This window comes from Lethenteron reissneri, chromosome 65, assembly GCF_015708825.2.
Source record: "Lethenteron reissneri isolate LAM-NWPU_2019-01 chromosome 65, ASM1570882v1, whole genome shotgun sequence".
NCBI classification, from domain to species: domain Eukaryota; kingdom Metazoa; phylum Chordata; class Hyperoartia; order Petromyzontiformes; family Petromyzontidae; genus Lethenteron; species Lethenteron reissneri.
In genome coordinates this window covers 3,751,101-3,895,279 of record NC_083843.1, presented here as the reverse complement: position 1 = coordinate 3,895,279, position 144,179 = coordinate 3,751,101, and the positions used below count along the sequence as shown (strand labels likewise).

The 144,179-nt window shown below is 51.9% G+C and overlaps 3 protein-coding genes across 3 annotated transcripts; all 3 read left to right on the top strand.

Annotated features, from left to right (window-relative positions):
- The first annotated feature begins 38,175 nt into the window (after positions 1–38,175).
- Positions 38,176–83,420, top strand: LOC133359640 (E3 ubiquitin-protein ligase TRIM11-like). Its single transcript, XM_061578112.1, has 6 exons — positions 38,176–38,924; positions 39,427–39,522; positions 50,916–51,149; positions 51,272–51,294; positions 51,621–51,724; positions 82,442–83,420. The coding sequence occupies exons 1-6, from the start codon at positions 38,367–38,369 to the stop codon at positions 82,987–82,989; spliced, it is 1,563 nt and encodes a 520-aa protein (XP_061434096.1). The 5' UTR covers positions 38,176–38,366; the 3' UTR covers positions 82,990–83,420.
- A 9,853-nt stretch (positions 83,421–93,273) lies between these two features.
- Positions 93,274–142,062, top strand: LOC133359641 (E3 ubiquitin/ISG15 ligase TRIM25-like). The gene is made up of 6 exons (XM_061578113.1): positions 93,274–93,888; positions 97,031–97,124; positions 97,637–97,872; positions 98,463–98,485; positions 138,428–138,543; positions 141,429–142,062. Exons 1-6 carry the CDS (start codon positions 93,328–93,330, stop codon positions 141,968–141,970), a joined length of 1,572 nt encoding a protein of 523 aa, XP_061434097.1. The 5' UTR covers positions 93,274–93,327; the 3' UTR covers positions 141,971–142,062.
- LOC133359639 (uncharacterized) lies at positions 130,915–133,577 on the top strand. Its single transcript, XM_061578111.1, has 2 exons — positions 130,915–131,038; positions 131,733–133,577. Exons 1-2 carry the CDS (start codon positions 131,015–131,017, stop codon positions 133,458–133,460), a joined length of 1,752 nt encoding a protein of 583 aa, XP_061434095.1. The 5' UTR covers positions 130,915–131,014; the 3' UTR covers positions 133,461–133,577.
- Positions 142,063–144,179: the final 2,117 nt, after the last annotated feature.

The following is a 144,179-nucleotide window of genomic DNA, read 5'->3' as shown; positions in this document are numbered from 1 at the left end:
TCAATTCCAGGTGAAGTATGTTTTGGTTAAGCAGTGTCTCACCAGGGGGGGGGGGTACCTGAGTATTCAGTCCTTGATGAACCAAGTCTTCAATGATTGCGATGGTGTCAGGTACAGGAACTTTGGTGAATAAGGAAACCACATCAAAACTGACAAGCAGGTCGTCTGGGGACAGGGAAATGCCCTTGATTGTCGATACCAGGTGAGTAGAGTTTAGTACCGCAGAGGTGGTTTTTCCAGTGAAAGGCCGCACGATTTCAGACAAAAAACGAGCCAGTTTGTAGCTGGGGGAGTTGATAGTAGAGACAATGGGACGAAGGGGCGTATCTTCTTTACGTATCTTTGGCAAGTCATATAATCTTGGTGGCCTGGCTGCAGAAGTTTTCAACGAGAATTGTTTGGTTTGATCAATTAATGCGGTTGAATCAGAAATGATTTTGTTGGTTTTAATGACGAGGCTGTTGGTGGGGTCTCTTTTTATTTTTGTATAGCTGCCATCGTTGTATAGCTGCAGATAACTTGAACAGCTCGGACATTGTTGGCGCCTTTTCTGTTTGGCGCCATCTCTTTATTTGTTTATTAATTTGTAGATTTAATTTGCTTGGCAGTGGCTGTGTAGAGGATTTGGCCCTCGTGTTTAATTCATGAACAGCGTTGCGGGATGCAGTGAGCACGAATGACGCTGTACACAACTACATTGTTGTTGTTGTGTTCTGTATTTTTATTGTAGAATCGACGATACAAGCGTTACGATGCCACTGTCAAACGCGTACATGTATACTTTTTATTATTAATATTATTATTGTTGTATCTCTTGCACAACCAATGACACCACCAGTGTATAATCACTTCCCAGTTCACCATTGCTAATCACTGCACCCCTACACCACCACTCCTCTGGCAGGGTGAATACATCCACGCTGGCTTCACACACACACACACAGAGCGGTACTTATTTTATCACCCCCACCCCCCTATGAAGATTGTGAGGATTGTTTACGCTCAGCCCCGCCCGTTGTGATGGAGAGCCACGCAGCCCCTAGCCACAGACAGCCACCAGCCAGCCACGGGCGTGGCACTGCGCGTGACGGTGACGAGGGTGGCGAGCGCCGTGTGTCGTGGCGTCTGCCCTCTGCACTGTTCACGTTCACCGCTCTCAGGACGCACCACTGTCAGGACGCACCACTCAGATCCACAATCCTCACTGAGTCACCAACTTTACCGTACACCCACAGCCCACTCAACCACCCCCTCCCCACCACCAGCCCAGGGTGTAGGGGCTGAGTGAAAGCTTTATGAAACGAGTGCAACGGCGTCATGGAGTCGGCGCTGTAAAACGACAGCAGCCCCGCGTCCCAGTCCAGATAGACCTCGACGCTCCGCGGAGGCTCCGGCACCGACAGTGACGTCTCTACCCAGTCATGCAGCACTGAGAAGCTGTCGTCACCTTTCTGTAGACACCAGGAGACGTCACTCCCTCCCAGGCCGCACTCAGCACCACTCCCTCTCCGTGGGATCGTCCCGTACGCGACTCCAGACACAGCCTGGCACTCCCCACGTCCACCTCCCAGTAGTGCTGACCCGACGAGAAGCTCTCAGAGCACAGGGCTTGTGGATGGCACTCAAAGCGGTGTGGGTGATGGGGGCGACGCTGGCGGACAGCGCTCATCGTCGCCGTCCTGAGATCCGAGGAAATCTGGAGGAGGTCGTGGGCTGAATTTGTGTCCAGAGTCGGTGAGCGTCCATCTGTGGTGAGTGATAGTGTACACATACTAATATTAGTTATTAATAGTGTATACACACTAATATTAGTTAGTATTAGTGTACACATACTAATATTAGTATTAGTGTATACACACTAATATTAGTTAGTATTAGTGTACACATACTAATATTAGTTAGTATTAGTGTACACATACTAATATTAGTTAGTATTAGTGTACACATACTAATATTAGTTAGTATTAGTGTATATACTGTACACTAATATTAGTTAGTATTAGTGTACACACACTAATATTAGTCAGTATTAGTGTACACACACTAATATTAGTTAGTATTAGTGTACACATACCAATATTAGTTAGTAATCGTGTACACATACTAATATTCGTTAGAATTAGTGTACACATACTAACACATTCCTGCGGAGGGAGCTGGTAGGAACGTTTGGTTGCTCGGTCAATGGCCAGGGTCAACGGTGGGGTGGTGTATTCCGCAAATATGGCCGATTGTGAGGTCGGGCACAGTGCTCAACTAAAGGTTTTATACAGGTGTGGTGGTAAGGTTGACACACACACGCGCCAGAACCGGGGTGTTTAACGGTATGGGATGGTTGTGTGCTCCTGGCTGGGACCCGCCGGTGGGAGGGGGCTGTGGGCAGTGTCTACAGCACTTGCCCCAGTACCCAGCAGTATGGTTTAGTAGAATATTGAAACTGTTAAACAAATTTTATTTCACCTGGTAGAAGTCACTGATCCATGTCGCTCTATTATAGAGTTTGCGTCTCTCTCCCCGTTTTGACGTGGATTTTCTCCTGGTTCCTCGCGTTTTCCCCTCCACGTTGAGAATCAATTTGCATTCAGAGGATTTGGCTGCTGCTATGAATATCCACGTGATGAGCCACTTCGTAGAGCTGTAATTTGTGAGTCAGGTTGCTTCCGAAAAAAGAGCGATATGGTTCAGTGGGTTCCTTACCTTTTTAAATATAATGAAAAGTTGATGAAGGTGTTGAGCACAGAAGTGCAGTGCAACACAGCGGGACAGGGGGGTGCAAGACTGAGGAACTCACAAGCGAAAGTCAGGAATCTGTTCACGACCCTTTCAAGGGAGAGGACCGTGGTGGCGTCCAGTGAAGTAGGAGGTGGGGGTGCAGATTTCTTGGGGATCTCTCTCCTGGGATAACCACAAACAGCATCACACACAGCCTCGTTTAACCACAGCATTGGAACAGTCAGCATCCATAGCACATGCAGCCCGTGTCTCACACACAGTCAGTGTCTCACACACAGCCCGTGTCTCACACACAGCACGTGTCTCACATACAGCCCGTGTCTCACACACAGCCCGTGTCTCACATACAGCCCGTGTCTCACTCACAGCCCGTGTCACACACACAGTCAGTGTCTAAAACACAGCCCGTGTCTCACACACAGCCCGTGTCTCACACACAGCCCGTGTCTCACATACAACCAGTGACTCACATACAGCCCGTGTCTCACACACAGCCCGTGTCTCACATACAGCCCGTGTCTCACATACAGCCAGTGTCTCACATACAGCTCGTGTCTCACTCACAGCCCGTGTCACACACACAGTCAGTGTCTCACACACAGCCCGTGTCACACACACAGCCCGTGTCGCACACACAGCCTATGTCTAACACAGCCCGTGTCTCACACGCAGCCAGTGTCTCACACACAGCATGTATCACACACACAGTGTCTCACACACAGCCCGTTTCTCACGCACAGCCCGTGTCTCACACACAGCACGTGTCTCACACACAGCCCGTGTCTCACACACAGTCAGTGTCTCACAGACAGCCTTCATGTCTAACACACACACACAAACACACTATATGTCTAGTACATAGTTCTAGATTTGAAGCTTTCGTGACTGCAAGGATTCATACTCTTAGTTCTTTCGGTAAAGTCACAAGTCAGATTTTAAACACGGCAAAATTGAGTCTTCCGCCGTTGCCGATCATTGCTACAACGCGGTGGGCTCTCATGAGATTGTTTTCTCCGAGACTAAGGTGCTCTGCAAACCCTCTGGCTACCATCAAAGGTTTGTACACGAAGCCATTCAGATATACAAACACAGACATAATTTCAACCGTGATGATAGGTACAAACTTAGTAATCATTGGAAAGATGTTATCAACCATGCAAAAAAGATTTAATTACACATTGTTGGACCATCTTATCTGACGGACACTATTTTACTTTACCGAGTGTTAACATCCCTAACGTTTAACAGTACTCTCTTTATTGTCAGCCAACATTGGTATAAACATGGGCATTTTCTTTCCTTTCCTATTATGTACATCCACAGTGACTTGCGCACAAACACGTCCTTGACCTCGACCACGAGTACCCCGTCCCTCTGTTAGCCCCGCCCCCCCCCCTCCCGATACTTTCCATTCATTGGCTACCACATTCTGATAAGTCCCTCTCCCCCCTCCTCCCTTAACTGGTACTTAAGAGCTTACATCTTGAATCCCTCCCTCACTTGATGCAGCTAATCTGGCTGTGACGGTCCCACCTGATGACGGAGACTTGTGTTGCCTCCGAAACGTCGTGATTTTTATTGTTTTATTTTTATTAATTTTTAATTTCATTTTTTACCTACGTGACTTTACCGAAAGAACTAAGACTAGTACATAGTGCCCATGTTTCTAACACACAGCCCGCGTGTCTAACACACACAGCCTGTGTGTCTAACACACACATCATGTGTTGTGAGTGTATAACCATGAGACACTAAGGATCTGTACCTGCACATCTCCTCCAGGTGCCCCTGTGGAGGAGTGAGAGATCATGAGTGAAGTCTCTACCCTTGGACTACGAGTCTGTTGTTCTGAGCACCCAAACGGTGTCTCCAGAGAGGCGCCCCCCACCTGCAGGAAAGCGAGCGAGTCCCTCTCGTGCTGCAGAGCGCGCAGGCGAGCGGCTGCCGCCTGCAGCTCGCCGATCTCCCGCTTGTGACGAGCGATGTCCGCGTCTATCCGGGACAGCAGCTCACGCTCCTTCACGGCCACGCGTTGGAGAGCCTCCTTCTCATCCTCGTCCAGAGCCTTCTTTAGTCAGGCGAACTTGCCCGTGATGCGACCCCTTATCCCGGCCACCGATTCCTGCGGAGACGCTGTTACCACGGTTGGCTCCCTGAGCCATGAGTCACTCCGTGTGTGCATGTGGGCACCGTGGTGGCTAGGAGATGTTGACTCCCTTGCCTGGCATACAGCAGGTCGGGGTTCGATCCTGATCCTGACACCTGTATATTTGGAGTTTGTTCTCTCTGTAGTCATTTGGATTTTTTTCCGGGTCACTCTGTTTTTGCCTCCACATTTAGGATCAACGTCGCGCGTTTAGAGTATTTGGCTGCTATCAAGTTCCACGTTACAATTAGCCACTATGTTGAGATATAATTTGTAATAGCCAGGTCGCTTCTGAAAAAATAAATACATACAGTAGCTCAGTGGAACCGTTCCTGGTAAAATAAAAATTAGTTTAGTCTATGGGTCTATATGTATCTCTGTCTGTCTCTATGGGTCTCTATATATCTCTGTATATCAGTGTTTCTCTAGGGTTTCTAGGTATCTCTATGGGTGTAGTATGTATATGGGTGTCTATGGATCGATTTGGGTATCTATAGATATTTTACTGTTGCTATACATTTCCACGTGATAATGATATCAGCAATTTGGTTGATCTGTAATTTGTGATTGCCAGGTCGCTTCTGATAAAGAGCTACACATCTCAGTGGGCCTTACCTGGTAAAATAATAAAATAATATTCCCTAGTAGTGAATCATGCCCCAGTGACGAGGCGCCCATGGGACTGAGTCGATCCATGCCAAGGGGGCAAGAGGGGTGCCGCTCTTTTCCTGTTTCTCCCCTAGAGGGCGCTTGGGTCGTGGATGTTGAGACTCGGGCACTCAGAGTCCGGTGGGGGCCCCCTTGTGGGTCCGACGAAATGTGGCGAGATGTTAACTATCTCACCTGGTGTACAGGTGACGTGGGTTCGACCACGACCCTGATGCCTGTGTGGATTTTTCTCCGAGTCCTCCGGCTTTTCCCTCACATTTAGAATCGGAGTATCCAAGGGCGGGTTTTCTGATAAGTCCAACTCGGGTTTATAATCCCAGGCATTCCTTATCTGTTGTGCACAACCCGCAGAGCCCAAGAGTATCTCCGCATTCAAGCAAGCGTTTTAGAGTACCGTATTTAGAGTATTTGGCTGCTATCAATTTCCACCTGATAAGCCATTTCATTGAGCTATCATTTGTGATATTCAGGTTCCTTCTGCAAAATAACTACATGGCACAGTGGGGCCTTAGTTGATGATGATTGCTTGTGTTGTGATCGAAACGTCGTGATATGTTTATTTTTTTTTCAACGGTTTTACTTAACTTGACTCCTATGTTTGTCGTGGTCAAATCTTGCAGTCAAAATTTTGTATACTTACTGTTGTCCAATCAATTCCAAATTTTGCACATGCACTCAGATCTGGTAACAATGCATGCCTGTGTAATGCGGGCGTAAACGGCCTCGCGGATATGACGTCACGGGGGGAGGAGTTAGGTCACGTGGGAGAGAGGGATCAAGTCTTAAGGGAAAGAAACCGGAAGAGACGGGAGAGAGTTGGGGATTGAGATAGAGTGAGGCCACGCAGGGCGGAGGTTGGAGAGTGGCGAGATCGCCACACAGAGAGTGAGACTCGGCACCGTCGGCCAGCGGTGACTGAGCACGGAGGGACGAGCAGCAGCGGTGGAGCTGCTGTGAGGGCAGCCGGAGGTCTGCACGGGGGAACCAGCAGCGGTGGAGCTGCATCGGAGTGGGGAGAGGCTACGGGAGCGAAGGCAGCATCGAGCTGCCGAGCGGAGAGGCTCTGAGCGAGGGCCGTGTGGGACAAGTGTAAAGGAACCCGAATAAAGGACAACGGAGACAGACACAGTGAACGAGTCCTTTATTACACTGGTGTCAGAAGTGAAACGGCATGTCAAAACAGCTCAGAAGAAAGAATATTCCTGCGCCATCATCTGCTACATCATCCGACGACGACGACCTTCCTCAGGCGGTGGACCTGCCTGCGATGGAGGAGGAAATCCGAGCGGGACCGAGTGCGGGTCCGGGAGTTCAGGATGTCGCCGCGTTGGTGGACCCGTCCGCACCGGAGGACGCGGATTTGCGATGGAGACAGATGGCGGCGCAGCTGGAGACACTGAAAATCGTGCTGGCGCAGTTGTGTGAGCTCGTCACGCCGAGAACGCCGTTGGGGAGAGCCGATGGTGGTCCGCAGGCCAACGCCTTGCCTGCGCTGGCGGCGCCATCGGCCACGCGGCACGAAGACGCCATCTTGGGCGTGGCGGGAGAAGAACGGCGGGAAGCCGCCATCTTGCGCTCTCCGCGGCGGGAGTCCGCCATCTTGAACACGTTGCGATGCGACGCCATTTTGAATATGCCGCCTGATGAGTCATCGGCTGAGGACGGCGCACCAAGGAGTCGCAGTCGTCATCTTACAACCGTTAAGGAATTCTCCATCGGTGGCGATTGGAGTGCTTTCGCCTGCAGATTTTTGGCGGCGGTACGCTCTGCAAGGTGGACTGACACTGAGGCATTGGAGGTTCTACCGACTCTTCTCGACGACGAGTCGGTGAGATTCTTTCGTTCTATAAAGGCCGAGAAGAAGAAAACATTGAGAGGAGTTTTCGACGAGATGGCAGATGCATACGAGCCACCGGATGATGCTCATCGCCGGTTTGTTCAACGACAACGAGCACCCGAGGAGTCGCCGGTGGCATACAGGGGTGCGGTATTGGAGTTGGCCATGGCCGCATACCCGGAGATGGAGCCTGACCTGCTCGAACCTCTCATTTTGGGTAAGATGCTCAAGCTGTCCCGGGATTTGGGGATTCCTATGCCGGTGTGTGGCCACGAAAAGCTGACATCCCGGGCGGCCGCTAAGTGTCTGGATGCCCAGTTCAACCTGCGCCGTTGGAGGCAAGTCACGGCGTGGACGGGGGGGCCCATCGTCGAAGGAGGTGCCATGGGTTGGGATCCCAAGAAGGCGGTGTACGTGCCTGACGGGGGGGGGCCCGCAGGAGCTGACAGCCGCCTCTGCTCGGTGGTCGGGCCGCAGTGGGCCGGGGCCGCGAGCTGCGCCGCCGACACGGGCGCGTCGGGACGGGGGGCCTGCGGCACGGCGCAACGACATCGACTGCTTCCGCTGAGGGCGTAAGGGCCATTACGCCAGGGACTGCTGGGCCCGTGTCCCAGGTCCGCCCCAGCAGGAGGCCTCATCAGCGGACGCGCCGCGGAAGGATCCTCTAGGACAGGCAAGTCGGTGCGCACCAGACACCCGGCAAGGCTTGACACCTCACTCATCACCGTTGTCATGCGATCCGGGTGTTGTTAACAACGGGAGGCCATCGACTGGGCCATGTCGCTCGGTAACGCAGTGGCGTAAATTGGCATGGCGGGTCGTCGCGGCCGCTACTGGTTCGTCCACTGTACCTAGTTCTATACAAGGGGTGGACGTGCGTATTTTGGTGGATTCCGGAGCGTCCGCGACCATTATATCGGATGTAATTTTCCATCTGTTGGGCATCCCACCAGAGGCCGTGCGTCCGGTTTACGGGTCGTGCGTCGCTGCGAACGGGGGTAGCATGGGCATTGTGGGCCAGGTGGACGCTAAAATATCTATCGGGGGAGTGTCGGCCTCGGGAATTGTGTTAATTTCGAGGTCTCTTGCAGTTCCTTGTTTGTTGGGAACTGATTTTCTGGCCAAGATGCCCAATCTAATTAGAATTAATGAAAACTGCATTGAATTACCGGGTGGCCGTAAGATTTCGTTTCTGCCATCGCCCTGGGGGCGACCTGCTTCAGTCGCCCAGGTGCAGGCGCTGTCCGAGGTATCTGTTGACATTCCACCTGGCTCACAGATGCTTATCCCCTTGCGATATCGGAAGCCTGTGCCTGGTCGTCAAGGTGCAATTGGGGTTTTGTTGTCGCCGTCCGCCACCATAACTGGCGGATCGGCGCTGGTTGGGGCGCAAACTATTGTCCGGCCGGACCAGCAGCCATTTTTGCAGGTGCTTAATGCGAGTACCGAAAATGTATGTGTTCCGGCTGGTACAGTTGTGGCACATGCCACTACGGCGTTTACGGCACAGGATTATCTGGGCAGCCAGGGCGTGGTTGCTGGGGTCTTAGGGCCTGGAGTTGCGGATAATCGCTGGATCGCCGAATTGTGTGGGGAAAATCCTTCCCTTTCTGGGGAACAACGTTGTGCGATTCGTAAATTATTATTGAGTTATTCGGATGTGTTTAGCTCCGACGATTTGGATTTGGGACGCACCTCGTTGCTTTACCATCATATTGACACAGGGGACGCTGCCCCTATTCGGTTAAACTCACATCGGATGTGTCCGGCCGAGCGAGAACACGTTCGAGGGGCAGTGGATGACATGTTGGCTGCGGACATAATATCTCCATCTAACAGCCCATGGGGTGCGCCTGTTGTTTTGGTTAAGAAGGACGGCAAATTGCGATTTTGTGTAGATTTCCGGAAATTAAATAAGATATCTGTGGCAGATGCGTACCCCCTCCGCGTATGGACGACTCCCTCGATGCCTTGTCGGGGGCGAAGTTCTTTTCTACGCTAGATCTCTCTTCGGGATTCTGGCAGCTTCCCCTTGACGAGCCCTCGCGGGAGAAGACTGCTTTCCGTACGCCGCAGGGGTTATTCCAATTTAATTGTCTTCCGATGGGGTTGAATGCTGCCCCTGCCACATTTCAAAGGTTGATGGAGCTGGTATTAACGGGGTTGCAGTGGGAGACATGTCTGATATATTTGGACGATATTATCGTCTTCAGCCGCACATTTGATGAACATTTACTGCGGTTGGAGGCTGTGTTCGCCAGGATGCGTTCCGCTAATTTGAAATTTAAGCCTAAGAAATGTCACCTACTGCAACGGTCCGTGCATTACTTGGGGCATATCGTGAGTGCGGACAGGGTGGCCACGGATCCGGACAAAACAGCGTGCGTCCGTGACTGGCCAACCCCGGCCACGGTGGGGGATGTGCGTCGGTTTTTGGGGTTTGCCTCATATTATCGGAGGTTTGTTCCGAATTTTGCGACGATCGCGAGGCCCTTGCACCTCCTTACGGGTAAAGGACGGAAATTTGCTTGGGGACCGCCAGAAGAGGCGGCTTTTCAAGGCCTGCGCGATCTATTGGCTACGGCGCCGACGTTGGATTATCCAGATTTTGATCACCCCTTCATTCTGGATACGGACGCGAGTGACACGGGCATTGGGGCGGTGTTGTCTCAGTCCAAAGGTGGTGTGGAGCGCGTGGTGGCGTACGGTAGCCGGGTTTTGTCTCCTGCAGAAACCTGCTACTGCGTCACTCGCAGGGAACTTTTGGCTGTTGTTTTTTTTCTCCGCCAATTTCGACCGTATCTCTACGGTCGTTCGTTTATTGTGCGCACGGATCATGCGGCCTTGCAGTATGCTCTTAAGATGGACCAACCGTCCGGCCAGTTGGCGCGTTGGTTGGACACGCTGCAAGAACTTTCCTTCCAAATTCACCATCGGAAGGGGGTGCGTCACGCGAATGCGGACGCGCTTTCTAGGTTGCCGCAGCGATCCCCTTGCGCGTGCGCGTCTGAGACGCATAGATGTGCGCCGATTCAGCCTCCCCCTCAGCCGGTTGCGTTGGCAGTCGAAGTGTCTGAAGCTCCAATGGAGCCGGGACCGGCTGATGGGGTTTTGAATCTTCCAAGGGCTGTGTGGATTCGGGAACAAATGTTGGACGATTCATTGGTGTCGTTACGGAAGCGGCCTGCGAAGAAGAGTGGGGGTCCGGGTACGGGCGGTGTGCCGGAAACCGCTCTCCGCGATGGTCTGCTCATGTGGAGGGAAGGATTACAGGAACGCTGGCGTCTGGTTGTACCGGCATCCTTGCGGTACGAATTGATTAGAACTCTGCATTGCGACACGCTCTTACATCTGGGGGTGCAGAAGACCCTATTGACGTTGCAGCGGGATTACTTTTGGCACAGCATGGCGACAGATGTCGTCGGGCACGTTCGCGCGTGTCCCGATTGTGCCCGGCGAAAACCACCTAAACATCCATATGTGCCGCCGATACAGTCTATTCAGGTGTCTCGAGTTAATGAATTGGTGGCGCTAGACATTTTGGGACCCTTCCCGCCATCCGCGAAGGGTAATAAGTACTTGCTGGTTGGGGTGGAGTACCTCTCCCGCTGGCCGATGGCCTGGCCGTTGCCCGACCAGTCGGCGGCGTCTATTACAGACGCCTTTCTATTTGGGTACGTTATGGACAAGGGTGCGCCGGAGAGGCTCCTCACAGACCAAGGCCGGAATTTTTCTTCAAAATTGTTGGGGGAAGTGTGCGCGGCTCTTGGAACTAAGAAAATACAGACATCTCCCTACCACCCGCAAACGGATGGTATGGTCGAATGGCTAAATCGGACTTTGTCCGCCATGTTGTGTCACACGGTGAGTGAACAACAATCAGATTGGGATTTGCATATCCCTGGGGTACTTTCGGCGTACCGGATGACGCCGCATGCGGCTACAGGATATTCGCCGTTTTTCCTTATGTACGGTCGTGAAAACGTGCCGCCGATGGATGTGCAGTTGGGAACTGGAGTGAGGAGACCTGCTAAGCCTCTTCCTGATTACAATCAGGACACCGTTCGCCATGTTACTGAGGCGCGGGAAGGGGCCCGCATGGCTACGGCCAAAGCCCAGGCCCGGAACGAGCGGTGTGCTCGACGCTCTAAGGGGGAGTGCCCCTGGAAGGTTGGGGACCTGGCCTGGCTCCATTGCCCACAGGTGCGGCCAGGTACCTCTCCTAAATTACATAAATCATGGCAAGGGCCGGTTCGCCTTATCGAGGTTCCCAACCCACAGTCGGCGCGTGTTTGGGTTGGATCTCGGCGTTGGTTCGTTCACACGTCTCGCTTGAAACCATATGTGGCCCCTCTACCTGATGCGTCATCTCCTGATGTTGCCTTGCCGGGGTCTGTTGCTGCCGACTCACCCTTGCCTGTGCCTGTTGATCTTGCAAGAGCGCCTGTCGTGCCTGTTACAGACAAGCCGGCCGTGACACCGCAGGGGACGAGGGGCTCTGCTCGGGGGGTGCCTGCCACGGCTGCGGGAACTCCGAGCCCCGCAGCCCTTCCGACCCCGCTGCGGACACGTTTGTGGGACACCTCCGACGCTGAGCCTTCAGGGATACTGGACCGGGACGTTGGCGGGCCTCCAATAGCGACAGGAGGACTTCATCCTGTCGCTCCTAAAACCCCGTCACGTTCCCGGTCTGCGGGAGGGCCGCCGACCGTCCGGGACGGGCCGGCGACCCGCACACGCTCGAAATCCCTTACATTTCGTTGAATTTTATTGTTGTGTTCTTGTTCTTACTGTTATATTTATTGTATGCTTCGTTGTCCTTACATGTGTGTCGGTTGTGTTCGCTCCCATTACTTGTTGTCGTTATTGTTCAGCCGAGGTCGGCTGGATTTTTCTCTACGGGGGAGGGTGGTGTAATGCGGGCGTAAACGGCCTCGAAGATATGACGTCACGGGGGGAGGAGTTAGGTCACGTGGGAGAGAGGGATCAAGTCTTAAGGGAGAGAAACCGGAAGAGACGGGAGAGAGTTGGGGATTGAGATAGAGTGAGGCCACGCAGGGCGGAGGTTGGAGAGTGGCGAGATCGCCACACAGAGAGTGAGACTCGGCACCGTCGGCCAGCGGTGACCGAGCACGGAGGGACGAGCAGCAGCGGTGGAGCTGCTGTGAGGGCAGCCGGAGGTCTGCACGGGGGAACCAGCAGCGGTGGAGCTGCATCGGAGTGGGGAGAAGCTACGGGAGCGAAGGCAGCATCGAGCTGCCGAGCGGAGAGGCTCTGAGCGAAGGCCGTGTGGGACAAGTGTAAAGGAACCCGAATAAAGGACAACGGAGACAGACACAGTGAACGAGTCCTTTATTACACCCGTATAAATTAGTCAATAAATTGGCACTTTTAAAGCAAATAACATGTCGTATGGACGGCTTATTAATTAAATATATTTTTGTGTAGGTCAAAAACGCCACGGTCCCTAAACTCTGGAATCGCCTCGCCCGAGAAGCAGGCGCCGCGTGTCTCTTGTTAACAAGATGTCGTCCACTTCCCATTGTCCAATCGAGTTATTTACTTTTAGTGCACTTTAAAATAAAACCGTTGTTTTTCAAAAACTTTTTAAGGCGTTTATTTCTCACTTTATTTTCATTTTTACTTTTTATTTGTATTGTTTTATTGTTATTAAAATAACATTTTATGTGACTTTACCGAAAGACCCAAAGAATATGCTTCCTGCAGTCATGAAAGCTTTATGTCAAGAAAATGAAAATAGTTTAGTCTTTGGGTCTCTATGTATCTCTATGTGTCCCTATGTATCACTATTTGTCCCAAAGTATCTCTATGGGTCTCAATGCATCTCTATGGGTCTCTATATATCTCTATGAATCTCTATGTATCTCTATGGGTCTCTTTATATCACTAATTGTCCCTATGTATCTCTATGGGTCTCCATATATCTCTATGTATCCCAATGTATCTCTATGGGTCTCTAGGTAATTATTTGGGTCTTTTTGTACCTCTCTTTGTCCCTATGTATCTCTATGGGTCTGTTGCTATATTTTCACGTGATGATGATGATGCCAGCCACTTTGCTGAGCTGCTATTGTTTGTGACAGCCAGGGTTGCTTATGAAAAATCTACACAGCTCTGTGGGCCTTACCTGGTAAAATAAAAAAATTGTAGTTTAAATAGACTCCTGTGACGTGATTAGGGACGGCGTGAGGTGCAGCTGTGTGGTGTTCATGCCGCTGCGTCCATGCCGGTGCGCAACCTCCCATGCAACAGAAGGTGTATATCGGATTAATAGTGTATGTGGCAGATGCTATATTGGACAGACAGGGCGTAACGTTAGTGTAAGACTAAAAGAACACCAGAGAAATATTAAACTATCGCAAACACAACTGTCGGCAGTGGCAGAACATGCATGCCAACAGGGACACTCAATTGATTTTGACAACGTTGAAGTATTGTGTAAAACTAGTTACTACTGGCAAAGACTAATTAGAAAATCCATTGAAATTGAGAGAAACAGAAATAACTTTAATCGCTCAGACAGCTACAGGCTTAGTGCGGCCTGGAAGCGTATTATTAAATAAGATGCATTACAATTCCTTATAAGGGAAACAAACACTAACTGATTACTAATGTAGCATAATCACAATAAAACACATGCCAAATGATCACTAATCTACAACTCGCATCGTAACAAAAGCCTGATTATTAATCTAGTATATACTGTAATTACAATAACCCCCCCTCAAATCTTTGCACCTGACGAATTAATGAGTTAATGATGACGTCACCCTGCTGCTGCTCTATATAAGAACGAGAGACACAGCAGAGCCTCACCATTCTGGCGAATTGCCCGATGAGGAGGGCCACGACCGCGGCTGGTTTGTCTCTACCGTGTCTCTGCTTGTGTCGTGCCTAGTCTCGGCTCCCTGGCTGCCTGGCCAGTGGCAGCCTCGCAGGCCCTCAGGGCCATGGCGACCAAGCGTTCTGGGGTGGTGAGCCGAGGTGAGCGGGCCAGTTTGGCTGCTGCAGAGGATGGTGAGGTGGGACTGCCTGGAGGAGGGAGACCCGCAGAGGAGAGGGACGAGGCGCGAGCGTCGACCTCGAGGTGAGCGGAGGAGGACGCCTGGTGGCAGCAGGCGAGGAAGGGAGAGGAGCCGACGAGGAGTGAAATGGTGTCGGCCAGCCCAGGAGAGGAGGCGGAGGAAGCACCGAGCTCGGCGGGCCTGCAGGCGCAAGGTGCCCAAAGCGACGCTGTCCAGGCAAGTCCGGGACCTGTGGGGGCAGGGCGGCCCCAGGAGCGCGCAGGGCGGTGACGCGGAGGTTTGGCAGGGAACTTCACCCCGATACACGCTAAGAGGCATAACTGCGTGCGGGTGTCCTTTAAGGAGGACGTGCCAGAGGAGGTCACGATTGACAGACCGAGGTTCGTGCGGTCAGTGATGGTCGAAATTCTGAAGGTGGATCCGGCAGATCTGTTTTGCTTGATAGCCTTGCCAGGTGGCAGGGCTTTTGACGTGAGCTTTAAGACAAGTAACTTACTGCAGCGTTTTAGGACTTTGTTCGAGGAGAAGGCGGGGGAACGGCCACTGTCACTGCTGAAGCTCCAACTGCTCTCTGAGCTCGATACAAAAGTGGTCACCATATTTCTGTACAACGAGGCTCTGCCAGACCACGACGTCGAGGTGTGGCTGAGGCAGCACTGCCTGGTGCTTTCGGACAGTAAGCGGGTCCAAGACTCTTTAGGGATCTGGACGGGCGCCAGACAATGGCGAGTGAGGTTGAGAACGGCAGAAGGGGCTCTGCAACACATCCCGAGCGCCCTGAACATTGGTGGCAATAGGGGCTACGTGGTGTACGCGGGGCAGCCGAAGCTCTGCAGGCGATGTGGGGGGAGTGGCCATCTGGCTGCAGCGTGCGAGTCACGGATATGTTACCGATGCAAGGCACGGGACCACGTTGTGACAGAATGCTGCGCCCCGGCATTGTGCAACCTATGCGGGAATAAAGACCACCTGTACAGGGACTGCCCGCTGTCGTACGCAAATAAGGTCCGCGCACATAGGAGCAGGGTGGCGGATGGAGAAGGGGAGGTGGCCGAGGACGGGCTGAAGCCAACGCAGCCCGGCGGGAAGATGGAGGACGGGGGTGGAGAGGTGGGCAGGCAGGGTACGCCACTGCAGGACGGGAGGGAGTAGGGGGAGATGACGTCAGAGGAAGACGCGGATCCCACGGGCCGGCAGGTGGAGCACCCTGGGGACAAGGACGAGGAGCCCGTGGGAAAACCCCCCGACCCAACGGTGGTTGACTGGGCGGAGGCGGTGGAGGCGGGGGAGGACGGAGAGGAGCAGCAGAGGGAGAGCACCAGGAGGGAGAAATTCAAGAGGGTGGTGAAAAGGAAGCAGAAAGCGCCGCGTGGCCCAGCGAGGACGACCCGCAAACGGGACCTGGAGGCAACAGACTCCTCGATAGACGCGAGGTCGTCGGAAGATGGTGCCGTGGCGGCTAAGACCAACCAGGGAAGAGGGCTGCCCAAGGAGCCTAGGAGAGGGGAACAATTGCAGGGATTGGCTGACACAAACCTGTATGAACTATTGGACGACGGGTCTGGGTAGGGGGAGACAATGCTGGGTATGGACCTTACCGTAGAATCAGTAAACGTGAGGGGATTGTGGGGCAGGGCTAGGAGGGGGGCCATTCTACATTATCTACGGTCCCTGAAAAAGGACGTTTACTTTTTACAGGAGTGCCACTTGCCTTACTCCCTTGGTCGAGAGGATCTGGCTAGGGACTGGGAGGGACACTGCTTCTGGTCCGGAAGCAATGTTAATAGGTGCTCAGGAGTGGTTATCCTCTTAGGTAGAAAGAACATAGAGGTGCAGGAGGCCCGAGAAGTGGTCCCGGGACGACTCCACTATGTCGATGTTGCATATGGTGGGGCGGCAGTCCGGCTGATCAATGTGTACGCCCCCACAGGCTCTCCGGAACGTGTGGAGTTGCTAGAGAACGTGGCAGCCTTGCTGCTAACACGAAGACACATCGTCATGGGGGGTGATTTTAATTGCCCTCTAACCCTGGCGGACACGCGGCCAGTCGCCGGATGTCGAAAGTTGGACCCCTCCTCTAGGAGGCTGGGGGCTTTGGTTGGAGATTTTGATTTGATTGACGCTTACCGGTCGTTACACCCAAAGCGACCAGGGTTCACGTGGTCGAGTTGTTTGGAAACCGCACACTCGAGGATTGATTTCCTCTTTGTCTCTGCCAAGGTTAAAGTGGAGAGAGTGGAAAACGAACCTTTCTCTTTTTCTGACCATAAGATGATAGCGGGGGGGCTCAGAATCCCAGATGGGCTGAGGTTGGGAAGGGGAATCTGGCGCATGAACTCGGGACTGCTGAGGACAAAAAGGTGGTGGAGGAATTTGTCAGGCAGTACGAGGAATGGAGGAGCCTGCGGTGCTGCTTTGGCACGATAGCTGAATGGTGGGGAATGGTGAAGGGGCGAATTAAGTCCTTTTTCCAGTCCCAGAGTAGAAGGAGGAGCGTAGGGGTTGTGTTGCAGGGATTGAATGAAAGATTGGAGGGGGCATATAAACTGATGGAACTGGGATTCCCCGTCATGGGAGAAATAAAGCAACTAAAAGATAGGATCTCTGTGGTGTTGGAGAAGCAGGCCGCGCAACTTGCATTCAGGGCACGGGTGAAGGCGGTCGAGGAGGGTGAGCGTTGCACGCGTTTTTTCTTTAAGAAGTGCAGGAAAGCGGACAACACAATCCGAGAATTGGTATGTCCCAGGTTAGGTAGACTCAAGAACACAGAGGAGATAACGGAGGCCGCCAGGGGTTACTGCAAGGAATTGTACAGGAGCAGGCCGTCAGACGAGGGGGCGCGGAGCACACTGCTAGGGGGGGTAGATAGGGTTATTGAGGCTCCAGAGGAGATAAACAAGCATATCCAGAGGGCAGAGTTGGATGAGGTGGTGGGGGGATTACGTCGGCACAGTGCACCAGGTTTAGATGGGATACCGGCTGAATTCTATGTTACGTTTTGGAGTACCCTCAGGGACGACATGTGGCAGATGTATAAGGAAATTACGGAGGAAGGCCCTGTGCCAGATTCAATGACAAGAGGGGTCATAACCCTTATATACAAGGGGAAGGGGGAGCGCAGCGACCTCGGGAGCTGGCGCCCGATCACCCTGCTGAACACCGATTATAAAATCCTGGCCAAAGTTATCGCGGCGTGTCTGGGGAAGGTGGTGGGGGAGGTGGTGGGGTCTGACCAGAAGTGTGCGGTTCCGGGCAGGCGGATATCCGATAACCTCGTTCTGTTGAGGGAGGTGGTGGAAACCACTGTGGAGAGGGATAATTCATTGGGTCTACTCAGTTTGGATCAGGAGAAGGCATTTGATAGCATCTCGCACGATTATTTGTTCGCGGTTTTGAGGCAAATGGGGGTGGGGAAACAGCTTATAGACTGGATAGGGAAGCTATATCATAAGCTCACAGGTAGCCTGCTAATAAATGGAGTCCTCTCGGAAGGGTTTCCAATTGGGTCCGGTGTGCGGCAGGGGTGCCCGATGTCGCCAGTGTTATTCATAATGTGCATGGAGCCTTTTGCCCAGGCTGTCAGGGGAAGTCGGCTGATTAGAGGGGTGAGCATGCCAGGGTGTGCGGGGGGGGGGGGGGCACCTGGCGGCAGCGTGCGTGGCGCGCGTTTGCTACAGGTGCAGGGCGCTGGACCACACGGTGGAGGAGTGCGGGGAGCCTGCCCTTTGCAACCTGTGCGGCAGCAGAGGGCATTTGTACAGGACCTGCCCAGAATCCTACGCTAACAGGGCGCGGGCATGGCGGAGTGGCCAGGTGGAGGAGGCGACGGAGGCTGCCGGACGGGAAGCGGGCCGGGAGCGTGAAGGGGAAGGGAAAGGGGAGGTGGAGGAACCGCGGAACCCCGAGGAGGGTGAGGGAGGGGGATCGGCGGGGGAGGGAGCACCACCATCACTGGAGGGGGCGGAGGAGGGAAGGGGAGACGGCATGGAGGGCTCGGGAACGCCGATGGGGAACTGGTCGGAGGTGACGGGTGAGGAGGGCGAGGTGGGGCAGCGGGTGGAGGAAGGGGCGGAGGAAGCATGGGAGGAAGTGGGGGGGAGGAAAAGGAAGCGGGACAGAGTCCTGATAGGAGCTGGTCCCCAGGAAGACACGAGCCCTTCAGGATCCGCGCCGGACTCGGGGGAGTCGGGGTGGAGGTGGGAGGAAGGGGGGGGAACGTTTGATCCAGGGAAAGCCCCGTAAATCAAAGGGGAGAAAAACGGTTAAGGGGAAGGCGGGCAAAGGCAGGAGGAGGGAGCGCGCGCCGGAGTCCGACACGGGATAAATCACGCCCCGGCATGGACATATCCGCAGCATCGGTCAATGTGAGAGGGATGAAGGGGAAGGGAAGGAGGGGGGCAATTATGCAGTGGCTGCAGCTCACCAGACGCGATGTAAACTTCCTCCAGGAATGTCACCTCCCCTACACCCTAGGGTCGGAGGCTCTGCTGGACGGATGGAAGGGACAGTACTTTTGGTCCGGCAGCAACGAGAGCAGGTGCACAGGTGTGGTCACCCTCCTAGGAAGACGGGGAATGAGTGTAGAAGGGACCCAGGTAATAATACCGGGTCGGCTTCTCTGTCTAGACGCTACTTACCAGGGCGTGCAGCTTCGGCTGATAAACGTGTACGCCCCGGTACGGTGCATGGAAAGGAAGGAGGTGTGGGAGAGCCTGGCGGGCCTACTGGCCACCAGGAGGCAGGTCATCGTGGGGGGGCGATTTTAATTGCCCGTTGGGGCTGGAGGGGTCCCTGACGTCCCCGTTGGAGACATGTTATGCTGCGAGGAGACTGTTGGAAAGGGTGGTAGAGATGGACCAAGAGAAAATGGGGCGCGAGGCCGCAAGGGAACGATGGAAGTGGCCGCTGCCCAGGGTGGGCTAGGGTGGGGGGGGGGGGGGGGAGGTCCTCGCCGGCATCCGGGGGGTGAAGGTGTGCGTGGCTGGAAGGGGAGGCTTCCTCTCCGATGCTGTGGCACGAGTGATCCCGGCCCAGATGATGGGTCGGTGACTGAGCGGGACCTTAAGGGCGCGAGTGAGGGGGCGCCCCCTCGGGTTTCGGTTTGTTTTTCGGTTTGTTGTCACCGCTGAGATACTGAATAAAACTTAAAAACCGCAATTACCAGCGAAACGTCGTACTCAAATTGTAAATGTTGTGGTTTCACGCTTCAACACACCGGTGGGCTAAAGCAGTGAACTATTTGTCTTTTGTCAACGTGACACTTTTTTACTGATTGGCCGTGTCGGGTGGTGGAGGGTTACGACACATTTATAAATAACGCGATCTAAACCCAAAAACGTTGATTCATTTCGCATGGTTGCACTTTATTTTTCCCATTCCGAGATAGCCGCTGAGGTCGTGACGGCATTTTCTTTGCATTCTTGTTGTTCTATAACCTCAGTACCGTCTCCATCCTGCTGTAACGTGCACTGATGCCTACTTCAGTGAGGGCGATATTGCCAAGTAGAATAAAGATCGATTGACCCACATGTTGGGGCAGCGAGGTGGCCTTGCGGCAGTGCTTGCCAATTCGTTTCAGAGGTTCCACGACTGCGGGGGCTGTCACCGTCACTGCTCTGTCTACTGCACAGTCGACGTTCACCATCTTCGGACGTCATTCACAAGGGTAGGCCCGTTGTACACGAGTGTCACTTTTACAAATTCCCAAAATTGCACCGCAAATTTTTACTATTTTCAATTTACTCAGTAATATGGACAGACGAATTCCATCTCGGATGCCACGATGACATTTAAGCAAGTTGGTGCATTTGGAAGTACACGGAAATGGAATTACAGGACATCACGAGATATCTTCAACTTTACCAACTTATTTATTTTACAAGATATGGATCATTGAACTATGTATCTGTATTTCAGAAGCAACCTGGCTATCACATACGATAGCTCAACGAAGTGGCTTATTATAATGTGGGAATTTACAGCAGCCAAATACTCTGACCATGTGTTGATTCTAAATATGGAGCGAAAAACCGGAGGAATCCAGAGAAATCCACAAGTTCAAAGGAAGAGAGAGAACATGCAAACACCAAATATACAGGCGTCAGGGTCGGGATCGAACCCACGACCTCGTGCATATAAGGCAAGGGAGGTAACATCTCACCACCACGGCGAGATTTTATCTCAATTGTGATTGCACACAGCAGCTGCAATCATTGCCTGTTACTGGCAGACTCCTGCACCAGTTTAAGCTTGCAGATGAGACTCATTCTGGTTTCTCCAGTTCTCGGCAGTTTAAACTTTAAATACCTATTCACGTTCCCACCTGGTGACAATCAGAAATCAATCAAGGGGGTAACCGGGCAGAGTTGATGAAGGGGGTTCTAACAATATATTAGGTCATGAGACATGTGCATTTGGCTGGATAGTTTCAGACATTGTGAGTACAGAGGCTACGAGAATGGCCACCAATCTAGACTTGACGTAGACACCAATACGTGCACAGACCCATAGAACAGGTCGAGTCTCCAAGATCCACTCAGAGGAACTCTTGGATTGGAACGAGCAGGCTGGTAGCAAGGGTTGGTGGATCACAAACTCAAAAATTTCATTACCTGCGGGAATTGAGATGGTGACCTGCTGGCTTGCCAGGGCATAATGAAAGTTCAGCAAGTGAACAAATGTCACCTGTGTAGGGATTGTTATTGCCCAAACCTGACTACACAAACACATTGGTTTCCCTTACATGGTGGTGAGATGTTAACTACCTCGCCTGGTACGCAGGAGGTCGTGGGTTTAATCCCGACCCTGACGCCTGTACATTTGGAGTTGGGAAATCTACCCCGTGGTCGCATGGATTTTTGTTCGGGTCCTCCGGTTTTTCCCTCCACATTTAGAAACATCCATTTAGAGTATTTGGCTGTTGATACGCCACTTCATTGAGCTATTATTTGTGATAGCCATGTCGTGTCTGAAAATATCTACATAGCTCAGTGGGCCTTACTTGGTAAAATAAAAAAAAATGTTTAGTTTTTTTATAGATGCTAATGGAGTTGGCCAAACATCAAGGTAAAGGGCAACAGAGCTTGTAAAAATGATGACGCCTGTTTTTAAATCCTTAATATTAATTTCCCTTCTTGCTTAGGACCGTGCAAATCTTTCGGTCGTTTTTTAACCCACTTCCCGTGATCTAATCGAGCTGACATTTTGCACACAGACTCGTTGTGCGTGACATTGAATTTTCGTGAAAATTTTTTTCCAAAATTTTACACTGTTCAGGGAATTTTTTTAAAATATTTATTTACCAATTGGTTAATGCTGACACACAATCATCTGACCCATAGGTGGCAGCCATCTCAAGCCAGAGGACGAGAGGACTCTAGCCGCCCCGATGCCACGCATATAAAGGATTTATAGTGAAAAACTTTGTTTTTACGGGTTATTTTTTTTTGCCATGTGGCTATTCAGGCAGTGGATGAATTTGGTTCCAAGGACAAGAACCTTGTATACTAGCATCCTATTTTGTCTTTCAAGTTGCGGGCACAAGCCAGGAAATAATCCTACAGCTGTGCGTTTCCGAAGCAGTTGTAAGTCCGAACCAATAATCACAGCCTTATACTAGTCCGAGTATGTGCTGATAACACACAGTCGTAAGCTCTTTAGAATAACAATCGCGTTTGTCGTCGGCTGAAACATTTTCTCAAACTCAAGGATGGATCACGAACATATCTTAATAGATCTTATATAGCTCCTTTATTAAGGGGCATTATAAATAATTCACAATAGTACAACATGTTAATGTAATCGTGGAGAAAATGTGAATAAAATAGATGAGAGGAAGCAATAGGGAATTTAGTGAAAGCTAAATGTATGGTTGAACCACAGATTCACGAGGAACAATGCGGATTCCGTCATAGTCACAGAACAATGGACCAGCTCTTTTACATCTCACAGATATTTGAGGGGTCGTGGGAGTATGCTTCTCCATTCTACCTCTGCTTTGTAGACTTGGAGAAAGCAAATGACCGTGTTCCCCACAATATCATGTGGGAGGTGCTGTGGGAGTATGATGTGCCAGTGCCGTTTTGGTGCACGATCCTGTCCCTCTATTCCCAGAGTGAAAGCTGTGGCCGTATTCTTGGAGTTAAATCAGCGTCGTTCACTCTGGGTGTTGGAGTCCGCCAAGGGTGCGTCTTGTCTCCACTCCTGTTTGTGCCTTTCATGGACAGGATATCAAGGCGCAGCCGAGATAAGTAAAGTATCCAGTGTGGGGGTATGGAGGTGGTGTCGCTGCTTTTTGCAGATGACGTCCTCTTTGCCACGTCGGTCTGTGATCTCCAGCGTGCACCTGAACGGTTTCATGCAGAGTATGAAGTGGCTGGGATGAGGATCAGCACCTTCAAATCTGAGGTCATAGTTCACTCCTGGGAGACGGTGGCTTGCTCTCTCCAGGTGAGGGGGGAACAGCTGCCCTTGGTGTAGCAGTTTAAGTTCCTCGGGATCTCTTTCACGAGTGATGGTAAGTTTGAACAGGAGATCGGCCAATGGATTGGTGTTGCAGGGACTGTACCCTTGCGAGGTAGTGAAGCGCGAGCTGAGATCTCGAACTAAGCTCTCGGTTTACAGGTTGATATACATTCCCACCCTCAACTATGCTCATGAGCTTTGAGTAATGACCAAAAAGATGAGATCGTGGGTACAAGGGGCTGAAATGAGATTTCTCTGCAGAGTTGCTGGGCTCCCTGTCCGTGAATGGACAAGGAGTTCAGTAATCCAGGAGAGGTGCGAAGTCGAGCCGCTGCTCCTCCAGATCGAGAGGAGCCATTTGGGGTGGTTCGGGCACCTGGCAAGGATGCTTCCCGTTAGACTCTGCCTGGAACTCTGCCGAGCACGTCCAACTGGGTGAAGACCCCAGGGCCGGACCAAGACATGCTGGTGGGACTATATCACTCGGCTGGCCTGGGAATGCCTGGAAATTCCCCAGGAAGAGCTATAGTCTTCACCAGGGAAAGGGAGGTCAGTACGGCCCTACTCAACATGCTGCTGCCGCGACCCTCACCAGGACAAGGGATTGAGAAATTCATAGATGAACGGAATTTATGGCAATAAATTATGATGAATGGAATGAATGATTGGGGAATGAGTGATAGGCATATGATGAGAATATGAAGAGGAAATAGTAACGGTGGTGGTAATGATGGGGAGATTAATGGGTCGTGGGTGACTAGGGAACAATAAGTGAGTTTTGAATGAGGAGCTTAAATTGGTGAGAGAAGGTGACTGCTTAATGTGGAGGAGAAGTTTGTTTCAACCAAGGGGGGCAAGAAGACAAAAAGAGCGCACAATGAGAAGTTGGAACAGAGAGAGGGAGAGAGCAAAGATTGAGAGCATAGAGGGCAATAAGGTGACTTGGAATTTAAACAGTGGCAAGATATGGTGGGGCAAGACCAGGAAGGGATTTGTTGACCAAAGAGAGGAATGTGGACAGGCATCTGGTAACCAGTTTGAGGTGTTGGAGCCCCTTCGCAGCAGTTGGCCAAAGATAACCTTCACCGGAGGTTGCAGAGTTCCTAGTATCAAAACTATTTTGCAAGCATGTTGACTTTTTTCTTTAAAAAAGGATTGTAGTGTGAGAATAATAGTGGCAAATGTTACACAAAGTCACAAAAAATTGTCCTGATAAGCTAAATGTATTTGCTAAATATTTGAGATGCCGCAGGTTTTCTTTAAAAAATAAAAATTCTTGGGACACCTTTGCTTGGTGTGCCGCTCACTCTGGTCTCGATGTGCCCACAAATTAAAATGTATTTTTTAGGTTGCGCTGTTTTCTCATTTTCTTAAAGTTAATTGAAACAAAAGACTGAAGACAAGACTGTAATCAGAAAATGGAAAATAACGACCGCTACAAAGCACATTAAGTTTACATACTCTTTTTGGTTCTTTCGGTAAAGTCACGTAGATAAAAAAAATACAACAAAACATAATATATCACGACGTTTCCAATACAAGCGGTCGTCATCAGGCGGAAACAATAATACAGCGGCGGAACTGCTGAACCAGCGAGAGAGCTGTTGCAACAAGAGGTTATTTATGTGGCGATGGGCAAGCAAGCGCAGTCTGAGCTGGAAAGGAATTCCATCCCCGGACGCAAGCACGTCAGTTGTATTAATGGGGGAGATTAAGGAAAGAGGGATTAGGGAGAGTGATTAGCATGAAATGAGTATCCGTCACCGCATAAGAGTATCATCCCTGCATATGCGCACAACAGCAGTGTTAAGATTAGTACTATGTTGATGGAAGAGATTAGGCAGGGAGATTAGGGGGATTAGTAAGTTAATGTCATGTCTATGTGTAACACAAGCTGCGGTGCTGCCAACTGCGCAGTGAAGCAAGCACGTCCACGCAAGGCAACCACCACAACCGGTGGTCGCGCCAGTGAGACACAAAGCCCATCACACAGCCAGAACCATCGGTACATCGAGGCTAAAGGAATAGAGGTTACCATGTTAGTGAGACACCAGTTCGTTAATGCAGAGGTACCTAACAGGACAATGCACCTCAGAGAGTTGGAGATAACAGCCAAACGGCAGGGAAGAATGGAAGCACCACAGCAAGCTACGACTTTGCTTGGTTAATAACTGCCTTCCAATGATTGCTCAGCTTATACCCATCTTCTCCGTTGAATTTGTCTGTGTTACAAATACAAAAGTATATTTTATACTTTTTGCATTGTGTACAGTCAGGAAGCTACTGACATGCCAAATTTCAAGTTTGTAGCATGTTCGGAAGTATGCTAAACATTTTGAACAGACACACATTCACAAATTTCCCTTTTATAGAAATAGATGTGAAATTTGGAATATCATACGTTAGAGTCATTGGTGAACAATCATGTATGAATCTGCTAATATAAACTACAATACAATTTCTATCCATATGGAAACCTAGAGCGACACAACATAGCTTCATAAATTCACTAGCAGTTGTACCCGTTCTTCGCACGGAAATTAATAGTTTAGTCCTATTTTAAAGTTTATTCAATAAACGAATATAGATGAGCGTTCATTTAGAAATTCCAGACAGCATACGCTGTGCAAGTGTCATGACGTCAGAGCTCAGCCTTGGAGAGTTTTTGCTGCGGATTGACGCCACACACTACATGGTCATCCCCCCCCCCCCCCCAAAACATAAAATATTAAAGTATATTTTATACTTTTTACATTGTGTACAGTATGGGAGCTACCCACATGCCTAATTTCAAGTTTGTAGCATGCTGGTAAGTATCCTAAACATTTCGAACAGACACACATCCACAAATTTCAGTTATATATAGATTGATCGTAAACCACATGGTTTCCAAGCGTAAACCGCGAGCTCGAACAAATGACGTCACACACGCAGAGCGTCCGTTGATTTTTTTTTCATTCGCGTGCCAGTTAGGATACACCTCACAAAAGGGAAAATTGGTTAAAATATTGACGTTTATTCTTCATACATGTATTTTTCAGACCCATGATGGGTAAGGCAAGGGCGGTACTCGGTTGAAACTAAATTCAACAAGGGGGTAACAATGGTCAACAAATGTTGAGAACCACTGCTGTAGACTGCGATAGCATGAGGGTGTCACTCAGCACTCCTCAGCTCGTCAATGAGCCCTCACAGCTGAGTCGACTCGTATTTTTTTTATGTTTTTTTCGTGTGATGCAATTTCATGCTGTCATAAACCAATAGCGATGGTTAATGGAAGGCTGAATCGAGACAGCTCTGTACAGGATCCGTGTGTAACGTGAGGCTTATGGTTGTGCGTTACAAAATTCCACTGTCTTGTGATGCTTACTTAGGGGGGTGGGGAGGCTTGAGGTTGTTTCGGTAGAGCAGTGGATGTTCTTATCCTGGGGTGCACTCACCTCCTGGGGGTGCGAGATGCCCTTTCTGGGGGTGAGACACGGCCAGGTTTTGTAAAGGTAAATCGAAAAACAAATTAAGTACCGGTACATAAGTACAACTACTTTGTTTCATCAACCCCCTATTTATTTATTTATCAGCATTGTCATTTTGTTAACGACTGAGAACCAAAGGGGTGCAAGGCTGCATTAAAGGTTAAGAACCACTGAGGTAGAGAGATAGATCTACAGATGAGAGGGGAGGGGTTCATAGTGGGGGGTGGCCACACACACAAGTCGCGTGATGCGTGGGAGGCTTCAGCTGGTTTAGAGACGGCAGAGATACCGGCAGAACCGGCTGAGCGCAATCCCTCGTAGAACGCCGATTCGTTATCGCGCTCTTTGTACTGGGGAACATTTTAACAACATCAACAAAAATAAATGAAATAAACAAATCTGCAAAGTCTCTAGGAGTGAGAATACAGCAGAGCTGGACGAGTAAATTTACCCGCCCCTATCATTCACTCGACCAATGAGAGCGTCGTATGTTCTGAACCAATCAGATGCCCCCCCCTCCTCGCCCACGATTCGATTATCAGTATTCGTAGTAACGATTTGTTTAAAAAATATATATTATTTAGACATTTTCTTTTGACTTCAAACTTTCGTGACTGCTGGAATTCACCATCGTTGGTTCTTTCAGTAAAGTCACGTAGATAGATAGAAAAAAAATACAAATGAAGTGAATAATAACACCACGACGTTTCGTTTAGGCGTTATCTCCCCCAATGTTATCACTGTGCGTGTAGCCAGGTGAGTAGTCACGAGACATGGATGGAGTCTCGGGCTCCACCTAAAAGAATCCTCGCCACAGAAATGTAGAATGAGGGCATCGCTAGGACCCGTGTCTCCCACTGTTGCCTTGTAGGAGCAGCACAGTAGAATGCACTCGTGAGTTCAGACCAGACTACTTATTGGATGTTATTAAACTAAATTAGTTTTTTATATTTGTGAAATTATGTTTAACATCGCTATGATTTTATTTTTTTGTAATACCATTTCATACTCTTAATATACCAAGAGGTTGCAAATCTAAATCTGAATCTAGACAGCTATGTCTATTTACCAATGACTGCACAAAAATATACCCATCACGTTGAATTTCAGCACTTAACTTGACTACATTCCATCGCTCTGAGGTAATAAACCAACCCCAGTTGGCTGAGTGGGTGAAAAAACTTCTGACTTCTACTGTGCCCGTGGACCAGAGGTCTCTACTTTGAAGGTTTCTCAGAGGTAGCTCTTTGTCTACTTTCGTGGGCCGTTCTCTAACACAGAGGGGCCGCACTGCTTGACCATACCATTGACCGTCACGCGACGGTCAATGGTATGGTTTATAGCAGATTGTATAATAATAAATAGTATAACAGTGTAATGTTTAATATAATTCATAAGGTAATATATAGTTTCGTAATTGTATAGTAAATTTCGATTTAAAGCTTTCGTGACTGCAGGGATTCATCTTCTTGGTTCTTTCGGTAAAGTCACGTAGAAGGGAAGTAATAAAATAATAAAAATAAAACATAATAAAATAATTCTCACGACGTTTCGGCTACAACGCAAGCAGCCGTCTTCAGGTGAAGAATGAGACACTACCAAGCTAGGAGCTTATATATAAGCTGAGTTGGAGGTGCAAGAAGAGCGCCTTAACAAAAGGAATGTGCATATGAAGAGGAATTTAGCATATTCATGGAAAATGCGTAGGAGGTGGGCGGGGGGGGTTTCAAAGTCATTATGCCCATGCATTATGCAGGATCAACAGCACCAAGGGAGGGTGTACGGAGTAGCATTAAGAAAGGAAAGGAATGTTAATAGTATGTAGCTGCAGTTACTAAACAATCACGTAGAAAACTAAAGTATAAACTACATAAAAAAACTAAAGTATAAACTGTATAGCACCATCAGTGTACTTACTATACTCTACAATAAGCTGAGTTACTCACTGCAAGTAATACATTACAATTCTACGTCGTAAAAATTATATAATATGCTTCCATCTAAACTTTATTCTCTTACATCACACGAGCATACACCGTACTATATACTGCCATAGATAAACCCAACATTAAATTATATACTGTATTGCTATAAACTACCCTATACCTTATACATTTTAATATAACACTATGTATTATTCTACCCACCTTAATGTGTATCACACTGCTATATGTTTACTATACAATTACGATACTATATATTACTTTGTACATTGTGTTAAGCATATAAATGTTATACTATTTGTTATTATACACTACAATTGACCGTCGTGTCAATGGGTGAGTCGTGGGGGGAAAACTTGCAGCGGAGCAAAGAATCCATTCCCTGCGGAGAATACAATGCCAGTGAGTGGAAACGCGGTCTGAAAGTCACCGTAAACGTGAACACAATCAGTTAAGATCCGAAATGGTTTATTACGTCCTTCCAATGATTGCTAAGCCAGAATCCATCTTCTCGGTTAAAATTGTCTCTGTGTTTGTATATGTGGATCGCCTCATGAACGAATCTCTCATGATAGCCAGATGGCTTGCAGATAACCTCTGTCTTGGAGAAGTCAATGTCATGTGAGCCCACTGAGTTGTAACAGTGATCTGCCACGGCTGAGGAGTTTGTCCTACCGTGTTTCAGGTCTGCTTCCATGAACATAAAGCAGACCTGAAACACGGTAGGACAAACTCCTCAGCCGTGGCAGATCACTGTTACAACTCAGTGGGCTCACATGACATTGACTTCTCCAAGACAGAGGTTCTCTGCAAGCCATCTGGCTATCATGAGAGATTCGTTCATGAGGCGATCCACATATACAAACACAGAGACAATTTTAACCGAGAAGATGGATTCTGGCTTAGCAATCATTGGAAGGACGTAATAAACCATTTCGGATCTTAACTGATTGTGTTCACGTTTACGGTGACTTTCAGACCGCGTTTCCACTCACTGGCATTGTATTCTCCGCAGGGAATGGATTCTTTGCTCCGCTGCAAGTTTTCCCCCCACGACTCACCCATTGACACGACGGTCAATTGTAGTGTACAATAACAAATAGTATAAAATGTATATGCTTAATACAATGTACAAAGTAATATATAGTATCGTAATTGTATAGTAAACATATAGCAGTGTGATACACATTAAGGTGGGTAGAATAATACATAGTGTTATATTAAAATGTATAAGGTATAGAGTAGTTTATAGCAATACAGTATAATTTTAATGTTGGGTTTATCTATGGCAGTATATAGTACGGTGTATGCTCGTGTGATGTAAGAGAATAAAGTTTAGATGGAAGCATATTATATAATTTTTACGACGTAGAATTGTAATGTATTACTTGCTGTGAGTAACTCAGCTTATTGTAGAGTATAGTAAGTACACTGATGGTGCTATACAGTTTATACTTTAGTTTTTTTATGTAGTTTATACTTAAGTTTTCTACGTGGTTGTTTAGTAACTGCAGCTACATACTATTAACATTCCTTTCCTTTGTTAATGCTACTCCGTACACCCTCCCTTGGTGCTGTTGATCCTGCATAATGCATGGGCATAATGACTTTGAAACCCCCCGCCCACCTCCTACGCATTTCCCATGAATATGCTAAATTCCTCTTCATATGCACATTCCTTTTGTTAAGGCGCTCTTCTTGCACCTCCAACTCAGCTTATATATAAGCTCCTAGCTTGGTAGTGTCTCATTCTTCACCTGAAGACGGCTGCTTGCGTTGTAGCCGAAATGTCGTGAGAATTATTTTATTATGTTTTATTTTTATTATTTTATTACTTCCCTTCTACGTGACTTTACCGAAAGAACCAAGAAGATGTATAGTAAATATACATTCAGTGTGGTATAAAGTAGGGTTGGTAGAATAATACAGTGTAATATTACACGTCTAATATTTTTATAGTCAAAGGTCACTTCATGTTAATAGCTCAGCTTATTGGAGAATATATTGAGTACATTGATTATATCGATGTAGTTTATATTTATTTATTTCACATCGGTTTATTGCCTGATAGTTGGGTAGTTGCAGTTCTTTAGCGTCAATATACTAAATGCCTCTGTTGATGTGAACTCTGACTTTAACATAGCCACTTCCGTGACCAGTTACATGCTAAATTATCACGTTAACATCATGCTAATCTCCCAGTTACATGCTAATTTCTGACTTTAACATCCTGCTAATCTCTTTTGCATTAACACAGCTAATTCAATGCTAAATTATTCTGTTGATATGTAAACTCGTTTGTCAAGGCGCTCTGCTTCTCGCATCCAGCTTTAAATACGCTGCCAAGCTTAGCAGTGTTCATTGGAGCACTGTCTTTCAGACAGCTCTGTTTCTTCACCTGAGGACGGCTGCTTGTGCTGTGGCCGAAACGTCGTGATAATTTTATTTTATTATGTTTTATTTTTATTATTTTATGATTTCCCTTCTACGCGACTTTACCGAAAGAACCAAGAAGATGTTTTATTTATTTTCATGCGTTTTTTAAGAGTAGATACCTTTGATTGATTCTGTTAATTAAAGTGAAATCCCAACAGGTGTGTACAGTAGCCCTGTGCATTGTGTTTGTGCACATAGGATGCAGGTTCACATACCAGGCAGTGTGTCATAAGGTCAATAACGACAATGAAAATAATCAAAGTATGTTACTTCCCTCTTCACCGTCGCTATAAGAGAGACGTCCTGGTCCAGCGTCTCTCTGAGCCACACAGCGAGCGATCCGAGTGAGGTCAACCACCGTTGCCTCCAGCCTGCTCATTCCACTCCAATAACTCATTGCTCCCAGCATGCGCTGCAGCTCCACTGCATCCTCTTAGGTTTTTTCGGTAAAGTCACGTAGGTAATACATAGAAATAAAATATTAATAAATGAAAATATATCAATTAAATCACGACGTTTCAGAGGCAACACAAGTCTCCGTCTTCAGATGGGACGGTCACAGCTAAATTTACTGTCTCAAGTGAGGAAAAATCCAAGAGACAAGCACTTAAATACAAGTTAAGGGGGAGGGGGAGGGGCATCCATGCCCTGGCTACAACATTCAGAGTATGAGCTCCACTGCAGTGTTTGTCAATGGGTCTCTACAAGTCTACGGGTTCCTCTGAGTGGGTTTTGGAGACTCGTTCTGTTCTATGAGTCTGTGCACGTGTGGGTGTCTACGTCAGTCTAGGTTGGTGGCTACTCTCGTAGCCTCTATACCCACAATATCTGGAACTATTCAGGCAACTTCACCTGTCCCATGTCTAATATGCTGTTAGAACCCCCCTCATCAACTCTGCCTCGGTAACCCCCTTGAATTTATATCTGATCGTCAATAGCTGGGTACGTGAATATGTATTCAAAGTTTAACCTGCCGAGAACTGGAGATACCAGAATGAGTCATCTGCAAGCTTAAACCGGTGCAGGAGTCAGCCAGTAGCAGCGATGATTGCAGCTGCTGTGTGCAATCACAAATTAGATAACAGCTCGCCGTGGTGGTGAGATGTTAACCTCCTTTCCTAGTATGCACCAGGTCGTGAGTTCGATCCAGACTCTGACGTCTGTATATTTGGTGTTAGGTTTTGTGGATTTTTTTCTGGATTTCTCCGGTTTTTAGCTCCATATTTAGAATCAACAAATGCTCAGAGTAAATGGCTGCTGTAAATTTCCACATATAAGCCTTCGTTGTGCGATCATATGCGATAGCCAGTTTGCTACATAAAAAATAGCTATTTTGCTCAGTGGCGCTTACCTGATAAAATAAAAATGGGAAATAATTTGCGGTGTGATTTTTGGAATTTGGAAAAATGGCACGCACAATGGGGCCTACCCTTGTGAATGATGTCCGGGGATGGTGAACGTCGACTGTGCAGTAGACAGAGCAGTGACGGTGACAGCACCCGCAGTCGTGAAACCTCTGAAACGAAGTGGCAAGCACTGCAGCAAGGCCACCTGGCTGCCCCAACACGTGGGTCAATCGATCTTTATTCTACGTGCCAATATCGCCCTCACTAAAGTAGTCATCGGTGCACGTTACAGCAGGGCAGAGACGGTATTGAGGGCATAGCAAAACAAGAAATAAAAAAATCCCATCAGGACCTCAGCGGCTATCATCGAATGGACAAAAAAAAGTTAAACCATACGCAATGAATATATAGCGTGAAAGATATATACTTCGTAAATGAAATAAATAAAAAATAGAGAAACCGTTTAAAAAATACAAATGGGTGCGATTGGTGGGCCATTTGTCTGAGATTTTTTGCCCCTATGCAAGTTAACCACGCATTGCACGACCGCTGTTTAAAAAGCAGTGAGGGTGGCCCGTGGAAAAAATTATTCAAATACTTCACCTAGGAAATGTCCCCCCAGATGGAACCTCTTATAAGCTAAAGGGTGTTCAGCGTGCCGATTGAGGCGTGGAATTTTTTAAAAATGCCCTCAAAATGCTACCCTGTAATCTGATTGCAAAAAAACCACCCCATACTAAAATAGAGGTCTCGCCGGTTCTGCAACTCGTACAAGCAACGCACAACGCATTCCACCCGCTGTTGCCAAGACTGATCAGGTTCGGCCAGCAAGCCAATGGGGCTATGGTACTTTTAAATCATAAACATTTTCAAACAAATTTCTTTAGAACTGCTTCTGCGTTTTGTTTAATTTGTTGTCCTTCCCCTGCACCTCCAATTAGCGCGGTTGGCTATGTACGATGTGTAAGAAGTTCCAAATATAGTCTCATATTCACATGCATTGTGGCAGCAACTCTGGAAATATTTAAGTTTTTTTTACCGAAATCGAAAAAAAGATGGCCTTGTTATTTTGGTTGGCGACCCCTGACAACTTTAGGAAGAGGCACTGCCCGGGTCTCTCGTGTCAGGCAGAGAGTTGGCGAGGGTAAGGCCTCTAACGACAATACTTGCCCACATCTGGCAACCGAGGCGTTACATTTTGATGTAAATCTTTTGTGACCGCAGGGATTCATCTTCTTGGTTATTTCGGTAAAGTCACGTAGAATGGAAAAAATAAAATAATGAAAATAAAACATAATAAAATTCTCACGACGTTTCGGCCACAACACAAGCAGCCGTCCTCAGGTGAAGAAACAGAGCTGTCTACAAGACAGTGCTCCAATGAACACTGCTAAGCTTGACAGCGTAATCTAAGCTTGGTGGGAGGAGCAGAACGCCTTGACAAAGGAGTTTACATGTCAACAGAATAATTTAGCATTGGATTAGCTGTGTTTATGTGAGAGATTAGCAGGATGTTAAAGTCAGAAATTAGCATGTAACTGGGAGATTAGCATGATGTTAATGTGAGGAATTAGCATGTCACTGGTCACGGAAGTGGCTATGTTAAAGTCAGAGTTAACATATCAACAGAGGCATTTAGTATATTGACGCTAAAGAACTGCAACTACCCAACTATCATACAATAAACCGATGTGAAAAAACTAAATACAAACTACGCTAAAATAATCAATGTACTCAATATATTATCGAATAAGCTGAGCTATTAACATGACTATAATAATATTAGACTTGTAATATTACACTATGTATTATTCTACCAACCCTACTGTATACCACACTGCTGTATATTCGCTATACAATTACGAAACTATATATTACCTTATGAATTATATTAAACATTACACTGTTATTCTATTTATTATTATACAATCTGCTATAAACCATACCATTGACCGTCGCGTAAAAGGTACTAAGAGGCAATGCCAGCTAATGGACTGCAGTCTGAAAGTCACCGTAAAACAAAATCAATCAAGACCCGAAATGGTTTATCACATCCTTCCAATGATTGCTGAGCCTGAATTAATTTTCTCGGTTGAAATTGTCTGTGTTTGTAAATGTGGATGGCCTCATGAACGAATCTCTCATGGTAGCCGGATGGCTTGCAGAGAACCTCCGTCTTGGAGAAGTCAATGTCATGTGATCCCACTAAATTATAACAGTGATCTGCCACTGCTGAGGTATTTGTCCTACCGTGTTTCAGGTCTGCTTTATGTTCCCGGATGCGGTCCGAAACATGTCGTTTGGTTTCTCCAATGTAACTGCTACCACAGAGGCAAATTAGTTTGTAGACGCCCGGGTACTGTATGTCTGGAACCGCATCTTTTACAGACGGGACCAGATCACGGATTTCATGTACTGTGTTGAATCAGACCTGGATCTTGTGTTTATTCAGGATTTTGGAGATCTTTTTTGTGACCCCCGCAATGTAGGGTAAGATTATGGTTTTGAATGGCTCCTCAAGAGGATCCTTCTTCATGGTTGGAGTGATGGCTTTGCGGATTGTGTAGTCGGAGTAACCATTAGCCTTGAGAGCTTGGTGTACGTGCTTGAGTTCACTGGCAATGTGTTGCTGGTCGGAAATGCATTGGGCTCTATGATTCCCAATCCGGTTTTAAGTAAGCATCCGGATGGGTAGCTTTCCTGTAGACAGAGTGGCTCATTGTTAATAGCTCAGCTTATTGGAAAATATATTGAGTTCATTGATTATATTGATGTAGTTTATATTTAGTTCTTTCACATAGGTTTATTGCATGATAGTTGGGTAGTTGCAGTTCTTTAGCGTCAATATACTAAATGCCTCTGTTGATATGTGAACTCTGACTTTAACATAGCCACTTCCGTGACCAGTTACATGCTAAATCCTCACATTAACATCATGCTAATCTCCCAGTTACATGCTAATTTCTGACTTTAACATCCTGCTAATTTCTTTAAAATTAACACAGATAATCCAATGCTAAATTATTATGTTGATATGTTAACTCCTTTGTCAAGGCGCTCTGCTCCTCCCACCCAGCTTAAAATACGCAGCCAAGCATAGCAGTGTTCATTGGAGCGCTGTCTTTCAGACAGCTCTGTTTATTCACCTGAGGACGGCTGCTTGTGCTGTGGCCGAAACGTCCTGATAATTTAATTTAATAATGTTTTATTTTCATTATTTTATTATTTCCCTTCTACGTGACTTTACCGAAAGAACCAATAAGATGAACCGAGGCGCTCTTGAAAAAAATCTTCCTTAGCTCGCTGTGCTCTAGTCGGGGAAGTAAACTTCTAATTCATATGATTATGAAGTGTGTGTGAGAGAATGGGCGAGTGGGAGGTAAGGTGAATGATTAAGTGGGTGTTATAAGTGGGTGAGTGGGTTATTGAGTGGTTGGGTGAGTGGACAAGTGAGTGTGTGAGTGCGTGAGTTTATGATTGGGCCAGTGAGTGGGTGTGTAATTATTGAATGCTTTGATGATGTCTGCTGGCGAATTCAACCTTGAAAAATAGTTTCTTAGCTCAAAGGGCTCTACTCGGGGAAGTAAACTTCTGGTTCTGAAAAGCCTTGAGGAGAGGCCGTCAGTTTTTTTTATCTGCCACGACGCCTGTGTGATGCCGCCGCCACAAAGCCGTTCAGCGGGCGCCCCACTCCCGACCTCGCCACCACCAAGTGACGGAGCCGACCCCGCGTCCCCCTCACCTCACCTGACATAAACACACCCGCACACATTTCCCCCCCCCCCATAGAGCTCCGAGGGGAAGTCACCTGGCCGACCGGTTTTAATCCGAGAAGCCCTTATCGGGATTAACCTTCACGGTTTCCGGCGACCAGGGAATTGGACGACCTCCCCCGATGCTACTTCGCACCGCGGCGCTGTGACCGGCATTAAGATTGCATGGTCGCGGCGAGGGGCATTCGGCCACCGCGGTTGAAACGCATCCCCCACACACACCCACGCATCGACGAGACAGGCAGAGGAGGAACGGGACGGCATAATTTAGCATGACAAAATGGGCTCGAGCGCGCAGGCGCCATTATTAGGGAAATTAGGGAAGTTAAAGGATAAAGCTGGAATTACGAATAATCAGAGGTACGCAGAGGTCCGTGCATAAATTCCCACGGCAAGCTTTTGTGATCGGTGCCGCCGCATAATTGACATAACAAAGGCATGCATGAGAATGGGATGAACTAGAATGAGCGCCGGAGGAGCGAGTAAGGGCGCGGGAGGCGGGGCCTGGGTCGGGGGAGATAGGATAAAAGCGATCGTAGCCAGGTAGAGAGGATCTCACTCCAAGAAGCCAGCGGTCAAGGCGGCTCCCAGCTCTGACCTCCGGACGTCCGTGCGACGTGTCCAGACGAGCAGCGAGGAAAACCCACGGGACGCCGAATACTTCGAACCGTGAGTAAGAAGGTGAAATAGTATCATAAGCCGATAAATAGGGAATAGGTCCAGGGTTAGCAGAATAGGCCAGCCTCGTCGATTCATACTGATTTAGCAATAATTCTTAGGTAGCCGCGAATAAATCATTAATAGCTGATCGTGGCCTCGTGTGATCTCGCTGAGAAGTGTGAACGCGTGTGGTGCTGTGTATACAGCGGCTCGCCACGTGGGAGCGCTGCGCAGAGCGGCGCAAGAGTGGGTGTCGCGTGTGGAGCTGCGTGTGTGCGCGTACGTTCACTACGTGTATGATACAGGTGCGCGATCATAACGTGAGTAGTCAGTGTTGAGTGAGAGCGCGTGGAGCTGTGTGTGGGTGTATGCGTACGTTCGCTACGTATCGGATACAGGTGTGCATTGGTAACGTGGTTATTCGACGTGGAGGCGAGTGCTGCACAGGGCTGTAGACGGGCACACGCTCGCAGCGTGCGAGAGCTGTACGTAGCGGTGCGTGAGAGGGAGTATGGCGTTTGATTGATGATGCCGTGCGTACGTACGCTCGCAGCGTGGGAGCGCTGCGCGAGGCTGTATGAGTAGGGGCGTCGCGTTCGAATGCCGGCGAAACCCTAGCGGGTATTAGGGCGGTGCGGTAACGCAAACGGGAAAGGGGATGCAGGCGGGGGAGACCCCGGGGGCCAACGGCCCCCACACCTGTGCATCGCACCATGCTGTGCCTCAACACGCCCGAGGAGAAGCGTGGTGTGATGAGCAAAGAACGGATCACGAGGGGAGGGGCTGTGGAAAGATGGATGGAGGATGCGTGTACAAGAGCCATGCGTGTACAAGAGCCGTGCGTATGAATGTGAAACAACGCAGGGGAAATAAGCAGTGGGTGCGGCTGTGAATGATTGGGACGGGGATCTGCAGTCTCTGACAAGGTGAGAGTGAGAGACGGCGACATCGCTAGCAGTGGGTAATGGAGGCAGGTAGAGTTGGTGATAGATTCACATTGCTAGCAAAAGGCTCAAGATTCCAGGATGGGTCACGGGAGGCTACAGACAAATTCCATCTCAGATGCCACAATGACATTCAAGTAACTCGTCACGTTGGGGTAATGTCCTGAAGATGGCGTTACAGGACATCATGAGATATCTACAACTACACAAACTCTTTTTAATTTTACCAGGTAAGGCTCACTGCGCTATGTGGCTCTTTGTCAGAAGCGACCTGGCAAATTACAAATGAGAGCGCAATGAAGCGAATTATTTGGAAATTGATTGCAGCCAATTACTCTAAATACTTGATGTTGATTCTGAATGTGGATGGTAAACCGGAGGATCCAGATACAAATTCCCGAGACCAAGGGGAGAGAGAGAAAGACGCAAATATTAAATATAAAGCATCCATAAGGCGAGCGAGATAACATCTCAAAGCCACGGTGGCACCCAATCCATTGTTCTGTCTTATCATAGACACCAACTTGTACGCTGAGCTCTGGAAGGACGAGTTTATCTCTCGATACTCATCTCATTAATAATCCACCGCAGCTGAGGCTTGCCGATTTATATTAACAACACTCATTTCTTTAAATGTATATATTTGTTAAAAAAATATTCCTTTGATACATTTTGTTCGTGTCAAGGTGTGTACTGTAACAATGTTAACCTTGAAGCTGCTGTTTGCACACCAAGGACATGTGTTCACATTCCGAGCAGTGTCTCGTAATGTCAGTGACGACAATGAAAATATTTTAAGTATTTAACTTCCTTCTTCACCGTCGCTATAAGAGAGAGGTCCTGATCCAGCGTATCTCTGAGCCACACAGCGAGCGATCCCAGCAAAGCCCATGAGTCATGGCTAGCGCGAATCCCAGTGAGAGTGTGGACAGTGAGCTGCGCTGCTCCATCTGCCTGGAAACGTTCGTCTGCCCCTCCACGCTGAGCTGCGGACACTCGTTCTGCCTCCGGTGCCTGGAGGCCGCCTGGAAGACGGCGAGCAGCTTCAGCTGCCCGCAGTGCCGAGCGACTTTCCCTGTGCGACCCCAGCTGAGGAGGAACGTGGCCCTCGCCAACCTGGTGGAGCAGCTCAGAGTTGGAGATGGGATGGCCGCGCCCGTCGTTTGTGACATCTGCGGTGATGGCCACACTCCTGCAGTGAAAACCTGCCTGAGATGCGAGATGTCCTACTGTTTTTCTCACTTTAGGCCTCACCTGGAGAATCCCAGGTTGAGAGACCACGCCGTGGTGGATCCCACTGCGAGCTTTGATGAGCGAAGATGCCCTGAGCACAGCGAGGAGCTGAAATTCTACTGCAAAGTGGACAGCAGCCTGGTCTGCTCAACTTGCACCACCGCAGGAAAACACACAGGGCACAAAGTCCTGACGCTGAAGGACGAGCACGAGACACGGAAGGTCAGGCCCTCAGAGTGAGACACCGTAACACGATCTGACCAATTCTGTCACTCGGCTACACAACATCTGATGAAATTTTTTTTATTGTGTTTTCATGCTCTCCCTTTTGAATCTGTTTCTCTGCCTGTGAAGATAATCTTCGGGTTTGCATTTCAGGAAAGCACCTCAGAATGTATTGAATCCTTGGCCTTCCTTAAACATAATTGCCGAATAAAGTAATTAAGTGGACATAGATTTGAGACTGATATCACAGCCACCTGATAATCAATTCTATTAGATTTATCTTATAAACTAGACAGCTGTGGTCACATGGGCCCATGTTTCCGACTCGGTATGGACACCAAGCCAGCACCTCTCCCACCGGGTGCTGCTTCAACAAGGCATCAGCTTGAGGAGATGAGGGCCTTCACTGTGGAGGGGTCCGTGTGGAGGGAAGGGCGGTGTGAGGGGTGGCTCAGGGGGCTGGATAATCCCCCTGGTGACGTCTCGTCTCTCATTACAGACGCGCGTAGGGGAGGAGACGCGAGCGGTGGACAAGAAGAGGAAGGAGGCGGAGGAGTCCGTGAAGCGGATGGAGACTGCTCGCAAGAAGGCCCAGGTACCATGTCCGGGCCTGGCTCTTTGACCCCGTGACCTCCACCCAGTGTGGAAGTCGTGGAGGTCAAAATTAATTCAAGCGAACTTCGTGCAGCTTCATAACTTTGACTCATCTTACTATAACCAAATCATTCACTTTCAAACTCAACATTAACTACAAGGGGGTTGCACATTTACCGCATTCGATAACCGCATCAGTGAGTCAGCCGCGAGGTCGGGTTGCTCGGCATTCCGTCTTTCACTCTTGTGGCAAAAAAAAACAAATGTGGAAAGTGCCACAGATTGTTGGGGTCGAGCTGTGGTGCAGCTGTTGCGCTGCACGGGAGGTCGCGCACCAGCATGGATGCAGAGGCACGAACACCGCACAGCTGCACCTCGCGCCGTCCCTAATCACGTCACCGGAGTTTATTTAAATGACAACTATTTTTATTTTACCAGGTAAGGCCCCACTGAGCTATGTAGCTTTTTCATAAGCGACCCTTGCTGTCACAAACAATAGCAGCTCATTCTAGATTTGAAGCTTTCGTGACTGCAAGGATTCATACTCTTCGGTTTGTTTGTTTTTCCGGTAAAGTCACGTAGATAAAAAAATATATATATTATTACTAATTTTTTTACTTACGTGACTTTACCGAAAAAAAACCTAAGAGTATAAAAGCAGCTCAGCAAAGTGGCTGGCATCATCACCATCACCTGAAAATATAGCAGCAGACCAATAGATATACATAGAGACCCATAGAGATACATAGGGACAAAAAGTGATATATATGGACACATAGAGATACATAGAGACCCATAGACTGAACTATTTTCATTTTCTTGACATACAGTTTTCATGACTTCAGGAATTCTTATTCTTTGGGTCTTTCGGTAAAGTCACGTAGGTAAAAAATGAAATTAAAATGAATAAAAATAAAACAATAAAAATCACGACGTTTCGGAGGCAACACAAGTCTCCGTCATCAGGTGGGACCGTCACAGCCAGATTTTCTGCATCAAGTGAAGGCGGGATTCAAGATGTAAGCTCTTAAGTGCCAGTTAATGGGGGAGGGAGGGGAGGGGCTTATCAGAATGTGTTAGCCAATGAATGGAACGTATCGGGAGGGGGGGCGGGGCTAACAGAGGGACAAGGTAGTCGTGGTCAACGACGTGTTTATGCGCAAATCACTGTGGATGTGCACAATAGAAAAGGAAAACGAAAATGCCTATGTTTATACCAGTGTTGGCTGCCAATAAAGAGAGTACTGTTAAACGTTAGGGATGTAAATACTCGGTAAAGTAAAATAGTGCCTGTCAGATAAGATGGTCCAAAAATGTGTAATTAAATCTTTTTTGTATGGTTGATAACATCTTTCCAATGATTACTAAGTTTGTACCCATCATCACGGTTGAAATTATGTCTGTGTTTGTATATCTGAATGGCTTCGTGTACAAACCTTTGATGGTAGCCAGAGGGTTTGCAGAGCACCTTAGTCTCGGAGAAAACAATCTCATGAGAGCCCACCGCGTTGTAGCAATGATCGGCAACGGCGGAAGACTCAATTTTGCCGTGTTTCAAATCTGATTTGTGCTCGCGGACACGATCAGAGACATGACGTTTCGTTTCCCCAATGTAACAGTCACCACAGCTGCAACTCAGTTTATAGACTCCAGGGTATTGCAAGTCAGGGATGACATCCTTCACAGATGGAATTAGATCACGGATTTTATGTACTGTACTGAATCGGACTTGGATCTTATGTTTGTTTAGAATTTTGGAGATCTTTTTGGTCACGCCTGCTATGTATGGTAACGTGACAGTTTTGATCAGAGTTTCAAGTGGCTGTTTCTGTATGGTGGGAGAAACAGCTTGGCGGATGGTGCGTTCAGAGTATCCGTTCATCCTGAAGACCCGATGTACATGTCTCAATTCACTGGCCAGGTGGTGTTGGTCAGAAATGCCATGAGCTCTGTGGTATAGCGTTTTGATGAGTGAATTCTTTTGAGATGGGTGGTGGTGGGAATCCGGTTTCAAGTAGGAATCTGTGTGGGTGGATTTCCTGTAGACAGAATGTCCCAAGGATCCGTCAGGTCTCCTCTCAAACAGAATATCTAAGAATGGTAGTTTGCCATCTTTCTCCACTTTTATTAATTTTAATTTCATTTTTTACCTACGTGACTTTACTGAAAGAACTAAGAGTATGAATCCTTGCAGTCACGAAAACTTCAAATCTAGAATCCTTAAAAAAAAAAATTGAAAAACAACGGGATTTATTTTTAAGTGCACTTAAAAGTAAATAACTCGATTGGATGGGAAGTGGAAGACATCTTGATGACAAGAGACACGTCGCGCCTGCTTCTTGGGCGAGGCGATTCCAGAGTTTAGGGACCGCGGAGTTTTTGAGCTACTCAAATATATATTTAAATATTAAGCCGTCCATACAAAATGTGAATTGCTTTAAAAGAGTCAATTAATTTATTAATTGATAATGGCATGCATTGTCACCGGATCTGAGTAAGTGTGCAAAATTTGGAATTGATTGGACAACAGGAAGTAGACAAAATTTTGATTTCAAGATTTGACCAAGACAAACATAGGAGTCAAGTTAATTAAAACCGTATAAAAATACTAAATATATCACGACTTTTCGATCACAACACAAGCAATTATCATCAGCTAAGGCCCCACTGTGCCATTTAACTCTTTTGCAGAATGAACCTGAATATCACAAATGATAGCTCAATGAAATGGCCTATACAGGTGTAGGGGCTCTGCGAGCCACCCTCACGCACACGCACCACGCAAACACGACGTCACCCGGACCAAGGCGTGCCAGACGGGAATGTGTATTGGAGATGGGTTAAAGGGCGCTGTGGGACAGGTGTTCGAGGTTGGTTGTGGAACGAGGGTTGCTGTGCATTGGTGAATTAAAGAAGTGCTTCAAACCATTCTCGAGTCCTCTTAATCTGGTGGCAGTGGTGGGATGTCTCGCCTCACCCGAAGCAAGAACCCAAGGGGGGAGACACAGCAAGAAGCTGCTCTGGGTGTCCAGGACGAGATCTGCTCCGAAACGGTACGGACAAGTCGGGATTTGTCTCCCGGCTCATCGACGAGTTCCGTCGCAGCTGCTTCGCCCGTGTGGCCACCTTCCTCCATTAATCCATCGGTGCAGACACAGCGCCGTCGCCGCCACAGATCATCCTCGAGGGATCGGAGGATGGATCTGCTGCTGGAGGCAGTCACCGCGCTGCTTAGCCGGCTGGGTCCTGAGCTCGAACGGGCGTGGGGAACCTCAGCCGCAACACCTCCTCAAGGAGGAACCGGGGGTGTCGGTCAGCCTTCCTAACCAGGCACTTCGCAGCGTCTCTCCGGGGATGGAGCAGCATCAATGATGCCGCCGACCGTGCGTCCCGCGTGGGACCTGGGAGAACACTCGAGTCGGTCCTCCCGAGATTCTCTGACAGCAGTGGCAACCGGGGGCGAGATTCAGCCGGAACCTCAGACGAGGCAGCCCGCGGAGGATGGATCAGGATGCAGCCGCCAGATGGGCGCGATACAGAAGTTTGCGCCCAGAACGGGAGAATGGCGCGCTTTCGTCCGCCGGTTTGAGACGGCCGCCCGGGCAATGAGGTGGACGGAGGAGCAAGCCCTGACGATGCTGCCCACCATGTTGGATGACCCCGCGCTGGTGGTGTTCGACCGGATTCCGGCTGAAAAACGAGGAACCCTGCAGGGTGTCTACAAGGAGATAGCTGACATGTTCGATCCTCCGTCCAGAGTGCGCCAGAGGTTTCAAGACCGCCAGTGCGAAGCATCCGAATCGTTCCTGGTCTTCAGGCCGGAACTGTTGGCGATGGCAGAAGCCGCATTCCCGCGGCTCAACGAGCTGGCCCTGGACTCGCTGGTGGCAGAGTGGCTCCTTGCCATGGCACGAAAGGTGGGAGCGATGCTGCCGGTGGTGGAGGAGGAAGTCCGCACCTCGCTATGGGTCGCACGCCATCTCTGCACTCACGAGGAGATGGCGGGACCTGTGCGAGCTGTGGCACACGTCGCATCTGATCGCGGTGACGTCGAGGAGCGGCCACGGCCTCCAACTTGACACACGCCGCTGGCGGAGGAGGATGAGGGAGAGACGTTGGTGGCCCTGCGGCAGTCCCCAAGGATTCCGCGGGAAGCGGGTCAACGACGACATCATCTGCCACCGCTGCGGCCCGGAGGGAAACATCGCCCGCGGATGCCGCAGCAGGACGAGTGTGCCGGGGACGACCAGCCAGGATCGTCAGCCTGGGTCCGCGGCCGTTCCGACTCAGGCGAATGCTGACACCTCGAACACCCGGCCGGAACCATACACGCCATGTTCACCCCATCACGCATCTCATCACTCGGGGGCATAGGCTAGGATTCCCACTGACGGTCCGGGCCCGTGGCCGGACATGGTTAAAAAGTGGCATCGGTTGGCCAGAAGGGTGGTGGCAGCCACGGGGGGGACGTCCGTGTTGGTAAGCTCAGTGGAAGGGGTTAGCGTCCGCGTGTTGGTCAACATGGGTGCATCGGCCAGCATCATATCCCTGCGTATCTTTGACTTGTTACCGGAGGGGCAGCGTCGTCTCGCTCCGGTGCAGGCCAGATACATAGCCACAAATGGGGGAAGTATGGGGATAGTGGGCCAAGTGGTAGTGCCGCTCACGGTTCCCTGCTTGCTGGGCACGGACCTGTTGGGGCTCATGCCCCTTTGCATTCTAACGGACGAAGGCTACGTCGAGACCCCGTCGGGGGTCGCTTATATTTCTTGCGCCCAGACGGGGAACCGAAGCAGCTTCCATGAGTTTAGGTGCTGGTCAGGACTACGGTCTCGATCCCGCCTGGTGCGCAGGTCTTGGTGCCGCTCCGATATCGCACCCTGCTCATCACTTCCCGGTCGGATGCGCCGCTCATTGTCTCCGCAGTGTCGTCGGTGGTGGGTCGCCATTGTTTAGCAGCAGCTGACACGCTCGTGCACAGGAATCAGCCTCTGTTCATGTAGGTCCTCAACACGGCCGACACCCCCGTAACAATTCAGGAAGGGACCTGCATTCGAACCCTGTGGCGCACACTATCAACAATGTGCAATTGGACGACCCGTCAGTCGGCGCAGAGGACACGGCATGGATAGACGCGCTCTTGGCACAGAACACCGATCTGTCGGCAAGGGAATCGGGGGAGCTCAGAACCTTGTTGAGGGACTTCGCAGACGTGTTCAGTCAGGGTCCCTACGGTGTTGGTCGCATGACGCTCATGGAGCACCACATCAAAACGGGCGATGCGCCACCCATTCGGCAGAACTCCTACAGGATGGGTCCTAGGGAGAAGGAGAATGTGCGGCAGGCAGTGCAGGAGATGATGGAGGCAGACATCATATCGCCATCGACGAGTCCGTGGAGGGCACCGGTTGTATTGGTTAAGAAATCGGACAGATCCTTGCGTTTTTGCGTAGACTTCAGGCGGCTGAACAAAGTTACCTGGGCAGATGCCTACCCACTCCAACGCATAGACGACTCATTGGATGCCCTGGCAGGAGCAAACATTTTCTCCACATTAGACCTTTTGGCAGGATTCTGGCAGCTAACACTAGATGCCGAATCGAGACCGAAAACGGCTTTCAGAATGCCTCAAGGTCTCTTCATTTCAACTGTTTGCCGATGGGTTTACAGACGGCTCCCGCCACTTTCCAGCGATTGATGGAGCCTGTGCTCGCTGGATTGCAGTGGGAGTCGTGCCTCATCTATCTCGACGATGTGATCGTGTTTGCTCGCACATTCGAGAACACTTAACCCGGTTGCGACAGGTGTTTTCGAAAATCCGGGACGCCAAGCTCAAATTTAAACCCTCAAGTGCTATTTGGTTCACTCCTTCGTTAAATACCTGGGGCATGTCGTAAATGCGTCGGGGATTGCAACAGATCCCGACAAAACAGCGTGCGTCCATCATTGGCCAACACCCACGTCCATGCCTGAAGTCCGCAAATTCGTAGGGTTTGTTTCTTATTACCGCCGTTTCGTCAAGAACTTTGCAACTATCGCTAAGCCCTTGTATGCGCTCACGACAAGGGGACCGTTGTTTCATTGGGGCCAGCAAGAGACCGACGCGTTCTTGACACTGCGCCAGTGGTTGACAGAAACGCCGCCCCTGGCATACCCCGATTTTTTGAGTCCCTTCTTGCTGGACACGAATGCGAGCGACGTGGGCATCGGGGCCGTTCTCTCCCAGATTCACGAGGGGAGAGAGATTGTCATTGCCTATGGAAGTCGCGTCTTGTCGCAGGTCGAGCAGTGATATTGCATCACACGCCGTGGGCTGCTAATTCACTGTTCGGCCGGATCATGTGGCATTGCAGTACCGGTCAGATGGCCCGATGGTTGGAGCGGCTGCAAGAGTATACATCGAGTGGTGCACTGGAAAGGAGTCAGGTATACGAACGCCGATGCTTTGTCCAGACTCGCAGCCCCTGAGAAGTGCGCTTGCAGCGACGGATCCGCGCACTGTAGACCGCCGGCCGTGGCGCAACCCGAGATCGTGGCGCCGGTTTCCACCCGGGACACGGACCTGCTGGGGCCGACGGTATCACTGGATAGCGACTTGGGGCTCAACATGTGGGAATGGAGGAAACAGCAGCAGGCAGACGCATCTTTGGCACCGTTTTGCCGGCTGGCAGAGACGGCACGTGCTGACGATCTCCCCACGTCAGGGAAGTTTATCCTCATGTGGGAGGGGTTGTTGATGCGCTGGGACACGACGGTGAACCGTAAAGTTCTGGTGGTGCCCTCTTCCCTGCGGGGTCAGCTTTGCTCCGATGTTCATGTCCGACAGTTGCTCCATCTAGGTAGCCGTAAGACCTAGTCTGTGCTACGCCTACGCTAATTTTGGCTGGGCATGTCCGCCGATATCCGCCGTCGGGTATCGGCGTGCGTGGACTGTGCGCGCAGGAAGCCCCCGCCGGTCGTGCAAACCACTCCCCTGCAGTCAATTAAAGTTTCCCGGGTAAACGAGCTCGTGGGCCTCGATATCTTGGGCCCCTTCCCCGCCACCCCTCGAGGGTGTACAGTGAGGGAAAAAAGTATTGATTCCCTGCTGATTTTGTACGTTTGCCCACTGACAAAGAAATTATCAGTCTATAATTTTAATGGTAGATTTATTTGAACAATGAGAGACAGAATAACAACAAAAAAATCCAGAAAAACGCATGTCAAAAATGTTCTAAATTGATTTGCATTTTAATGAGGGAAATAAGTATTTGATCCCTCTGCAAAACATGACTTAGTACTTGGTGCCAAAACCCTTGTTGGCAATCACAGAGGTCAGACGTTTCTTGTAGTTGGCCACCAGGTTTGCACACATATCAGGAGGGATTTTGTCCCACTCCTCTTTGCAGATCTTCTCCAAGTCATTAAGGTTTCGAGGCTGACGTTTGGCAACTCGAACCTTCAGCTCCCTCCACAGATTTTCTATGGGATTAAGGTCTGGAGACTGGCTAGGCCACTCCAGGACCTTAATGTGGTTCTTCTTGAGCCACTCCTTTGTTGCCTTGGCCGTGTGTTTTGGGTCATTGTCATGCTGGAATACCCATCCATGACCCATTTTCAATGTCCTGGCTGAGGGAAGGAGGTTCTCACCCAAGATTTGATGGTACATGGCCCCGTCCATCGTCCCTATGATGCGGTGAAGTTGTCCTGTCCCCTTAGCAGAAAAACACCCCCAAAGCATAATGTTTCCACCTCCATGTTTGACGGTGGGGATGGTGTTCTTGGGGTCATAGGCAGCATTCCTCCTCCTCCAAACACGGCGAGTTGAGTTGATGCCAAAGAGCTCCATTTTGGTCTCATCTGACCACAACACTTTCACCCAGTTGTCCTCTGAATCATTCAGATGTTCATTGGCAAATTTCAGACGGGCGTGTATATGTGCTTTCTTGAGCAGGGGGACCTTGTGGGCGCTGCAGGATTTCAGTCCTTCACGGCGTAGTGTGGTACCAACTGTTTTCTTGGTGAATATGGTCCCAGCTGCCTTGAGATCATTGACAAGATCCTCCCGTGTAGTTCTGGGCTGATTCCTCACCGTTCTCCTGATCATTGCAACTCTACGAGGTGAGATCTTGCATGGAGCCCCAGGCCGAGCGAGATTGACAGTTATTTTGTGTTTCTTCCATTTGCGAATAATTGCACCAAATGTTGTCACCTTCTCACCAAGCTGCTTGGCGATGGTCTTGTAGCCCATTCCAGCCTTGTGTAGGTCTACAATCTTGTCCCTGACATCCTTTGAGAGCTCTTTGGTCTTGGCCATGGTGGAGAGTTTGGAATCTAATTGATTGATTGCTTCTGTGAACAGGTGTCTTTTATACAGGTAACAAGCTGAGATTAGGAGCACTCCCTTTAAGAGTGTGCTCCTAATCTCAGCTCGTTACCTGTATTAAAGACACCTTGGAGCCAGAAATCTTTCTGATTGAGAGGGGGTCAAATACTTATTTCCCTCATTAAAATGCAAATCAATTTATAACATTTTTGACATGCTTTTTCTGGATTTTTTTGTTATTCTGTCTCTCACTGTTCAAATAAACCTACCATTAAAATAATAGACTGATACTTTTTTTGTCAGTGGGCAAACGTACAAAATCAGCAGGGGATCAAATACTTTTTCCCTCATTGTAGATACCTACTGGTGGGGATGGAGTACTTTACGCGATGGCCCTTTTGCCTGCCAGTTGCCCGACCAGACGGCGGCGTCCATAACTGACGCCTTTGTAAATGGCTATGTCGCTGACAAGGGAGCTCCAGAGCGGCTGCTGACGGACCAGGGCAGGAACTTTTCATCAAAACTGTGGCAGGAGGTGTTTGACATGCTCGGTGTCAAATAGGTGCGGACGTCCCCTTACCACCCACAAACGGACGGGATGTTAGAACGCTTTAACCGCACCATCTCGGGGATGCTGTGTCACTTGGTCAATGACCAGCAAACGAACTGGGATTTACACATCCCTGTGGTTTTGACGGCCTATCGCTCGGCTCCACATGCATCAACGGGATATTCACCATTTTTCTTGATGTATGGATGCGAGCCGAGCCCTCTAATTGAGGCACAGTTGCGCCCTGTGCCGTCGCGAGCGAGAGATTGGCCAGTCGCGTTCCGCCACTCGCTCAAGTATTTGTGCGATGCTCGCGAGGTGGCCTCGGCAGCATCCACGTCGGCGCAAGCTGTGAATGAACGCTTGCGGGCTAAGCCACCAGTTGCAGATCCCTTTGCAGTGGGTGACCTCCCCGTGGCTGCACTGCCCGCAGGTACCGTTGCGGACGTCAGCGAAGCTGCACCAGCCCTGGCAGGGCCCGGTCACAGTGCTGCAGGTATTGTGACCTCAGTGTGTTTACATTCAGTTGGGAAAGTGTAGGTGGTACGTTCACCCTTCGAGGCTCAAACGTTACGTCGCGGCCGAGCCGCCCCTAACAGCATCATCACCTTCACCACCTTCATCGTCAGTTCGGCCGGGTGGGAAAAGGTTGTCACACTCACGGCCTACTACGCGACCGACTGACAATGCAGACACTATCCATCCTGCGGGACTACAGGTGACCGGAATGCCAGCACGGGTCCCGTCGCCATCAGTGGCTGAAGACACAGCTGCAGCAGAGGACTTGGCCACAGGATGGGGGCCCGTGACCCGCTCACGTTCACGCCGCCTCGTCGCAGCCGTGTACATGGACATTTTTGCAACTCTGTTGTGTTCGGTCGAAGGATCGGATCGTGGGGGAGGTCGGCGACAGAGGCGGCACTCGTGTTAACAAGGAGATGGAGGGCAAATTGTGTTGTGTTTCTTTTGCTTATTGCACTATTTTTTGTTGTTGTTGTTGGATTGCACGCGCCTGGCCGCAGTTGCCTTTGAACGGCCGAGGCATACATTTATTGAGCCGAGGATGGCTTGGTCTCAAGGGAAGGGGGGGGTGATGTAGGGGCTCTGCGAGCCACCCTCACGCACACGCACCACGCAAACACGAAGTCACCAGGACCAAGGCGTGCCAGACGGGAATGTGTATTGGAGATGGGTTAAAGGGCGGAATGTGCGGGACAGGAGTGAGGGGTCAAAGGGCAGTGACGTCACCAGGACCAAGGCGTGCCAGATGGGAATGTGTATTGGAGATGGGTTCAAGGGCGCTGTGGGACGTGTGTTCGAGGTTGGTTGTGGAACGAGGGTTGCTGTGCATTGGTGAATTAAAGAAGTGCATAAAACCATTCTCGACTCCTCTTCACAGGTGGAAATTGATAGCAGCTAAATACTCTTAATACGGAACTCTAAACGCTTGCTTGAACCCTTGAGATACTCTTGGGCTCTGTGGGTTGTGCACAACAGATAAGTAATTCCCTGGATTATAAACCCGAGTCGGACCTGGATTACTTTTATTCTAAATGTGGAGGGAAAAGTCGGAGGACTCGGAGAAAAATCCACATAGACATCAGAGTCGTGGTCGAACCCACGACCCCCTGTACACCAGGCGAGGTAGTTAACATTGCGCCACATCTCGTCGAACCCACGAGGGGCCCCCACCGGACTCTTGAGTGCCGAGCCTCAACATCCACGACCCCAGCGCCCTCTAGGGGAGAAACAAGAAGAGAGCGCTGCCACTCTTGCCCCCTTGGCATGGATCGACTCAGTCCCATGGGCGCCTCGTCACTGGGGCATGATTTACCACTAGGGAATATTATTTCATTATTTTGCTAGGTAAGGCCGACTGAGCTGTGTAGCTCTTTTTAAAAGCGACTTGGCAATCACAAATTATAGATCAACCAAATTTCTGATATCATCATTATAACCTGGAAATGTATAGCAGCAGCAAAATCCATAGAGACCCATATCGATCCATAGACACCCATATACATACTACACCCATAGAGATACCTAGACACCATAGAGACACACAGAAAAACAGAGATATATAGAGACCCCGAGAGAGGCCTAGAGACCTGTAGAGTCCCATAGAGACCCATATAGACCTATAGAGAAGCATATAGACCCATAGACTAAACTGATTTTTATTTTACCAGGAACGGCTCCACTGAGCTACGTAGTTCTTTTTTCAGAAGCGACCTGGCTATTACAAATTATAGCACAACAAAGTTGCTGATTGTAACGTGGAATTTGATACCAGCCAAATACTCTAATCGCGCGACGTTGATCCTAAATGTGGAGGCATAAACAGGGGGACCCGGAAAAAATCGATACCACTACAGAGAGAACAAACTCCAAATATACAGGAGTCAGGATCAGGATCGAACCCCGACCTGCTGTATACCAGGCGATGCTGTCAACATCTCCTAGCCACCACGGCGCCCACACGCATGCACGGAGTCGCCCATGGCTCAGGGAGCCAACCGTGGTCCCCGCGTCTCCGCAGGAGTCGGTGGCCGGGATCAGGGGTCGCATCACGGGCAAGTTCGCCCGCCTAAAGAAGGCTCTGGACGAGGACGAGAGGGAGGCTCTACGTCGCTTGGCCGTGAAGGAGCGAGAGCTGCTGTCCCGGATTGATGAGGACATCGCTCGTCACAAGCGAGAGATCGGCGAGCTCCAGCCGGCGGCCACTCGCCTGCGCACTCTGCAGCACGAGAGGGACTCGCTCGCCTTCCTGCAGGTGGGGCGCGCCTCTGTGGAGACGCCGTTTGGGAGTCCAGAACAACAGAGCGGGCAGTGGCAGAGGGGATTTGTGGTCCAGGGGTAGAGACTTCACTCATGATCTCTCTCTCTCTTCCACAGGGGCACTTGGAGGTGACGCGCAGGTACAGATCCTTAACGTCTCGCGGTCAAACACTCACAACACAGGATGTGTGTGTTAGACACACGGGATGTGTGTGTTAGACACACGGGCTGTGTGTGATAGACACACAGGCTGTGTTTTAGACACAGGGTGTGTTTGTGTGTGTGTTAGACATGCAGGCTGTCTGTGAGACACTGACTGTGTGAGATACTGGCTGTGTGTGAGACACTGGCTGTGTGTGAGACACGGGCTGTGTGTGAGACACGTACTGTGTGTGCTATGGATGCTGAGTGTTCCGATGCTGTGGTTAAACGAGGCTGTGTGTTATGCTGTTGGTGGTTGTCCCAGGAGAGAGATCCCAAAGGAATCTGCACCCCCACCTCCCACTTCATTGGATGTCACCAAGATCCTCTCCCTTGAAAGGGTCGCGAACAGACTCCTGCCTTTCGCTTGTGAGTTCCTCAGTCTTGCACCCGCGTGTCCCACTCTGTTGCACTGCACTTCTGTGCTCCCCATCTTCATCAACATTTTATTGTATTTTACCAGGGAAGGAACCCTCTGAACCATGTCGCTTTTTTTCATAAGCGACCTATCACAATGACAGCTCTACGAATTGGCTCATAACGTGGATATTTATAGTTGCAGCTAATCCTCTGAATGCAAATTGATTCTAATTGTGGAGGGAAAAACGCGAGGAGCCAGGGAGAAATCTACGCAACCACGGGGAGATAGACGCAGACTCTGAAAGAGAGCGACATGGATCAGTGGGCCCTACCTGGTGAAATAAAATTAGTTTAACAGCTTCAATATTTTACTAAACCCTACTGCTGGATACTGGGGCAAGTGCTGTCCGCGATCAGCAGCACCTGTGAAGGCCGGCACGGCACACGAGGGGGTTGGTGACCAGCACCACGCCCGGCCGCCTTTGTCTCCCTCGTGCCGAATGTTCACACATCACACCAGCAAAAGGCAGTGTAGCGTGAACCATTGTTGTACTGTACCTCTACGCTGCTCTGTTCACGATCTCCACCATCGCCAATGCGTACCGACGAGAGCGGTGAAGTATGGTCAGATAACGCCCCCCCCCCCCACAGGACGCGCACAGCGTGGGGAGGCGCTCATCCAGCAGCGGAGTGACACACAATGTCTGTGTGTAGATGTGAGGGTGTGCGAAGCTGCGACACAGAATGTCTGTTTGTGGATGTGAGAGTGTGCGAGGCTGTGACACACAATGTCTGTGTGTGGGTGTGAGAGTTTGCGAGGCTGTGACACACAATGTCTGTGTGTGGATGTGAGAGTGTGCGAGGCTGTGACACACAATGTGTGTGTGTGGATGTGAGAGTGTGCGAGGCTGTGACACACAATGTCTGTGTGTGGGTGTGAGAGTGTGCGAGGCTGTGACACACAATGTCTGTGTGTGGATGTGAGAGTGTGCGAGGCTGTGACACACAATGTCTATGCGTGGATGTGATAGTGTGCGAGGCTGTGACACACAATGTCTGTGTGGGGGTTTGAGAGTTTGCGAGGCTCTGGTGGCTGTGGTACAGGCGTCGTGTTTGTAGAGAGACGCTGTGAGAGTGGCGTTCACATCGTGGTGCTGGCATCGTCACCACTGGTCACTACCACCGCACGCACACCCACGGTCATATGAGTGTGGTATTTTTAAAAATTATTATTTACTAATTATTCACTATTGTGAACACAATTACTAACGAATATGAGTGTCTACACTAATACTAACGAATATTAGTATATGTGCACTAATTCAAACGAATATTAGTAAAGGCAGACTAATTCTAACGAAAATTAGTATAACAACAACCGCCATTCGCCACTAAGTAGCGGTGACGTCACCACAATGCTTGTGCCAGGCTATGTGTACCTTGAGGCAACATGAAGTGTCGAACGCTCGCTGGCAGGAGGTCACGCGGCAGACACAGAAGCCACAGGTCGACTGACTGAGATGACTGGCTGATGTACCACCTGTGCCTCCTACTGTGCACAACTTAATTCTAGATTTGAAGTTTTCGTGACTGCAAGGATCCATACTCTTTGGTTTTTTCGGTAAAGTCACGTAGGTGAAAATAAAATAAAATGAAAAAAACTAAATTAAATCACGAAGTTTCGGAGGCAACACAAGCTTCCGTCTTCAGGTGCAACTGATACAGCAAAATTACTGTAGTGAGTAGAGAGAGCTATTAGAGACACGCGATTATATAGGGTAAGAAGGAGGGAGGAGTCAGGGAGGACCGCGGGGTAGGGGGGCGCCGTGTGGAGTCGGGGGGGGGGGGATGAGCTGAGTTAAGCTGATTAATAACATCATTTTTATGATGCAGGGGATGGCTGGCGTGTGAACACGGGGGCGGAAGTTAAGCTGATTAATAGGAAAGCTGAGTTAAGCCGATTAATTACATCATTTTTTATGATGCAGGGGAGGGTGAGCATTGGGGTACGTGGATTAGAGAGGCTCCTGGGCCTAATGCTCATTTACCACGGATGGGTGGGGGGAGAGTGGGATGGGGGGACAATTTTACATGATTGAAACACTGTACATCTAATTTCCAAGTGATGGTAGTGTGTAAGGCTGGGAGTAAAAGACTGGAGATATGGATATGAATATAAACTCTAAGGCAGCTAAAGTTTAACTTGGTTAATGACATCCTTCCAATTATTGCTCAACTTGAATCCATCCTCTCGGTTGAAGTTATGTCTATATTTGTATATCTGGATGGCTTCATGGACAAATCTTTGGTAGTATCCAGATGGCTTGCAGAGTACTTTGGTATCGGTTAAAACAATATCATGAGAACCCACCGTGTTGTAACAATGGTCAGCCACGGCAGAATAATTCGTCCTACCGTGTTTCAAATTTGACTTGTGCTCGCGAATGCGGTCAGATACATGTCGTTTCGTTTCCCCGATATAACAATTACCACAAATGCAACTCAGTTTGTAGACACAAGGGTACTGTAAGTCAGGAATGACATCCTTTACGGATGGGATCAGATCTCGGATCTTGTTTACTGTACTGAATCGGACCTGGATCGTGTGTTTGTCCAGAATTTTGGAAATATTTTTGGTGACGCCTGCTATGTATCGCCACGTAATGATTTTGATCGGAGTCTCAGGGGGTTGTTTCTCCACGGTGGGAGAAACAGCTTGGTGGATAGCACGGTTCGAGTATCCGTTCATCTTAAGAGCCATGTGTACATGTGTTGAGGAGTGGAGTGCTGACGTCAGGTCACACTCGCCTCGGGGGGAATGCCGTCAAGGAAAAGTGACGTCATGCCCCCCGGGGTATTTGAGGGGAGACCCGTGACGTAGACGGGGTCTTCGCGGTGATCCAAGAGAGTGAGTGTTAGGGGAGTAGGGGGCTCCGGGATAGAGGGTTTGAGAGCCAGGCTAAAGGGCTGCTAAACCCGGCTGGCCGAGTTGGATGAACCCACGGTCAGTGCTGTGGGAAGGGCCTGATAGCCTGGTAGGGTGTAGGGAACTCCCAGTACCCTTCCCCTGGGGAGATTAGTTAATAACTCTGTGTTAACCCCTTCCCCCGAGTTAGGCGCAAGCCCTTAAATAAAGAGTTGGGGGTCAGCCCCTACACGACTGGCTTCAGCGTCCTTCTTACCACACAACACATGTTCTAATTCACTGGCCAGGTGGTGTTGGTCAGAGATGCAGTGGGCCCTATGGTGTAGTGTTTTGATTAAGGAATTCTTTTGTGCCGGATGGTGGTGAGAATCAGGCTTCAGATAGGAATCTGTGTGGGTGGCCTTCCTGTAGACAGAATGTCCCAAATAGCCATTGGACCTCCTCGCAAACAGAACATCCAAGAATGGTAGCTTGCCATCCTTCTCCACTTCCATGGTGAATTTGATGGATGGATGTATGGAGTTAATGTGGTCGAGAAATTGGTTCAATGCTGGTAGGCCATGTGGCCAAATGACGAAAGTGTCATCCACATATATTTTCCACAGGGAAGGACGCAGGGTGGATGTCTGGATGGCGTCTGTTTCAAATTTCTCCATGAAAACATTGGCTATCACTGGTGACAAGGGGGAACCCATAGGGGTACCCTCATTTTGTTTGTAGAAGCTACCATTCCAGGTGAAGTACGTGTTGGTGAGGCAGTGCCTAACCAGTGCAGGGACATCAGGGTTCAGTCCATGTTGCACTAAGTCTTCAATTATTGCTATGGTGTCAGGCACAGGAACCTTGGTGAATAGAGAGACCACATCAAAGCTGACGAGGACATCATCAGGGGACAGTGAAATGTCCTTGATTAGAGAGACCAAGTGAGTTGAATTAAGTACTGCTGAAGTGGTCTTGCCAGTTAAGGGAAGCAGAGTATCCGATAGAAAACGGGCTAGTATGTAGGTAGGTGAGTTGATCGTGGACATGATGGGCCGTAGTGGGGTACCTTTATGGATCTTGGGAAGACTATAAAATCTGGGTGGTCTAGCAGCCGAGGGTTTTAGGGAGAGCCGTTTGACTGGTTCGAATAGGTAAGTCGAACTGGCAATGATCTTGTTGGTTTCAGTAGTTAGGCTGTTAGTCGGATCTCTATTGATTTTGGAGTAGCTGCCAGGTCCCTGCATTTTGTTGACAGTGGCATTGCCCTTGTCGGCCGAGAGGATGACTATGTCATACCTCTTTTTCAAATTTGCGAGTTCAGAGCGCTCGTTTTAGCAGATGTTGCTAATGGGTTTCCTAGCATTTTTTAAAATAGTGGCAATTTAACCAAGTTAAACTTTAGCTGCCTTATAGTTTATATTCATATCCATATCTCCAGTCTTTTACTCCCAGCCTTACACACTACAATCACGAGGAAATTTGACGTACAGTGTTTCAATCGTGTAAAATTGACCCCCCCCCCACTCACCCCCGCCCCCACCCCATCCATGGTACATGAGCATTAGGCCCATGTGCCTCTCTAATCCCCCTACCCCAATACTCACCCTCCCCTGCATCATAAAAAAGGATGTTATTAATCAGCTTAACTCAGCTTATCCCCCCACTCCACACGGCGCCCCCCTACCCCGCGGTCCTCCCTGACTCCTCCCTCCTTACCCTTAATAATCGCGTGTCTCTAATAGCTCTCTCCACTCACTACAGTAAATTTGCTGTATCAGTTCCACCTGAAGACGGAAGCTTGTGTTGCCTCTGAAACGTCGTGATTTAATTTAGTTGTTTTCATTTCTTTTTTATTTTCACCAACGTGACTTTACTGAAAAAACCAAAGAGTGTGCACAACTTGCTCTGCTGTAGCCACCCGGCGCTCCGGTCGTTGTTGTGAGCGTCGCTCCTCCGCCCTCCGTTGTTGTTGGAGGGCGACTGTCTCCAACTGCCCAGTAGCGTCCTTCACGAGCCACCTCCACAGAGTCCGATCTTGACACCGCTGGTACCAGTCATCGGCAAGTCCACTCAGCTCCACATCCTCCTGTACCATATCACTCCATCTCTTCTCTAGCTCGTGCCGCGCCCGTTTAGCCCCCTCGATCCGGACGAACAAAAGCTGTCTAGGCATGTGGTGGCTGGGCATGCGGGCTACATGACCCAGCCACATATTAGTATGTGTACACTAATACTAACGAATATTAGTATATGCACACTAATACTGATTAATATTAGTATGTGTACACTAATGCTAACAAATATTAGGATATGCACACTCATACTAACAAATATTAGTATGTGTACACTAATACTAACGAATATTAGTATGTGTACACTAATACTAACGAATATTAGTATGTGTACACTTATACTAACGAATATTAGTATGTGTACACTAAAACTAACGAATATTAGTTTGTGTACACTAATACTAACGAATATTAGTATGTATACACTAATATGCATTCGTCATACGCGTGATGATCACAGCATTACAATTCAACGTATCACGTACTGCGGTATGACAACAGCAAAACAACAGACAACACAACACCAGCGTGTGTGTGCGTACACGCCACGTGTGTGTGTGTGCGTACACGCCACGTGTGTGTGTGTGCGTACACGTCACGTGTGTGTGTGTGTGCGTACACGCCACGTGTGTGTGTGTGTGCGTACACGTCACGTGTGTGTGTGTGTGCGTACACGTCACGAGTGTGTGCGTACACGTCACGAGTGTCTGTGTGCGTACACGCCACAAGTGTGTGTGTGCGTACACGCCACGTGTGTGTGTGTGTGTGCGTACACGCCACGGGTGTGTGTGTGTGCGTACACGCCACGGGTGTGTGTGTGTGTGTGCGTACACGCCACGGGTGTGTGTGTGTGTGTGTGTGCGTACACGCCACGGGTGTGTGTGTGCGTACACGCCACGTGTGTGTGTGCGTACACGCCACGTGTGTGTGTGTGCGTACACGCCACGTGTGTGTGTGTGTGCGTACACGCCACGTGTGTGTGTGTGCGTACACGCCACGTGTGTGTGTGTGTGTGCGTACACGCCACGTGTGTGTGTGTGTGCGTACACGCCACGTGTGTGTGTGTGTGTGTGCGCGTACACGCCACGTGTGTGTGCGCGCGTACACGCCACGTGTGTGTGTGTGTGCGCGTACACGCCACGTGTGTGTGTGTGCGCGTACACGCCACGTGTGTGTGTGTGTGCGCGTACACGCCACGTGTGTGTGTGTGTGTGCGCGTACACGCCACGTGTGTGTGTGTGTGTGCGTACACGCCACGTGTGTGTGTGTGTGTGCGCGTACACGCCACGTGTGTGTGTGTGTGCGCGTACACGCCACGTGTGTGTGTGTGTGCGCGTACACGCCACGTGTGTGTGTGTGTGCGCGTACACGCCACGTGTGTGTGTGTGCGTACACGCCACGTGTGTGTGTGTGCGTACACGCCACGTGTGTGTGTGTGTGTGTGCGTACACGCCACGTGTGTGTGTGTGCGTACACGCCACGTGTGTGTGTCTGTGCGCGTACACGCCACGTGTGTGTGTGTGTGTGCGCGTGCACGCCACGTGTGTGTGTGTGTGTGCGCGTGCACGCCACGTGTGTGTGTGTGTGTGCGCGTGCACGCCACGTGTGTGTGTGTGTGTGTGCGCGTGCACGCCACGTGTGTGTGTGTGTGTGTGTGCGCGTGCACGCCACGTGTGTGTGTGTGTGCGCGTGCACGCCACGTGTGTGTGTGTGTGCGCGTGCACGCCACGTGTGTGTGTGTGTGTGCGAGCGTGCACGCCACGTGTGTGTGTGTGTGCGAGCGTGCACGCCACGTGTGTGTGTGTGTGTGCGCGTGCACGCCACGTGTGTGTGTGTGCGCGTGCACGCCACGTGTGTGTGTGTTTGTGTGCGCGTGCACGCCACGTGTGTGTGTGTGTGCGCGTGCACGCCACGTGTGTGTGCGTGTGTGCGCGTGCACGCCACGTGTGTGCGTGTGTGCGCGTGCACGCCACGTGTGTGTGTGTGAGCGCGTGCACGCCACGTGTGTGTGTGTGCGCGCGTGCACGCCACGTGTGTGTGTGTGCGCGCGTGCACGCCACGTGTGTGTGTTTGCGCGCGTGCACGCCGCGTGTGTGTTTGCGTACACGCCACGTGTGTGTGTGTGTGCGTACACGCCACGTGTCTGTGTGTGTGTGTGCGCGTACACGCCACGTTTGTGTGTGTGTGTGCGTACACGCCACGTTTGTGTGTGTGTGTGCGTACACGCCACGTTTGTGTGTGTGTGTGCGTACACGCCACGTGTGTGTGTGTGTGTGCGTACACGCCACGTGTGTGTGTGTGCGTACACGCCACGTGTGTGTGTGCGTACACGCCACGTGTGTGTGTGTGTGCGTACACGCCACGTGTGTGTGTGTGTGTGTGCGTACACGCCACGTGTGTGTGTGTGAGTACACGCCACGTGTGTGTGTGCACGTGCACGCCACGTGTGTGTGTGTGTGCGAGCGTGCACGCCACGTGTGTGTGTGTGTGTGCGCGTGCACGCCACGTGTGTGTGTGTGTGTGCGCGTGCACGCCACGTGTGTGTGTGTGTGTGCGCGTGCACGCCACGTGTGTGTGTGTGTGTGCGCGTGCACGCCACGTGTGTGTGTGTGTGCGCGTGCACGCCACGTGTGTGTGTGTGTGCGCGTGCACGCCACGTGTGTGCGTGTGTGCGCGTGCACGCCACGTGTGTGTGTGTGTGCGCGTGCACGCCACGTGTGTGTGTGTGTGCGCGTGCACGCCACGTGTGTGTGTGTGAGCGCGTGCACGCCACGTGTGTGTGTGTGCGCGCGTGCACGCCACGTGTGTGTGTGTGTGTGCGCGCGTGCACGCCACGTGTGTGTGTGTGTGTGTGCGCGCGTGCACGCCACGTGTGTGTGTGTGTGTGTGCGCGCGTGCACGCCACGTGTGTGTGTGTGTGTGTGTGCGCGCGTGCACGCCACGTGTGTGTGTGTGTGTGTGCGCGCGTGCACGCCACGTGTGTGTGTGTGTGTGCGCGCGTGCACGCCACGTGTGTGTGTGTGTGTGTGCGCGCGTGCACGCCACTTGTGTGTGTGTGTGTGCGCGCGTGCACGCCACGTGTGTGTGTGTGTGCGCGCGTGCACGCCACGTGTGTGTGTGTGCGCGCGTGCACGCCGTGTGTGTGTGTGTGTGCGCGTGCACGCCACGTGTGTGTGTGTGCGTACACGCCACGTGTGTGTGTGTGTGTGTGCGTACACGCCACGTGTGTGTGTGTGTGTGCGTACACGCCACGTGTGTGTGTGTGTGCGCACACGCCACGTGTGTGTGTGCGCACACGCCACGTGTGTGTGTGTGCGTACACGCCACGTGTGTGTGTGTGCGTACACGCCACGTGTGTGTGTGTGCGTACACGCCACGTGTGTGTGTGTGCGTACACGCCACGTGTGTGTGTGTGTGTGCGTACACGCCACGTGTGTGTGTGTGTGCGCGTACACGCCACGTGTGTGTGTGTGAGTACACGCCACGTGTGTGTGTGTGCGTACACGCCACGTGTGTGTGTGTGTGCGTACACGCCACGTGTGTGTGTGTGTGCGTACACGCCACGTGTGTGTGTGTGTGTGTGCGTGCACGCCACGTGTGTGTGTGTGTGTGTACACGCCACGTGTGTGTGTGTGTGTGCGTACACGCCACGTGTGTGTGTGTGCGTACACGCCACGTGTGTGTGTGCGCGTACACGCCACGTGTGTGTGTGTGTGCGCGTACACGCCACGTGTGTGTGTGTGTGCGCGTACACGCCACGTGTGTGTGTGCGCGTACACGCCACGTGTGTGTGTGTGTGTGCGCGTGCACGCCACGTGTGTGTGTGTGTGTGCGCTTGAACGCCACGTGTGTGTGTGTGTGCGCGTGCACGCCACGTGTGTGTGTGTGCGCGTGCACGCCACGTGTGTGTGTGTGTGTGCGCGTGCACGCCACGTGTGTGTGTGTGCGCGTGCACGCCACGTGTGTGTGTGTGTGTGCACGCCACGTGTGTGTGTGTGTGTGCGTGCGTGCACGCCACGTGTGTGTGTGCGTGCACGCCACGTGTGTGTGTGTGTGTGTGCGCGCGTGCACGCCACGTGTGTGTGTGTGCGCGCGTGCACGCCGCGTGTGTGTGTGTGCGTACACGCCACGTGTGTGTGTGTGTGCGTACACGCCACGTGTGTGTGTGTGTGTGCACGCCACGTGTGTGTGTGTGTGTGCGTGCGTGCACGCCACGTGTGTGTGTGCGTGCACGCCACGTGTGTGTGTGTGTGTGTGCGCGCGTGCACGCCACGTGTGTGTGTGTGCGTACACGCCACGTGTGTGTGTGTGTGCGTACACGCCACGTGTGTGTGTGTGTGTGTGCGCGTACACGCCACGTGTGTGTGTGTGTGCGTACACGCCACGTTTGTGTGTGTGTGCGTACACGCCACGTGGTGTGTGTGTGTGCGTACACGCCACGTGTGTGTGTGTGTGTGCGTACACGCCACGTGTGTGTGTGTGTGTGCGTACACGCCACGTGTGTGTGTGCGTACACGCCACGTGTGTGTGTGTGTGCGTACACACCACGTGTGTGTGTGTGTGTGTGTGCGTACACGCCACGTGTGTGTGTGTGAGTACACGCCACGTGTGTGTGTGTGCGTACACGCCACGTGTGTGTGTGTGCGTACACGCCACGTGTGTGTGTGTGTGTGCACGTGCACGCCACGTGTGTGTGTGTGTGTGCGTGCACGCCACGTGTGTGTGTGTGTGTGCGAGCGTGCACGCCACGTGTGTGTGTGTGTGTGCGCGTGCACGCCACGTGTGTGTGTGTGTGTGCGCGTGCACGCCACGTGTGTGTGTGTGTGCGCGTGCAGGCCACGTGTGTGTGTGTGTGCGCGTGCACGCCACGTGTGTGTGTGTGTGTGCGCGTGCACGCCACGTGTGTGTGTGTGTGCGCGTGCACGCCACGTGTGTGTGTGTGCGCGTGCACGCCACGTGTGTGTGTGTGCGCGTGCACGCCACGTGTGTGTGTGTGTGCGCGTGCACGCCACGTGTGTGTGTGTGTGCGCGTGCACGCCACGTGTGTGTGTGTGCGCGTGCACGCCACGTGTGGTGTGTGTGTGAGCGCGTGCACGCCACGTGTGTGTGTGTGCGCGTGCACGCCACGTGTGTGTGTGTGTGTGCGCGCGTGCACGCCACGTGTGTGTGTGTGTGTGCGCGCGTGCACGCCACGTGTGTGTGTGTGTGTGCGCGCGTGCACGCCACGTGTGTGTGTGTGTGTGCGTACACGCCACGTGTGTGTGTGTGTGTGCGTACACGCCACGTGTGTGTGTGCGTACACGCCACGTGTGTGTGTGCGTACACGCCACGTGTGTGTGTGCGTACACGCCACGTGTGTGTGTGTGTGTGCGTACACGCCACGTGTGTGTGTGTGTGTGCGTACACGCCACGTGTGTGTGTGTGTGTGTGCGTACACGCCACGTGTGTGTGTGTGAGTACACGCCACGTGTGTGTGTGCGCGTACACGCCACGTGTGTGTGTGTGTGTGTGCACGTGCACGCCACGTGTGTGTGTGTGTGTGCGTGCACGCCACGTGTGTGTGTGTGTGTGTGCGAGCGTGCACGCCGTGTGTGTGTGTGTGTGTGCGAGCGTGCACGCCACGTGTGTGTGTGTGTGTGCGCGTGCACGCCACGTGTGTGTGTGTGCGCGTGCACGCCACGTGTGTGTGTGTGTGTGCGCGTGCACGCCACGTGTGTGTGTGTGTGCGCGTGCACGCCACGTGTGTGTGTGTGTGTGCGCGTGCACGCCACGTGTGTGTGTGTGTGCGCGTGCACGCCACGTGTGTGTGTGTGCGTGTGCACGCCACGTGTGTGTGTGTGCGCGTGCACGCCACGTGTGTGTGTGTGTGCGCGTGCACGCCACGTGTGTGTGTGTGTGCGCGTGCACGCCACGTGTGTGTGTGTGAGCGCGTGCACGCCACGTGTGTGTGGTGTGTGTGAGCGCGTGCACGCCACGTGTGTGTGTGTGTGTGCGCGCGTGCACGCCACGTGTGTGTGTGTGTGTGTGCGCGCGTGCACGCCACGTGTGTGTGTGTGTGTGTGTGCGCGCGTGCACGCCACGTGTGTGTGTGTGTGCGCGCGTGCACGCCACGTGTGTGTGTGTGTGTGCGCGCGTGCACGCCGTGTGTGTGTGTGTGCGCGCGTGCACGCCGTGTGTGTGTGTGCGCGTGCACGCCACGTGTGTGTGTGTGCGTACACGCCACGTGTGTGTGTGTGTGCGTACACGCCACGTGTGTGTGTGTGTGTGCGTACACGCCACGTGTGTGTGTGTGTGTGCGTACACGCCACGTGTGTGTGTGTGTGTGCGTACACGCCACGTTTGTGTGTGTGTGTGCGCACACGCCACGTGTGTGTGTGTGTGTGCGTACACGCCACGTGTGTGTGTGTGCGTACACGCCACGTGTGTGTGTGTGCGTACACGCCACGTGTGTGTGTGTGCGTACACGCCACGTGTGTGTGTGTGTGTGCGTACACGCCACGTGTGTGTGTGGGTGTGTGCGTACACGCCACGTGTGTGTGTGTGTGCGCGTACACGCCACGTGTGTGTGTGTGTGAGTACACGCCACGTGTGTGTGTGTGCGTACACGCCACGTGTGTGTGTGTGCGTACACGCCACGTGTGTGTGTGTGTACACGCCACGTGTGTGTGTGTGTGCGTGCACGCCACGTGTGTGTGTGTGTGTGTACACGCCACGTGTGTGTGTGTGTGTGCGTACACGCCACGTGTGTGTGTGTGCGTACACGCCACGTGTGTGTGTGTGCGTACACGCCACGTGTGTGTGTGCGCGTACACGCCACGTGTGTGTGTGTGTGTGCGCGTACACGCCACGTGTGTGTGTGTGTGTGCGCGTACACGCCACGTGTGTGTGTGTGTGTGCGCGTGCACGCCACGTGTGTGTGTGTGTGTGTGCGCTTGCACGCCACGTGTGTGTGTGTGTGCGAGTGCACGCCACGTGTGTGTGTGTGCGCGTGCACGCCACGTGTGTGTGTGTGCGCGTGCACGCCACGTGTGTGTGTGTGTGCGCGTGCACGCCACGTGTGTGTGTGTGTGCGCGTGCACGCCACGTGTGTGTGTGTGCGCGTGCACGCCACGTGTGTGTGTGTGCGCGTGCACGCCACGTGTGTGTGTGTGCGCGTGCACGCCACGTGTGTGTGTGTGCGCGTGCACGCCACGTGTGTGTGTGTGTGCGCGTGCACGCCACGTGTGTGTGTGTGTGTGCGTGCACGCCACGTGTGTGTGTGTGTGTGCGTGCACGCCACGTGTGTGTGTGTGTGCGTGCACGCCACGTGTGTGTGTGTGTGTGCGTGCACGCCACGTGTGTGTGTGTGTGCGTGCACGCCACGTGTGTGTGTGTGTGTGCGTGCACGCCACGTGTGTGTGTGTGTGCGCGTGCACGCCACGTGTGTGTGTGTGTGTGTGCGCGTGCACGCCACGTGTGTGTGTGTGTGTGTGCGCGTGCACGCCACGTGTGTGTGTGTGTGTGTGCGCGAGCACGCCACGTGTGTGTGTGTGTGTGTGTGCGCGTGCACGCCACGTGTGTGTGTGTGTGTGTGTGTGCGCGTGCACGCCACGTGTGTGTGTGTGTGTGTGTGCGCGTGCACGCCACGTGTGTGTGTGTGTGTGCGCGTGCACGCCACGTGTGTGTGTGTGTGTGTGCGCGTGCACGCCACGTGTGTGTGTGTGTACACGCCACGTGTGTGTGTGTGTGTACACGCCACGTGTGTGTGTGTGCGTGCACGCCACGTGTGTGTGTGTGTGTGCGCGTGCACGCCACGTGTGTGTTTGTGTGCGCGTGCACGCCACGTGTGTGTTTGTGTGCGCGTGCACGCCACGTGTGTGTGTGTGTGTACACGCCACGTGTGTGTGTGTGCGCGCGTGCACGCCACGTGTGTGTGTGCGCGTGCACGCCACGTGTGTGTGTGTGTGTGCGTGCACGCCACGTGTGTGTGTGTGTGTGCGCGTGCACGCCACGTGTGTGTTTGTGTGCGCGTGCACGCCACGTGTGTGTTTGTGTGCGCGTGCACGCCACGTGTGTGTTTGTGTGCGCGTGCACGCCACGTGTGTGTTTGTGTGCGCGTGCACGCCACGTGTGTGTGTGTGTGTGTGCGTGTGCGTGCACGCCACGTGTGTGTGTGTGCGTGTGCGTGCACGCCACGTGTGTGTGTGCGTGCACGCCACGTGTGTGTGTGCGTGTGCGTGCACGCCACGTGTGTGTGTGCGTGTGCGTGCACGCCACGTGTGTGTGTGCGTGTGCGTGCACGCCACGTGTGTGTGTGCGTGTGCGTGCACGCCACGTGTGTGTGTGTGTGTGCGTGCACGCCACGTGTGTGTGTGTGTGCGTGCACGCCACGTGTGTGTGTGTGTGCGCGCGTGCACGCCACGTGTGTGTGTGTGTGTGTGCGCGTGCACGCCACGTGTGTGTGTGTGTGCGCGCGTGCACGCCACGTGTGTGTGTGTGTGCGCGTGCACGCCACGTGTGTGTGTGTGTGTACACGCCACGTGTGTGTGTGTGTGTGCGTGCACGCCACGTGTGTGTGTGTGTGTGCGTGCACGCCACGTGTGTGTGTGTGTGTGCGCGTGCACGCCACGTGTGTGTGTGTGTGCGCGTGCACGCCACGTGTGTGTGTGTGTGCGCGTGCACGCCACGTGTGTGTGTGTGTGTACACGCCACGTGTGTGTGTGTGTGTGCGCGTGCACGCCACGTGTGTGTGTGTGTGTGTGCGCGTGCACGCCACGTGTGTGTGTGTGTGTGTGCGCATGCACGCCACGTGTGTGTGTGTGTGTGTGCGCATGCACGCCACGTGTGTGTGTGTGTGTGTGCACGTGCACGCCGCGTGTGTGTGTGCGCGTGCACGCCACGTGCGTGTGTGTGTGCGCGTGCACGCCACGTACGTGTGTGTGTGCGCGTGCACGCCACGTGCGTGTGTGTGTGCGCGTGCACGCCACGTGCGTGTGTGTGTGCGCGTGCACGCCACGTGCGTGTGTGCGCGTGCACGCCACGTGCGTGTGTGCGCGTGCACGCCACGTGCGTGTGTGCGCGTGCACGCCACGTGCGTGTGTGTGTGCGCGTGCACGCCACGTGCGTGTGTGTGTGCGCGTGCACGCCACGTGCGTGTGTGTGTGCGCGTGCACGCCACGTGCGTGTGTGTGTGCGCGTGCACGCCACGTGCGTGTGTGTGTGCGCGTGCACGCCACGTGCTTGTGTGTGTGCGCGTGCACGCCACGTGCGTGTGTGTGTGCGCGTGCACGCCACGTGCGTGTGTGTGCGCGCGTGCACGCCACATGCGTGTGTGTGTGCGCGTGCACGCCACGTGTGTGTGTGTGTGTGCGCGTGCACGCCACGTGTGTGTGTGTGTGCGCGTGCACGCCACGTGTGTGTGTGTGCGCGCGTGCACGCCACGTGTGTGTGTGCGCGTGCACGCCACGTGTGTGTGTGTGCGTGCGTGCACGCCACGTGTGTGTGTGTGCGTGCACGCCACGTGTGTGTGTGTGTGTGCGTGCACGCCACGTGTGTGTGTGTGCGTGCACGCCACGTGTGTGTGTGTGTGTGCGTGCACGCCACGTGTGTGTGTGTGTGTGCGTGCACGCCACGTGTGTGTGTGTGCGTGCACGCCACGTGTGTGTGTGTGCGTGCACGCCACGTGTGTGTGTGTGTGCGCGTGCACGCCACGTGTGTGTGTGTGTGTGCGCGTGCACGCCACGTGTGTGTGTGTGTGTGCGCGTGCACGCCACGTGTGTGTGTGTGTGTGTGCGCGTGCACGCCACGTGTGTGTGTGTGTGCGCGTGCACGCCACGTGTGTGTGTGTGTGCGCGTGCACGCTACGTGTGTGTGTGTGTGTACACGCCACGTGTGTGTGTGTGTGTGCGCGTGCACGCCACGTGTGTGTGTGTGTGTGCGCGTGCACGCCACGTGTGTGTGTGTGTGCGCGTGCACGCCACGTGTGTGTGTGTGTGCGCGTGCACGCCACGTGTGTGTGTGTGTGTGCGCACACGCCACGTGTGTGTGTGCGCACACGCCACGTGTGTGTGTGTGTGTGCGTACACGCCACGTGTGTGTGTGTGCGTACACGCCACGTGTGTGTGTGTGCGTACACGCCACGTGTGTGTGTGTGCGTACACGCCACGTGTGTGTGTGTGTGTGCGTACACGCCACGTGTGTGTGTGTGTGCGCGTACACGCCACGTGTGTGTGTGTGAGTACACGCCACGTGTGTGTGTGTGCGTACACGCCACGTGTGTGTGTGTGTGCGTACACGCCACGTGTGTGTGTGTGTGCGTACACGCCACGTGTGTGTGTGTGTGTGTGCGTGCACGCCACGTGTGTGTGTGTGTGTGTACACGCCACGTGTGTGTGTGTGTGTGCGTACACGCCACGTGTGTGTGTGTGCGTACACGCCACGTGTGTGTGTGCGCGTACACGCCACGTGTGTGTGTGTGTGCGCGTACACGCCACGTGTGTGTGTGTGTGCGCGTACACGCCACGTGTGTGTGTGCGCGTACACGCCACGTGTGTGTGTGTGTGTGCGCGTGCACGCCACGTGTGTGTGTGTGTGTGCGCTTGAACGCCACGTGTGTGTGTGTGTGCGCGTGCACGCCACGTGTGTGTGTGTGCGCGTGCACGCCACGTGTGTGTGTGTGTGTGCGCGTGCACGCCACGTGTGTGTGTGTGCGCGTGCACGCCACGTGTGTGTGTGTGTGTGCACGCCACGTGTGTGTGTGTGTGTGCGTGCGTGCACGCCACGTGTGTGTGTGCGTGCACGCCACGTGTGTGTGTGTGTGTGCGCGCGTGCACGCCACGTGTGTGTGTGTGCGCGCGTGCACGCCGCGTGTGTGTGTGTGTGCGCGCGTGCACGCCACGTGTGTGTGTGTGCGTACACGCCACGTGTGTGTGTGTGTGCGTACACGCCACGTGTGTGTGTGTGTGTGTGCGCGTACACGCCACGTGTGTGTGTGTGTGCGTACACGCCACGTTTGTGTGTGTGTGTGCGTACACGCCACGTGTGTGTGTGTGTGTGCGTACACGCCACGTGTGTGTGTGTGTGTGCGTACACGCCACGTGTGTGTGTGTGTGTGCGTACACGCCACGTGTGTGTGTGCGTACACGCCACGTGTGTGTGTGTGTGTGCGTACACGCCACGTGTGTGTGTGTGTGTGTGTGCGTACACGCCACGTGTGTGTGTGTGAGTACACGCCACGTGTGTGTGTGTGCGTACACGCCACGTGTGTGTGTGTGCGTACACGCCACGTGTGTGTGTGTGTGTGCACGTGCACGCCACGTGTGTGTGTGTGTGTGCGTGCACGCCACGTGTGTGTGTGTGTGTGCGAGCGTGCACGCCACGTGTGTGTGTGTGTGTGCGCGTGCACGCCACGTGTGTGTGTGTGTGTGCGCGTGCACGCCACGTGTGTGTGTGTGTGCGCGTGCAGGCCACGTGTGTGTGTGTGTGCGCGTGCACGCCACGTGTGTGTGTGGTGTGTGCGCGTGCACGCCACGTGTGTGTGTGTGTGCGCGTGCACGCCACGTGTGTGTGTGTGCGCGTGCACGCCACGTGTGTGTGTGTGCGCGTGCACGCCACGTGTGTGTGTGTGTGCGCGTGCACGCCACGTGTGTGTGTGTGTGCGCGTGCACGCCACGTGTGTGTGTGTGTGCGCGTGCACGCCACGTGTGTGTGTGTGTGTGAGCGCGTGCACGCCACGTGTGTGTGTGTGCGCGTGCACGCCACGTGTGTGTGTGTGTGTGCGCGCGTGCACGCCACGTGTGTGTGTGTGTGTGCGCGCGTGCACGCCACGTGTGTGTGTGTGTGCGCGCGTGCACGCCACGTGTGTGTGTGTGTGTGCGTACACGCCACGTGTGTGTGTGTGTGTGTGCGTACACGCCACGTGTGTGTGTGCGTACACGCCACGTGTGTGTGTGCGTACACGCCACGTGTGTGTGTGCGTACACGCCACGTGTGTGTGTGTGTGTGCGTACACGCCACGTGTGTGTGTGTGTGTGCGTACACGCCACGTGTGTGTGTGTGTGTGTGTGCGTACACGCCACGTGTGTGTGTGTGAGTACACGCCACGTGTGTGTGTGCGCGTACACGCCACGTGTGTGTGTGTGTGTGTGCACGTGCACGCCACGTGTGTGTGTGTGTGTGCGTGCACGCCACGTGTGTGTGTGTGTGTGTGCGAGCGTGCACGCCGTGTGTGTGTGTGTGTGTGCGAGCGTGCACGCCACGTGTGTGTGTGTGTGTGCGCGTGCACGCCACGTGTGTGTGTGTGCGCGTGCACGCCACGTGTGTGTGTGTGTGTGCGCGTGCACGCCACGTGTGTGTGTGTGTGCGCGTGCACGCCACGTGTGTGTGTGTGTGTGTGCGCGTGCACGCCACGTGTGTGTGTGTGTGCGCGTGCACGCCACGTGTGTGTGTGTGCGTGTGCACGCCACGTGTGTGTGTGTGCGCGTGCACGCCACGTGTGTGTGTGTGTGCGCGTGCACGCCACGTGTGTGTGTGTGTGCGCGTGCACGCCACGTGTGTGTGTGTGAGCGCGTGCACGCCACGTGTGTGTGTGTGTGTGAGCGCGTGCACGCCACGTGTGTGTGTGTGTGTGCGCGCGTGCACGCCACGTGTGTGTGTGTGTGTGTGCGCGCGTGCACGCCACGTGTGTGTGTGTGTGTGTGCGCGCGTGCACGCCACGTGTGTGTGTGTGTGCGCGCGTGCACGCCACGTGTGTGTGTGTGTGTGCGCGCGTGCACGCCGTGTGTGTGTGTGTGCGCGCGTGCACGCCGTGTGTGTGTGTGCGCGTGCACGCCACGTGTGTGTGTGTGCGTACACGCCACGTGTGTGTGTGTGTGCGTACACGCCACGTGTGTGTGTGTGTGTGCGTACACGCCACGTGTGTGTGTGTGTGTGCGTACACGCCACGTTTGTGTGTGTGTGTGCGCACACGCCACGTGTGTGTGTGTGTGTGCGTACACGCCACGTGTGTGTGTGTGCGTACACGCCACGTGTGTGTGTGTGCGTACACGCCACGTGTGTGTGTGTGCGTACACGCCACGTGTGTGTGTGTGTGTGCGTACACGCCACGTGTGTGTGTGGGTGTGTGCGTACACGCCACGTGTGTGTGTGTGTGCGCGTACACGCCACGTGTGTGTGTGTGTGAGTACACGCCACGTGTCTGTGTGTGCGTACACGCCACGTGTGTGTGTGTGTGTACACGCCACGTGTGTGTGTGTGTACACGCCACGTGTGTGTGTGTGTGGGTGCACGCCAGGTGTCGGTGTGTGTGTGTACACGCCACGTGTGTGTGTGTGTGTGTGCGTACACGCCACGTGTGTGTGTGTGCGTACACGCCACGTGTGTGTGTGTGCGTACACGCCACGTGTGTGTGTGCGCGTACACGCCACGTGTGTGTGTGTGTGTGCGCGTACACGCCACGTGTGTGTGTGTGTGTGCGCGTACACGCCACGTGTGTGTGTGTGTGTGCGCGTGCACGCCACGTGTGTGTGTGTGTGTGTGCGCTTGCACGCCACGTGTGTGTGTGTGTGCGAGTGCACGCCACGTGTGTGTGTGCGCGTGCACGCCACGTGTGTGTGTGTGCGCGTGCACGCCACGTGTGTGGTGTGTGCGCGTGCACGCCACGTGTGTGTGTGTGTGCGCGTGCACGCCACGTGTGTGTGTGTGTGCGCGTGCACGCCACGTGTGTGTGTGTGCGCCGTTGCCACGCCACGTGTGTGTGTGTGCGCGTGCACGCCACGTGTGTGTGTGTGTGCGCGTGCACGCCACGTGTGTGTGTGTGTGTGCGTGCACGCCACGTGTGTGTGTGTGTGTGTGCGTGCACGCCACGTGTGTGTGTGTGTGCGTGCACGCCACGTGTGTGTGTGTGTGTGCGTGCACGCCACGTGTGTGTGTGTGTGCGTGCACGCCACGTGTGTGTGTGTGTGTGCGTGCACGCCACGTGTGTGTGTGTGTGCGCGTGCACGCCACGTGTGTGTGTGTGTGTGTGTGTGCGCGTGCACGCCACGTGTGTGTGTGTGTGTGTGCGCGTGCACGCCACGTGTGTGTGTGTGTGTGTGCGCGAGCACGCCACGTGTGTGTGTGTGTGTGTGTGCGCGTGCACGCCACGTGTGTGTGTGTGTGTGTGCGCGTGCACGCCACGTGTGTGTGTGTGTGTGTGTGCGCGTGCACGCCACGTGTGTGTGTGTGTGTGCGCGTGCACGCCACGTGTGTGTGTGTGTGTGTGCGCGTGCACGCCACGTGTGTGTGTGTGTACACGCCACGTGTGTGTGTGTGTGTACACGCCACGTGTGTGTGTGTGCGTGCACGCCACGTGTGTGTGTGTGTGTGCGCGTGCACGCCACGTGTGTGTTTGTGTGCACGTGCACGCCACGTGTGTGTTTGTGTGCGCGTGCACGCCACGTGTGTGTTTGTGTGCGCGTGCACGCCACGTGTGTGTTTGTGTGCGCGTGCACGCCACGTGTGTGTGTGTGTACACGCCACGTGTGTGTGTGTGCGTGCACGCCACGTGTGTGTGTGTGTGTGCGCGTGCACGCCACGTGTGTGTTTGTGTGCGCGTGCACGCCACGTGTGTGTTTGTGTGCGCGTGCACGCCACGTGTGTGTTTGTGTGCGCGTGCACGCCACGTGTGTGTTTGTGTGCGCGTGCACGCCACGTGTGTGTGTGTGTGTGTGCGTGTGCGTGCACGCCACGTGTGTGTGTGTGCGTGTGCGTGCACGCCACGTGTGTGTGTGCGTGCACGCCACGTGTGTGTGTGCGTGTGCGTGCACGCCACGTGTGTGTGTGCGTGTGCGTGCACGCCACGTGTGTGTGTGCGTGTGCGTGCACGCCACGTGTGTGTGTGCGTGTGCGTGCACGCCACGTGTGTGTGTGTGTGTGCGTGCACGCCACGTGTGTGTGTGTGTGCGTGCACGCCACGTGTGTGTGTGTGTGCGCGCGTGCACGCCACGTGTGTGTGTGTGTGTGTGCGCGTGCACGCCACGTGTGTGTGTGTGTGCGCGCGTGCACGCCACGTGTGTGTGTGTGTGCGCGTGCACGCCACGTGTGTGTGTGTGTGTACACGCCACGTGTGTGTGTGTGTGTGCGTGCACGCCACGTGTGTGTGTGTGTGTGCGTGCACGCCACGTGTGTGTGTGTGTGTGCGCGTGCACGCCACGTGTGTGTGTGTGTGCGCGTGCACGCCACGTGTGTGTGTGTGTGCGCGTGCACGCCACGTGTGTGTGTGTGTGTACACGCCACGTGTGTGTGTGTGTGTGCGCGTGCACGCCACGTGTGTGTGTGTGTGTGTGCGCGTGCACGCCACGTGTGTGTGTGTGTGTGTGTGCGCATGCACGCCACGTGTGTGTGTGTGTGTGTGTGCGCATGCACGCCACGTGTGTGTGTGTGTGTGTGCGCATGCACGCCCGTGTGTGTGTGCACGTGCACGCCGCGTGTGTGTGTGCGCGTGCACGCCACGTGCGTGTGTGTGTGCGCGTGCACGCCACGTACGTGTGTGTGTGCGCGTGCACGCCACGTGCGTGTGTGTGTGCGCGTGCACGCCACGTGCGTGTGTGTGTGCGCGTGCACGCCACGTGCGTGTGTGCGCGTGCACGCCACGTGCGTGTGTGCGCGTGCACGCCACGTGCGTGTGTGCGCGTGCACGCCACGTGCGTGTGTGTGTGCGCGTGCACGCCACGTGCGTGTGTGTGTGCGCGTGCACGCCACGTGCGTGTGTGTGTGCGCGTGCACGCCACGTGCGTGTGTGTGTGCGCGTGCACGCCACGTGCTTGTGTGTGTGCGCGTGCACGCCACGTGCGTGTGTGTGCGCGTGCACGCCACGTGCGTGTGTGTGCGCGCGTGCACGCCACGTGCGTGTGTGTGCGCGCGGTGCACGCCACATGCGTGTGTGTGTGCGCGTGCACGCCACGTGTGTGTGTGTGTGTGCGCGTGCACGCCACGTGTGTGTGTGTGTGCGCGTGCACGCCACGTGTGTGTGTGTGCGCGCGTGCACGCCACGTGTGTGTGTGCGCGTGCACGCCACGTGTGTGTGTGTGCGTGCGTGCACGCCACGTGTGTGTGTGTGCGTGCACGCCACGTGTGTGTGTGTGTGTGCGTGCACGCCACGTGTGTGTGTGTGCGTGCACGCCACGTGTGTGTGTGTGTGTGCGTGCACGCCACGTGTGTGTGTGTGTGTGCGTGCACGCCACGTGTGTGTGTGGTGCGTGCACGCCACGTTGTGTGTTGTGTGCGCGTGCACGCCACGTGTGTGTGTGTGTGTGCGCGTGCACGCCACGTGTGTGTGTGTGTGTGCGCGTGCACGCCACGTGTGTGTGGTGTGTGTGTGCGCGTGCACGCCACGTGTGTGTGTGTGTGCGCGTGCACGCCACGTGTGTGTGTGTGTGCGCGTGCACGCTACGTGTGTGTGTGTGTGTACACGCCACGTGTGTGTGTGTGTGTGCGCGTGCACGCCACGTGTGTGTGTGTGTGCGCGTGCACGCCACGTGTGTGTGTGTGTGCGCGTGCACGCCACGTGTGTGTTTGTGTGCGCGTGCACGCCACGTGTGTGTTTGTGTGCGCGTGCACGCCACGTGTGTGTTTGTGTGCGCGTGCACGCCACGTGTGTGTGTGTGTGTGCGTGCACGCCACGTGTGTGTGTGCGTGTGCGTGCACGCCACGTGTGTGTGTGTGTGCGTACACGCCACGTGTGTGTGTGTGTGTGCGTGCACGCCACGTGTGTGTGTGTGTGTGCGTGCACGCCACGTGTGTGTGTGTGTGTGTGTGCGCGTGCACGCCACGTGTGTATGTGTGTGCGCGTGCACGCCACGTGTATGTGTGTGTGTGCACGCCACGTGTGTGTGTGTGTGTGCACGCCACGTGTGTGTGTGTGCGTGCACGCCACGTGTGTGTGTGTGTGTGTGCGCGTGCACGCCACGTGTGTGTGTGTGTGTGCGCGTGCACGCCACGTGCGTGTGTGTGTGCGCGTGCACGCCACGTGCGTGTGTGTGTGCGCGTGCACGCCACGTGCGTGTGTGTGTGCGTGTGCACGCCACGTGCGTGTGTGTGTGCGCGTGCACGCCACGTGCGTGTGTTTGCGCGCGTGCACGCCACGTGCGTGTGTGTGTGCGTGTGCACGCCACGTGTGTGTGTGTGTGTGTGCGCGTGCACGCCACGTGTGTGTGTGTGTGTGTGCGCGTGCACGCCACGTGTGTGTGTGTGCGCGCGTGCACGCCACGTGTGTGTGTGCGCGTGCACGCCACGTGTGTGTGTGTGCGTGCGTGCACGCCACGTGTGTGTGTGTGCGTGCACGCCACGTGTGTGTGTGTGTGTGCGTGCACGCCACGTGTGTGTGTGTGTGCGTGCACGCCACGTGTGTGTGTGTGTGTGCGTGCACGCCACGTGTGTGTGTGTGCGTGCACGCCACGTGTGTGTGTGCGTGCACGCCACGTGTGTGTGTGTGTGTGCGTGCACGCCACGTGTGTGTGTGCGTGCACGCCACGTGTGTGTGTTTGTGTGCACGCCACGTGTGTGTGTGTGTGCGCGTGCACGCCACGTGTGTGTGTGTGTGTGTGCGCGTGCACGCCACGTGTGTGTGTGTGTGCGCGTGCACGCCACGTGTGTGTGTGTGTGTGTGCGCGTGCACGCCACGTGTGTGTGTGTGTGCGCGTGCACGCCACGTGTGTGTGTGTGTGCGCGTGCACGCCACGTGTGTGTGTGTACACGCCACGTGTGTGTGTGTGTGTGCGCGTGCACGCCACGTGTGTGTGTGCGCGTGCACGCCACGTGTGTGTGTGTGCGCGTGCACGCCACGTGTGTGTTTGTGTGCGCGTGCACGCCACGTGTGTGTTTGTGTGCGCGTGCACGCCACGTGTGTGTTTGTGTGCGCGTGCACGCCACGTGTGTGTTTGTGTGCGCGTGCACGCCACGTGTGTGTTTGTGTGCGCGTGCACGCCACGTGTGTGTGTGTGTGCGCGTGCACGCCACGTGTGTGTGTGCGTGTGCGTGCACGCCACGTGTGTGTGTGCGTGTGCGTGCACGCCACGTGTGTGTGTGTGTGCGTACACGCCACGTGTGTGTGTGTGTGTGTGCGTACACGCCACGTGTGTGTGTGTGTGTGTGCGCGTGCACGCCACGTGTGTGTGTGTGTGCGCGTGCACGCCACGTGTATGTGTGTGTGCACGCCACGTGCGTGTGTGTGTGTGTGCGCGTGCACGCCACGTGCGTGTGTGTGTGCGCGTGCACGCCAACGTGCGTGTGTGTGTGCGCGTGCACGCCACGTGTGTGTGTGTGTGTGTGCGCGTGCACGCCACGTGCTTGTGTGTGTGCGCGTGCACGCCACGTGCGTGTGTGTGTGCGCGTGCACGCCACGTGCGTGTGTGTGTGCGCGTGCACGCCACGTGCGTGTGTGTGTGCGCGTGCACGCCACGTGCGTGTGTGTGTGCGCGTGCACGCCACGTGCGTGTGTGTGTGCGCGTGCACGCCACGTGCGTGTGTGTGTGCGCGTGCACGCCACGTGCGTGTGTGTGTGCGCGTGCACGCCACGTGCGTGTGTGTGTGCGCGTGCACGCCACGTGCGTGTGTGTGTGCGCGTGCACGCCTCGTGCGTGTGTGTGTGCGCGTGCACGCCACGTGCGTGTGTGTGTGCGCGTGCACGCCACGTGCGTGTGTGTGTGCGCGTGCACGCCACGTGCGTGTGTGTGTGTGCGCGTGCACACCACGTGCGTGTGTGTGTGTGCGCGTGCACGCCACGTGCGTGTTTGTGTGTGTGCGCGTGCACGCCACGTGCGTGTTTGTGTGGTGCGCGTGCACGCCACGTGCGTGTTTGTGTGTGTGCGCGTGCACGCCACGTGCGTGTGTGTGTGTGTGCGCGTGCACGCCACGTGCGTGTGTGTGTGTGTGCGCGTGCACGCCACGTGCGTGTGTGTGTGCGCGTGCACGCCACGTGTGTGTGTGTGTGTGCGCGTGCACGCCACGTGTGTGTGTGTGTGTGTGTGTGCGCGTGCACGCCACGTGTGTGTGTGTATGCGTGCACGCCACGTGTGTGTGTGTGTGCGCGTGCACGCCACGTGTGTGTGTGTGTGAGCGTGCACGCCACGTGCGTGTGTGTGTGCGCGTGCACGCCACGTGCGTGTGTGTGTGCGCGTGCACGCCACGTGCGTGTGTGTGTGCGCGTGCACGCCACGTGCGTGTGTGTGTGCGCGTGCACGCCACGTGCGTGTGTGTGTGCGCGTTGCACGCCACGTGCGTGTGTGTGTGCGCGTGCACGCCACGTGCGTGTGTGTGCGCGTGCACGCCACGTGCGTGTGTGTGTGCGCGTGCACGCCACGTGCGTGTGTGTGTGCGCGTGCACGCCACGTGCGTGTGTGTGTGCGCGTGCACGCCACGTGCGTGTGTGTGTGCGCGTGCACGCCACGTGCGTGTGTGTGTGCGCGTGCACGCCACGTGCGTGTGTGTGTGCGCGTGCATCGCCACGTGCGTGTGTGTGTGCTGTACACGCCACGTGTGTGTGTGTGTGCGTACACGCCACGTGTGTGTGTTGCGGTAACGCCACGTGTGTGTGTGCGCTCGTACACGCCACGTGTGGTGTGTGCGCGCGTACACGCCACGTGTGTGTGTGTGTGCACGTACACGCCACGTGTGTGTGTGTGTGCGCGTACACGCCACGTGTGTGTGTGTGTGCGCGTGCACGCCACGTGTGTGTGTGTGTGTGCGCTTGCACGCCACGTGTGTGTGTGTGTGTGCGAGTGCACGCCACGTGTGTGTGTGTGCGCGTGCACACCACGTGTGTGTGTGTGTGCGCGTGCACGCCACGTGTGTGTGTGTGTGCGCGTGCACGCCACGTGTGTGTGTGTGTGCGCGTGCACGCCACGTGTGTGTGTGTGCGCGTGCACGCCACGTGGTGTGTGTGTGCGCGTGCACGCCACGTGTGTGTGTGTGTGCTGCGTGCACGCCACGTGTGTGTGTGTGTGTGCGTGCACGCCACGTGTGTGTGTGTGTGTGTGCGTGCACGCCACGTGTGTGTGTTGTGTGCGTGCACGCCACGTGTGTGTGTGTGTGTGTGCGTGCACGCCACGTGTGTGTGTGTGTGCGTGCACGCCACGTGTGTGTGTGTGTGCGTGCACGCCACGTGTGTGTGTGTGTGTGCGTGCACGCCACGTGTGTGTGTGTGTGTGCGTGCACGCCACGTGTGTGTGTGTGTGTGCGCGTGCACGCCACGTGTGTGTGTGTGTGTGTGCAGCGTGCACGCCACGTGTGTGTGTGTGTGTGTGCGACGTGCACGCCACGTGTGTGTGTGTGTGTGTGTGCGCGTGCACGCCACGTGTGTGTGTGTGTGTGTGCGCGTGCACGCCACGTGTGTGTGTGTGTGTGCGCGTGCACGCACGTGTGTGTGTGTGTGTGCGCGTGCACGCCGTGTGTGTGTGTGTGCGCGTGCACGCGTGTGTGTGTGTGTGCGCGTGCACGCAACGTGGTGTGTGTGTGTACACGCCAGTGTGTGTGTGTGTGTGTGTGGTGAACGGCAAGTGTGTGGTGTGTGCGTGCACGCCAGTGTGTGTTTGTGTGCGCGTGCACGCCACGTGGTGTGTGTGTGTGTGCGTGCACGCCACGTGTGTGTGTGCGTGTGCGTGCACGCCACGTGTGTGTGTGCGTGTTGCGTGCAAGCACGTGGTCGTGTGCGTGTGCGTGCACGCCACGGTGTGTGTGCGTGTCGTGCACGCCACGTGTGTGTGTGGTGTGCGTGCACGCCACGTGTGTGTGTGTGTGCGTGCACGCCACGTGTGTGTGTGTGGTGCGTGCACGCCACGTGTGGTTGTGTGTGTGCCGACGTGTGTGTGTGGCGTGCACGCCACGTGTGTGTGTGTGTGTGCGTGCACGCCACGTGTGTGTGTGTGTGTGGCGCGTGCACGCCACGTGTGTGGTGTGTGTGTGCGTGCACGCCACGTGTGTTGTGTGGTGCGTGCACGCCACGTGTGTGTGTGTGTGTGTGCGTGCACGCCACGTGTGTGTTGTGTGTTGCGCGCGTGCACGCCACGTGTGTGTGTGTGTGTGTGCGCGTGCACGCCACGTGTGTGTGTGTGTGCGCGTGCACGCCACGTGTGTGTGTGTGTGCGCGTGCACGCCACGTGTGTGTGTGTGTGTACACGCCACGGGTGTGTGTGTGTGCGTGCACGCCACGTGTGTGTGTGTGGTGCGCGTGCACTCCACGTGTGTGTGTGTGTGTGCGCGTGCACGCCACGTGTGTGTGTGTGTGCGCGTGCACGCCACGTGTGTGTGTGTGTGTGTGTGTGCGCGTGCACGCCACGTGGTGTGTGTGTGTGTGCGCGTGCACGCCACGTGTGTGTGTGTGTGTGTGTGCGCGTGCACGCCACGTGTGTGTGTGTGTGTGCGCGTGCACGCCACGTGTGTGTGTGTTGTGGTGCGCATGCACGCCACGTGTGTGTGTGTGTGTGTGCACGTGCACGCCGCGTGTGTGTGTGCGCGTGCACGCCACGTGCGTGTGTGTGTGCGCGTGCACGCCACGTGCGTGTGTGTGCGCGTGCACGCCACGTGCGTGTGTGCGCGTGCACGCCACGTGCGTGTGTGCGCGTGCACGCCACGTGCGTGTGTGTGTGCGCGTGCACGCCACGTGCGTGTGTGTGTGCGCGTGCACGCCACGTGCGTGTGTGTGTGCGCGTGCACGCCACGTGCTTGTGTGTGTGCGCGTGCACGCCACGTGCGTGTGTGTGCGCGTGCACGCCACGTGCGTGTGTGTGCGCGCGTGCACGCCACGTGCGTGTGTGTGCGCGCGTGCACGCCACGTGCGTGTGTGTGCGCGCGTGCACGCCACGTGCGTGGTGTGGTGTGCGCGTGCACGCCACGTGTGTGTGTGTGTGCGCGTGCACGCCACGTGTGTGTGTGTGTGCGCGTGCACGCCACGTGTGTGTGTGTGTGCGCGCGTGCACGCCACGTGTGTGTGTGCGCGTGCACGCCACGTGTGTGTGTGTGCGTGCGTGCACGCCACGTGTGTGTGTGTGCGTGCACGCCACGTGTGTGTGTGTGTGTGCGTGCACGCCACGTGTGTGTGTGTGTGCGTGCACGCCACGTGTGTGTGTGTGTGTGCGTGCACGCCACGTGTGTGTGTGTGCGTGCACGCCACGTGTGTGTGTGTGCGTGCACGCCACGTGTGTGTGTGTGTGCGCGTGCACGCCACGTGTGTGTGTGTGTGTGTGTGCGCGTGCACGCCACGTGTGTGTGTGTGTGTGCGCGTGCACGCCACGTGTGTGTGTGTGTGCGCGTGCACGCCACGTGTGTGTGTGTGTGCGCGTGCACGCCACGTGTGTGTGTGTGTGCGCGTGCACGCCACGTGTGTGTGTGTGTGTACACGCCACGTGTGTGTGTGTGTGTGCGCGTGCACGCCACGTGTGTGTGTGTGTGTGCGCGTGCACGCCACGTGTGTGTGTGTGTGCGCGTGCACGCCACGTGTGTGTTTGTGTGCGCGTGCACGCCACGTGTGTGTTTTGTGTGCGCGTGCACGCCACGTGTGTGTTTGTGTGCGCGTGCACGCCACGTGTGTGTGTGTGTGTGCGTGCACGCCACGTGTGTGTGTGCGTGTGCGTGCACGCCACGTGTGTGTGTGTGTGCGTACACGCCACGTGTGTGTGTGTGTGTGCGTACACGCCACGTGTGTGTGTGTGTGTGCGTGCACGCCACGTGTGTGTGTGTGTGTGCGCGTGCACGCCACGTGTGTGTGTGTGCGCGTGCACGCCACGTGTATGTGTGTGTGTGCACGCCACGTGTGTGTGGTGTGTGTGCACGCCACGTGTGTGTGTGTGTGTGCGTGCACGCCACGTGCGTGTGTGTGTGTGTGCGCGTGCACGCCACGTGCGTGTGTGTGTGTGCGCGTGCACGCCACGTGCGTGTGTGTGTGCGCGTGCACGCCACGTGCGTGTGTGTGTGCGCGTGCACGCCACGTGTGTGTGTGTGTGCGCGTGCACGCCACGTGTGTGTGTGTGTGTGCGTGCACGCCACGTGTGTGTGGTGTGTGTGTGCGTGCACGCCACGTGTGTGTGTGTGTGTGTGTGTGCGTGCACGCCACGTGTGTGTGTGTGTGCGTGCACGCCACGTGTGTGTGTGTGTGTGTGCGTGCACGCCACGTGTGTGTGTGTGTGCGTGCACGCCACGTGTGTGTGTGTGTGTGCGTGCACGCCACGTGTGTGTGTGTGTGCGCGTGCACGCCACGTGTGTGTGTGTGTGCGCGTGCACGCCACGTGCGTGTGTGTGTGCGCGTGCACGCCACGTGCGTGTGTGTGTGCGCGTGCACGCCACGTGCGTGTGTGTGTGCGCGTGCACGCCACGTGCGTGTGTGTGTGTGCGCGTGCACGCCACGTGCGTGTGTGTGTGTTCGCGTGCACGCCACGTGCGTGTTTGTGTGTGTGCGCGTGCACGCCACGTGCGTGTTTGTGTGTGTGCGCGTGCACGCCACGTGCGTGTGTGTGTGTGTGTGCGTGCACGCCACGTGCGTGTGTGTGTGCGCGTGCACGCCACGTGCGTGTGTGTGTGCGCGTGCACGCCACGTGTGTGTGTGTGTGTGTGTGCGCGTGCACGCCACGTGTGTGGTGTGTGTGTGTGTGCGCGTGCACGCCACGTGTGTGTGTGTGTGTGTGCGTGCACGCCACGTGTGTTGTGTGTGTGTGTGCGCGTGCACGCCACGTGTGTGTGTGTGTGTGCGCGTGCACGCCACGTGCGTGTGTGTGTGCGCGTGCACGCCACGTGCGTGTGTGTGTGCGCGTGCACGCCACGTGCGTGTGTGTGTGCGCGTGCACGCCACGTGCGTGTGTGTGTGCGCGTGCACGCCAGTGCGTGTGTGTGTGCGCGTGCACGCCACGTGCGTGTGTGTGTGCGCGTGCACGCCACGTGCGTGTGTGTGTGTGTGCGCGTGCACGCCACGTGCGTGTGTGTGTGCGCGTGCACGCCACGTGCGTGTGTGGTGTGCGCGTGCACGCCACGTGCGTGTGTGTGTGCGCGCGCACGCCACGTGCGTGTGTGTGTGCGCGTGCACGCCGCGTGCGTGTGTGTGTGCGCGTGCACGCCACGTGCGTGTGTGTGTGCGCGTGCACGCCACGTGCGTGTGTGTGTGTGCGCGTGCACGCCACGTGCGTGTGTGTGTGTGTGCGCGTGCACGCCACGTGCGTGTGTGTGTGTGTGCGCGTGCACGCCACGTGCGTGTGTGTGTGTGTGCGCGTGCACGCCACGTGCGTGTTTGTGTGTGTGCGCGTGCACGCCACGTGCGTGTGTGTGTGTGTGCGCGTGCACGCCACGTGCGTGTGTGTGTGTGTGCGCGTGCACGCCACGTGCGTGTGTGTGTGTGCGCGTGCACGCCACGTGCGTGTGTGTGTGTGTGCGCGTGCACGCCACGTGCGTGTGTGTGTGTGTGCGCGTGCACGCCACGTGCGTGTGTGTGTGTGTGCGCGTGCACGCCACGTGCGTGTGTGTGTGTGTGTGCGCGTGCACGCCACGTGCGTGTGTGTGTGTGTGCGCGTGCACGCCACGTGTGTGTGTGTGTGTGTGCGCGTGCACGCCACGTGTGTGTGTGTGTGTGTGTGCGTGCACGCCACGTGTGTGTGTGTGTGTGCGCGTGCACGCCACGTGTGTGTGTGTGTGTGCGCGTGCACGCCACGTGTGTGTGTGTGTGTGCGCGTGCACGCCACGTGTGTGTGTGTGTGTGTGCGCGTGCACGCCACGTGTGTGTGTGTGTGTGCGCGTGCACGCCACGTGTGTGTGTGTGTGTGCGCGTGCACGCCACGTGTGTGTGTGTGTGTGCGTGCACGCCACGTGTGTGTGTGTGTGTGTGCGTGCACGCCACGTGTGTGTGTGCGTGCACGCCACGTGTGTGTTTGTGTGTGCGTACACGCCACGTGTGTGTGTGTGTGTGCGTACACGCCACGTGTGTGTGTGTGTGTGTGTGCGCGTGCACGCCACGTGTGTGTGTGTGTGCGTGTGCACGCCACGTGTGTGTGTGTGTGTGCGCGTGCACGCCACGTATGTGTGTGTGTGCGCGTGCACGCCACGTATGTGTGTGTGTGCGCGTGCACGCCACGTGTGTGTGTGTGCGCGTGCACGCCACGTGTGTGTGTGTGTGTGCGTGCACGCCACGTGTGTGTGTGTGTGTGCGTGCACGCCACGTGTGTGTGTGCGTGCACGCCACGTGTGTGTGTGTGTGTGCGTACACGCCACGTGTGTGTGTGTGTGTGCGTACACGCCACGTGTGTGTGTGTGTGTGCGTACACGCCACGTGTGTGTGTGTGTGTGCGTGCACGCCACGTGTGTGTGTGTGTGTGCGTGCACGCCACGTGTGTGTGTGTGTGTGCGTGCACGCCACGTGTGTGTGTGTGTGTGCGTGCACGCCACGTGTGTGTGTGTGTGTGCGTGCACGCCAAGTGTGTGTGTGTGTGCGTGCACGCCACGTGTGTGTGTGTGTGCGTGCACGCCACGTGTGTGTGTGTGTGCGTACACGCCACGTGTGTGTGTGTGTGCGTTCACGCCACGTGTGTGTGTGTGTGCGTACACGCCTAGTGTGTGTGTGTGTGTGCGTACACGCCACGTGTGTGTGTGTGTGTGCGTACACGCCACGCGTGTGTGTGTGCGTACACGCCACGCGTGTGTGTGTGCGTACACGCCACGCGTGTGTGTGTGCGTACACGCCACGCTTGTGTGTGTGCATACACGCCACGTGTGTGTGTGTGCATACACGCCACGTGTGTGTGTGTGTACACGCCACAGATGGACGCTCACCGACTCTGGACACAAACTCAGCCCACGACCTCCTTGAGATTTCCACGGATCTCAGGACGGTGACGGTGAGCCGTGTCCGCCAGGGTCGCCCCCATCACCCACACCGCTTTGAGTGCCATCCACAAGCCCTGTGCTCTGAGAGCTTCTCGTCGGGTCAGCACTACTGGGAAGTGGACGTGGGGAGCGCGAGGCGGTTTCGGGTTGGAGTCGCGTACGGGACGATCCCACGGAGAGGGCGTGGTGCTGAGTGCCTCCTGGGAGAGAGTTTCGTCTCCTGGTGTCTACGGAAAGATGGCGACAGCTTCTCAGTGCTGCATGGCGGGGTAGCGACCTCACTGTCGGTGCCGCAGCCTCCGCGGAGAGTCGGGGTTCATCTGGACTGGGACGCGGGGCTGCTGTCATTTTACAGCGCCGATTCCATGGCTAAGTTACACTCGTTGCACCAAACATTCACTCAGCCCCTACATCCAGGACTGTGGGTGTGGGGTCAAGTTGGTGACTCAGTGAGGATTGTGGATCTGAGTGGTGCGTCCTGAGAGAGGTGAACGTGAACAGCGCAGAGGACAGACGCCACGACGCACGGCGCTCGCCACCCTCGTCACCGTCACGCGCAGTGCGACGCCCGTGACTGGCTGGTGGCTGTCGGTGGCTAGGGGCTGCGTGGCTCTCCATCATAACGGGAGGGCCTGAGCGTAAACAATCCTCACAACCTTAATAGCGGGTAGGGGTGATAAAATAAGTACTGCTGTGTGTGTGTGAAGCCAACATGAATGTGTTCACCCTGCCAGAGGAGTGTGACTGTAGTGTAGGGTGCAGTGATTATCAATGGTGAAATGGGATGCGTTTATACACTGGTGGTGCCATGGGTTGTGGGAGAGATACAACAACAACAATATTATTATTATAAAAGTATAATTGTGCACTTACGACAGTGGCATTGTGACGTTTGTATCGTCGATTCTACAATAAAAATACAGAACACAACAACGTTCAAGTTATCTGCTGCTGCGTCATGGACGTGGTGACGTCACCACGCACGCTCCCCCCACGCGGTGACGTCACCACGTCACCCTACCCCCCACGCCCGCCCCTCACCACCGCACCATCTATAAACACAAAGAGCTTCACAGCTCATCGGATACCTCCTGCACTACAAACACAGATTCTGACGTTCTGGATTCCCGCTACTGGGGGAGTCCCGCTGTGACGTCATCACGTCACCGCGTTGGCGACAACAAAACAGAGGCCCTTAGGGACAACCTGCAGCCTCGCTGCTGTGACCCAGCACTGTGTGGGGGGGGGGGGGGGTGACGTCACCGCTGACGCTGCTGGTAACTTCCCGCGAGGATGCCACGTGACCCTGGTGCTCGTCAGGAGAAAGTGGTAGAGCAGCAACAACAACCACAACCACCACCACTACGACAACCACCACAACAACCACCACAACAACCACCACCACAGCAACCACAACAATTACCAGACAACAACAACCACCACCAAAATCACCACCACAACAACAGCCACCAGGGGGAGGGGTAGAGGTGGGGGGGGGTTGTCTGGGGGGGGCTTGGGGGTTTTACGTGAGAGGAGGGACCCCTAGGGGGTGGGGGAGATGGGGATGTTTGGGGTCACGTGGGGTTCATTGTTTTACTGCCGGCACTGGTCCAGAGTTGCGGATCGAGTCACGAATCGCGACCGATTCCCAGACGCCGTTTGGGTCCCTGCGGTGCCTGGAGCGGTGTTGGTGCGCAGGAGATTTCACAAGAGGCTGTGGCCAAATCAACCCGGAATGTCGCCGATTTTTTTTCCAGATCTCGGAAGCTGTGCAAGGTTGAGCCTGGACTGTAGCGCTGGGATTAGTGAGCGGCGTGCGCGTCGGAGTGCGGTGTGGAGATTACGCGTTGTGCCTCTCTCCGATGCGCTTTAAGTTTCTGCCCCTTGTTGATCAGCGCGACGTCTGTGACGTTCCTTCCACGTGCTGGGAGCATCGTCAAGATTTGAAGCGTCTGCAGTTGAAAGTGGAAATGTGGGGAGCATTGACAGCTTTTATTCTTCGTTACGGTGGAGCTGAGATTCCAATCATAATGGTTGAGTTATTTAATGAGCTTCAGGATACTCCTCGAGCCATGGGTAAGATTTAACATATTTGTCCAAGTAACGAGACATTGACTGGACACGAAGGGACTCGCATTTGTCCTCTTCAATCGATCTTCAGTCTGCGTGCCAACATCGCCCTCACTGAAGTGGGCATCGGTGCACATCGCAGCAGCACGGGAACGGTTCCGAGGCCACAGAGCAACAGGAATGGAACAAAAGAAACCCGTCACGACCTCAGCGGCGACCACCGACTGAGTAAAGTCAATTTACAACTGCGTGCAACGAATAACAGAAGAAGATTTAGTAGCAAATCAAGTGAATAACAAGTAAGAAAAATGAATAATAAAATGAATATCAAATTAATTAATACTACATTTTAGGGAAAATGTCAAAACTGGGTGGTTTTTAACTTTTGCCGACAAAACTGGATCCCAAATGTCAAAACTGGGTGCACCCTGGGTGGCCAAAAACTTGAGTTTTGGACACTCAGGGTGCACCCAGTTTTGACATTTGTCAAATACACTTGATAATTGTATACTAGCACAGTGTGCCAGCACCCCATTCATCCAAACACTTGGTATTTGTATACTGGCACACTGTGCCAGCACCCCATTCATCTAAACACTTGGTATTAGTATGCTGGCACAGTGTGCCAGCACCATATAACTACACACACTTGATATTTGTACGCTGGCACAGTATGCCAGCACCCCAACGACCAACATTTCAAGCTACGGCTCGGACTCGGAAGTGAGCTCGGGGCGGGCTTGCGACCAGGCGGGCGCACTGCCACCTTGCGTGATGACCTAGACTAGTGACTCGCGTCAATACCAAACTTTTGGATTGTTGGTTGATGCTACGCGCTACTGTACACCCTTAAATTTGCCATGCATTCGACCATAGCCCGCCAAACGACCAAGCACAGAGACAAAGGCGACGTCCTTGGGAGATGGACCAGCCTACTTGACGCTCCTGACCATGGTCCCAATGGTGCGGAACAAACCAACGAATGCGCATCTCGTTGATTGGTCAATCCTTTGGCCCACCGTTACGGTGATTGGCGGAAATATTGTGTGAAAAATCTAATTGCTGGCAATGAAAATAGACATATTGTCTCGTGAAAAATTGAAAGTAGACGTAGAAACGTGATTTTTCACAAGCATTATTCACAAAACAGGTGGAGGAGCGGCTCACATTCGAATGGCAACCCTCCACCCCAAGAAGACTTTTACCACGTGCCGCGAGGCCATCCACGGCATCCAAGACTTTGCTTTGCAACAAGGCAAGCGCGCGGTCCTTGACCTCAAGCGAAGCGGCGGACGGCACGTTGCCATCGTCTGCTCTAGTTCAACACCTTGTTCCTTCAAGGTGAAGCTGACGAAGCTCACGGGGGAACGACGCGGCTTCCGCGTCTCGGCGCTGTGCACGGATCACCACGGCTGCACGGGCACTACCAAGATCACGCAGCGCCAAGTGGAGGCGAACATGACAGCCCGTTCGGCCTTTCGCGCCAACCCCCGTACCTCCGCACCGACTGTCATTGCCCAGGTCGCCGACGTTGCTCGCGTCATTGTCCCGACCCGGATGATGTACCGCGCCAAGGACACGTGCATCGCGGCGAACGAGAGTGCGGCCCATGCAGGCTTCGAGTTCATCAACTCGCTGGTGGAGACGTTCGGCAAGCTCAACGCGACGACCTGCAGTGTGCGAGAAGACGCGGGCATCTTCTGGGGTGCGTTCATCTGCAACCCGATCGCACGCTCGTTGCAGCCAAGTCTTCAACGCGTCGTCGGCATCGACGGGTCGCACATGAAGGCGCGCGCCTACAACGGAACCATGCTCGTCCTCGTTGGGCGCGACGGCAACAACCGCAACGTCCTTCTCGCCGTGGCGCTGGTGCCGTCCGAGACGGCAGCGGCCTACGACTGGTTTCTCAACTGCTGCACGACCAACGACATCGAGCTCGACGGCACGCCGGTCTTCTGCGATCGTGGCACGGGCATCCTAGCCTCCGACTGGAAGGACCTCATGCTCATCCACTGCACGCGGCATTTGATCTGCAACGGCGTGGACAACATCGGCTCCGCGTTCACGCCCGACCTCCAAGGCATCATCTACGATGCCCAAGGGTGCGCCTCCGAGGCCGCGTTCCGCAGCTCCTTGGGCTGCTTGGGCGTAGCTCTGCCTGCGGCGGCCACGTACTACAACAAGATCGACCCCCACACGTGGGCGCTCTACCCGCACCTGCACACGACGCCATTGTACGGCTGGCGCACGACGAACTTTGTGGAGTCCACGAACAGCGAGGCCCTGCCGGCTCGCGAGATGGAACCCTTCCACTTCCTCATGCACCACATGGAAGACATGATGACGACGGCCTTTGCCCACCGCAGCGACGCCGAGAAGTGGGCCGCTCAAGGGCGTGTCATTACGCCGTACGCTCAAGGACTCATCGACGCTCAGCAGGCGTTGGCCCCGAGGTACAAGGTCTACGAGAGTACCTCGACGCGTGCATACGTCAAGGATCCAGACGCCTACGCCTCTGCCAAGCGCCGAGTCGATCTCAGCTCTCGGTCGTGCACGTGCGGGTACATGAAGCAGATGGGCTTGCCGTGTCGGCACTACATTCGTGCCCTCATGGCGTTTGGGCGGATGCCCGAGCTCTACGACGCATGTGCGGTGTGTTACCAAGTCTCTGCCATCAACACGACATGGACCTCGGTTGCCGGTATCGAGCTGCCCATTGCCGAGGAGCTGCAACGCGACAACACCATGATGCCACCTCCTCGCCAGAAGAAGGCTGGCCGCCCGAAGAAGCGTCGGATTCGCAACCGTGGTGAAGGTGGCCCATTGGGCCTCACGCGGTGCTCCTTCTGTCGCGCCAAGGGCCACAACAAGCGCTCTTGCCCGTCGAAGTAGTTATATATATGTAACAAACATGTTTTGTTCTAAGTGTGCAGCACCATACTTCTCGACGCAAACACTATCTACCGTTGTTCTACTGTAGTAGGTGTAGCATGCAAGCTGGCACACTGTACCAGTATACAAATGGCAAGTTCGTGTATGTTCGCGAGCTGAAAGTGTTACTGTAGTTGCAAGCTGGCACACTGTGCCAGTATACATATGGCAAGTAAGTGTTACTGTAGTAGCGAGCTGGCACACTGTGCCAGTATACAAACGGCAAGTAAGCGAGCTGGCACACTGTGCCAGTATGCAAACGGGAAGTTTGTGGTGCAAGGTATGGAACATGAGCCACGAGAAACATCATTTGGAACGCTCTAAATCTGTGGCGACATATGGATGAATAACGCAAGGACCTAAACGTGTACAAAATGATACATTAAATCGTACACCTTCTTCACCCAGTTTTGACATTTGTCCACATTGAACATCACCCAGTTTTGTCATATCAAAAAGCACCACCCTGTTTTGCCTGTCGTTTTCCAAGACCACCCAGTTTTGACATTTGGGATCCAGTTTTGTCGGCAAAAGTTAAAAACCACCCAGTTTTGACATTTTCCCCTACATTTTATAAAAAAAAACATAAGTAAAATTTATAAGTTACATAAAAGTACTCATTTAAATAAAATAATGAAAAACATTTGATTTCATAACTTAAATAAAGTTTATTAATAAACAATAATTAAATGCATAATTTAAATGAAGTCATAATTTAAATTAATTAGTGTGAACATATTTATAACATAATACATTAATCATAAATAAACAAGCTAATAAAATTAATGATAAATGCACCGGTTCCACCTCTTGTTAAATGGTGGATGTAAGGGGCAGGCGAGTGAGTAGATTCGTCTTGTACAGAGCACGGATGAACTTATTCAATCGCATGAACGCCACCCACCCATTGTACATCACATAAAGTACGAGGGAAATCACTGCTGTTGATAATATATTTTATTTTAAATCAAAGAAACCACGCGTGACAGAACCCTCTGCATGTAGGCACACGAGCTACAACATCAAAGTGAAGGAGTGTGCGCACGTCAATGAGAATGGACGTGAGGGGCCGTGAGTGGCAACGCTGCCGAGCTACTCACAGCGCAGCTGCTCCAATGCAGGAGGAGGAGGGAGAGGCGAGATTCGGGGCGAGGCTTTCGCTTGAAAGCGAGAGGCCGCTTGGAAGACGAAACAAAAACATCTCCTGACTGCCGTGGGCGGCCATGGGGGGCGAGTGGGGCGCTGATGACGCGGCGGGGATTCCCTCGGCGTGTCCCTGGTGCCTGTGGACGACTCTGTGTGGGGGGGGGGGGGGGGGGTGGCAGTGGCCACTGCGGTGAGCGCTGCGCTGGGCTACGAACCCAGCGACCCGAGTGCGATATGTAAAGCTGTTGTTTAAAGGTGGGCACGGGTCACACGTGCCTCTCTCTCTCTCTTCACGTGGTTGTGTGGATTATTCTCCGGGTCTCTGTATCTTTTGTTTCTCAAAGTGTCCCTATATATATTTACATGTGTCTCTATGTGTCTAGTGTATATATGGGTCTCTATTTATGTCTATGGGTCTCTATGTATCTTTATGTGTCCCTATATATTTACATGGTTGTCCAGCTATTTTGAAAGGGGTAGCTTTCACACCTCCATCACGTGACACAACACTACTCCGGTCGTCTTACGCGTACTGAAGTTTAACACTACAGGGGTGGTTCAGATGTATTGTGACCCCCCCCCCCCTCATCTCATTCTCTAAAACGTAATATATATTTTTAAGTAAGGTTTATTTAAAACATAAATTAATATGCAAAGGAAAAAAAAAGAGTTAAGCGTCAATTCATTCGGGCGGTCACCAGACATCTGGACCAACTCCTGTGCCAGGCACGCAATGGGATGGCCCCCGCAATGTTGACAGCAGTGGCTCTCAACCTTTGTTGGCCACTGCTGTGCCCCCCTTGTTGCATTTAGTTTCAACCGAGTACCGCCCTTGCCTGACCCAACATGGTTCTGAGAAATAAATGCATGAAGAATGAACGTCAATATTTGAACCAATTGTCCATTTGATGAGGTATCCTAACTCGCCAGTAACTGCAAGTAAATACAATAAATCCCGTATTAGTTTTGTTACTGGCAACTTGTTTGGAATAACAATTGCTGAGTGGTCCACCTCGGAGGAAAGTTTTGGGAGTCCTTTTGGAACGACATTAGAAGAATAAAAAACTAAGATAACAAATAAATATATAAAGGATACAGCGTTGTTTGTTTTTAAAAACGCACAAGTTTCGTCACGCGAGTGTCAAAATTAAACTCAAAAACAGAAGCTGAAATATTTTCTTCTGCTATTTATTTATATTAAAAAACATTCCTGGTGCAAAAGACGCTTTGTACATTATAGGGACACTACTTACTACTTATCGTGTGCATATGTAGAGGTGTTACGGAGGGCGAACAAACACACTGGGCGTGGTTATGCCCGTTCGCCGAGAGGTGCTTACATCCACGTCCGCACCGTTGAGCCTGGAGGGCTAATACGGAGCTGGGATCCCCCACGGCCCCACCCCTCAGTGGGGGAGTTACTCGGGGCTCGGGGTTCAGTGTTCAGCCTTAACCAGTGAAGCAAGAAGACCTGCTAGATAGGCCCTGGGACTCCCTTGGATCGCTGTCCTTCTCAGGACCGACCAAGGCAAGCCAGTGGCGTGGCCCCAAGAGCCCAGAGCTGATGCTCTTGTAAGAGCCGGTCTGGGAACTCAGGGTGCCGTAATCCCAGCTTAACCAGGGCTGGGTTAGCTAGCCTCCCCTAGCCCGGTAGTGGAGGACCTAGGAGTAGGCTAGCCGTGACATAGATTGTTGATCTCCCTGTTAGACGGGTGAAGGGGCCGATACCCCTTCGAGTATTGTACATCTCGGCCTGTTATGTACTTTGTGCTTAATAATTAAGTGTGCCTCCAACTACGTCGTCCAAGTCTCCTGGAACCTACTACACATATGACAACTACAACAATAATTTACATTTAGACAGTTGCGAATTGCAACTGTAGAGTCCCGCCACCAATGCACCGCGCGTATGGAAAGCAGAAAGTAGACAGAGCCTGCAGGGTAGACGGGCAGGGCTTGGCAGGGGGGGGTAAAGGGGGATTTAGCCACTCAGTCACTCACTCACCTACTCACTCACCCACTCACTCACCCACTCAATCAGCTACTCACCCATCCACACACTTACCCACCCACCCACCTTACTCACCAACCAACCTCACTTACAAACTCATTCCCTCACTCACCAACAGGGCAAACGGGATGAAGGCCAGTTTAAAGAGATGCGTTTTCAAAACGGAAAAAAACAGCTCTAACGATTCAGATTGTCTGATACGTAAAGACAAAGCGTTGTTTCAGTCTTGGGAGCTGCACAGTGCAGGCAAAAGCCCCATCACCCATTCACCCACTCATCCAATCGCCCACACACTCCCCCACCAACTCATTCACCCACTCACGCACCCACCCACTCACTCACTCACCCACCCACCCACTCACCCACCCACCCACCCACTCACTCACTCACTCACCCACCCACCCACCCACTCACCCACCCACCCACTCACTCACTCACTCACCCACCCACCCACTCACCCACTCACCCACCCACCCACCCACTCACCCACCCACCCACTCACTCACTCACCCACCCACCCACCCACTCACTCACCCACCCACCCACCCACTCACCCACGCACCCACGCACCAACTTACCCACCTACCCACTCAACCAACCACCCAAAGGGGTGCAAGGCTGCAGTCAAGGTTAAGAATCACTGCTGTCAACGTTGCGGGGGCCAACCCATTGCGTGCCTTGTGCAGATGTGGTCCAGATGTCTGGTGACCGGTGTTGAATATATTGTGATTTAAAAAATATATATTTAAAAAATATTGATAAACTAATATATTACAAAAACAAAAATTACGTAAAATATGTAAACGTATGTAATTAATTGTGATTAACAAAAAATGTGTGTTAAGTGTAATTTAGAATCTCTGTGTAAAAAAATGTTATGATTAATGTGTATGTGATTATGTGTTGTCTAGGGGCATGTGCGTGCGATTATGCTTTTGTGCGATATCATTGTGTAGGGGTATTCACGTATGATTTTGTATTTGTGTCATTATTATTACGTAGTGCAATAATTATTGGCTCTCTCGTTGTTGAGGGGTATGTTAGTGTGATTATGTGTTAGTGATTATGTGTTTGTGTGATTATGTGTTTGTGTGATCATGTGTTAGTGATTATGTGTTTGTGTGTGCAGTTATAATGTGGTGCGTTTACATAGTTAGCATTGGCTCTCTCGTTGTCTAGGGGTATGTTTCACCTAAGCGGCTCTCACGGGACGCTGCGAATATTTTTTGGCTGCAAAACCCCGCGGCGGATCGCGCTGCCTGCCTGGCCTGGAGCCACTGCGCCTCACTGATCACTGAGCCATCTCTGCTACTGCTGCACCGAAGAATGAGCCGTGGACATCGTGGGAACCCCCTTCGCTTGCATTGGTGTCCTTGTAGAAGGAAGCTTTCAAACGCAGTGCCGCATTTTTATCCTTTAGTAATTAAAGCGGATGAGTCCAGGCCTGTATTCTGTGGAATAAAAGTCGGGTTTTTTTCCTACGAGTCCGACTGAGGTGTAGAGTCCAAGGCATTCGTTATCTGCTGTGAACAAACCGCAGAGCCCAAGAGAGCATCTCCGAGTTCAAGCAAGCGTTTAGAGTACAGTTTTTAGATTTTTTTGGCTGCTATACATTTCCAAAATGATGAGCCAATTTATTGAGCTATCATTTGTGATGGGAAGTTTGCTTCGGAAAAATAAGCTAATAGCTCAGTGGGCCATTACACCTGGTACAATAAAATAGTTTAGTTTTATTCGTATTTTGTTTACAATAATAGTCAACGCCGATTCCAATTTGTGTTGCTGCGTGTGCATGCGTGTTGAGTAGCAGTGCGTGTGAATGTGAAACAACAACGCAGCTGAATTAAGCGGTGGGTGCGGCTGTGAATGGCCGGCACGGGGATCTGCAGTCTCGGACAAGGTGAGAGTGAGAGACGGTGACATCGCCAGCAGTGGGTGATGGAGGCAGGTAGAGTTGGTGATAGATTCACACTGCTAGCAAAAGGCCCAAGATTCCAGGATGGGTCACGGGAGTCTACAGACAAATTCCGACTCGGATGCCACGATGACATTCAAGCAATTCATCATGTTGGGGTAATTACACCTCGATGGAGTTTCAGGACATCATGAGATATCTACAACTATACCAACTATTATTTTTTATTTTACCAGGTAAGGCTCATTGAGCAATGTGGCTCTTTTTCAGAAACGACCTGGCCACAAATGATGGCTTATCACGTGGAAATGTATTGCAGCCAACTACTCTAAACACGTGATGTTGATTGTAAATGTGGAGATTAAAACGGAGGACTCGGATAAAAATTCACGCGACCACGGAGAAAGAGAGATGCAAACTCCAATTATATATGCGTCAGTGTCAGGATCCTGTATACTGGGCAAGGGAGATATAACAATTCAATTTTCTAAATATATATTTTTAAAGTGGATTCCTTTGATACATATTGTTCATGTCAAGGTGTGTACAGTAGCCGTGTTCACCTTGTGGCTGCTGTTTGCGCACCTCAGGGCGTGGGTTCACATTCCAGGCAGTGTCTCGTGATGTCAGTGACGAAAATTGAAACTTTTTGTTTTACTTCCTTCTTCACCGTCACTATAAGAGGGAGGTCCTGGTCCAGCGTCTCTCTGAGCCACACAGCGAGCGATCCCAGCGAAGCCATGGGTCATGGCGAGCGCGACTCCCAGTGAGAGTGTGGATAGTGAGCTGCGCTGTTCCATCTGCCTGGACACGTTCGACTGCCCCTCCACGCTGAGCTGCGGACACTCATTCTGCCTCCGGTGCCTGGAGGCCGCCTGGGAGACGGCGAGCAGCTTCAGCTGCCCGCAGTGCCGAACGACCTTCCCTGTGCGACCCCAGCTGAGGAGGAACGTGGCCCTCGCCAACCTGGCGGAGCAGCTCAGAGTTGGAGACGGGATGGCCACGGCCGTCGTGTGTGACAACTGTAGTGGTGGCCAGACCCCTGCAGTGAAGACCTGCCTGAGATGTGAGATGTCCTACTGTGCGAGGCACGCGAGGCCTCACTTGGAGAATCCCAGGCTGAGTGACCACGTCCTGGTGGCTCCCATCGCCAACCTGGAGGGGCGACGGTGCCGGCAGCACAAACAGGAGCAGATCAAGTTCTACTGTGAGCAAGATGAGAGCCTGGTCTGCACAGTCTGTACCATCGCTGGGGAACATAGAGGGCATGAGGTCATTCCAGTGGAAATTGCACAACAGACAAAACAGGTGAGATATTAATACAGGTAGGAACCATGTTCCACACTGCCCACCATGGATTTTTTGTCTGTCTGTCTGACTGTCTGTCGTGCATAAATAAATATATGACATAAACAGCTCTTTGATTGGTGGAGACCTACTGCCGGGTACGGAGAGGGGAGGTGCCTAAGGGAGGAGGGTCAGGGGAGGGGCCTAAGGAAGAGGGGAGTCAGGAGAGGGGCCTGAGGGGGGGGGGGTCAGCGGAGGGGCCTGAGGGAGGGGAGGGTCAGGGGAGGGGCCTAAGGGGGTGGGTCAGGGGAGGGGCCTAAGGATATGGGAGGGGGTGCTCAGGGGAGGGGCCTAAGGGAAGGGGGGGGTCAGGGGAGGGGCCTAAGGATATGGGGGGTGGTCAGGGGAGGGGCCTAAGGGAAGGGGGGTCAGGGGAGGGGCCTAAGGGAGGGGGGGCGATAGTTAAGGGGGCTGTCTGCCTGGCTACCTAAAGTCAAGTTATCTTTTATACATACAGGTAGGAACAACAGGTTCCACATTTGCCCACCAGGGATTATGTGTCTATCTGTCGTGCACGAATGTGCTGTACAACCAAGTTCCTAACTGCCCACTCCGAAGGAACGTGTTCGCTGCTGTAATCCAATATCCCTCAGTGTAACTGCAGCACTCTGTGTGTGTGTTTTGTTCAGATAGAGATTCTGTATTTTATCGTTTATATTTGCATATTATTTGGTAAATCCTATTGTGTCAGCATTGTGACAGTAAATCAAATCACTTTGGGCAACGCGGATTGAAAAACTGGCACACGATAGACAGCAGAGACACGGATGATGGTAATGTTGATTTTAATGGATAGCAAAGCAGGGTGTTCCATGTTTTAGTTAGAAGACCAAGCACTTTGTGACATGGCTGGCACAGATGTAAAATACACTTCACGTGATAAGATTCGTACTTTTGAGTAGCAATGATGGGTGGAGAGAAATGTGGACTACCGCGAGATACTTCAAATGTGAGACGGTTCAAAAGTGCACTGTCCATGAACTTTAAAGAGGCAAATCAGAAGCCATTCCATTGGGAGAGACAGGCCGTCAGGCAGAGTTTGATTGTCCATAGGGCAGATTTAGATTTGATTCTGTTGCAATGTTAGGTGTCTAAAATGCCACCCTGCCTCTAACATAGGCGCCGTGTATTTGCATTCCGTGACAGAACAGTGGATTGTGATTCAGCGCTGCCACGGTGCAGCTTGGCTAACTACCAGAGCGTTTAGCCTGCCACGCTTTTATTGGCAGGTGAAATGGGGCAACAGAGTGCGGGTCTAAGGGCACACAGCCAGCAGACTGTGTGGGACTTGACGTGGTCAGAGCTTCACGTTCACAGCGCTTAATCCTTCCAGTGTCAGGCCCTCCAATCAAATGGGAAGAGCTTAAGTCAAACATCCCAATGAAGGATGTTCAAGTCAATCATCATCATCATGACTATGGATGTGGTTGTTGTTTCTGTTGTCGTTGTTGCTGCTGGTAATATTCCTCTTATCGTTATAGTGTTAATATGATAGTGCTAATATTGATAGTATTACTCTCTGGTTCTTTCGGTAAAGTCACGTAGAAAGAAAATAAATTAAGTAATAGAATACGACGTTTCGATTGCAACACAATCAGTCGTCATCAGGTCGCTAAATTTGAGAGAAAGACAAACACAGACACGGGGACACACAGGCACACAAGCAGGAAGAGACAACACTTGTGTGTCTGTGTGTCCCCTTGTCTATGTTTGTCTCTCTCTCAAATTTAGCGACCTGGTGATGACTGCTTGTGTTGCAATCGAAACGTCGTATTCTATTACTGAATTTATTTTCTTTGTACGTGACTTTACCGAAATAACCAAATAATTATTCCTGCAGTCACGAAAGCTTCAAATAAAGATTGACATTATTGTGTTTGCTGCTACTGACAATGTTACTCTGCGTATTCAATTCTGGCTGTCGCCTGACGAGGCTGGTTATAAGTAGTAGTGAAGCAAAACATCACGGTACTCGAGTTGTAAATGTTGTGGGTTTACTTTCCAACACACCGGTGGTGCTGAACTAGTAACTAATTGTAAATGTTGTGGCTTTACTTTCCAACACACCGGTGGTGCTGAACTAGTCACTAATTGTAAATGTTGTGGGTTTACTTTCCAACACACCGTTGGTGCTGAACTAGTGACTAATTGTAAATGTTGTGGGTTTACTTTCCAACACACCGGTGGTGCTGAACTAGTGACCAATTGTAAATGTTGTGGGTTTACTTTCCAACACACCGGTGGTGTTGAACTAGTCACTAATTGTAAATGTTGTGTTTACTTTCCAAAACACCGGTGGTGCTGAACTAGTGACTAATTGGCACGTTTTGTTTACGTGACAAACCTTCCTAATTGACTGAGTCGGGTGGTGGCGGGTTTAACCACGCATTTGGATTTACACGCTCTAACCCAAAAAACTATTTTATAAATAGTATTGGTCGCCAAAGCCTACTTGTTAAACTTAATCTGCATATATTTACTTTTAGAAATAGTCTTAAAATTACTAGTATCACATACACTGCATTTCTAGAAATGTTTAAACTGTGTTATGAGTGTGCAGTTGTTCCTATATTGGGGAGCAGTGGTGTAGTGGTTCGCATGCTGCGAACCTGGTCACATGGCTCTACCTCCTCTGAGTCCTGTCCAACTTGTCCCAACACACCCGAGCAGCAGCCCCATCAGCACCAGAGCTGTCTGTACCCTAACACCGCTCTGGCACTCGGCTTGGTTCCCTGTAATGTTTAGATTTAAATGTTGGTGTTTACTACGCACAGTGTGTGCTGTAGATATCTCGGGGGGTTATGGTTATCGGTTCTGCGAGATTCCATTGTTGGGGAAAAATGGAGAAAACACGAGCGTGTAAGTGGGGATTCCTCAATACACCACGCTGTGATCGACCCACCTACATCTGACACGGATGTTGTGCTGCCTCCTGAAGACCACAGCACAATGTGGGAGGTTGGAAGATTCCAAGGGCGATGATTATCGTTGGGCGCTCCAGAAAACTGGCCTGCAAGGCTCCGGGTTAAAGACATGGGCCAGTTGATGATGATGATAATGTTGGGAGTACCAAATATCGCGTATTTGTCTACCGCGTGTATAGGAGGCGTTCAGACTCGAGAAGACGGAGAGAGAGGAGAAGAAGACTACCGCAGAATCACGGACACAGCACCTCAAGGGTGCCTACAAGCGCGTGCAGATACAGAGAGACACACAGACACGTGCAGGTACAGAGAGACACACAGACACGTGCAGGTACAGAGAGACACACAGACACGTGCAGGTACAGAGAGACACACAGACACGTGCAGGTACAGAGAGACACACAGACACGTGCAGGTACAGAGAGACACACAAACACGTGCAGGTACAGAGAGACACGCAGACACGTGCAGGTACAGAGAGACGCACAGACACGTGCAGGTACAGAGACACACACAGACACGTGCAGGTACAGAAAGACACACAGACACGTGCAGATATAGACAAATATGCAAACAATACGGTTACTTAGACTTTGGCATAAGAGTGCCCACGAATATCCTCACTAAATCTCCTTTCATGCATTTCATTACTCGACGTTCTCAAAAATTAAGCCACCCACCTCTTTGAATGGAGTTATGAGACGTGGCCGTATCGAAGTCCTTTATGAAGTCACATCACACTGTGTTGTGTTGCGTTTCAATAGCGCGTCATCGTATCTCTGTGTAGGAGTCTCTGCGTGGGACCAAGGCGCGGATCAGCCGAGAGTTTGAGCGCCGGAGGGAGCAGCTGAGGGAAGAGGAGAGGGAGGCGCTGGAGCGCGTGGACGAGGAGGGCCGCTCCGTGCTGTCCCGCATCCAGGCGGACATCGCTCGCTACGAGAGCAGAACACGCGGCCTGGAGCAGGAGATCAACCAGCTGCTCGCCGCCCTCGCCGTGCAGGATCCGCTCTCCTTCCTGCAGGTAGCACCACCTCAATTCACTCGCCGTGGTGGCTAGGAGATGTTAACTACCTCGCCTGGTGTGCAGGAGGTCATGGGTTTGACCCCTACCCTGACGATGTCTGCTGTAAATTTAGAGTTTGCGTTTTTCTCTCTCTCCCCATAGTCCAGTAGATTTTTCTCCGGGTCCTCTGATTTTTTCTTCCACATTAATAATCAACATCACACATTCAGAGTATTAGGCGGCTACCATAAATGTCCACGTGATAAGCCACGGAGTTGAGCTGTCATTATGTGATAGCCAGGTTGCTTCTGAAAAAAGTGACAAAGCTCAGTGGGATTTACCTGCTAAAAAAATTTTAAAGTTCACTTTATTCAGAGTTCAACACATTCATTGTTGTAGTGAGAACATTAATTGTTATTAAACCACTCATGTAGGTGCTGGACTAGACCTGTAAAGAGTGGTTTTGTCTTTTTCTCCATTCTCGGTGTGCACGTATTTGCTAATTCCCTGATGTCGCACTCCGCTGTAAATAGAAGGCGACTGTGTGGAGGTGGGGCATCTGTGTACGATGTCAATGTTAATGTGAAATGCGGGTTTGTGTTTTTCAGGATCCCATGCATGAGAGTCTCAGGTCAGTACCAACCCAGACTCAAACTCGAGCTCTGTCTGCCACCTGGTGGACAAATCAGTGAACGGCCGCGATGTGATTCCTAATAAACCCAATTGTATGCAGTGATATCCCATATGGTCAATTGTATCCCATACAGACGCTCCTCAGGTTACACATGCAATTTGTTCCTGAGACTCATTCGTAAGTTGAACGGTTTGTAAGTCAAAACACAATAATGCACCGTATTTAAATGCCGACACGGTTATAAAATGTGTTATGGTTCAATAAAGAGGGAAGCATTGTTAAGCTCATAATAAAGAAGAAATGTTGTACATTTGCATCTAACAATGTAAAATAATACTGTATAGTAAATTAAACATAAAATAAAATAACATAAATAGAAAACTAAATGTATGTTCACTTGCATTGATGCTGGCCTGTAGTCGGAAGGGGGGCAATTAGTCACCACAACAAACGGGGCACGCATGCACACACAAAGACAAAGACACCCCAACGACAACAATCCTCCGTGTAGCCTTAACAGGCTGTTTGGGGCAAGTTCTCTCAGCGAGCAGCGCCCAAGATGGCCGCCACTGTGGCACACGGGGGGTGGGTGGCCAGCGTCACGACCCGCTGCTTTTGTTTCCCCGGTGGCGATGTTTACGCACCACACCAGGCACTGGTGTTGGCCGTGAGCAAGAATCGGACTCGGGTCGCTGCTTTCGTAGTGGAGCGCACTCACCGCTACGCTACCGCTCCCCACACCAATACCAATACCCGCCATTCACTACTAAGTGATGGTGACGTTACCATGGCGCCTGTGCCAGGCCAGGTGCACTTTGAGGCCACGTGAAATGTCGAAGGCTCACTGACACGAGGTCTCGGGACAGACCCAGGTGCCATGGGTTGGCTTTGACTGAGATGACTGGTAGATGCACCAGCTGTACCTGTGGGGGCCGTTGGCCCCCGGGGTCCCTCCCGCCTGCATCCCCTATTCCGTTTACGTTACCCCACCTCCCTATTTCCCGCTACGGTTTCGCCGGCATTCGAACGCGACGCCCCTACTGTTACAGCCTCGCGCCGCGCTCCCACGCTGCGAGCATACGTGCGCACATCATCATCAATCAAACGCCGTGCTCGCAGTATAGCCCTGTACGGCACGTTACCAATGCGCATCCGTATCCGACACGTAACGAACGTATGCGCACTCCCACACACAGCTCTGCGCGGCACTCACTCAACACTGACCACCCACGTTAGGATCGCGCACCTGTATTATACACGTCGTGAACGTGCGCGCACACACATACAGCTCCACACGCGATACCCACTCTTGCGCCGCTCTGCGCCGCGCTGGCCGCTCACGTTATGATCGCGCACCTGGGGTATGCCGATTACGCACGCCGAGAGCTTACGCATACACCGTGCCACACGCGTTCACACTTATAACACGAGATCACACGAGGCCACGATCAGCTATTAATGATTTATTATCCGCTACCTGGAACTAGATGTTAAATCAGTGAGTCGACGAGGCTGGCCTACGCTGATACCTCTATACCTATTCCCGATTTATCTGCTATGATTCTAATTCACCTTCTTACTCACTGTTAAGTGTCCACGGCAGTCCGCTGATCCTTGTGCTAACCGCGTGCCTCGGTGCGTCGCACGGACGTCCGGGTCGCTGGCTGGAACTGCGTCTGGTCGCCTGGCGCTGGAGTAAGACCTGATTTCCCCTCTGCGCCCCTCTATTTATCCTCCCTACCTCAAAGGGGATGCTGCGCTGAACAATGGGCTCGTGCACCTGGAGCCCGCGCACGGCGGTTCCGGGCGCTTTTGATCTGCTAATCAGTGAGCTGCGTTGGCGGCGTACATCCTAATTACTCCCTTACCCTTCCTAACAATGGGGCCTGCGCGCTCAAGCGTAATTATCCCAACCCTCCATGACTATGCGCAACAGCTCCTGCGGTCCCGCTATTCATGCTGTCCCGTCCCTCCCCTGCTTGCCCCGTCGACCCGTGGGGGTGTGTGTGGGGGGAAATGCGCCTCAACCGCGGTGGCCGAATGCCCCATGCCGCGACCACACCATATTAAGGCTGGTCGCAGCGCCGCGGCGCAACATAGCACGGGGGAGGTCGTCCAATTCCCTGATCGCCGGAAACCGTGAGAGTTAACCCCGATAAGGGTTTCTCGGATAAAAACCGGTCGGCCAGGCGACCTCCCCTCGGAGCTCTATGGGGGGGGAAAATGAGTGCGGGTGTGTTCATGTGAGGTGAGGTGAGGGGGACGCGGGGTCGGCTCCGTTGCTTGGTGGTGGCGAGGTCGGGGATTTGGCGCCTGCCGAACGGCTTCGCGGCGGCGGCATCACATAGCCCCCTGAGGTGCCAGTCCCCGTCCCGGGTTGACTGGAGCACCTCGCTTGGGCCGCGCCCACGAGGAAACGTTGCGGGGTCCGGGGGATCCGTCCAGACCTGGTGGCTGGCCTCGGGGCGGGTGGTTCCGTCCTCTGTAGCTCCTGCGGCGGTCTCCTCCTCCACTCCAGCGGCTCTCCTCGTCCTCCGGCACCTGTGGGCTGGGGCACAAACTCAGCAGCGGAAGGGTTTAGCGGCCGTCGTCCGCGCCGTCTCCGGACTGGATCGGGGCGTCCCGGGGGCCCGGCGGGGCCCATGTAGTGTGCGAGGCCACCCAACACGAGGGGTGCGGGTACTCCGGGATTTCGGGGCCTTCGGGTGACGGGGTTCTCTCTCGCCAGGGCCGCTTTCCATGGTTTTAAGCGGCGGACATTGACCACCGTCTCTCGACCCCCCTCCCCGCCATAAATTAGTACCGTCCAGGGGGATATCTGCCGCACCACGGTCCAGGGTCCCCGCCAGTAGGTCGTCAGTTTCCCCACCTGCCCGGCCCCGACGCGAGGGGTGTGTAGCCACACCTTAGCGCCTGTCAGGAATAAGGGGGGTTCCATGCGGGGTCGGGTGCCCTGTTCCTGCCGCCGATGCGCGGCTTCCCCTTGCGGGTATGCTCGGCCTCGGGCTTCTCGCAGGGTCTCCAACAGGTGTTCCACGGGGCGGCTTCCCTCCTCCGGCTGGGGGGAAGGGACGCCGAATAGCAGATCTGCGGGTAAACGAGACTCACGGCCGAACATCATTAAAAACGGGGTTTGTCCCATCGACGTGTGTACGGTGGTGGCGTAGGCGAAAAGGGTGTAGGGGAGGTGTTCGTCCCAATCCCGTTGATTTGCGGCCGCCATACGTTTGAGTTTCCCCGCTAGGGTCTGATTCATGCGTTCTACCATACCATTCGCCTGGGGGTGGTACGCTGTGGTTCGGTCCTTCTGGATTCCGAATTCTCGGCACAGTGCCTGGAACAGTTTGGCCTCGAACTCGCTACCCTGGTCGGTGAGGACTAGTTCTGGGATCCCGTGCTTCAGTACGTAATGTTCCACAAATGCCGGGGCCACCACCAAGGCCGTTTTATCAGGGATGGCCACTGCCACGGGGTAGCGGGTGAAATACTCTACTGCGACCAGGATATACCGGTTGCCTCGATGGGATCGCGGGAATGGCCCCTGTAGGTCGATCCCGACCAGCTGATTCGTGCGGCTGACGCGGAACGGCCTTAGGTGTACCTGGTATCGTGCCCGTTTCGGCCCGCACTGCTGACAGGCGCGGCAGCCCTGTACCCAGGCCGCCACGTCTTGTGCCAATTTGGGCCAGAGATACTGGCGACGCAGGGTCTCTCGCGTGCGTCGTTCCCCATCGTGGCCCCCGAGTGGGTGGTCATGCACCAACCGTAGCAGCTGGGGTCGCACCTGGGCAGGAACACAGATGCACCCCGGCTGGCCGGCCTCGGTTAACTCCCGTACCACTCCGTTCTGCACACACAACCGGGCATACAAACCGCTCCAGGGTCATGGTAGGGCGCTCTTTTCCTCCCGCAGTGCCGCCTCCACGGCCGCCAGATCCGGATCTCGCTGCTGGGTCTGTCTCAGCTGCTCGTCGTTCAGGCCCGGGAAGGCGCAGCCGACGTCCTCCTGGATCCGTCCGATCGGGTCCCGAGCCGCGGCTCCCGCGCTTGCCGGGCGGTCGACGGGATCCTCGGTGCCACCTGTGAGGGTCTCTGTGGCGCACACTGCACTCTCTCTCGCTGGGGGGGGGTCAGTGGCCGCGGCCTCTCGGGGGTCCGTTGCCTGCCGGCAGCGTCCCCCCGTGAAACAGGGGCAGGCCTCCTCCGCCCTTGTCTCGGCGTACACCGTGGGCCGCCTCGACAAGGCGTCCGCGTTTGCATGTGTCCGGCCAGCCCGATACTCGATTTGCAGGTTGTACTCCTGCAACTGCGCCAACCAACGGGCCATCTGCCCCCGCGGCTCCTTGAATGTAAGAAGGAACTGAAGAGCATAATGGTCAGTGCGTACGCGACATCTCCTGCCGTACAAATACGGCCGGAACTGCTTACATGCGAAAATCACGGCGTACAACTCTTGGCGGGTCACGCAATAGTTCAGCTCGGCCCCACTCAGGGTCCGGCTGGCGTACGCGATGACTCGTTCCGTCCCATCCTGTACCTGTGACAACACCGCGCCCAGCCCACTGCTGCAGGCGTCGGTGTCCAAAATAAAATCGGTGGTAAAATCGGGGAAAGCGAGGGTGGGGGCGTGGGTGAGGTGATCTTTGAGAGTGGTGAAGGCCGTCTGGCAGGCCCCCGTCCACTGGTAGGGGTGCCTAGGGGAGGTGAGTTGGGTGAGAGGGCGTGCAATCTCGCTGAATCCCTTTACAAATCGACGATAATAGGTGGCGAGCCCCAAAAATGATCTGATCTCCGTCAGATTCCTTGGCCGTGGCCATTCCACTACGGCGCGTACCTTCTCCGGATCGGTGCGCACGCCTGCCTCGCTGACGCGATGCCCGAGGTACCCCACCTCGCGTTGTGCGATGTAACACTTACGTGGCTTGAGCTTGAGATGAGCCGCTCGCAGTCGCTGGAACACCTCTCGTAGCCTGGACCAATGCTCAGACAAAGATCTACTGAACACTATCACATCGTCCAAGTAAATCAGGCACTGTTCCCATTGCAAGCCCCGCATCACCAACTCCATCAGCCGCTGGAACGTCGCAGGCGCATTGGTGAGTCCGAACGGGAGTACTCGAAACTCGAATAGCCCCATCGGGGTGGTGAATGCGGTTTTCGGCCGATCCTCCTCCGCCATTTCCACCTGCCAGTACCCGGACGCGAGATCGAGGGTGGAAAAATATCGTGCTCCGGCGAGGCTGTCGAAGGTGTCGTCGATGCGGGGTATGGGGAAGGCATCGCCGAGCGTGACTGCATTTAGTTTACGGTAATCGACGCAGAACCGGGTTGACCCATCCTTTTTCGTTACTAGTACCACTGGGGCTGACCAGGGGCTCGCCGAGGGCTGAATTATGTTATCGCGAAGCATGTCCCCAACCGCCTCTTTGATCTGGGTGCGTTCTGGTGCGCCCACTCGGTACGCAGGGAGTTTGATGGGTCGGGCTGCACCGGTGTCAATTTGGTGCTTAACAAGGTCGGTCCGACCCACGTCCGAGTCGTGTTCGCTGAACACGTCGGCATACTCCCGCAGTAACTCGCGCAGCCGATCGGCCTCTCCCTTAGGTAAGTCCGCCCATGGTACATGTAACGCGTCGAGCAGGGGAACGACCTCGGCTCGGGGAGTCGGGCCGACTCGCCAGGCCAGGTCCTGCTCACCCTCAGGACGACCGGGGTCCTCAGCCCAGAGTGCGAACACCGAGTCGTTAGAGTGGCGTGCGTGCAGGGGGTGTACTGTGGCTATCGGGGTGCGCCGTCGCAGTATCGCTGGGGTATTGTGGGGGTTAAACATCCGCATAAACAATCGGTCCCCATCTGCGTTTACCAACGTGACGGATCCCACAACCCCGTACCGTTTTGCCAACTCCGGGTGAGGAGTTAGCATTACCTCCCCTGATGGTCGGAGCGCGGGGTCGGTGGGGATGTTGCCACCGGCACCAGCATCTCGGTGAGCGGGCCGATGGTGACTGCCGTCGCCAGGATAGCGGCCACAGGTGCAAAGCGGCGGCGCGTTGGTTCTCGTCCCAGGAACGGTATCCGCTCGCCGTTGCTCACCATGGTGGCGCATCGTTGCCGGGGCTGTACGTTAAGTCCCAACTTTTCCAGGAGGTCCGTTCCTGCAATGTACTCGTGGCACAACACACTCGACACGTAGAATTCCTGTGTGCACACCTGACTGCCTATGCGGACCTCTAGGGTGGCTCTCCCCAGCAACCCCATTCCGGCTCCGCTCGCCGTGTGCAGCGCGCGGTCCGGGGCCTGCAGGTGGCGCATGTCGACCCCGATCGCGCTGCAGTGTGCTGCGCTCACGAGCGAGGCCACCGCCCCCGTGTCCAGCAGAATTCGGGTACGCACTCTGTTTAACTCCCCTTCCACCAGCGACGTGGCTCCCGTGATCGCCGCCACCAGCTCCCGTAGCCAGTCGCCAGGAGTCACCGTTTCTGTGGGCGTTGTTGCTGGAACCTGTGTGGAGATCACTCGCTCGCCATTATTCTCACAGCTTGTTTGTGTCGGGGCTACGTTGATTTCACCCCCCGGTGGTCCCCTCTCTAGGGGGGTCTTAGTGTTTGACCTTAGCTCTTGTCTAGCTCGGGCGACCTGAGGACAGTCCCTCCTGAGATGCCCTCGCCGATCGCACACATAACACGCCCGGGGAGGGGTGGCGGCTCCGTAGTGGGCCCCCTGCCCACTCCCTCCCCCCCCATTACGCCGCTGTCCACCCTCCGCCTCTAGTCGGGCTACCCTTCCAGATAACCCCCTACCGTGGCGCGTAGGTCCCCCATTTCGGATCGGATGGTCTCAACGGAGGATTGCAGTTTGGTCATATTTTTATTCGTTTCCTCGCGTACCTGGGTTACCCTCTCACCTACGTGGGTTACCCTCTCACCTACTTGGGTTACCTTACCGTCCATTCGGTCTACCCGGCCAGCAATATCTCCAATGCCGGTCTGTAACCCGGCTACCCACCCCGGGGTCGTCTCGCTGGGTCTCTGTGGCTCTCTTTCCCGGCCCCTTACCGTCCTCGCGAGCTCCTGTTCCTCCTCCTCGTCTTCCGAGAGCAGGCTCGCAATGGCGCGCTCTCGTCCCAGCCCCCGGAGCTGCGCGCGTTCGCTGTGAATTCTTTCACACTTACGTGCGCGCTCGACAAGGGCGTTAAAGGGAAGACGTGGGCAGCTCATGTCTGGCTGCCACCACGCCGTGCGAGACAGGTACCGCTGGATTTTCTCGGCGGCCAGTTCCTCAATAACATCAGTTGCGTACCCCGGGCGTGCGATCTTTGTTAACTCGCGCACATCCTCGGCGTAATCACGTAAATCTTCGCCAGGTTGGCGACGGCGCGCCTCTAAGGCCGATTTTGCTTCCTCCTCGTCATGCGTGCCAAAACGCTGATCGAGTCGGCGCATCAGCTCCTCTAGCTGTGTCTGTGCGCTCGCGGGTAACGCTTCTACAAAATCGGCTGCCCGCCCATCAAGATTCATATTAAGTTGACGTACTGCCTGCGCGTCCGTCCATCCATTAATTTCCTTGGCCCCTAAGAGATTGCGGGCGAATGCCTTCCACGAAGGGGCCCCCCGGCCGGTAAATATTAGTCTTATTTTAGCGTGAGGTAACGCGGGGGTCCGTCCCGCTTCTGACACCAATTTGTGGGGGCCGTTGTCCCCCGGGGTCCCTCCCGCCTGCATCCCCTATTCCGTTTACGTTACCCCACCTCCCTATTTCCCGCTACGGTTTCGCCGGCATTCGAACGCGACGCCCCTACTGTTACAGCCTCGCGCCGCGCTCCCACGCTGCCAGCATACGTGCGCACATCATCATCAATCAAACGCCGTGCTCGCAGTATAGCCCTGTACGGCACGTTACCAATGCGCATTCGTATCCGACACGTAACGAACGTATGCGCACTCCCACACACAGCTCTGCGCGGCACTCACTCAACACTGACCACCCACGTTAGGATCGCGCACCTGTATTATACACGTCGTGAACGTGCGCGCACACACATACAGCTCCACACGCGATACCCACTCTTGCGCCGCTCTGCGCCGCGCTGGCCGCTCACGTTATGATCGCGCACCTGGGGTACGCCGATTACGCACGCCGAGAGCTTACGCATACACTGTGCCACACGCGTTCACACTTATAACACGAGATCACACGAGGCCACGATCAGCTATTAATGATTTATTATCCGCTACCTGGAACTAGATGTTAAATCAGTGAGTCGACGAGGCTGGCCTACGCTGATATCTCTATACCTATTCCCGATTTATCTGCTATGATTCTAATTCACCTTCTTACTCACTGTTAAGTGTCCACGGCAGTCCGCTGATCCTTGTGCTAACCGCGTGCCTCGGTGCGTCGCACGGACGTCCGGGTCGCTGGCTGGAACTGCGTCTGGTCGCCTGGCGCTGGAGTAAGACCCGATTTCCCCTCTGCGCCCCTCTATTTATCCTCCCTACCTCAAAGGGGATGCTGCGCTGAACAATGGGCTCGTGCACCTCGAGCCCGCGCACGGCGGTTCCGGGCGCTTTTGATCTGCTAATCAGTGAGCTGCGTTGGCGGCGTACATCCTAATTACTCCCTTACCCTTCCTAACAATGGGGCCTGCGCGCTCAAGCGTAATTATCCCAACCCTCCATGACTATGCGCAACAGCTCCTGCGGTCCCGCTATTCATGCTGTCCCGTCCCTCCCCTGCTTGCCCCGTCGACCCGTGGGGGTTGTTGTATCCTAACCCTTCTTCCAAAATTAAGATTTATAATATTTGATGATTTTTATATATTATCTTTTTACTTGTTTTTTTAATGAGTGGAACACACCAAAGCGCACCAAACTGCAAAACACCAGGTGTTGTTAAGTAATGAACTGGAGGAGGGCTAGGATGGCAGAATTTGCAACCTTGCTTCAAGGGAAGATAAGGCCTGATGAACGGGCACATGTCACCCGTGCAGGCGGCAGAGACAGTGGGAGTGTCAGCCAGACATAGTTAAGGCAAAAAGCCCAACCATCCGCATTGTTTTAAAGTAACGTCAAAATTCGAAATTCAACAACAGAGTAGGCTAAATTATCGATCCTCGCGCTCGCTCAAATTGGAGACCAGGCTGCGAGCTACCTCAATGAACCATTGCCCATTTGCTAATCCAATACTGAATGTTAATATTACTGAAGTCAAAACGAATTCTATGACCTCAGCACATGGGCAAATAATAGGGCAGTGTCGACTCAAAGGCAATGGAAGAAAACAGAGGCGCCTTTGTCTAAATCACAACCACAGAAAGCCAGGAATCATCACTGATTGTGTGTTCAGGGATTCCGAGCTAGTTAGAACACGTGCACACTGAGGGAACAAAGAAGTGGGTCAGCTCAAGGCTGTGTGCACAGGGGAGTGAGCTGATTTAAAAGAGTGTTGTATATCTCTCAAGGCGGGCAAGACCCAGCTGAATAACAAGGCTGCGGGGGTCACCAGAAGTTCGCATTCGCCTAGTTAAGACAAAAAGCTCAATTATTCTGTATTGCTATTAAAGTAACGTTAAAGTCGGAATTTAACAACAGGGTAGGCTAAAGTTATTGATATTCACACCCACTCCAATTAAACCAGGCCACAAGTTACGCCTACTGAACCATCACCATCGTTAAGTCAATGAAATGTTATTTCCATACTTTAATACTTTCTATACAACTCGACCCGAAGCATATGACAATCAGAACCTTCCTAAGTCAAAATTGAATCGCACCCAGACAGGAGCGAATAGTCGATATAAGGTTGAAGAGGGAAGGAAATTAAGAGCACGGCGAACTGCAAACGTAAGCAAAAAGCCGGGAACAACACCAGCCCAGCAACAGCGAGTCGGGCTTCGACAGGCCATAAAGTAGGAATAATAACTCCCGGGGTCAGGGGACACAAGAAGAAGCAGGCAGACAAAAACCAGAACTGACTCCAAGGTTCAACCGCCCTCACCTACAAGGAGTGACGGAAATTAATAAGGCCTTGAGTTAACGGCGTCAGCTGGACGGCAACAACCACGGCGAGCAGAGATAGGGTGGGGCAAAGACTGCGGGGCTATGAAATGCAACTTCGTGTCAGTAAAGCTCTGACAAACAAGTTAAGTTAAAGACATCACAATACATAATATCGGACATAACATCAATGTTAACGCTATTCACCGTAAACTATATTCCGCTTATATAACCATGCAGACACCAAGGAATACGAATTCCTAGGATCAAGAAGCTTACCCCTTGACCTAAGATATCGGAAATAAGTTAATAATAATAAGCATATGCATGAAAAGACAAAGTAAAACTTATGAAAGCCAGGATAACGGGATGAATCACCACCAGGTCGAATATAATACATAATAAAAAAACGATGTTAAACCCAGGGTCGGAGAGAAAGGGAGATCCCGGCCGTCTTTGTATCCCCGCAGCGCGGGATAGGAGTGTGTATACGCTCGGGGAAACACCTCCACTTGAGTCAAGCACCACGATGGGAAACGACAGACCTTAGGTTACATACAGAATCATAACTGTGAAATAGTAAGGGACAAATGTTAACTTAAAACTTTTTAACCATTTCTTTGTGCGCCGGGTCGGAGAGAGCGTTGCCCCTCCCTCCAGGTTGTGCGAACAAAGACGCCTATGAGACATTTGTAACGTCTGTGTTTTGGGTTCATGAAGAAGGCCAGACAGAGAGACGACCTCGAGGCAATTTGTAACATCTGATTGTTTGCTCGTGGGTTTATGGAGGGAGTGTGACAACGGAATATACCGTGGGTGATGCACACAAGGACATACGGACGTACGGACACACACATGGACACACCTGCCTACGGACAGATCCTGACACAGCAAAAATCGAAAGAAGTCCCGCCTTGTGGGCGGGATCCAGGGGGATTTTTCGGCATAAAGGGAAGGATCCTGAGCATTGGAAACCAGTGCGACCAGTGGGTCCACTCAGGAGTGCGACCAGCGGGTCGACTCAGGAGCGAGGGCGACCAGCGGGTCGACCCAGGAGCGAGCTCGACCGGGAGGGTCGGCTCAGGAGCGAGCTGCGACCAGCGGGTCGGCTCGACTCATCTTCAGCTCGTCAACCTCTGCCGAGTCGGAGGTCTCTGCTGCCGCCGGAGTGGTGAGCATCGCGGTTTGGCGACGACCCAGAGCTGCGCGGTGCGAGCGGGTTGTGGGCGCCACCTACCGACCGGGTTCCGAACTGCGACAGCGTATCAACAGCCATCCGAACCAGTTCACCACGGTGACAGGGGAGCGACTGATACGTATGACACGCACCGCCCCCTCACCACACGACCACCAGGCGTCTGTTTGACACAAAGAATCGACTCCGAACACTGACTATTCAAGACAACTCTTACCACTCAAACACACTCGAACCCATAAGCCATCCGTGGCTGGGAAGGCATCACAACGAGACCGAGTGATGGCCATCCGTCGTTTATAAGAGTATTCGTAATTTTTATCTTTAATATTTAGTGGGCTGTACTCTTAATCGCATAAATTCCCAACAGATCCATCAATACGAACTGATTCTTGGCACCTCCTTCCGCCGAGCCTCACGTGGGGAGTGGTGGCCCACCGGATCCTTATCAGGTGATCTGGTCCCCAATTAGTAAACTTGGTATAAGATAACGATCTTCGGAAAAGGAGCACCGTCGCAGGCCCTTACTCCGAGCCGTTCTGTTGTCAGATAACCTGCCGATGTATCTGTTGAGATTGGTGCCTTTAAGAATAATAACTGTTTTGATTGTGTTTTTTTTATCGCCGTATAATCTTTCAAGTATCTTTCAGTCATAATCGCCGCACGTACTCGCATCCTCTACAGAATATTCAACTGTCCCGTGACCCAAGGTGCTAACAACGTGATAAGGGTTGCGTATGATCAATAAGGAGTGCGGTACTGCGTGAACAATATTGAGTATAATCATTCATTAACCTTAAGGTTTTCTTAGCATAGTATTTGCATATTTTAACGACTCTCTCTCTCACTAACAACCATCGCGTTATGCGGGATCCATGTGCCGTTGTCAAAGTGAAATCAGACAATCGTTGATGATACTGTATTGATGCCGTGTTGACGTTCCGGGATTGAGAGTTCGCATACTATATCATAGTTAAGGTTGAATTAGTAATAAATTGATCAATACAGAAGTGGTTGTGTGATTATTTCCTGAAATCTATGCATAAGATCTGCTTCTGCGTTGAGATCTGAACTTGGTGACCTTAATAAACACACTAATACATACTCAGTAAATGTTAAAGCGATAACGGGGTGAACCGGGGACCTAAAATATAACCACGAATACACCCTCTGGGAATGTTAAAGCGAGAGGAGACGAACCTAGACAACGATGCCGAGTTAATCTAAGTTAATCTTGCATACTTACACCCACTCGCATAATTAATACGATTACCTCTCGAATTGGCATAATTAAAATGTGCATAATTACATAAATTAACATATTTCCGGATAATTACACATTTGGCCAAATTTCATTTAATTATTATTATTTTCACTGAATATTCATAACCCACATATACAACATAATATTTCACCCACGCACGCATACAACATAACAAATTTCGATAACCAACAGATACAACAAAATGGGTGGCGTCGCCCGGGATTTCTCGCAGACAGGTTATGCATGAATTCAGGAACGAATCGCTGATGTGTTAATCAAAGTGTTGTGAACTAACGTTGCCTTGTGATTGTAAACGGGGGTATACAAACAAAACGCGCTCTGAAGGGAATACCAGAGTAGCAGAGTATAACAAAGACAGCTGGGCTGAGATTATTTGCTTGAGTTGAACTGACGCATCCTGTGATACAATTGTTTATATGTGCTCTGAAGGGGAATTCTAGAGTAACTCACGACGCACATGAGATGTTAGAATTAAGATACACTCTTAAGTCTATTAACCACACTACATAATAGAGATGGCACAGGATCCACAACATTCTGAGTTTGACACACCAACGCATAACACTGATACAGAGTGGACCTCTGAGGAGGAGATGGAATCTATGGAAAAACAATATCGGGAATTTGTGTTAAAACGTACTGGACGGACTGCTAGCCAGCAGACGGAGCAGAGAGATATATGGGAGGGGAGCCATACAGAAGATGTTAAGGCCCATAGAAGGAAACTACTTAAGGACGTGATGAAATGTGGCAAAGCCAAACGTGACGTAAAAATTGCAGAAATAGCGAGGGTAGACTCGTATCTCCTCGCACAGACAGACAGAGAAAGATTATGGAATGAGGAAAAATTTGAAAGGGAGAGACAAGAGAAACTGTCCTTAATGGTGCAGGTAGAGCGTCTGCACGCCCTCGTGAGAGAGAAAGAATCCGCACTAAATGCACCAGTGAAACACCCAGACGTTGATACACAGAACACATACGGGAGTAACAATTTACCACACTCCGAGCCACGTGGACGTAGCCCAGGGCCAGATCCCACAATGAGTATGGCTACTATGCAAAGCAATTTTGACAAAGTAACACCCTCGCAAATCGAGGAGAGAGAAGAGGAAATAATAATACGAACGGGAAAACATGAGGCCGACCACCCCAACGTTAGAGAGAGACAAATAATTAACCCTAAGTCATCAGGATACACTGTAATGATAGAGCGGAAAAGGGCGGAGCTGGTGCAAGACGGGAAACATGACATAAACAGCACACCAGGCAGACGCACGCTACGCAAGTATGACCGACATGATGCAGATGACAGAGACAGCTCACCAGAGAAACGCACCTCGCACAAACACGACCAACACGACACGGGTAACAGGAGCTCACCAGGGAGACGCACATCACACAAGCATGAGCCATGGGATAAGCAGAAATCACCGAGCCAAGTTGACCCACGTAACAGGTGCAAAAGGCACTACAAAAGTTATGTTAAGCAGAGCCACCGTGATGGTGACGGCTCATCTGACACTGACTCCTCTGACGATGACCAACACGACACGGGGAACAGGAGCTCACCAGAGAGACGCACATCACACAAGCATGAGCCATGGGGATAAGCAGAAATCACCGAGCCAAGTTGACCCACGTAACAGGTGCAAAAGGCACTACAAAAGTTATGTTAAGCAGAGCCACCGTGATGGTGACGGCTCATCTGACACTGACTCCTCTGACGATGACCAACACGACATGGGTAACAGAGGAGAGCTCACCAGAGGGACGCATGACATGTAAATATCACCCACTGCAAAACCACCCGCACCACAGATGACAGAGACAGGAATCCCGATAACCATGAAGCACGAGACAAACATAAATACAACACCTCACCTAGCAGGCACCACACACGTAGTAGGCAGCATGAAGGTCAAGGACAAAAACACTCACCACATAGACACCGCTCAAGGAGATCACGCACACCAACCCACAAGCACGAATCACAAGACCCACATAAGGAAAACAAGAGACACAAGCAACGGGACAGATACGAATCCTCGGACAGAGGGAGATCACGACACAGACACGGGACACATGACAACAGTGATAGTGGAGACAAGGGTAGCTCAAGGGAGCACTCCTCAGGAACCGACACCACTGATGACGAACAACACACTTTTAACAGTAAGACACTAAAACTAATGGACAAAGCACTCGTGAGAATTCCCTATTTCGATCCACATAACAAGAACAGGGATATCCACACTCACATAGCTACAGTAGAACAGGAGGCTAAGATCCGGGGTCTGGGTAAATCAGCAGAAAAGGCATGTTTATTATCAAGGAGCCTACATGAACCCGCCAGACCACGGGTAGCCTCCCTGCCAAATAGGGTGAAGAGTGACTTTAAACAATTGAGCCGAGCAGTAGTTAAGAGATTTGGGGAATACTCCACACTATCCGAAGGATTGAACGCGGCAAAGTTGATGACCCAGCGTGTAGACGAAGACCCACGAGATTATCTCCTACGCCTTAAGAAAGCATATTACGCAGGGGACGTGGACAATGCCCAGGGAGATAAGACAGTCTTAAAAGTGATGTTCTTCCAATCATTGAGACCTGAAATAGTGAGAATAGTAGGAATGATGTTGGACCCCGAGACTGCCTCCCTACGCCAGATTGAAAGCAAGGCCCACACGGCCTGGGTGAACGGACGGAAAACCACTGGCATAGCCAAAACCCACATCGTCACCAGAGATAAAGAATGCCTCGATCTGGAGGGAAGCGAATCTCCAAGGAATAATATTAGCGCCACACGGGGTGGACATGAATTCCCCCAGGAGAGGGCGCCTAACCCAATAGAATCAACACCCGTCCACAACACGCTGAATAACGTTCCACGTGGGGGGAGGAACGAGGCCAGAGGAACCTGGCACCCACAGCCGCCACCACCATGGAATGCAGAAGAGGGCGGAGGCTGGAATTATGGAGGAGGAAGAGCGAGTGACGGGCCATACCTACCCCGCGGAGGCCGACGCCCACCAAACCAGTCACCATATCGTCCCCCACTGCCGCCTCCACTAGCAATAGAGCATAGACCACCGTTAGCTAACAGGAATCGATATGCTCACCACATTAGGATGGAAAAAGAGCTCCTAGGGAGTATGAAGACTCCCATGCAAGTAGCGAAGGGAAGAATACCAACTATACCCACACAGGAGGAGGACACACCCAGAGCAAAGGTAGCCCAAGTGAACGTAGGGAAGACAAGAAGCCTCGAAGCAATCACCGAAGTGGTACCAGAGGGAAAAGGGTACCATCTGGGGGAATTGATTCCCGTAGGACCAGTCGGACGAGTCCACGTGGAAGTAATACTGCAAGACACCCTGACCAGCCAGGGCCTTTGTGATACTGGAGCAGAAATATCCATGATATCCAGAGAATTATTTGACGAACTCCAGACTGCCCTCCAGAGGAAGAATGAAACACTACAAATGATGCCAAGTAAACTTACCTACTCAGGATGTGAAGGGACCCACATGCGACCATTGGGCAAAGTTATGACGAAGTTGACGTTCAACAAAATCAACATGAACCATCCCCTATATGTCGTACAATACCCAGGAAAAGAACTGATTATTGGGATCGAACTACTGAATCGCCTGAAACCCATTATGAACCTTGAATCCCGACGAATTTGGGCACAGTCAATGCCGGAGCAACAAAGGGACTCAGAAGATGAAGACGTTATGAGAGACTCCACGGGAATCCAAGTGATAACACAAGAGCTCGACGACCTATCAACGACAATCAGGAACGAAGACGAGCTCCCAGCAGGAATTCGAATCACTCAGCTAATGACTAACAGACTGAGAGAAGACCGAAAGGAAGCCGACTTAGAGTCAGTATCACCGAAAGACCGTCCCCTCATGGAGTATATACCGCCCCCTGGAGGCCAAACCGACGAACTGCAAACTGATGAAGGAGAACACAAGGGCAAGAGCGTATTACCCTCGGATGAAGCCAAGGCAACTCAACCGATAGTAACGCAAAAGGAACTTTCAATTGAGCCGCCCGAAACCACGAAGGCCCTAGATCCAAACCAAGAGAAAAGAGTCCTTACAATAGAAGAACAAATAGAACAACAAATTGAAGCAGCAGACGCCCTAGAGAGCGACACTCAACGAGACGAGCTACGACAACTGCTCCAAAAATACAACTCCCTGTTCTCCAAAGACTCCTATGATTGTGGCAAAACCGACCTACATGTGGTATCCATTCCCACACTGGAGGGAGCACCAGCGGTATACGTGAAACAATACAAGATTCCACTGGCCGCCTATGAATCGATCCAAGAAACCCTAGAGAACCTACTCAAAAAGAACATAATCCGGGAATGCAACTCGACCTACAACTCACCCATTTGGCCAGTACTAAAACCCACGGGAAAATGGAGACTCACGATCGACTACCGACAACTCAATAAAACAGTTCCCCTATCTCGATGGCCAATGGCAGAAATCGACCACGGTCTCAACCAAATAAAAGGCGCAAAGGTACTCACCACAATGGACCTAGCAAATGGCTTCTGGACCATGCCAGTAAAAGAAACCGATCAATACAAGTTGGCCTTCACCTTCGACGGAATACAGTATACTTGGAATCGCTGCCCGTTCGGATACTCGAACTCACCCGCAGACTTCAACATATTCCTCCACAAGGCGATGGGCGACGCAAAAGAGCGAGGCACCATCGTCTACGTCGACGACATACTAGTCAAGGACTCCTCATGGGAAGAACACCTCGAGAGCCTCCAGCATACCCTCGAGCAGTTAAAGGAAGCAGGCGCAAAGATTTCAATACAAAAAGGACAGTGGGCACGCAAAAGGGTGGACTACCTCGGGCTCCAGGTCGGCACTGAGGGAATGTTACCCCAAACCAAAAGACTTGAAGCCCTCCTCGCACTCAAATCGCCCACCACAGTCACGACCCTTCGGAGCTTCTTAGGGATTTGCAACTACCTTCGACAGTTCGTGGACGACTACGCAGGAATCGTTCGACCCTTAGTTAAACTACTGCAAAAAGACGAACCATGGGAGTGGGGACAGGAACAGGAAGCCGCAGAAAAAGAATTAAAACGACAGATCACAGAGGCATCCTGCCTAGCATACCCAGAGAAAGGGAAAGAATACTACCTGGAGACCGCATACTCAGATCATAGTATCAGCTCGGTACTGTACCAGAGACAGGAAGCAGAGAAACGAGTTATTGCCTATGCCAGCAAAGCCCTCCGGGGAGTGGAGATGAAGTTCTCCGAGTGTGAGAAGGCGATATTTGGAAACATCTGGGCCATACAACATTTTCGGAACTTGTTGAACGGAGAGAGGATCATCCTGGAAACGAATCATGAATCCTTGGCATACCTCAACAGTAAGAAGATTCGAGAGGGCCGCGTAACCAGCAGCCGAATAGCCAGCTGGGCACTGACACTCCAAGGCCTACCAATCACAGTGAAATACGCAAAAAACAAGAAAAGTCCAATGGCCCAAGGTCTTGCCGATTTACATGATTGTACCTTTGACAGCATAGAAGCAGAGGACGAAAAGATACCTCCGGAGGACAACAGGTACCTGCCCTTCAGGAAGGAGACATGTGCCGACCTACCAGTGGTATACATCGATGGATGCTCCAAGATGAAGGAGAACAAGCTTCACGCTGGGTCAGGAGTCATTTGGGAAACTGGCCCACTCGCAGGGATTCAAGAGGGATTTCAGCTGGGACCAAAGTCAAACCAGTATGCAGAGTTGGTCGGGGTACACATCGCTGTCCAGATGGCATCCGATAACCAAATACGGACCATGGTGGTGTGCACTGATTCCAACTACGTACAGCACAGCTTCCTGCACCACCTACCCATATGGAAAAAAAACGAGATGAAGAACCATAGGAATAAACCAATTCGCCATCGAGAACTATTCGAGGCCATAGATAAGATGGTTCAGAACAAGGATATGAAGATATTTTGGAAGAAAGTCAAAGGGCACTCCAAGATACCTGGTCAAGAGAAAACTGGGAACGACCAAGCAGATGCCATAGCAAAAGTGGGAAGCCTGGAAGGCACCCCGTGGAAGCTAGAAGACCAAACCGACAGAGACGGACAACAAGAGTCGACGAACCAAGACATCGCCGTGATAAGACTGGTCACAAGAAGTGGGAAGAACCCGGCAGAAGCTGGAACCAGAGCCCAATTGAACAGTGCCCAGCCTTCCGAAGACCTGATCAGAATGCAACAAGAGGACGAAACACTAAAGACACTCGCCGATCATATCCAAGATCCAGCAGGAAAACCAATCACTACTGACAACTTGAATGACAACAAAGAGCTCGAGATCATGCATAGCCAAATCAAAAGGTTCTCAATGCGAAAAGGGCTACTGGTATACACAAACGAAAAAGACGGTCGACCTAGATGGGTAGTCCCCTCTCAATATCGAGAAATAATGTTACAACACGCCCACAATGAACCGTGCAGCGGCCACCGATGCGAGGTGAATACGGGACAGATGCTGCGACAGGTGGCCTACTGGCCAAAAATGGGGGAAGACATACACAAACATGTGTCCAACTGTCTCGTGTGTTGTAAGTACCAGCCAACGACCTCACAGCATAGGGCACCCCTACAGAGGAGGGGAGCAGATTATCCTTGGTCCAACCTACAAATCGACTGGATAGGACCTGTCAACCGATCAACCAAAGGGAACAAGTACATGCTAACTGTGACCTGTGCATTCTCTAAATGGACAGAGTGTTTACCAGCACCCAACAACACCGCGGAAACAACCGCTATACTACTGATTAACCAAATATTCAGTAGATGGGGCCTACCGTCAACGATCGATTCAGACAAAGGAAGCCACTTCACAGCCGAGGTCATCACAGAAGTGTGGAAGATGTTGGGAGTAAAAAGACAATTACATGTCGCATACCATCCACAATCCTCAGGACAGGTGGAAAGAGCCAACAGGACCATCGTGAGCCTCCTAAAGAAATATGTGTCTACCACGGGCCGCGACTGGGATACGAAACTACCCCTAGTCTTGATGGCCATGCGAGCCACACCCAACCGAGCTACAGGCAGGACACCCTTCGAGATCATGACAGGGAGGCTAATGACCCTCCCAGTACACCTGTTATATGTCCCAGCGGAGGACGAGACCCCGACGGCAATGACGCCAACTGAATACCTGACGGGACTCAATAGTCACCTACAGAGCACATTCGCTATGGTCAGGGACCAGTTGCAAGTAGAGGCTCAGGGGAGCAAAGCATACTATGACCAAAAAGCCAGCCACGCAGAATACCAGCTAGGAGACCAGGTGTGGTACCTCAATTACGAGAAAAGGAAACAGAAGTGCAGGAAATTCCTGCCTTCCTGGACAGGACCACACGAGGTTGTTGACAAAATGTCCCCAGTCGTATATCAGCTAAAAATCACAAAGACAGGAAGAGAGCAGCAATACAAGTGGGTGCACATCAACCAAATCAAACCGTACCCTGTGCTGGTGGAGCGAGATGAGGAATAAAGGTGGAAAAGGGGGGGGGGGAACTAAACTAATGGGCTTATCACACTACAATAATATGTAACATGTTTTCCAGGGAATGGCAGCCCTCCTGCTCACGCTCCTGCTAACGTACCTTGCCAAGCTAGAAGGGAGCCAAGAGCTGATCAAGCCAGGACCAGAATCCGGGGTGATGCTGAGAGACTCCTCCAGCTTCCTAGTAACCGAAACGAAAATAGTAACCCAACAAGTCTATGTCTCCTTGGAACCTGCCTTGGTGGTAAAGAAGCACTTCGGGAAGTTACCACCCCAAGCCACCCAAGCAACCCGAATATGGTATTATGACTTCCTAAGATATAGTGAACAGAATATCGGAACGATCCTGAAGCAATTACAAAGAACCATGATACTTCCCCCCACCACTGTCAACCTAACACGTTCCAAGAGGTCTATCGGCCTGGGAGGGGTCTTTGGAATACTATCCGGTTTTAGCTCCTTAATCACACTAGGAGTATCCATATCCAACGCCGTAAAGATTGGACACCTCACGCAAGGTATCGAGAATTTACAGCTCGATATGCATCAGATCCATCAGCAAATACAACACCAACAAAAGAATCTGGTCGAAATGGGATCCACCCTCCGAGACACCGTGGTTCTCGTAAACCTACATTCTATCATGATTAACTTAACATTCCAAGAATTGAGTTCTGCAATCCGAGGTCTATACGAAGAAGAGAGTATTCGAGAGCCAATTCAGTGGGTGATCCAAGACTTGTTGCGTAGCATCAGCGGCAGCGTCAGTGATCTTATACAAGGACAAATTCCGTCATATCTGGTAACTCCAACACTGATAAAAGATGTGCTACAAGCAGCATCCCCGGAAACAATCAGTCCAACTCAAGTACAAATTGCCTTCAACATGGGTACAGCCACACCCATACATGTGGACCCCCAAACTAGACAGCTGGCATTTTTGCTAAATTTACCCCTGGTCAAACCCGGAAATGTATTTCGATTGCGGACAGTATTGAACGTGGGTACATGGAATAACGACATTTACTCCAAGATGGAAACTCCCTTAGTGGTGGCCTACCAGGAAGAAGGCCCCCTTAAGTACCTGGTGCCTGACCTAAACCTGTGTCAAATAATGAAAGAGGTTCATTGGCTCTGCCCAGGGGAACCATTTCTGACCAATACAGCAGAACTAATGTGTGGTCTGTCAAACCTAAGCTCCAAGGAAACTTGCAAGTTTAAGCTAAGTAAACCCAAAGAAAGAACCGGAACAGTGGCCATGATAGCTAATGCCCAGTGGTTGATTAGCACCCCTCTAGACACGGCAATTGTTTCCACCGATCAACACTCCATAACCATGGAAGTTCCGATTCCAAGCCACGTCGCACTGGTCACAATACCAAGAGGAACATTCGTACGCATAGGGGACAAGGTATTATATAACCTAGACAAAAGCCTACACCAAGCGGAGGTAGAAATAGTAGACACATTCCGAGGCCACAAGTTTGAGATAAGCAGCACTCTGTCCAACTTGTTGAACAGTAAAGAATTCCATATGGTGAAATTATCCCTCAGCGAATCAGAGATTAACATAACAGATCTTACTTGGGCGACCGAAGTGGCTGGATATCAGCGAAATCAACAGATGGGGATGGGAATCACAGGGGCAACAGGGATGATCATACTAGTCCTGGCTATTCTAACCTTAACATACTATGTGGCCAAAATGAATGCCGAACTTAAAAGACTAATCGCAGGCACAAGCCACCTACCATTCGAGCCCAGGAACAGGGATAGAGCCAAGGCCTGATGATGCCACCCAAGAATAACCGTAGAGACTATTTTTTTAACGATATCTCCTATAACACGTAGTCAATAGAATAATTTTTCCCTCCCTTATCGTTTTACCTTCCTTTAGAATTTTTTTCTTTTTTTTTTCCTCTCTTGTCACATATAACCGTGTTAAGTTGTGACACGTACGCGCGCGTTGTAAGGAATAGCAGCAAAACTTGAGGACAATCGATGGTTCATGATGGAAGAAGGGTATACATTTTTTTAAAAATAACCCGTGGCCATTTGACCACTGGTCATTTTTAAAAGGGCGGAATGTTGTATCCTAACCCTTCTTCCAAAATTAAGATTTATAATATTTGATGATTTTTATATATTATCTTTTTACTTGTTTTTTTAATGAGTGGAACACACCAAAGCGCACCAAACTGCAAAACACCAGGTGTTGTTAAGTAATGAACTGGAGGAGGGCTAGGATGGCAGAATTTGCAACCTTGCTTCAAGGGAAGATAAGGCCTGATGAACGGGCACATGTCACCCGTGCAGGCGGCAGAGACAGTGGGAGTGTCAGCCAGACATAGTTAAGGCAAAAAGCCCAACCATCCGCATTGTTTTAAAGTAACATCAAAATTCGAAATTCAACAACAGAGTAGGCTAAATTATCGATCCTCGCGCTCGCTCAAATTGGAGACCAGGCTGCGAGCTACCTCAATGAACCATTGCCCATTTGCTAATCCAATACTGAATGTTAATATTACTGAAGTCAAAACGAATTCTATGACCTCAGCACATGGGCAAATAATAGGGCAGTGTCGACTCAAAGGCAATGGAAGAAAACAGAGGCGCCTTTGTCTAAATCACAACCACAGAAAGCCAGGAATCATCACTGATTGTGTGTTCAGGGATTCCGAGCTAGTTAGAACACGTGCACACTGAGGGAACAAAGAAGTGGGTCAGCTCAAGGCTGTGTGCACAGGGGAGTGAGCTGATTTAAAAGAGTGTTGTATATCTCTCAAGGCGGGCAAGACCCAGCTGAATAACAAGGCTGCGGGGGTCACCAGAAGTTCGCATTCGCCTAGTTAAGACAAAAAGCTCAATTATTCTGTATTGCTATTAAAGTAACGTTAAAGTCGGAATTTAACAACAGGGTAGGCTAAAGTTATTGATATTCACACCCACTCCAATTAAACCAGGCCACAAGTTACGCCTACTGAACCATCACCATCGTTAAGTCAATGAAATGTTATTTCCATACTTTAATACTTTCTATACAACTCGACCCGAAGCATATGACAATCAGAACCTTCCTAAGTCAAAATTGAATCGCACCCAGACAGGAGCGAATAGTCGATATAAGGTTGAAGAGGGAAGGAAATTAAGAGCACGGCGAACTGCAAACGTAAGCAAAAAGCCGGGAACAACACCAGCCCAGCAACAGCGAGTCGAGCTTCGACAGGCCATAAAGTAGGAATAATAACTCCCGGGGTCAGGGGACACAAGAAGAAGCAGGCAGACAAAAACCAGAACTGACTCCAAGGTTCAACCGCCCTCACCTACTAAGGAGTGACGGAAATTAATAAGGCCTTGAGTTAACGGCGTCAGCTGGACGGCAACAACCACGGCGAGCAGAGATAGGGTGGGGCAAAGACTGCGGGGCTATGAAATGCAACTTCGTGTCAGTAAAGCTCTGACAAACAAGTTAAGTTAAAGACATCACAATACATAATATCGCACATAACATCAATGTTAACGCTATTCACCGTAAACTATATTCCGCTTATATAACCATGCAGGACACCAAGGAATACGAATTCCTAGGATCAAGAAGCTTACCCCTTGACCTAAGATATCGGAAATAAGTTAATAGTAATAAGTATATGCATGAAAAGACAAAGTAAAACTTATGAAAGCCAGGATAACGGGATGAATCACCACCAGGTCGAATATAATACATAATAAAAAAAACGATGTTAAACCCAGGGTCGGAGAGAAAGGGAGATCCCGGCCGTCTTTGTATCCCCGCAGCGCGGGATAGGAGTGTGTATACGCTCGGGGAAACACCTCCACTTGAGTCAAGCACCACGATGGGAAACGACAGACCTTAGGTTACATACAGAATCATAACTGTGAAATAGTAAGGGACAAATGTTAACTTAAAACTTTTTAACCATTTCTTTGTGCGCCGGGTCGGAGAGAGTGTTGCCCCTCCCTCCAGGTTGTGCAACACGAACAAAGACGCCTATGAGACGATTTGTAACGTCTGTGTTTTGGGTTCATGAAGAAGGCCAAACAGAGAGACGACCTCGAGGCAATTTGTAACACCTGATTGTTTGCTCGTGGGTTTTAGGGAGGGAGTGGGACAACGGAATACCGTGAGTGATGCACACAAGGACATACGGACGTACGGACACACACATGGACACACCTGCCTACGGACAGATCCTGACACAGCAAAAATCGAACAAGAAGCCCCGCCTTGTGGGCGGGATCCAGGGGGATTTTTCGGCATAAAGTAAAGGATCCTGAGCATTGGAAATCAGTGCGACGGGAGGGTCGACTCAGGAACGAGTGCGACCGAGTGGGTCCACTCAGGAGTGCGACCAGCGGGTCCACTCAGGAGTGCGACCAGAGGGTCGACTCAGGAGCGAGGGCGACCAGCGGGTCGACCCAGGAGCGAGCTCGACCGGGAGGGTCGACTCAGGAGCGAGCTGCGACCAGCGGGTCGGCTCGACTCATCTTCAGCTCGTCAACCTCTGCCGAGTCGGAGGTCTCTGCTGCCGCCGGAGTGGTGAGCATCGCGGTTTGGCGACGACCCAGAGCTGCGCGGTGCGAGCGGGTTGTGGGCGCCACCTACCGACCGGGTTCCGAACTGCGACAGCGTATCAACAGCCATCCGAACCAGTTCACCACGGTGACAGGGGAGCGACTGATACGTATGACACGCACCGCCCCCTCACCACACGACCACCAGGCGTCTGTTTGACACAAAGAATCGACTCCGAACACTGACTATTCAAGACAACTCTTACCACTCAAACACACTCGAACCCATAAGCCATCCGTGGCTGGGAAGGCATCACAACGAGACCGAGTGATGGCCATCCATCGTTTATAAGAGTATTCGTAATTTTTATCTTTAATATTTAGTGGGCTGTACTCTTAATCGCATAAATTCCCAACAGATCCATCAATACGAACTGATTCTTGGCACCTCCTTCCGCCGAGTCACGTGGGGAGTGGTGGCCCACCGGATCCTTATCAGGTGATCTGGTCCCCAATTAGTAAACTTGGTATAAGTTAACGATCTTCGGAAAAGGAGCACCGTCGCAGGCCCTTACTCCGAGCCGTTCTGTTGTCAGATAACCTGCCGATGTATCTGTTGAGATTGGTGCCTTTAAGAATAATAACTGTTTTTGATTGTGTTTTTTTTTATCGCCGTATAATCTTTCAAGTATCTTTCAGTCATAATCGCCGCACGTACTCGCATCCTCTACAGAATATTCAACTGTCCCGTGACCCAAGGTGCTAACAACGTGATAAGGGTTGCGTATGATCAATAAGGAGTGCGGTACTGCGTGAACAATATTGAGTATAATCATTCATTAACGTTAAGGTTTTCTTAGCATAGTATTTGCATATTTTAACGACTCTCTCTCTCACTAACAACCATCGCGTTATGCGGGATCCATGTGCCGTTGTCAAAGTGAAATCAGACAATCGTTGATGATACTGTATTGATGCCGTGTTGACGTTCCGGGATTGAGAGTTCGCATACTATATCATAGTTAAGGTTGAATTAGTAATAAATTGATCAATACAGAAGTGGTTGTGTGATTCTTTCCTGAAATCTATGCATAAGATCTGCTTCTGCGTTGAGATCTGAACTTGGTGACCTTAATAAACACACTAATACATACTCAGTAAATGTTAAAGCGATAACGGGGTGAACCGGGGACCTAAAATATAACCACGAATACACCCTCTGGGAATGTTAAAGCGAGAGGAGACGAACCTAGACAACGATGCCGAGTTAATCTAAGTTAATCTTGCATACTTACACCCACTCGCATAATTAATACGATTACCTCTCGAATTGGCATAATTAAAATGTGCATAATTACATAAATTAACATATTTCCGGATAATTACACATTTGGCCAAATTTCATTTAATTATTATTATTTTCACTGAATATTCATAACCCACATATACAACATAATATTTCACCCACCCACGCATACAACATAACAAATTTCGATAACCAACAGATACAACAAAATGGGTGGCGTCGCCCGGGATTTCTCGCAGACAGGTTATGCATGAATTCAGGAACGAATCGCTGATGTGTTAATCAAAGTGTTGTGAACTAACGTTGCCTTGTGATTGTAAACGGGGGTATACAAACAAAACGCGCTCTGAAGGGAATACCAGAGTAGCAGAGTATAACAAAGACAGCTGGGCTGAGATTATTTGCTTGAGTTGAACTGACGCATCCTGTGATACAATTGTTTATATGTGCTCTGAAGGGGAATTCTAGAGTAACTCACGACGCACATGAGATGTTAGAATTAAGATACACTCTTAAGTCTATTAACCACACTACATAATAGAGATGGCACAGGATCCACAACATTCTGAGTTTGACACACCAACGCATAACACTGATACAGAGTGGACCTCTGAGGAGGAGATGGAATCTATGGAAAAACAATATCGGGAATTTGTGTTAAAACGTACTGGACGGACTGCTAGCCAGCAGACGGAGCAGAGAGATATATGGGAGGGGAGCCATACAGAAGATGTTAAGGCCCATAGAAGGAAACTACTTAAGGACGTGATGAAATGTGGCAAAGCCAAACGTGACGTAAAAATTGCAGAAATAGCGAGGGTAGACTCGTATCTCCTCGCACAGACAGACAGAGAAAGATTATGGAATGAGGAAAAATTTGAAAGGGAGAGACAAGAGAAACTGTCCTTAATGGTGCAGGTAGAGCGTCTGCACGCCCTCGTGAGAGAGAAAGAATCCGCACTAAATGCACCAGTGAAACACCCAGACGTTGATACACAGAACACATACGGGAGTAACAATTTACCACACTCCGAGCCACGTGGACGTAGCCCAGGGCCAGATCCCACAATGAGTATGGCTACTATGCAAAGCAATTTTGACTAAAGTAACACCCTCGCAAATCGAGGAGAGAGAAGAGGAAATAATAATACGAACGGGAAAACATGAGGCCGACCACCCCAACGTTAGAGAGAGACAAATAATTAACCCTAAGTCATCAGGATACACTGTAATGATAGAGCGGAAAAGGGCGGAGCTGGTGCAAGACGGGAAACATGACATAAACAGCACACCAGGCAGACGCACGCTACGCAAGTATGACCGACATGATGCAGATGACAGAGACAGCTCACCAGAGAAACGCACCTCGCACAAACACGACCAACACGACACGGGTAACAGGAGCTCACCAGGGAGACGCACATCACACAAGCATGAGCCATGGGATAAGCAGAAATCACCGAGCCAAGTTGACCCACGTAACAGGTGCAAAAGGCACTACAAAAGTTATGTTAAGCAGAGCCACCGTGATGGTGACGGCTCATCTGACACTGACTCCTCTGACGATGACCAACACGACACGGGGAACAGGAGCTCACCAGAGAGACGCACATCACACAAGCATGAGCCATGGGGTAAGCAGAAATCACCGAGCCAAGTTGACCCACGTAACAGGTGCAAAAGGCACTACAAAAGTTATGTTAAGCAGAGCCACCGTGATGGTGACGGCTCATCTGACACTGACTCCTCTGACGATGACCAACACGACATGGGTAACAGAGGGAGCTCACCAGAGGGACGCATGACATGTAAATATCACCCATGCAAAACCACCCGCACCACAGATGACAGAGACAGGAATCCCGATAACCATGAAGCACGAGACAAACATAAATACAACACCTCACCTAGCAGGCACCACACACGTAGTAGGCAGCATGAAGGTCAAGGACAAAAACACTCACCACATAGACACCGCTCAAGGAGATCACGCACACCAACCCACAAGCACGAATCACAAGACCCACATAAGGAAAACAAGAGACACAAGCAACGGGACAGATACGAATCCTCGGACAGAGGGAGATCACGACACAGACACGGGACACATGACAACAGTGATAGTGGAGACAAGGGTAGCTCAAGGGAGCACTCCTCAGGAACCGACACCACTGATGACGAACAACACACTTTTAACAGTAAGACACTAAAACTAATGGACAAAGCACTCGTGAGAATTCCCTATTTCGATCCACATAACAAGAACGGGGATATCCACACTCACATAGCTACAGTAGAACAGGAGGCTAAGATCCGGGGTCTGGGTAAATCAGCAGAAAAGGCATGTTTATTATCAAGGAGCCTACATGAACCCGCCAGACCACGGGTAGCCTCCCTGCCAAATAGGGTGAAGAGTGACTTTAAACAATTGAGCCGAGCAGTAGTTAAGAGATTTGGGGAATACTCCACACTATCCGAAGGATTGAACGCGGCAAAGTTGATGACCCAGCGTGTAGACGAAGACCCACGAGATTATCTCCTGCGCCTTAAGAAAGCATATTACGCAGGGGACGTGGACAATGCCCAGGGAGATAAGACAGTCTTAAAAGTGATGTTCTTCCAATCATTGAGACCTGAAATAGTGAGAATAGTAGGAATGATGTTGGACCCCGAGACTGCCTCCCTACGCCAGATTGAAAGCAAGGCCCACACGGCCTGGGTGAACGGACGGGAAACCACTGGCATAGCCAAAACCCACATCGTCACCAGAGATAAAGAATGCCTCGATCTGGAGGGAAGCGAATCTCCAAGGAATAATATTAGAGCCACACGGGGTGGACATGAATTCCCCCAGGAGAGGGTGCCTAACCCAATAGAATCAACACCCGTCCACAACACGCTGAATAACGTTCCACGTGGGGGGAGGAACGAGGCCAGAGGAACCTGGCACCCACAGCCGCCACCACCATGGAATGCAGAAGAGGGCGGAGGCTGGAATTATGGAGGAGGAAGAGCGAGTGACGGGCCATACCTACCCCGCGGAGGCCGACGCCCACCAAACCAGTCACCATATCGTCCCCCACTGCCGCCTCCACTAGCAATAGAGCATAGACCACCGTTAGCTAACAGGAATCGATATGCTCACCACATTAGGATGGAAAAAGAGCTCCTAGGGAGTATGAAGACTCCCATGCAAGTAGCGAAGGGAAGAATACCAACTATACCCACACAGGAGGAGGACACACCCAGAGCAAAGGTAGCCCAAGTGAACGTAGGGAAGACAAGAAGCCTCGAAGCAATCACCGAAGTGGTACCAGAGGGAAAAGGGTACCATCTGGGGGAATTGATTCCCGTAGGACCAGTCGGACGAGTCCACGTGGAAGTAATACTGCAAGACACCCTGACCAGCCAGGGCCTTTGTGATACTGGAGCAGAAATATCCATGATATCCAGAGAATTATTTGACGAACTCCAGACTGCCCTCCAGAGGAATAATGAAACACTACAAATGATGCCAAGTAAACTTACCTAATCAGGATGTGAAGGGACCCACATGCGACCATTGGGCAAAGTTATGACGAAGTTGACGTTCAACAAAATCAACATGAACCATCCCCTATATGTCGTACAATACCCAGGAAAAGAACTGATTATTGGGATCGAACTACTGAATCGCCTGAAACCCATTATGAACCTTGAATCCCGACGAATTTGGGCACAGTCAATGCCGGAGCAACAAAGGGACTCAGAAGATGAAGACGTTATGAGAGACTCCACGGGAATCCAAGTGATAACACAAGAGCTCGACGACCTATCAACGACAATCACGAACGAAGACGAGCTCCCAGCAGGAATTCGAATCACTCAGCTAATGACTAACAGACTGAGAGAAGACCGAAAGGAAGCCGACTTAGAGTCAGTATCACCGAATGACCGTCCCCTCATGGAGTATATACCGCCCCCTGGAGGCCAAACCGACGAACTGCAAACTGAGGAAGGAGAACACAAGGGCAAGAGCGTATTACCCTCGGATGAAGCCAAGGCAACTCAACCGATAGTAACGCAAAAGGAACTTTCAATTGAGCCGCCCGAAACCACGAAGGCCCTAGATCCAAACCAAGAGAAAAGAGTCCTTACAATAGAAGAACAAATAGAACAACAAATTGAAGCAGCAGACGCCCTAGAGAGCGACACTCAACGAGACGAGCTACGACAGCTGCTCCAAAAATACAACTTCCTGTTCTCCAAAGACTCCTATGATTGTGGCAAAACCGACCTACATGTGGTATCCATTCCCACACTGGAGGGAGCACCAGCGGTATACGTGAAACAATACAAGATTCCACTGGCCGCCTATGAATCGATCCAAGAAACCCTAGAGAACCTACTCAAAAAGAACATAATCCGGGAATGCAACTCGACCTACAACTCACCCATTTGGCCAGTACTAAAACCCACGGGAAAATGGAGACTCACGATCGACTACCGACAACTCAATAAAACAGTTCCCCTATCTCGATGGCCAATGGCAGAAATCCACCACGGTCTCGACCAAATAAAAGGCGCAAAGGTACTCACCACAATGGACCTAGCAAATGGCTTCTGGACCATGCCAGTAAAAGAAACCGATCAATACAAGTTGGCCTTCACCTTCGACGGAATACAGTATACTTGGAATCGCTGCCCGTTCGGATACTCGAACTCACCCGCAGACTTCAACATATTCCTCCACAAGGCGATGGGCGACGCAAAAGAGCGAGGCACCATCGTCTACGTCGACGACATACTAGTCAAGGACTCCTCATGGGAAGAACACCTCGAGAGCCTCCAGCATACCCTCGAGCAGTTAAAGGAAGCAGGCGCAAAGATTTCAATACAAAAAGGACAGTGGGCACGCAAAAGGGTGGACTACCTCGGGCTCCAGGTCGGCACTGAGGGAATGTTACCCCAAACCAAAAGACTTGAAGCCCTCCTCGCACTCAAATCGCCCACCACAGTCACGACCCTTCGGAGCTTCTTAGGGATTTGCAACTACCTTCGACAGTTCGTGGACGACTACGCAGGAATCGTTCGACCCTTAGTTAACCTACTGCAAAAAGACGAACCATGGGAGTGGGGACAGGAACAGGAAGCCGCAGAAAAAGAATTAAAACGACAGATCACAGAGGCATCCTGCCTAGCATACCCAGAGAAAGGGAAAGAATACTACCTGGAGACCGCATACTCAGATCATAGTATCAGCTCGGTACTGTACCAGAGACAGGAAGCAGAGAAACGAGTTATTGCCTATGCCAGCAAAGCCCTCCGGAGAGTGGAGATGAAGTTCTCCGAGTGTGAGAAGGCGATATTTGGAAACATCTGGGCCATACAACATTTTCGGAACTTGTTGAACGGAGAGAGGATCATCCTGGAAACGAATCATGAATCCTTGGCATACCTCAACAGTAAGAAGATTCGAGAGGGCCGCGAAACCAGCAGCCGAATAGCCAGCTGGGCACTGACACTCCAAGGCCTACCAATCACAGTGAAATACGCAAAAAACAAGAAAAGTCCAACTGCCCAAGGTCTTGCCGATTTACATGATTGTACCTTTGACAGCATAGAAGCAGAGGACGAAAAGATACCTCCGGAGGACAACAGGTACCTGCCCTTCAGGAAGGAGACATGTGCCGACCTACCAGTGGTATACATCGATGGATGCTCCAAGATGAAGGAGAACAAGCTTCACGCTGGGTCAGGAGTCATTTGGGAAACTGGCCCACTCACAGGGATTCAAGAGGGATTTCAGCTGGGACCAAAGTCAAACCAGTATGCAGAGTTGGTCGGGGTACACATCGCTGTCCAGATGGCATCCGATAACCAAATATGGACCATGGTGGTGTGCACTGATTCCAACTACGTACAGCACAGCTTCCTGCACCACCTACCCATATGGAAAAAAAACGAGATGAAGAACCATAGGAATAAACCAATTCACCATCGAGAACTATTCGAGGCCATAGATAAGATGGTTCAGAACAAGGATATGAAGATATTTTGGAAGAAAGTCAAAGGGCACTCCAAGATACCTGGTCAAGAGAAAACTGGGAACGATCAAGCAGATGCCATAGCAAAAGTGGGAAGCCTGGAAGGCACCCCGTGGAAGCTAGAAGACCAAACCGACAGAGACGGACAACAAGAGTCGACGAACCAAGACATCGCCGTGATAAGACTGGTCACAAGAAGTGGGAAGAACCCGGCAGAAGCTGGAACCAGAGCCCAATTGAACAGTGCCCAGCCATCCGAAGACCTGATCAGAATGCAACAAGAGGACGGAACACTAAAGACACTCGCCGATCATATCCAAGATCCAGCAGGAAAACCAATCACTACTGACAACTTGAATGACAACAAAGAGCTCGAGATCATGCATAGCCAAATCAAAAGGTTCTCAATGCGAAAAGGGCTACTGGTATACACAAACGAAAAAGACGGTCGACCTAGATGGGTAGTCCCCTCTCTATATCGAGAAATAATGTTACAACACGCCCACAATGAACCGTGCAGCGGCCACCGATGCGAGGTGAATACGGGACAGATGCTGCGACAGGTGGCCTACTGGCCAAAAATGGGGGAAGACATACACAAACATGTGTCCAACTGTCTCGTGTGTTGTAAGTACCAGCCAACGACCTCACAGCATAGGGCACCCCTACAGAGGAGGGGAACAGATTATCCTTGGTCCAACCTACAAATCGACTGGATAGGACCTGTCAACCGATCAACCAAAGGGAACAAGTACATGCTAACTGTGACCTGTGCATTCTCTAAATGGACAGAGTGTTTACCAGCACCCAACAACACCGCGGAAACAACCGCTATACTACTGATTAACCAAATATTCAGTAGATGGGGCCTACCGTCAACGATCGATTCAGACAAAGGAAGCCACTTCACAGCCGAGGTCATCACAGAAGTGTGGAAGATGTTGGGAGTAAAAAGACAATTACATGTCGCATACCATCCACAATCCTCAGGACAGGTGGAAAGAGCCAACAGGACCATCGTGAGCCTCCTAAAGAAATATGTGTCTACCACGGGCCGCGACTGGGATACGAAACAGAAGTGCAGGAAATTCCTGCCTTCCTGGACAGGACCACACGAGGTTGTTGACAAAATGTCCCCAGTCGTATATCAGCTAAAAATCACAAAGACAGGAAGAGAGCAGCAATACAAGTGGGTGCACATCAACCAAATCAAACCGTACCCTGTGCTGGTGGAGCGAGATGAGGAATAAAGGTGGAAAAGGGGGGGGGAACTAAACTAATGGGCTTATCACACTACAATAATATGTAACATGTTTTCCAGGGAATGGCAGCCCTCCTGCTCACGCTCCTGCTAACGTACCTTGCCAAGCTAGAAGGGAGCCAAGAGCTGATCAAGCCAGGACCAGAATCCGGGGTGATGCTGAGAGACTCCTCCAGCTTCCTAGTAACCGAAACGAAAATAGTAACCCAACAAGTCTATGTCTCCTTGGAACCTGCCTTGGTGGTAAAGAAGCACTTCGGGAAGTTACCACCCCAAGCCACCCAAGCAACCCGAATATGGTATTATGACTTCCTAAGATATAGTGAACAGAATATCGGAACGATCCTGAAGCAATTACAAAGAACCATGATACTTCCCCCCACCACTGTCAACCTAACACGTTCCAAGAGGTCTATCGGCCTGGGAGGGGTCTTTGGAATACTATCCGGTTTTAGCTCCTTAATCACACTAGGAGTTTCCATATCCAACGCCGTAAAGATTGGACACCTCACGCAAGGTATCGAGAATTTACAGCTCGATATGCATCAGATCCATCAGCAAATACAACACCAACAAAAGAATCTGGTCGAAATGGGATCCACCCTCCGAGACACCGTGGTTCTCGTAAACCTACATTCTATCATGATTAACTTAACATTCCAAGAATTGAGTTCTGCAATCCGAGGTCTATACGAAGAAGAGAGTATTCGAGAGCCAATTCAGTGGGTGATCCAAGACTTGTTGCGTAGCATCAGCGGCAGCGTCAGTGATCTTATACAAGGACAAATTCCGTCATATCTGGTAACTCCAACACTGATAAAAGATGTGCTACAAGCAGCATCCCCGGAAACAATCAGTCCAACTCAAGTACAAATTGCCTTCAACATGGGTACAGCCACACCCATACATGTGGACCCCCAAACTAGACAGCTGGCATTTTTGCTAAATTTACCCCTGGTCAAACCCGGAAATGTATTTCGATTGCGGACAGTATTGAACGTGGGTACATGGAATAACGACATTTACTCCAAGATGGAAACTCCCTTAGTGGTGGCCTACCAGGAAGAAGGCCCCCTTAAGTACCTGGTGCCTGACCTAAACCTGTGTCAAATAATGAAAGAGGTTCATTGGCTCTGCCCAGGGGAACCATTTCTGACCAATACAGCAGAACTAATGTGTGGTCTGTCAAACCTAAGCTCCAAGGAAGCTTGCAAGTTTAAGCTAAGTAAACCCAAAGAAAGAACCGGAACAGTGGCCATGATAGCTAATGCCCAGTGGTTGATTAGCACCCCTCTAGACACGGCAATTGTTTCCACCGATCAACACTCCATAACCATGGAAGTTCCGATTCCAAGCCACGTCGCACTGGTCACAATACCAAGAGGAACATTCGTACGCATAGGGGACAAGGTATTATATAACCTAGACAAAAGCCTACACCAAGCGGAGGTAGAAATAGTAGACACATTCCGAGGCCACAAGTTTGAGATAAGCAGCACTCTGTCCAACTTGTTGAACAGTAAAGAATTCCATATGGTGAAATTATCCCTCAGCGAATCAGAGATTAACATAACAGATCTTACTTGGGCGACCGAAGTGGCTGGATATCAGCGAAATCAACAGATGGGGATGGGAATCACAGGGGCAACAGGGATGATCATACTAGTCCTGGCTATTCTAACCTTAACATACCATGTGGCCAAAATGAATGCCGAACTTAAAAGACTAATCGCAGGCACAAGCCACCTACCATTCGAGCCCAGGAACAGGGATAGAGCCAAGGCCTGATGATGCCACCCAAGAATAACCGTAGAGACTATCTTTTTAACGATATCTCCTATAACACGTAGTCAATAGAATAATTTTTCCCTCCCTTATCGTTTTACCTTCCTTTAGAATTTTTTTCTTTTTTTTTTCCTCTCTTGTCACATATAACCGTGTTAAGTTGTGACACGTACGCGCGCGTTGTAAGGAATAGCAGCAAAACTTGAGGACAATCGATGGTTCATGATGGAAGAAGGGTATACATTTTTTTAAAAATAACCCGTGGCCATTTGACCACTGGTCATTTTTAAAAGGGCGGAATGTTGTATCCTAACCCTTCTTCCAAAATTAAGATTTATAATATTTGATGATTTTTATATATTATCTTTTTACTTGTTTTTTTAATGAGTGGAACACACCAAAGCGCACCAAACTGCAAAACACCAGGTGTTGTTAAGTAATGAACTGGAGGAGGGCTAGGATGGCAGAATTTGCAACCTTGCTTCAAGGGAAGATAAGGCCTGATGAACGGGCACATGTCACCCGTGCAGGCGGCAGAGACAGTGGGAGTGTCAGCCAGACATAGTTAAGGCAAAAAGCCCAACCATCCGCATTGTTTTAAAGTAACGTCAAAATTCGAAATTCAACAACAGAGTAGGCTAAATTATCGATCCTCGCGCTCGCTCAAATTGGAGACCAGGCTGCGAGCTACCTCAATGAACCATTGCCCATTTGCTAATCCAATACTGAATGTTAATATTACTGAAGTCAAAACGAATTCTATGACCTCAGCACATGGGCAAATAATAGGGCAGTGTCGACTCAAAGGCAATGGAAGAAAACAGAGGCGCCTTTGTCTAAATCACAACCACAGAAAGCCAGGAATCATCACTGATTGTGTGTTCAGGGATTCCGAGCTAGTTAGAACACGTGCACACTGAGGGAACAAAGAAGTGGGTCAGCTCAAGGCTGTGTGCACAGGGGAGTGAGCTGATTTAAAAGAGTGTTGTATATCTCTCAAGGCGGGCAAGACCCAGCTGAATAACAAGGCTGCGGGGGTCACCAGAAGTTCGCATTCGCCTAGTTAAGACAAAAAGCTCAATTATTCTGTATTGCTATTAAAGTAACGTTAAAGTCGGAATTTAACAACAGGGTAGGCTAAAGTTATTGATATTCACACCCACTCCAATTAAACCAGGCCACAAGTTACGCCTACTGAACCATCACCATCGTTAAGTCAATGAAATGTTATTTCCATACTTTAATACTTTCTATACAACTCGACCCGAAGCATATGACAATCAGAACCTTCCTAAGTCAAAATTGAATCGCACCCAGACAGGAGCGAATAGTCGATATAAGGTTGAAGAGGGAAGGAAATTAAGAGCACGGCGAACTGCAAACGTAAGCAAAAAGCCGGGAACAACACCAGCCCAGCAACAACCGAGTCGGGCTTCGACAGGCCATAAAGTAGGAATAATAACTCCCGGGGTCAGGGGACACAAGAAGAAGCAGGCAGACAAAAACCAGAACTGACTCCAAGGTTCAACCGCCCTCACCTACAAGGAGTGACGGAAATTAATAAGGCCTTGAGTTAACGGCGTCAGCTGGACGGCAACAACCACGGCGAGCAGAGATAGGGTGGGGCAAAGACTGCGGGGCTATGAAATGCAACTTCGTGTCAGTAAAGCTCTGACAAACAAGTTAAGTTAAAGACATCACAATACATAATATCGGACATAACATCAATGTTAACGCTATTCACCGTAAACTATATTCCGCTTATATAACCATGCAGACACCAAGGAATACGAATTCCTAGGATCAAGAAGCTTACCCCTTGACCTAAGATATCGGAAATAAGTTAATAATAATAAGCATATGCATGAAAAGACAAAGTAAAACTTATGAAAGCCAGGATAACGGGATGAATCACCACCAGGTCGAATATAATACATAATAAAAAAACGATGTTAAACCCAGGGTCGGAGAGAAAGGGAGATCCCGGCCGTCTTTGTATCCCCGCAGCGCGGGATAGGAGTGTGTATACGCTCGGGGAAACACCTCCACTTGAGTCAAGCACCACGATGGGAAACAACAGACCTTAGGTTACATACAGAATCATAACTGTGAAATAATAAGGGACAAATGTTAACTTAAAACTTTTTAACCATTTCTTTGTGTGCCGGGTCGGAGAGAGCGTTGCCCCTCCCTCCAGGTTGTGCGAACAAAGACGCCTATGAGACATTTGTAACGTCTGTGTTTTGGGTTCATGAAGAAGGCCAGACAGAGAGACGACCTCGAGGCAATTTGTAACATCTGATTGTTTGCTCGTGGGTTTATGGAGGGAGTGTGACAACGGAATATACCGTGGGTGATGCACACAAGGACATACGGACGTACGGACACACACATGGACACACCTGCCTACGGACAGATCCTGACACAGCAAAAATCGAAAGAAGTCCCGCCTTGTGGGCGGGATCCAGGGGGATTTTTCGGCATAAAGGGAAGGATCCTGAGCATTGGAAACCAGTGCGACCAGTGGGTCCACTCAGGAGTGCGACCAGCGGGTCGACTCAGGAGCGAGGGCGACCAGCGGGTCGACCCAGGAGCGAGCTCGACCGGGAGGGTCGGCTCAGGAGCGAGCTGCGACCAGCGGGTCGGCTCGACTCATCTTCAGCTCGTCAACCTCTGCCGAGTCGGAGGTCTCTGCTGCCGCCCGGAGTGGTGAGCATCGCGGTTTGGCGACGACCCAGAGCTGCGCGGTGCGAGCGGGTTGTGGGCGCCACCTACCGACCGGGTTCCGAACTGCGACAGCGTATCAACAGCCATCCGAACCAGTTCACCACGGTGACAGGGGAGCGACTGATACGTATGACACGCACCGCCCCCTCACCACACGACCACCAGGCGTCTGTTTGACACAAAGAATCGACTCCGAACACTGACTATTCAAGACAACTCTTACCACTCAAACACACTCGAACCCATAAGCCATCCGTGGCTGGGAAGGCATCACAACGAGACCGAGTGATGGCCATCCGTCGTTTATAAGAGTATTCGTAATTTGTATCTTTAATATTTAGTGGGCTGTACTCTTAATCGCATAAATTCCCAACAGATCCATCAATACGAACTGATTCTTGGCACCTCCTTCCGCCGAGTCACGTGGGGAGTGGTGGCCCACCGGATCCTTATCAGGTGATCTGGTCCCCAATTAGTAAACTTGGTATAAGATAACGATCTTCGGAAAAGGAGCACCGTCGCAGGCCCTTACTCCGAGCCGTTCTGTTGTCAGATAACCTGCCGATGTATCTGTTGAGATTGGTGCCTTTAAGAATAATAACTGTTTTTGATTGTGTTTTTTTTTATCGCCGTATAATCTTTCAAGTATCTTTCAGTCATAATCGCCGCACGTACTCGCATCCTCTACAGAATATTCAACTGTCCCGTGACCCAAGGTGCTAACAACGTGATAAGGGTTGCGTATGATCAATAAGGAGTGCGGTACTGCGTGAACAATATTGAGTATAATCATTCATTAACGTTTAGGTTTTCTTAGCATAGTATTTGCATATTTTAACGACTCTCTCTCTCACTAACAACCATCGCGTTATGCGGGATCCATGTGCCGTTGTCAAAGTGAAATCAGACAATCGTTGATGATACTGTATTGATGCCGTGTTGACGTTCCGGGATTGAGAGTTCGCATACTATATCATAGTTAAGGTTGAATTAGTAATAAATTGATCAATACAGAAGTGGTTGTGTGATTCTTTCCTGAAATCTATGCATAAGATCTGCTTCTGCGTTGAGATCTGAACTTGGTGACCTTAATAAACACACTAATACATACTCAGTAAATGTTAAAGCGATAACGGGGTGAACCGGGGACCTAAAATATAACCACGAATACACCCTCTGGGAATGTTAAAGCGAGAGGAGACGAACCTAGACAACGATGCCGAGTTAATCTAAGTTAATCTTGCATACTTACACCCACTCGCATAATTAATACGATTACCTCTCGAATTGGCATAATTAAAATGTGCATAATTACATAAATTAACATATTTCCGGATAATTACACATTTGGCCAAATTTCATTTAATTATTATTATTTTCACTGAATATTCATAACCCACATATACAACATAATATTTCACCCACGCACGCATACAACATAACAAATTTCGATAACCAACAGATACAACAGGGTGTGTGTGGGGGGAAATGCGCCTCAACCGCGGTGGCCGAATGCGCCATGCCGCGACCACACCATATTAAGGCTGGTCGCAGCGCCGCGGCGCAACATAGCACGGGGGAGGTCGTCCAATTCCCTGATCGCCGGAAACCGTGAGAGTTAACCCCGATAAGGGTTTCTCGGATAAAAACCGGTCGGCCAGGCGACCTCCCCTCGGAGCTCTATGGGCGGGGAAAATGAGTGCGGGTGTGTTCATGTGAGGTGAGGTGAGGGGGACGCGGGGTCGGCTCCGTTGCTTGGTGGTGGCGAGGTCGGGGATTTGGCGCCTGCCGAACGGCTTCGCGGCGGCGGCATCACATACCCCCCACACTTTCACACACACACACACAATGTTAGTATACACGCAAACACTCCCAGCACGAGGCCGACTCATTACATCTGGCAGAGGATCGCTCCTCTGAACAAAATAGTTATGCGGTTCAGTTTGCAACTGCGAGTTTGCACTTTCAATCAATGTTATTTTTTATATTCAATGGAAGCTGGTTTGTAAGTACTGGCGTTCGCAAGTCGTGGGCTGCCTGTATTGTCAATGTGTAAAGAGACATGAACCCTCATGAGACTCTGTGTGTCTCATGCTGTGTAGAGAGACATGGACCCTCATTAGACTCTGCGTGTCTCATGCTGTGTAGAGAGACATGGACCCTCATTAGACTCTGCGTGTCTCATGCTGTGTAGAGAGACATGGACCCGCATTAGACTATGTGTTCCTGTGCTGTGAGTGTAGGAGGAGCTCCATCTCCCAGAAGACTCAGGATGACCCAGCCCCCGTCTCCCAAGGTTTGAACCTCGGAAAAGTCATCTCAGTGGGCGGCGTCCAAACTAAACTTATGCCTTTTCTCGGTACGTCCCTCTGCCACGACGATCTTTGTTAGACTCCATTACAGACTCTGCATTGTCGACAAATCCAACCCATTTGGAGGGCATCCTTTATTTCACCAGGCTTGAGTGCATTAATGCAGCGTGACCCCTTGGCAAGGGAGAACTGCGGACATTCAGGTCATGAAACGGGCACCCAGGTGCTGGGTGAAAGATTGTCAACAACACAAAGGGTCTCACTTGTCAAGAGTTGCAATCAACAACAGCAACGTGACAGTGCGTTTCTTGAGAGCAAAAGGGCGACTTTGTAAGCTACGGACGAAGCACGTTCCAGTCCCATCAACCTCATTCAGACGCTGACCATCACACGTGGGTGCAGTGGGTTCACGGTTGGTTGAGGAAAGTGGCTGCTAGGTGAGAATTAAGATGAACGTGAGCCAAATGATAAGTAACTTATTCTACTTAGGGTGCTCACTGCGGGCAAATTGGGATTAAACTGTTCACATAAAACTAAGTGCAGGATGGAGACTGCAGCTGTTTCATAATCGCGTAGGCAGCTTTCACAACCAGGACTTTAAAAAGTACGACGGAATGTAAATGATTGACTTGGTCTCGGAGTTTCGGTGCAAGATCCTCATTTTTCTCCGGGTCTTCCGGTTTTTTCGCTCCACATTTAGAAATCTGCCTTCAGGGTATTTGGCTGCTACACATTTCCACGTGAAAAGCCACTTCGATGAGCAATCAGTATGTGTGGCCAGGTCACTTCTACGCAGTGCAGTGTGCATACTGCTACGTTACCACTCCTCACACTCACTCATTCACTCACTCACTCACCTACGCACACCCCCACTCACCCACTCATTCACCCACTAGATAATATGTTTAACAGTTAGTGTACACACTGGGGGAGCAGTGGGACAACGGCGGACGCGCTGCACAACGTGGGGTCGATTCCTGGCTAAGCAGTGTTGAACTTGGCTAGTGCTGGGATGGGTGACCACCGTGCATAGCAGGTGCTATAGGCTCCGGGGCTCTCTGACCTACATATTTAACCAATTTTTATTAGACCAGGTGCAGGGCCCCACTAAGCTAAGTAGCTCATGTTCAGAAGCGAGCTGGCCGTCACAAATATAGTTCAACCAAATGGCTGACATCATCATCGTCATCACGTGGACATTTATATCAGCAGCCAAATATACATAGAGACCCATATAGATACAGAGAGACCCATATAGATTCTAGACCCATAGTCACACGTAGAAAACACTAAATATACCAAGGGACACATAGAGATACATAGGGACACATAGAGATACAACAAGAACACATAGAGATACATAGACACCCATAGAGATACCTAGACACCTCTTACATATACATATCGACACAGACATATATAGGGACTCAGAGAAACATAGAGACCCATAGAAATACATAGGGACACAGAGATACAGAGAGACTCATATAGATACAGAGAGACCCATATAGATACTGGACCCATAGTCACACGTAGAGAACAATAAAGATGCCAAGGGACAAATAGAGATCCATAGACTGAACTAATTTAATTTTACCAGGCAAGGCTCCACTGAGCTGTGTAGATCTTGTTCAGAAGCGACCTGGACACCACAAACGACAGCTCAACCAAGTGCCTGATATCGTCACCATATGGACATTAATAGAAGCAGAAAAATACTCGCTGCTTGTGGAGGAAAAACCCGGAGAACCCGGCAGAGCTTTGGGCATCAACGTCATTTAATTAAATAAAAACTTTAAACTATTGTGACAGGGTGGGCAGCAGAGGGCAGCGCAGCATGAACCATAGTTGTACTGTACCTCTACGCTTCTACGTTCACGATCCCCACCATCGCTAACGAGCACCGACGAGTTCGGTGAAGTATGGTCAAATAACCTCCCCTCCAGGGTGCACACGGGGCGGGGAGGCGCTCATCCAGCAGCGGAGTGACACACAATGTCTGTGCCTGGATGTGAGAGTGTGCGAGGCTGTGACACACAATGTCTGTGTGTGGTGTGAGAGTGTGCGAGGCTGTGACACACAATGTCTGTGTGTGGGTGTGAGAGTGTGTGAGGCTGTGACACACAATGTCTGTGTGGATGTGAGAGTGTGCGAGGCTGTGACACACAATGTCTGTGTGTGGATGTGAGAGTGTGCGAGGCTGTGACACACAATGTCTGTGTGTGTGGATGTGAGAGTGTGCGAGGCTGTGACACACAATGTCTGTGTGTGCGGATGTGAAAGTGTGCGAGGCTGTGACGCACAATGTCTGTGTGTGGATGTGAGAGTGTGCGAGGCTGTGACACACAATGTCTGTGTGTGGGTGTGAGAGTGTGCGAGGCTGTGACACACATAGTCAAGTTATTGTGGTACTATGATTAATTATTCACTAATTATTATTCACGAGTGATTATCAGTATGTGTATGCAGATACTAGCGAATATTAGTATGTGTACACTAATTCTAACGAATATTAGTATATGTACACAAATACTAACGAATATTAGTTTGTGTACACTAAAACTAACTAATATTAGTATGTGTACACTAATTCTAACGAATATTAGTATATGTACACTAATACTAACTAATATTAGTGTGTGTACACTAATACTAACTAATATTAGTGTGTGCACACTAATACTAACGAATATTAGTTTGTGTACACTAATACTAACTAATATTAGTATGTGTACACTAATACTAACTAATATTAATATGTGTACACTAATACTAGCGAATATTAGTGTGTGTGCACTAATACTAACTAATATGAGTTTTTGTACACTAATACTATCGAATATTAGTATGGGTACAATAATACTAACTAATATTAGTGTGTGTACACTAATACTAACTAATATTAGTGTGTGTACACTAATATTCACCACAGATGGATGCTCACCGACTCTGGACACAAACTCAGCCCACGACCGCCTCCAGATTTCCTCGGATCTCAGGACTGTGACGGTGAGCGGTGTCTCCCAGGGTCGCCCCCATCACCCACACCGCTTTGAGCGCCGGCCACAAACCCTGTGCTCTGAGAGCTTCTCGTCGGGTCACCACTACTGGGAGGTGGACGTGGGGAGCGCGGGGTGGTATGGGGTTGGAGTCGCGTACGGGACGATCCCACGGAGAGGGGGTGGTGCTGAGTGCCTCCTGGGAGGGAGCGACGTCTCCTGGTGTCTACAGAAAGATGGCGACAGCTTCTCAGTGCGGCATGGCGGGGTAGTGACGTCACTGTCGGTGCCGCAGCCTCCGCGGAGAGTCGGGGTCCATCTGGACTGGGACGCGGGGCTGCTGTCGTTTTACAGCGCCGACTCCATGGTGCCGTTGCACTCGTTTAATAAAACTTTCACTCAGCCCCTACAACCTGGGCTGTGGGTGGGGTACGGTGATTCAGTGAGGATTGTGGATCTGAGCGGTGCATCCTGAGAGAGGTGAACGTGAACAGCGCAGAGGGCAGACGCCACCACGACGCACGGCGCTCACCACCCTCGTCACCGCCACGCGCAGCGCGACGCCCGTGACTGGCTGGTGGCAGTTGGTGGCTAGGGGCTCCGTGGCTCTCCATCACAACGGGGCTGCTGAGCGTAAACAATCCTCACAACTTCTTAGGTTTTTTCGGTAAATTCACGTAGGTAAAAAAATAAAATTAATAAAAGTAAAATAAAAATTAAATAAAAAATGTAGCAAGAGCTGAAATAGCCACTATTCTTAAGAATGCTAAGAAACCCACTAGTAACATTAGCAAAAACGAACGCTCTGAACTCGCGGACCTAAAAAAGAGAGATGATATTTTCATCCTCTCGGCAGACAAGGGCAATGCCACGGTCATCATGGATACAGATTCATACAACAACAAAATCCTGGACCTACTTAATGATGGGAGTTACTCCAGAATTAAAAACGATCCTACTAACATCCTAACGACAAAAACTAACAAAATCATCACGAGTTAGACTTCTCTAATCGAACCAACCAAACGTCCCTCTCTAAAACCATCGGCGGCAAGATCTCCCAGACTCTATGGTCTTCCCAAGATCCATAAAGAAGGCACCCCGCTACGACCCATCGTGTCGACGATCAACTCTCCTACGTACAAACTGGCCTGGTTTTAATCAGATACTTTGCTTCACTTCACAGGTAAGACATCTTCGGCAGTACTCAATTCAACCCAATTAGTCTCTATGGTCAAGGACATGGTACTATCTCCTGATGATATCCTCGTCAGTTTTGATGTAGTATCTCTGTTTACCAAGGTCCCAGTACCTGACACCCTAACAATAATTGAGGACTTGGTCCAACATGGATTGAATTCGGATGTACCTGCGCTGGTTAGGCATTGCCTCACCAACACTTATTTTACCTGGAATGGCACCTTCTACAAACAGAATGAGGGTACCCCTATGGGCTCCCCCTTGTCACCAGTGATAGCTAACATGTTCATGGAAAAGTTTGAATCAGACGCCATCCAGACATCCACCCTGCGTCCTTCCCTGTGGAAGAGTTATGTGGATGACACTTTCGTCATTTGGCCACATGGCCTCCCAGCATTGGACCACTTCTTGGACCACATCAATTCCAGACACCCATCCATCAGATTCACCATGGAAGTGGAGAAAGATGGTAAACTACCATTCTTAGATATTCTGTTTGAGAGGATCCTTGGGACATTCTGTCTACAGGAAAGCCACCCACACAAATTCCTACTTGAAACCCGATTCCCACCACCACCCATCTCAAAATAATTCTCTCATCAAAACGCTATACCACAGAGCTCATGGTATTTCTGACCAACACCACCTGGGCAGTGAATTAAGACATGTACATCGGGCCCTCAGGATGAACGGATACTCTGACCGCACCATCCGCCAAGCTGTTTCTCCCACCATACAAAAACAGCCACATGAAACTCAGATCAAAACTATCACATTACCATACATAGCAGGCGTGACCAAAAAGATCTCCAAAATTCTAAACAAACATAAGATTCAAGTCCGATTCAGTACAGTACATAAAATCCGTGATCTAATTCCATCTGTGAAAGATGTCATTCCTGACTTACAATACCCTGGAGTCTACAAACTGAGTTGCAGTTGTAGTGATTGCTACATTGGAGAAACGAAACGTCATATCTCTGATCGTGTCCGCGAGCACAAGTCAGATCTGAAACACGGCAAAACTGATTCTTCCGCCGTTGCCGATCATTGCTACAACGCTGTGGGCTCTCGTGAAATTGTCTTTTTCGAGAATAAGGTGCTCTGCAAGCCTCCTGGCTACCATCAAAGGTTTGTACACGAGGCCATCCAAATATACAAACACAGACATAATACAGGGAGGAACAATGTTCCACACTGCCCACCAGGGATTATTTAGCTGTCTGTCTGTCTGACTGTCTGTCTGTCTGTCTGTCGTACATAAATAAATATATAATACACACAGCTCTTTGATTGGTGGAGACCTTACAAACAGCTCTTTGATTGGTGGAGACCTACTGCCGGGTACGGAGAGGGGAGGTGCCTAAGGGAGGAGGGTCAGGGGAGGGGCCTAAGGGGGCAGTCAGGTAAACAGCTCTTTGATTGGTGGAGACCTACTGCCGGGTACGGAGAGGGGAGGTGCCTAAGAAAGGAGGGTCAGGGGA

Coding starts and splice junctions, on each gene's coding strand:
- LOC133359641 (XM_061578113.1), top strand. CDS start 93,328: ATGGCGAGCGCGACTCCCAGTGAGAGTGTGGATAGTGAGCTGCGCTGT. Junction 97,125..97,636: donor GGGTGCCTACAAGCGCGTGC/AGATACAGAGAG, acceptor GTATCTCTGTGT/AGGAGTCTCTGCGTGGGACC. Junction 97,873..98,462: donor ATCCGCTCTCCTTCCTGCAG/GTAGCACCACCT, acceptor TGTGTTTTTCAG/GATCCCATGCATGAGAGTCT.
- LOC133359640 (XM_061578112.1), top strand. CDS start 38,367: ATGGCTAGCGCGAATCCCAGTGAGAGTGTGGACAGTGAGCTGCGCTGC. Junction 51,150..51,271: donor ACTCGCTCGCCTTCCTGCAG/GTGGGGCGCGCC, acceptor TCTCTTCCACAG/GGGCACTTGGAGGTGACGCG. Junction 51,295..51,620: donor CACTTGGAGGTGACGCGCAG/GTACAGATCCTT, acceptor TGGTTGTCCCAG/GAGAGAGATCCCAAAGGAAT.
- LOC133359639 (XM_061578111.1), top strand. CDS start 131,015: ATGTGTCCAACTGTCTCGTGTGTT. Junction 131,039..131,732: donor GTCCAACTGTCTCGTGTGTT/GTAAGTACCAGC, acceptor CATGTTTTCCAG/GGAATGGCAGCCCTCCTGCT.